A 131,891-nucleotide genomic window follows, 5' to 3' on the forward strand; every position below is an offset into this window, starting at 1 on the left:
TAAAAACATTTCCAAAACAAGTTTTCTAGTACCAAGGAGCACACGATGTTGATCCACATAGGATCCAAGTTTTAAACTGCTACCGGACTCCCCGTCCGCCATAGCACACGGCACAACTGCCGGACACTTTTCAAACAACTCACACCAGCCCAACCATTCCCGGAGAGAAACACTAGTTGTGTGACCACACCATAACTTGCCCAATACCGTGGGCACGGCTATTCGAATAGATTTTAACTCTGCAGAGGTGTGCAACTTTACCCACAGGTGGGGTACCACAGCACGATCACCTTAGTGTCGGTGCAGATCCCAACAAAGCCATTACCCACCTTAGCTAGACCTGACTAGCCACCACGGGATCCATCAAGGGGTCATTCGACTTATCTCCGAGGTTTAACTGGGGCATAAGTCACACAGAGCTTATCCCTTCTCCTTGATCACCCGTTGCTCTCAGCTCTCCTGATGGCTACCAGACTAACTAGTGGGATTTATGCTAAGCCGTTGCCCATACAACGGTCAAGTGGTTTGCACGACAGGAAGCTAGGTGAGATGACACATCAACTCGGTCCTTAGGGGTGACAAGATGGATATCTCCCTTCCTCCCTCAACCACACAGGTACGAGCACACCAACGGCAATTCACACAGAAATGCCATCCATCCCGTCTGACTCATCTTTCAAAACCATATTTTATCCCTTCCCACACGCGCACATTTCTTTATAAAACCAGGTGGTCAAGGTATGGTTATCACAAACAAGGGTGGCTATCCTACCATGTTTTCAGCAAGCAAAACCATGCAATTTTATAAAACAGGCCACTGGGTTGTGTTTATAAAAACTAGGACAGAAACATCATCAAAGGGCGGGGTTGAACTTGCCATCATCAAACCCATGCGGGAGGTCCTGATCGAAGCACTGTCCCTTGGGTTCGGGGTCGCAGAACTGGTCCTCGTTCGCTTGGTCACAGTCGGGACCTTCCTCGTTCACTCCGTGTCCTACGACGCAAACAAACAGGCATACAATCAAGCGAAAGAACTAAAAGCTTTTATCGTTGGGTTTGAATCGGAAATAATTTAGTTATGGAGATGGGGGTAATATTTTTGGGTGGTTTCTTAATGGCATGGTTAGAACTATACTAGAAAGGGTGTGGTAAAGTTTCAGGTCGATCGGAGGTCGTTTGGCGCATAAAATGACGAGTTAAAGAGGGTTCGAGGGTTAGACAGGGGTCCAGGGGTTCATTTGTAACTAATTATGAAACGGAAAGGACTTGGTTATAAATTCTAGAGACATTTGGGGCATAACAGAAAGATGCGAGGGTTTATTTGATATTAGGTTTATATGGTGGAGGGTGTATTTTGGATTATCAGAAAGGATAGGGTTTCTTTTGCAAAAGAATGTAAAGGGTGAAAGGCTCTTGAGGGAATAGGGGAAAGGTAGGGGGCTTTGGGCAAATTTGCCCTCCTTCTTCCTCCTCCCGTTGACAGGAAACAGGGGAGGGGAGGGGGTTCGGGCGCCGGCCGATTCCGGCGGGCCAGGGCGCGGCGGCGGCCGGGGATGGGGGCAAAAGGGAGAGGGAGGCAAGGGGGTTTGATTCCCGGCCTCACCTCGGGCCGGGGCGGCGTGTGGGAGCGGGGCGACGGGGGCCGGCGACGGCGGTCGCAGAAGCCCGGCGGGGCGGCTCTAGGGCAATGGAGGAGGGGGGCTGGGCGTGCGGTGATGGTCGTGGGGTGCCGGGGAGCGGGGCGGGGCCCTATTTATAGGCGGGATGAGGCGGTGGAGGGGCGGCCGCGACGGTGGCCGGTGCGGAGCGCCATTAATGGCGCTTCGGCCGCTTGCGCCCGTCGCGATGTGGCGTGGCGGCGAGGGCGCCGGGCGTTGCACGTGGAGGAGGGCCGGGCGCTTTGCGGCACAGGGCGGGGAAGCGACAGCGCGCGCGGCGGGGCGGGACGCGGCAGCGGCGGGCGGCGCGGCGTCGTGGGTCCGGGCGCGCGCGTGCGCGCACGGCGTGGCGTGGCGCGGGCCAGGGGCGTCGTGCGGCGACGGGCGGCACGGCGCGGCGCACGGCCACGCGTTGCGCGTGCGCGTGCGTCGCGGCACGGCCGGGGCAGAGCAGGCGCACGGCCCGGGCGGCGCTCGGGCACGCGGCAGGGGAAAGGAAAGAAAGAGAGAAGGGAGGAGGGGGAAAGAAGAAAGAAGGAAAGAAAAGGAAAAAGGGAAGAAAGGAAAAGAAAGAAAGAAAGAGAAAGAGAGATTGGGGACAAAGAAAAGAAAAGAAATGGGAGAGAGAAAAAGGGGAAAAGAAGAAGGAGGGAGAGGGAGGGGCGCGTCGGCGCCGATCGCGGCGGCGACCGCGGCCGGTCGGCTACGCGCGTGCGTCATTCGCGCGCTGCGCGAGGAGAAAAGAATCGCGCCGGCGCTGATCGCGGAAAGGCAGTCGCGCGTGGTCGTCGGCCGCCGAGCGGTGCGAGATGGGATAGCGGCGAGGAAAAAGAGGGTACGGTCATTGGAAAAGGGGTTGGGGCTAGGGTTCTGACGACGAACAGTTTTTAAACGAAGCACTCTAGCGCGTGATTTAATTTGGTGAATTTTTAGGGCGTCACATCAGGTCGCAGCGATGGCGAAGAGGAGCTCGGGCAGATGGCCGGGCAGCGTGGCAAGGCGGTGAGTGGCCAGCGCGGCTCGGGGGAGCGGTGGCACTGGGTTGAGGCGGCACGTGGATCGGCTCAGAGTAGCGCGGGGGCGGCGGTGCGTGGCTCAGGGCCGGCAAGACCGCCGGCGGTGCGTCGGGCAAAGAAATAGAGGAGGTCGGGGCTAGAGGAGGAAGTCGAGGACTGGTTCGTGATTTTCCAAAAGTGTAAGGACCTCACTGTAATGTCTTGGTAACTTTCAAATCATGGCTCAAATGAAAATGTGCCCAAAAGCAAAAATATAGGATTTGACAAAGTCTACAACTTTGCTTTAGAGTTCAGTGGCAAAAGAGCTAAGGATCAGCAATTAACATAAAACTTGGCAAAGTTTTAAACTTTAAATAAATCCTATTTAAAAATTACACTACACTTATATCCTATGTGTAGTTTCTTCTATATTCATGATTTAAAAGCAAGTTCTTGACTTTTCCAAATCAACCTTCATGTATTTGGATTTCACTCCCCATTTTCACCCATTTAACACTAAAGGACCTATATTTTTCAGAATTACACAAATGTTCTTTTCCCTTTTGCATTAACATGTGAACACGCATATACAAGATCAAAACATGCACATTTTATACTAAAATTTAATGTGTTATAATCCTAATACCTGAATGTCACACCGCCGTGCTAGAGGTTAAGCCTTAAAATATGCTGGGGGCTCACGCCACCCGTCTTGTCAGAGCGCACGTCGCCCACCGTGCACGCTGGGGGCCCGCGCCGCCTGTTCTGTTAAGGCGCGCCCGTCGCAAGTCACGCTAGGGAGCGGCGTAGGGACACCCCCTGGCGTCATCTACAGGGCCCATGGGGCCCACGTAAAGGGAAAGAGAGCAGTGAGATCCCGGTGACCCTCCTCTTTCTACTCTCTCTCTCTCTCTATAATGTATCTGTCAGTGTTTTGAACCGCCGACTAGTAAATTTCGTGATTGCACGTCTGGCCCAGATGATGAGCAAGAAAGACACGAGTTTATACTCGTTCGGGCAGAATATCCCTACGTCCAGTTTGAGCCACTTGTGCTCTTGCACAAGGTTTGTAGTAGGGGTTACAAATAAACGAGAGAGGGAGGGGGCTCCCAAGTCTCTTGTGGAGTGTGCATGTGTGAATGTGAGTCTGAACCTGTTTTTTCTACCCCCCAGCGAGGGGTCTCCCTTCCCCTTTATGAGTCAAAGGGAAGGGAGTGAATTCAGAGAGAGAGATCCTCGGGATCGTGCCGCCTCTCCTCCCCTTCGCATGGGCCCTATTGGCCTTGCAGATGATGACGGAGGCGCTCCCATGTCGTGTCCTGGTGCAATGTGCGGCGCCCGTCCTAATGGAACAGGCGGGGCGGGTCTACTGGGCCGTAGGACAGGTGACGTGTGCTCTGCTGAGATGAGCGCGTGAGCCTCTGGTGCATTTTACGGCTTGACTCCCGGCACGGAGGACGACCGGGGCTTGCTGTAGTTGCTTGTTTTTTCCAGAGGTCATGTCATTGCACGTCCTTACATATCTTTACATATCTTTACGCCAGAGGTTCATCCCGTGGCATGGCATGCCACTTCGTGAGGTCCCTAGGGGCCCCACACCTCTGGGGCGGACATGCCCGACCCCTCGCCCTTGGGATCGGGCGAGGCGGACACGCCCGACCCTTTACCGTTGGGATCGGGCATGGCGGACGCGCCCAATTCCTTACCCTTGGGGTTCGGCGAGGGAGCTGTTTCCTTCACCATCGGTGCCCCTTCCCTTGGTGGGCCGCTTGAGGTCATTTGATGGAGCTAATCCGTGATTAGCTTCCTAAGGAACATTTTTTGGGGGATCTGTGATATTTGCCCCCAACAGTATCCAACCCTACCCCTTTGCTTATAAAAGGGAAAAGGAAGACCCCCGTAGGAGAGGAGGAACTCACAGACACTCATGCACACTCGCACGACACTTTGCCACCAGAGACTTTGGGAGCCCGTTCCTTCTCTCGACCATTTGTAACCCCTACTGCAAACCAGTGCAAGAACACGAACAGTCCAAACTGGACGCAAGGACATTCCGCCTGAACCAGTATAAACCCTTGTGTCCTTTTTGCACACATCAAAGCCAGATGCGCAAACACAAATTCAGTAGTCAGCGGTTCGAAATACCGACAGTTGGTGCGCCAGGTAGGGGGCTTTTGCATGTCTCATCGATTCCACTAGGCTGCGGATGGCCAACCACGCTGGAGGATGGGCCCCTAATGTGCTCGTGCATTTTGGGAGCCTAGACTTCATCGCTGCCATGGAGAGGGGGCTGGAGCTAGTTCACGTTCCGGTCCAACCCCCTCGCACCACCAACCTTGACCCCGTCGTTGAGGCTTTCGAGGGGTCACGGCTGGGCACCCTAGAGGATTGCGCCTCTGAGGGTAGTGGGCCCCTCGATTTCGATTGCGAGAGGCTGGGGCAATAGCTCCACGCCTTCCTGGATCCTCAACCGACACAGGAGGGCTTGCGTCACGTTCTCTTGTCACTTGCCAACATGACGGCACAGCTCTCCGAAGGAGGACCACTCCGCTAGGAGATCCTGACCGGGAGCGTTTCGACAACATTCCCATTTGGCTCGCGCAACATGGCCCAGAAAGTGCAATGCCTCATAGCGTTGGGCTTTGATTCGCTCCCCACGGACAGTGAGTTCGTGGGGATGACAGATTACATCTCGGAGTCCTTCCATGACCTCCTCGCGGGGGAATTGGAGGCGACCTCTAACTCCAACTCCAACAGGGGAAGCCACCAACCCTCGCGCGAGTGCTTCATGGTAGATCCCCCCTGAAGGGCGCGTCGAAAGCGCCCATGATGGAAACACTCTTCCGAACGCTTTCGACGGTGAAGCCCGGGGAGAGAAACCAAGCCCCATCGTGCGTGCGGCTGGAGCAGCTGCGAGAGAGGCAAAAGGAGCTCGAGGAGGCGCGCCTCCAGCTGGAGTAGGAACATGCCGAGCTCGAGCACGAGATCAAACACCGCGGAGATGATGGGCACGCACACACCAACGCCCGCGATGTCAACCGGAGGATCCTCAAAGATGATGAAAGACCCGCACTCTTCGCCCGGGCGAGCCAGAATGTCGCCAGTGCAGCGGCTCTGCTCGAAGGACTCCCAAAACCTACAGTGCCCGAGGTGCATCGCACCAACCACAAGCTGTGTACGCTCCTTAAGTGCACGGCACGATAGCAAGCAGAGAGCTCGATGTCTCGGTGATGCGAGCGCAATGCCAGCCAGCACCCCCCTACGATGCGGGGTGTCAAGGATGTGTCCATCAATCAAGCCCTGCGCGGGGGGAGAACGTCCTGTGAATGCCCCCGTTCGGGGACGCCTCGGGTCGACCGCGTCGCCCACCTCACCCTTTATGTCCGTAGACGTAGGAGTGAGGATGAGAAAGCGGTTGCGAGCCAAGGGTATCTATTATCGGTCAAAACCCACCGGCGAGCAGCGACAGGCTATACGAGGAGCCGGGAGGCTCCCGGGACTACTGGTGGGCCCCGGTCCCTCGGTCAATGGCTCGAGATCCGGCACACGCCCTAGCTTCTAAGTTGCTAGGCGTGCCACCTAACCTTGTACCTGATCAGGAAGGTGTTATGTGTTAGTTTCCTGCACGCACAGACACGTGTAAACATTAGTCCGAGCCATGATCGGCTCATCGGATGATTCCTGATATCGGCTGTGAAGAGCCGATTGTGTTGGGTATTGGATCGGATCTATAAATAAAGCAAATATATCTGATGGTAATACAAATCTTGCTCTGTAATCATTAAGCTAATCCAACCTATGATGATTAAAGCTTTCACTATGTAATCGGAACATCCTACACGTAACTGAGCCTAACAAGTGCTGAAGGTAACAAAACAACAACCTAAACAGAAGGCTAAAAATCAACCAAAAGCCGATTCCCAAGATAGTCCCTTTCCAAGCTGTTATAAAGTACCTAGAACACTACCGGAACATTCAATCCGTTTGAAGGGCCTAATCATGCAGATATTAAACTAAACCCTCAATTAATGAAGGCTAACCATAACAAATTAGATCTACTAAACAAGTACAAAGCAGGGTACTGCCCTCATACCCGAGATCGAGTACATGGACAGCCAGACGTTTACAGGAAACAAGCAAAGCATAATTAACATATGAAAGAGCCGATGCTACCCTATAAACGCCAAGTTAACTGATGTTACTCGCCATCAACAATGCTTCAGAACGAGAAACACAAAAAGTAAATAAGTAAGGACGATGCTGTCCCGATCACGCAGGGCGTGATCGGGGCCGCACGGCGCTTAGCCGAGAAACCCTAGAATAGGGGTGGCGATGCGCCGAGAGTTGTTGGTGAATGATTCGATTCTCTTTATTATTTACCCAAGGTACATATTTATAGTCTGTAGACTTGCCTGTCCTAACCAATCCTAACCAAATACGATACGAATCTTAACTATCTATATATCTAAACTGTTTAAACATACATACTTATCTAGATACACGGCCAACCTTGGCCCAAAACATCTGCAAAGGGTCCAATTCGCAAGCCCATTATAACTATCCTTCAAACCTATCTTGCTCCACGGCCCACCTTTCCGGCCCGCCTAAATTATGGCGATAACACATGCCCCCCTGGTTTTGGCAATAATTATTTTGAAACCATTTTCCTTTTAATCGCCTTGTGTCTTCGACTTCCGAAATCCGTACAGGCAGGCCTCTTCAACTTCCAGGGGATGTGACTACTCTGCTTTAGGCTCCTTGGAAACCGTTATGATGCCGATTCACCTTCCACTTCGCCTTTATAAACTTACCCCCGGCAACTTTCTCCCAATCGTCTTCTTCTCTTCAGACATTAGCAACCACATCGAACCCAATTTTTCCTCCTCTTGCAATGGCTTCCTCCTCTTCCTCTGCTTCTTCCACCATTTCCTTTGAATCTGAATCCTCTCGAGAGCCTACCCCGGAATATGATCCGATAGCCGCCCACGAGATCCTTGCCCCCCTGCATTGGGATGTACTCCATCAAGGGCGCCTTTGGGTGAAAACCCTTTCCACTTGACGCCATGGTGGCGGGTCCTCTCGAAAGTGCCGATGAGATCGGCTTCGAATTGAGCCTTGATCTCATCATATCTCTGCTTATGTTCAGCAGGCAGCTCCTCGTAGGTGATCAGTTCATCCCTCGCCATCTCATCAACAGCAGTCGATGGAGTCAAAGAAGATGATGAAGTCGATGAAGATGACGAAGATGATGAAGATGGCGACGATGGTCCCACTGGACATGCCAAAATGTGTTGTCGTTCAAAACCCACCGGCGAGCAGCGACAGGCAACACGAGGAGCCGAGAAGCTCCCGGGACTGCTGGTGGGCCCCGGTCCCTCGGTCAACGGCCCAAGATCCGGTACACCCCCTGGCTTCTAAGTTGCTAGGCGTGCCACCTGATCTTGTACCTAATCAGGAAGGTGTTATGTGTTAGTTTCCTGTATGCATAGATACGTGTAAATATTAGTCCAAGCTGTGATCGGCTCATCGGATGATTCCTGATATCGCTGTGAAGAGCTGATTCTGTTGGGTATTGGATCGGATCTATAAATAAAGCAAATATATCCGATGGTAATACAAATCTTGCTCTGTAATCATTAAGCTAATCCAATCTATGATGATTAAAGCTTTCACTACGTAATCGGAACATCCTACACGTAACTGAGCCTAACAAATGCTGAAGGTAACAAGACAACAACCTAAACAGAAGCCTAAAAATCAACCAAAAGCTGATTCCCAAGACAATCCCTTTTCAAGCTATTATAAAGTACCCAGAACACTGCCGGAACATTCAATCCATTTGAAGGGCCTAATCATGCAGATATTAAACTAAACCCTCAATTAATGAAGGCTAACCATAACAAATTAGATCTACTAAACAAGTACAAAGCAGGGTACTGCCCTCATACCCGAGATCGAGTACATGGACAGCCAGACGTTTACAGGAAACAAGCAAAGCATAATTAACATATGAAAGAGCCGATGCTACCCTATAAACACCAAGTTAACTGGTGTTACTCGCCATCAACAACGCTTCAGAATGAGAAACACGAAAAATAAATAAGTAAGGACGATGGCCGCACGGCCCTTACCCGAGAAACCCTAGAACAGGGGTGGCGATGCGCCGAGAGTTGTTGGTGAATGATTCGATTCTCTTTATTGTTTACCCAAGATACATATTTATAGTCCGTAGACTTGCCTCTCCTAACCAATCCTAACCAAACACGACATGAATCTTAACTATCTATATCTAAACTGTTTAAACATACATACTTATCTAGATACGCGGCCAACCTTGGCCCAAAACATCTGCAAAGGGTCTGATTTGCAAGCCCATTATAACTATCCTTCAAACCTATCTTGCGCCACGGCCCACCTTTCTGGCCCGCCTAAATTATGGCAATAACAGTATCACCCTCGCCGCGGCAGACGCCATGACAACTCTGAGTACCGAAGCTTGAGCCCCGATCCGCTAGGTCCTAGGGTTTTTAGCTCGCGCATCCGCAGCACGGTGTTCCCGCCACGATACGATCCCCCGGCGAACATCTCGAAGTACGCTGGGGAGACAAACCCAGTCCGGTGGCTCGAGGATTACCGACTCGCCTGTCGGGCCACTGGGACGGATAGTGACTACTTCATCATCTGCAATGTGCCACTATTCCTGGCCAGCTCGGTGTGAACGTGGCTTGGACATCTCCCCTCCGACCGGATCCACAACTAGTCAGACCTGAAGGAGATATTCGTGGGAAAAATGCAGGGCACCTACGAACGCCCCGGAAACCCATGGAACCTCAAGAACTGCCAGTAGAAGTTGGGAGAGACTCTTCACGAGTACATTTAGCGCTTCTCCAGGGAGTGCAATGCATTGCCCAACATCACCGACGCTAACGTTATCGCGGTGTTCATGTCTAGGACCACCTGCGAGTCCCTGGTCCACAAGCTGGGATGAAAGAGCCCGCGGACTACTAAGGAACTCCACGACATCATGATGAGCCATGCCTCGGGCGAAGTGCGATGAGAGCGGTGGCGAGGGCGCCTCAAACTGCTTGGGGAAGAAGAACAAGAGGAACAACTGGGGTTCCCTAGGAGCCACCGCTAACCATAAGGGAGGTAAGGCGGCCGTCGGGGAAACCCCCAATCATTTTGAGAAGATGCTGGAGAAGCCGTGCCCGAACCACACCTTCCCCGTCAGGCACCTGTACAAGGACTATGCCCTGTTGAAGAAGTACCTGTCCGGGGGCTCCAAGAGGAGGGAGCAGAGGAAGAAGCCCGAGCTAGGGGAAGGCAACGCTGAGGGGAAGGATGACGGCTTCCCCGCCACTCACGGCTCCCTCATGATATTTGGCAGACCGGCTGCCTATGAGACCAGGCACCGCCCGAAGCTCACGTGCTGGAAGGTCTACATGGCCGAGCCGGCTACACCTGCGTTCCTCCGGTGGTTAGAGTCGGCCATCACTTTCGATCGGTCCGACCACCCGAGCAGCGTTCTGCAGCCAGGGAGGTGCCCACTCGTGGTCGACCTGATCGTCGGCATGAAGCGCCTCACCAAGGTACTGATGGACGGGGGCAGTGGCCTCAACATCATGTACACTGAGACCTTGGATTCCATAGGCATCGATCGGTCGCGCATTCGGCCATCTGGAGTGCCATTCCACGGCATCGTGCTGGGGAAGCAGGCGATATCACTTTGGACCTGTCCGTAACAATCGGGGATCCAAGCAACTACAGGACAGAGACCCTCACCTTCGAGGTGGTAGGATTTCATGGATCCTACCACGCCATCTTGGGGCGGCCGTGCTACACGAAGTTCATGGCCATCCCCAACTACATGTACCTCAAGCTCAAGATGCCGGGCCCGCCTGGGGTCATCACCATTGGCTCCTCTTTCCAACGTGCCAACTAGTGCGAGGTGGAGAGCTGTGAGCTCACCTCGACGGTCATCGCCTCTAAGAACCTCGCAGTCATCCGGGAGAAAACCATGGAGGATACGCTCGACTCCAAGCGAAACATCGGATCCTTTGAGCCTGCGGAGGCCATCAAAGTGATCCTCATCGACCCTGACAACTCGGGGGACAAGACGGTGCAGATCGGCATAACACTTTCCCCCAAATAGGAAAGTGCGCTCGTAGACTTCCTCCGCTTCAACAAAGACATCTTCGCGTGGAAGCCCTCAGATACGTCGGGCATACCGAGAGAAGTCACCCACCATACCTTGAAGGTCAGGCTAGGCTCCAAGCCGGTCAAGGAATGCTTGCACCGTTTCAATGAGGAAAAGCGCAGGGCCATCGGTGAGGAGATCGTAAGACTTTTGGCGTCCGGATTCATCAAAAAAGTGTATCACCCCGAGTGGTTAGCCAACCCTATTCTTGTACAAAAAAAGAGCGGGAAATAGAGGATGTGTTCGACTACATGAGCCTCAACAAAGCGTGCCCAAAGGATCTATTTTCTATCCCCGCATAGACCAGGTAGTCGACTCGACTTCAGGGTGCAAAACCCTCTGCTTCCTCGATGCATATTCCGGGTACCATCAAATCATGATGAAGGAGTCCGACCAGCTCACGACTTCTTTCATCACCCCCTTTGGATCGTACTATTACGTCACCATGCAGTTAAGTCTGAAGAACGCGGGGGCTACGTATCAGCGTTGCATGCTCAGGTGTTTTGGCGACCTCATCGGGCGAACCGTTGAGGCGTACGTAGATGACATTATGGTCAAGTCCCAGCGGGTCGACTAGCTGGTGGCCAACCTAGAGCACCTTCACCAGACTCCGAGCGAATAGGCTTAGACTCAACCTCAAGAAATGCGTTTTTGGGGTTCCTAGGGGACTGCAGCTCGGTTTCACTATTTTCGAGCGCAGCATCGAAGCCAACTCGGAGAAGATTGCAACCATCACCAAGATGGGCCCGATTCAGAACCTCAAGGGGGTTTAGTGGGTTACAGGGTGCCTCGCGGCACTCAGCCGCTTCATCTCGCGCCTTGGCGAATGAGGCCTTCCCCTTTACTGGCTTCTAAGGAAGACCGACCATTTTGCGTGGACCACCGAGGCCCTCTTGACGAAGGCCTCGATCTTGGTCCCGCCGACCGATGGAGAAACACTCGTACTCTACATTGCGGTGATGATGTAGGTGGTTAGCGCCGCCCTGGTCGTGGAGCGGGAGGAGGGGCGTGCCCTCAAGGTGCAACGCCCCGTATACTTCATAAGCGAAATCTTGGCCGATGCTAAGACTCGCTACCCCCAGATCCAAAAGCTCCTGTACACCGTCCTAATCACCAAAAGGAAGTTGCGCCACTACTTCGAGTCACACCCAGTGACGGTAGTCACGTCTTTCCCTCTTGGTGAGGTTGTTCGCAATCCGGACGCCACCGGGAGGATCATGAAATGGGCCTTCGAGTTGATGGGTCAGGGGATCTCATATGCCCCTCGAACGGCCATCAAGTCCCAAGTGCTCGCCAATTTCATCGTAGAGTGGACCGAGATTCAGATGCCCCCAGAAGCCACCGATGAGGAGTACTGAATGATGTACTTTGACGGATCGCTGGTGAAGGAAGGAGCTGGCTCGGGTTTCATCTTTGTCTCTCCCCTCGGCGTGCGCATGAGGTATGTGGTCCGTGTTCATTTTCCTGCTTCAAATAATGTGGCTGAGTATGAGGCACTCATCAATGCCCTGCGTATTGCCATCGAGCTGGGCATCTGACAACTTGAGGTCTGGGGCGACTCTCAACTTGTCGTTGATCAAGTCATGAAAGAGTCAAGTTGCCTTAGCCCTAAGATGGTTGCGTATTGCCAAGAGGTCTGCCGGCTGAAGGACAAGTTCGACGGTCTCGAACTCAACCACATCCTAAGACGGCTCAATGAAGCAGCCGACACGTTAGCAAAAATGGCGTTGAGCCGCCAGCCCGTCCCTTCCGGCATCTTTGCTAGCGATCAGTACAAGCCCTCGATCCCCTTTGAGGAGCCAGAAAAGGCCGAGGACGAGCCGCCTGCCTCGGATACGGGGGCCGCCAACCGCCGACCCTTTCCAACCACGAGGTCATGGAGCTCGACTTGGAACCAGTGATGGGGCCCGACCCTCCAGCAAACTGGAGGGCGCCTTATCTCCACTACCTCCTCCGCGAGGTGCTCCCGACAGACAAGATGAAGGCCCGACGGCTCGCACACCATACTAAGTCCTTCATCATCATCATCATCATCATCATCATCATCATCATCATCATCATCATCATCATCATCATCATCATCATCATCATCATCATCATCGAGGGGGAGCTCTATAAGCGGAGTTACACCAAGATCCTGCAGCATTGTATCCTGATTGAACAAGGGAAATAGTTGCTGAAGGATATCCATGGTGGGGTCTGTGGGCACCACGCCGCGCCCAGAACCTTGGTGGGAAACACGTTCCGACAAGGCTTCTACTGGCCGACCGCTATGGCGGACGCCGAGCGGATCGTGCGCACCTGCGAAGGGTGTCAATATTACGCTTTGCAAACCCACCTACCGGCGCAAGCACTCCTGACGATCCCTATCACGTGGCTGTTTGCAGTCTGTGGGCTCAATCTGGTCGGGCCCCTCAAGAAAGCACCCGGGGGCTACACGCATCTGCTTGTCACTGTTGACAAGTTCACGAAGTGGATTGAGGCTCGGCCGATCGCGACGATCGGATCTGAGCAGGCCGTGGAATTTTTCCTCGACATCATCCACCGCGTTAGAGTCCCGAACTCCATCATCACAGATAATGGTACGCAGTTTAGAGGGAAGAAATTCCTCAAATTCTATGACGATTACCACATCCGCGTCAACTAGGCTACCATGGCGCACCCCCGTATGAACGGGTAGGTCAAACATGTGAACGGCATGATCTTGCAGAGACTCAAGCCCAGGATCTTCAATCGATTGAAGAAGTTCATCAGGCAATGGGTTCTTGAGCTCCCTGCAGTTCTCTGGAGCCTCAGGACGACTCCTAGTCGAGCGACCGGCTTCACCCCTTTCTTCATGGTCTATGGTTCTGAGGCGGTTCTCTCGACCTACCTAGACTATAGAGCAGTTAGGGCGGTCTTCTGAGGCGGTTCCTCGTACGCCCTAACTACCGAGAGTTAGGGTGTACGATGAACAAGGGTCTGAGCCATCCCTTGAAGACAAGATGGACCAACTCGACGAAGCACTAAAAGTACATTTGGCCCCTTAAGTGGGTTTTAGTGTTGATGACATGCCTAATTAAGGAGCTAATGTATTTATCAAGCTATGGGCAGGTTAAAATTCAATGAAATGAATTATATGTGTGAAAAGATGCCAATTTATTTGATAGATGGTGATGGAGCTCAAAAGAAGATCTTTATTTATTTTCTATTTTGAATTTGAGTATAGGAAACACTGTACTATTAAGAGGGATGCGAATGGATAGATTTAAGATGTCAAAGTGCTTAATTGAGAAGCTAACTACCCAAGAGAGACAAAAAATCAGACACTTGTGCACTTAGTTTTCTCACTGACTCAGTGTGTGTTGGAAGTTGGTTAATAGTTCCGACAGGGGGTCCTCGGCCAGCTATTTTTAATGGGGTCGAAAGTTCCTACACTGTGTCGGAAGTTCCGACAATCACTTATTCTACACACTAAGGCTAGTTTTTGGGGCTCGAGTATTTATACCCCTCAGTCCCTTCTTCATTTGCTGCTGACCTAACTCGAGACAAACACCTCCAAGAGCATTCACTACTCCACCCCAATCCTTCCAAGAACTAATCCTTTACTTGATTTGATCTAGGGCTTGGGTGAGCTTGGGTGAGAGCTAGAGTGAGGTGTGAGGCTTGAGCTTTTGAGTGAGAAGGCGGCCATATTCATCTCAAGAGCACTTGAAGCATCTTCATCCACCGGTTCGCATTTGTTACTTTTGAAGCTTGCTTCTAAACGGTTTGATGTCGCCTGTTTGAACATCCTCTCATGTGTGTGCGTCCCGAGATGTTTGTATTACCCATCCTTTGTGGATTTCATAGTAAGTGACTCAATTCTCCTTTGTGGTTGATTGAGTGAGGTATAGGGTTAGTGGAAGACCCGGCTCTTGGTGAGCTCCTCAACGGAGACATAGCTTTCTTAGTGGGGGTGAACTTTGGGAACAAATCTCTTTTGTCTTGTGCTTATTGCATTTATTTAGTTCTTGTTGACCTAGAGTTTATTTTGTACCGATCTACGTACTCGAGTTGTTGCACTTGCAAAGATCACCTGCAAAAGTCTCCTAATATCATTGCACAACTTTTGATTCAGCCAAATTTTACAGTTTAAAGTTTAATTTTGAATTTCATATAAGAACTTTCCTTTTGTTGGAAGTTCCGATCCAGTGTCGGAAGTTCTGATAGATTTAATTGCTGTGAAGAATTTTTCAGGTTTTTCAGATACGCCTATTCAACCCCCTCCTTAGGCATCACCAAGATCCTTTCAACCACGCGATGTCGCCTTGCTCCGATCAGCCAAGTACCCGCTCTTTAGTGACGCCCGACCCCAGCCACGGCAGGGGTCGGGCCTCACTCGGGGGCTACTAAGGCTGTACCTACTTGAAACTCTTTTGCACCCAACCCTTTCCTACGATTGAGGTGAGATGATAAAAGCAACAAAAGAGCGCGCTTCGAGTAAAGTTGGTCAGACTGTAGGAAACCCACGCCCAGCGGCTACAGCGCCCTCGCTCACCAGCGTGATCAGAGTCCTCTCGTTCACATCTCATTCTATCGCCTCAATGCTAGGAGCAGTCGGGCATCCTTAACATTCCTCGCCAAAAGGCCTCCTTGGCCGAAATCAAAAGCTTAAAAGTTCGCTTATACGCATGTCTTTGGGAATCGAGGCCCAGTTCATCATCTAAGCTCGCCTAACTACTCCTTGGAAACAACTTCCTCCTCTATGCTTGCAGCCAAGACCTACGCGAGGGGGGCCAACTCTTCCTCAATCAGGTCCAGCTCAGCGTCATCATAGACAGGCGCGAAGCCTTGGCTCAACACCTGCAGATCGATGTTCTCATAATGAGAGCGTGTAATGGCAAATGACCGCTGCACGCCGAGGTGCAGCGCCTACCTCGCCATTTCATGGGACTGGTCCGTGACGCTGACAACCTAGGTCATGATCAATCTTGTCCTCGGCTCTGACGTCATCCCAAGGTCCTCCAAAACCAACCCAATGGCAAGCCGTAGGGTGTCATGGTCGTCGGATTCCTTGAGGAGGGTGCTCTTCGACTCGCCGAGCTCCCTCTCTAGGCATTGGCATGCCACACTTCCTGCCCAAGCTTCTCGTCGAGGGTTGTCCAGACACACATTAACAACATCAAAGAGCCTGCCGGAAAACTCAGAAAGGACGGTGAAAGCAGGCAAAATCTTACCATCCACCTAGTCATGAAGCTTGCTCTCCTCGGTATTCAGGCAGACAATCTCCACTTATCTAGAGGTAACCTCCGCGGTGAGGTCAGCCGCCATAGCCTCGGCTTGGAGCTTTAGGCCCGCCTCGATGGTGAACTCTTGTTGAAGGGAAGCCACCTGCTGCTGGACATCTACAAGGGAGGAGAATCAAACGTGCCGCGACTAGGAAATCCAACAAACTGAAGGAAGGAGGAGAAAGATCTTACTCGCAAGACTCCCTTGGGGTGATCACGCTTGCTCCTCCCTCTCCTCGGACAGACGCATGACAGTGTCGTGCTCTTGGCCGGTTGCTTCAAGATCGCCGCGGAGTCCCTCCACGGTACGAACGAACCGGTCTTGCTCCTCTTGCAGCCGCTCGAGCGCCATGGCATCGGTGACCGCCTTGGCTCGAGCATCAACCACTTCCCGACGGGCGGCGGCGAGCTGCTCAGCCAACTCTCCACGCTGTCGCGCCTCCTCGGCATGACGGTCCCGGCTATGATTCATAAGGGACTATCGAAAAGGGAACAAGTCAGGAATGCTCGAGATAGAGGCGAGAATCGGAGACGCCGACACGTCGTACCTGACACATCGGGGTAGCAACATCGCGCAGCATGCCCAGCATGGCGGACAAGTCATCAGAGACGCTCCTCCACTCCATATCCTCCATCTCGTCGCCAAAGGCGAGGATCGCCATGATGGGATCCGGCGAGCCTGCTTCACGGCGGGCGCCTCCATGCTCGGGCAAATTGCCACCCGCCTGAGCCAAGGATGGCGAGGACCTCCCATCACGGTCGGCGCTAGCCACTCCCACCAACGCAAAGGTGGTGGGCACCTCCTGCAGCCCCATCCGTGCCATGGCAGTCGAGGCTGCCTCACCATCGGCGGCTCTGCAGATAAGGCCTCCCCTTGGACGACCACCACGGCCTCGTGCGGTGGAGTTTCCTCCTGCATTGGCCCTTCATCTAGGGTCACCGCGTCCAACGTCAACAGCGGCTCCTCCCATGCCATTTCCTCGCCCGTCCGCCCCACCGCGGATGCGTCGGCCTACTGGGGCAGCAGCGCCGCTTGTGCCTCAGCATCTGGGAGCAAATTGGGCACACCTCTTTCTGATACCTCCTTGACGGGTGCCACCATTGGCAACATCTCCTCCGCAGGCGCGTCCCCCTGCTCTGGCTCCGTGACCGCCATCCGTGATGACGGTCCCGTTGGCACCGAGATCACCTCCGCGCCTCCCGGACTCTCCCTCGGAGTGACATCGGCCGTCCCCGAAGGCGCCCGCCGGAGCGTGAGGACCTTCCGCGGTGCCACCGCCAAGGGACCCGCTCGACCTCCAACACTACAGCAAAGGCCCAAGGGCAGTTAGCACGCCATTGGAAGAGAATCACCAAGCACAAAGGGACAAAGTGATCGTCGACTCATCGAGATGCCACCATGCGAGGGCGCTTTCGGGTCGGGCCCCCCGACCCCAGCTCCGCCTCTTCGGCACGCTGTCGTTCCCCACCTGCACGGGAGCCCCCAGCAGGGTGTCGCGATCCACATCCGCCACCTCTGTGCGCGCATCCTCCCCCTGCTGCGTCAAGGCAGGCGTACGGCTTGGGGGAAACCTGCGCTGACATCGACGGCTGTGAGGATGACCCCTCATCATCGCGTGCTAGCTCATCCCAGGGGATGTCATCCTCCTCCTCCTCCTCCTCCTCCTCCTCCTCCTCATCATCCTCCACCACTTCCTCATCCGATCCCTACCGGCGCTTCCCGCGCTGTAGCTTTGTACGCTCCCGCGCTTCCTTCTTTGCCTTCTCCGCATCCTTCTTCTTCTTGCGCGCCCCATCGGCAGCACTATTCACTGCTCGCACGGCCTCATCCTCCGGCAACAACGCACGGGAGTCGCGGAAGGGGCTGAACAGTCCCTACAAACACCGACCCATGAAGTTGAAAGTAAGAATTGAGAAAGGAGCAAGACATGAAGAGGAGGTCGGGAAGTACTCACCAGATCTATGAAGTTGGTGTCAGGCAGCATTGCCGGATGCCCCTCGACCGGGAACACCACGTCGGGCTCGTCCAGTGCCTCCCGGATGCACTACTGGATCTCCGAGTCAAGGAGCAAACCCTGGGCAAGCGTCGTTCCCTCAAGCCGCACGCCCAGCGTCATCCCGATCAGCGGAAGCACACGCGCCATCAGCGGTGCCACCCGCCTCAAGTGGTAAGCTCCAATGATGCCGGCGTCGCTGAGGCTGTGGCCTTCCAGGTACGCTATGGCACCCAAGAGCGGGGTGAGCCTCTTCTTCTCCTTGTCCACAGGCCCCATGACCACACCGGCAGAGCCGCCACAATCGTATGGCCGGTGAAGAGAGGAAGGGGGCGGCGTCGTGGTTCTTGATGTAGAACCACCGCGAGTGCCACCCTTTGTTGGACTTCGTGGTGGTGATGGCCATGTACTTGTGGGCCTGAGGTCCGTAGTGATGGATTCTGGCGCAGCCTATCGGGGCCGTCAACCCGTCCCTCTTCTTGACTAAGGAGACGGCAAGTACCTCCAGAGCTCGAAGTGAGGTTCAATCCCCAAGAACCCCTCGCACAGCATGATGAAGGTCGTGATTTGCTAGATCCCATTCAGGTTGAGGTGTTGGAGCTCAATCTGGTAGTGATGAAGGAGCCCCTAGAAGAAGGGATGAGGGGCACCCCAAACCCGTGCTCGTGGAAGTGCGCGAAGGAGACAACGTAACCATCACGCAGCGCCGACACCTCCTCACGGCCAGGTAAGAGCCACTCCCCTACAGCGGATCACGGGCAGAGAAGCCCGTGCTTGAGGAGACCCCCCAGACGTGCCTGGCCCATGTCATACCACGATGCCATTGCTGGGCGGCGAAAAGGGATTAGGAGCTCTCACGGGGCAGGGGCACGGATGGGGAACGGCTCGGGCTTCGGCAGCGGGGAAATGAAGAAGGCGGAAAGACGAGATTGGTGCAGCGACGGCGGAGGGGCCGGGAGCCCTAGCTATAGGCAGGGGGACGGAAGGTGAAACGCCGCCTCGACTCCCACGACCGTTGTAATAACCGCATTCGCCATGTCGCTTCGCCCCGTCCCAACGGGAGGAGTGCGCACGCCGCGCCCGGGCCCGACCCCTCGGGGAACTCGCCCGGCAGAAAGGGGGCCCGAAAGTCCCCACAGGCAAGAAGATGGTACGGGCTGAAAATGCCCCGACGGCCATTAAGATCCGAAGGTTCGAAGGTTGGCCTGCCGACAGGTTCACAACCGCCCTAGGGCACCACTAGAGTGAGCAACGGAGACGGATGGGCCCACTAGCGGCCAGCAACCGGGCGAGCGTGCCATGGGCATCCTGACCCGCATCCGAGACTTGACAGGAGCATGATCCGTGGTTTTTCTTTGAAGAAAGGCAACGAGCCATCCAAGCTCTCTCTTACTTGCATTATGATTGTTTAACTCCTATAGTCCACTGAGATATAACAAGCAACAACATTTTGATTGATATGGAGTTCAGGGCCTTCGTGTCAGACTTTGGCTTATCTAAAATACTGAGCCTTGATGCATCAAGCTGTACGAGCAGGCTTGCTGGGACTACTGGGTATCTTGCACCGAGTAAACAAATTTGGTTTAGTGTTTGACTTGTTATTCTTTCCATATTATGTTGTTTCTTTAAGGATGTGTTTGGTTGGAGAACCTGGTAGGACGGAACCGTTCCATTCCAGATTCTTGGAATGGAATGGTTCCATTTCTTGTTTGGTAGCCGGAACGGAACCGTTCTAGTTTTTTATTTGGTTCGAGAATTAAAAGTGGAACGGAATGGTTCCATTTCTTGTTTGGTTTGAGAATTCAGTCGGTAGGTACGTAGCAGGAACTCTGGGAGCTCTTCATATGTGTTACCCTGCATGAGGCGGCGCCCTGCTCCCCCCCCCCCCCGCGAGCGGCGCCAGCTCCCCCCCCCCCCCCGGCGGCGCCCTGCTCCCCCCCCGGCGGCGCCCAGCTCCCCCCCGCGGCGCGCAGCTCCCCTCCCCCCTGGCGGCGCCCTGCTCCCCCCCGGCGGCGCGCTGCTCCCCCCCCCCCCCGCGGGCGGCGCCCAGCTCCCCCCCCCCCCCGCGACACGCAGCTCCCCCCCGGCGGCGCCCTGCTCCCCCCCCCCCCCCCGGCGGCGCCCAGCTCCCCCCGGCGGCAGGACGGACGGCCGGCGGCCCTCGGGCGACGGGGACAAGGTGAAGAGGATTCGGGCGATGCTGGAACGAGCGCGTACCAATGTTTTTTCGGAACCAGACGGTTCCGAATATGGAGGGAATATTCCATATCGGAACCGATCGGTTCCGCCTCGTCCGCCAACCAAACAACTCAAAAAATGGGATGGAACGGTTCTGTCCCATCCGATTCCTCCAACCAAACACATCCTAACTCACACATGATTTATATAGAATGTCATCTTCTTCTTAATACAAAGAAGCGCAGCTCTCCTGCGATTTCGAGATAAAATTTATATAGAATGTGGTGTGGCAAAGTGGAAATTTCATAATCCTGAAATATGGGCTTGGCTTGACCTTTTGTTCTTTCAAAGTATATTAACTTCTATTACGTGATAATGTCATACCAATGATTACCTGTTGAAGCATATTTTATCGACAATGTTAGTAGTAAATGAGGAATACAATCGTTTGGGCATTTCCTTCAGCCTTGATTGAACTTTTTGATATTACAGAGCTTGCATACATGACGAGGGTGACCGATAAATGCGATGTCTGCAGCTTTGGCGTGGTAGTCCTCGAGCTATTCATGGGATCCCATCCTGGTGATTTTCTTTCCGCCCTCTTGTGCGCAACCAAGAAACACGCATTGCTGAAGGATCTGCTGAACAACCGGCTCCCACTCCCTGAAGGTGAGGTGGCAAGAGAAATCTTTGTGCTCTTCACGGTGGCCCTACAGTGCTTAGATCCCAACCCAGCAACCCGGCCAACAATGCAGAAGCTCTCTGCAGCACCGGCAGCAGTCGGAGTTTTTGATTACCTTCATACCGATATCATGGATACTGGAACCCATGTGCATTGACGCACTTAGGAAGGAGAAAGGGTATTATGTGGCTATGTTTGAGATTCAGCTTGGTTAGGTTTTCCCTCTCATCACTCTGATCCAAGGTGGTGAGTTGGATCTTGTAATTGGATGGTTCTCTTCTTGATACAGTGATGTGCAGTTCTCCTGCGTATTCGAGAAAAAGAAATAGTCAGCTTGGTTGTTTTCATGGCATTAATGTATACTGTTGTGAAGTGGCATAATGTTTAGAGGAGATAATTGATGGAAATAGCATTTTGTTTAAGTTGATTCATATGATCTGGGGCTTGTATATATGATTCATATATTGATGAGGTTCTTTGGTTGTTCTGAACACAAATTGGGCTCACTGCTCGCTAGCTAATCGCTCTGGTCTCGTCGGCCTACTATTGTTACAGGCCGTTCTAGCTTGTGGCCCAATCAGTTTATGGGCTTTTGGCTGTGTTCCGAACCCCCAACTTTGACTTTAAAAAAAGGATAAAAAATATTAAATTCGGAAAAGGGGAGCCGGTTGGGAATAATTCGAAAAATAGGTACCTCCCGCCCGTTGATCGGGCAGGAAACATGGGGCCGGGGACCTCCCGCCCATCCAACGGGCGGGAGGTCCCCCAAGGGCCTCTTGGCAAATAAGAAAGTTATCTTATTCGCGAAGAGGTCCCTGCGGGGGCATCCCGCCCGTCCAACAGGCGGGAGCTCGTGCCGAGGGGCATCCCGCCCGTTGGTCGGGCGGGAGGTCCCCCTGGCTATATAAGGCCCCACCTGCCCCAAAAATGTCATTTTATTCAGCAAAAACCAGAAAAAAAAGAAAGGAAGAAGAGGAAGAGAGAAGAGAAAGTGACCAAGCCCTGTTCACACGTCGATTTGGAGGTATATTCTCATTCTAGCCGTATAATTACTTGAAAATAAGTATAATCTAGGAAATATTTCTTAGAGTAGTTATGTTTTGAATAGTTTTTAATATTTTCAATTGTTTTTAGTATAATTTATATTCTGAATAGTTTAGATTCTGGAAAATAGAATCTGGGAATCGCTGAAACTTAGGGTCGTTGTGTATTAATATGTAGTATAACTAGTTTATTAATGATTGACAGATATATCTTCCGAGAAGAGTATTTTCAGTATATATTACAGAGAAGGAAATGTGATTTATGGGCCGAATGGGGTAGATTTAAGTGAATTCAACTGTGCGGTCAGAGAAATTACCAGACCGCATGAGAGGACATTTAAATCCCTATGCAACTGGTTAATGAGGGGATTATGGATTAATCAGGAGACACACACTGTGAGTGTTCAGTGCGTCATAAATCGTACCACTCACGCTTTGATCTGGGAGCTGATGCCACTTGCAAGCAACGAGGACTGGTTAACTTATCTGCAAAATGTAAGTCATTGGCAGTGGCCATTGGTACTTCTTGTCAGTGTGCACCAGAACCCTTTGATAAACATTGAAGCTGCTCCGGGGGATGAAAATATTGATGAAGAATTTGAGGAGGCAAACATTGAGGCAGGTGGCACCGCAGCACCTCAATGCGTGGCTGATGAGGGCGAGAATATACCCTTTATTGTTGAACAGCCGCAAGACGAAGAATGTGAATTGGATGAAGCAATGAATGCCGATTCGTCTGATGATGACGATGATGTACCTGAAGAATGGGTAAGCAGCGACTTTAGTCATCTTGTCGTAGATGACGGATCTAGCGTGCCTTCGGATTGCAGGGAGAATGAAATTGTCCAGGGTGCGAGGTACCATTCAATTGAAGAGGTTAAGGAAGCTGTTATGTGCTGGTCTCTCTCTCTTATGCGAGAGTTTAAAACAGTCGAGTGCAAATCTCGTAAGTACGATGTGGTATGTGTGAAGGAGGGGTGTCCGTGGCGGGTGCATGCTTATAAGGGTAAATGGAAAGATTATTGTGAATGCTCAATTGTCACTCAGCACACATGTCATTTGCCGGGGGTGCAGAAGACCCATCGCAAACTTACATCACAATACATCGCAAATGAGATGTACAGGATGATAGTAGAGAACATATCATATGAACCAAAGTCTATTATCAGGTATATTTAGGAAAAGTACAAGTATACCATCTCGTACAGAAAGGCGTGGAGTGCAAAACAGAAGGTGTTGGAGATGAGGTTTGGTACGTTCGAGGCTGCATATGATAATTTTCCTCGATTGCTGGCCGTCCTATGTCAAAGAAATCCTGAAAGCTATTATGACCTGAAAAGTCTAGACAGAGGAGAAGGTCCGCCCTACATATTGCAGCGGGTCTTTTTCAGCTTGGGTCCATGCATTAACGCATTCCAACACTGCCGGCCTCTACTGTGCATCGATGGGACCTTTCTCCTAGGAAAGTATAGATTGCAAATGCTGACAGCTATTGGAGTGGATGGAAATAATCAATTGGTTCCTGTTGCTTTTGCTTTTGTTGAGAGTGAGAACACAGATAGTTGGTACTGGTTTCTGGAACGGGTTAAGCTTGCAGTCGTTCGGGATAGGGAAGATGTCTGCCTGATTCATGATCGTCACCCTGGCATACTGAGGGCAATACTAGATTTGCAGGAGGGGTGTGTGGAGACCGGAGAGCCGCCCAAGTGGCGTGATGTTCGCAGTAGGTGGTGCATGAGACATATCAGTGCAAACTTTTTCAGGCAATTCAAGAACAAGCACCTTATGGATATGTTCAAGAGACTATGCAAGGAAACAAATCAGCAAAAATTTAACAAGCAGTGGCAGAAACTTGATGAACTGACCGGGAAGAAAAGAAGCGAGGACACATCAAAAAACAGAACTGCACAGGATGAAGCAGAGGCTTTGTGTCCTTTGCCAATAGATACTGCACGTACTCGCAGAAGGTCTGGGTCAGCGGTGAAAACCTTTTCTGAATGGATTGAGAATGAACCGAAGGAGAAGTGGGCGTTACTTTACGATACTGATGGTGCAAGGTACGGCATAATGACCACCAACTTCGCCGAGGTTTACAATTGGGTGCTGCGTGGTGTTCGTGGGCTTCCACTGGTTGCAATTGTAGAATTCATCATCCGCGGGTGTACCGATTACTTTAGGGATCGGTTCACTAAAAATCAGACATTCATGCAAGATCCAGACAGATATTTTGGGAAAATGCTGACAGAATATATGACTAAGAAGGCAGCTAGCGTCCGGCTACACCACGTACGGCAATGTGGTACACAGGAGCTCAAGTTTGAGGTATCTCCTAAAGACAGAGCGCGACGTGGCATGAGACGTCAAACTCCTGTAAAGGAGTGCATTCTCAAATTTGATGGAACTTGTTGTTGCTTATGCATGAGGCCAAAGTTGTTGCATGTACCGTGTTCTCATGTAATGGCTGCTTGTGCGGATATTCGACATCCTGTCAATATATATGTTTCCCATTACTTCAGAAAGGAGACAATTGCCAGCATCTGGCAGTATGAGATCTATGGGTTCCGTTTGGTTGGATCGTTCACTGAGACAGCGAATCCTGTTATATATATTCCAGACCCAAGATCAGCACGGGTTAAGAGAGGGCGCCGTCAGACACGGCGTATTCATATAGTAGGGTTTATGTCCGGGGCTTGCCTTTACTGGTGGGGCTGGAGTCAAGGATGTTAGTATTATTATATTTCGAACTTTGGTTCGGGGCTTCAGATAATCCCTTGGTGATGTTCACTTTGTCTTTAGAAGCATCCTCTGCAGACTCCTGGGAGATCTCGTAGGTACCGTCTACGGAAGTAGTCATATCTACATGCAATGCAACATTACATTCAAAGTGTGCACATAAAACTATTTTATTTCATGCTAAAATTGCAATTCAACACTCATTTAACATACCACTCACATAAAAGGGTATTTTTGTAATTATAGAAAAACCTAGGGTTGTTTTTGCAAAATGTAATTGGATAAGGGGTAACTTCAAAATAAGTGAAGGGTGGTTTTGTAAACACGTTTTTCTTACTTTATCCCTATAAAAAAATAATAAAATAATATAAAAATATGTATATATTCAAAAGTTTCATTTGAAATGTATGTGTTGAAAAGTGTAAAAAGGTGAATTGTAAAAGTAACTTTCAAAGTTACTAAAGGTTAAAGTGTAAAAAGGTACAAGTCTATCCAGTCATTATCCTGCAGTGCATGTAATCAGATTGGACACACGTATAAACGTTGTCCAAACAATGATGCTGGCCCCAGTTCTGCTGAAGCTAGCCCTACAGGTGATGCTACAGATGGAAGACCTCCGGTTGCATCAAGGAGTGGGAGACGTCGCCGATCGAGTGCTACTACGTCATCAGGCATCATTTAGTTGTAATTTTATTTGAACGTTATTTGCTCATGTGTAATATTTGCCGCGTTGAGTTTGTATTAGATCTGTATGTGTATTTGTAATATTTGCCGCATTGACTAAAGACATATCAGTATTTGTGTTTGTAATTATAACTGTGACTTGGCATTTGTATATTTAAATTTGTTTGTTATCATATTATTTTATTTTTAATGGCTTCATGTATCGTACTATTCTAATATTAGGATTCTACGTTGCAAAACGTTATCGTTTAACCATCTTCGTACGAGTTTTAGATACCGTAATCTTCTTCGTAAAATTGAATTAAAATTTTATATGCATACATAAGAGTATGGCGAATAAATCTTGTATTTGAAAAAGGTCTGAATTTTAAATAGTTCGTGAAACATAAATTCCAAGAAAATATAACAAAAATCATAAGCAGGGGCACCTCCCGCCCACTGGCCGGGCGGGAGGCCTGCCTCAGGGACCTCTTCGCGAATAAGAAATTTTTATCGCGAAGAGGTCCTCGGTAGGGGCCTCGAAATTTTTTTGGACCTCCCGCCCGCTGGGTGGGCGGGAGGTCCCCGGCCCCACGCCTCCCGTCCGATCAACGGGCGGGAGGTACCTATTTTCCGAATTTTTCCCATCCGGCTCCCTTTTTCGAATTTTATTTTTTTATTCCTTTTTAAAAAAAGCTCCACAACTTTTGAGGGGTTGATTCTTCCGATTTCAAATCCGGAAATCCCATCTCGGCCTTGGTTGGGAGTCAGCCACCACCGGAGCGGAGCCGGAGGGAATGGCGGCCACTCTTCTCCCGACCTTATCGCCGCCCGTTTCCCGCGCCGCCGCCGCTTTCCTCCTCCTCCGCCGAGCACCAGCAAAGCCTTTCTCCTGTCTTCGTCCTCCCCCAACTCTACGCCGCTTTCTCGCTTCCGCCTCCTCGTCCTCTCCAGCAACCCCTCCCCCTGCCCTCCGCCCCCTTTCCACCGTGGCGTCTTCCTCCACCGCTGCTCGCGCCGTTCCAGCCCGCCGCGACCTCCTAATGCTCGGTATCGAGACAAGCTGCGACGACACTGCGGCCGCTGTGGTACTAATGCTTGCTTCCTCTTCTCCTGTCGATTTTACCTGCGGCGGAGGCGTGGAGAACCCTTTATGTTTTTGTGCTGAGCTGCCTCGTTGCTGTTTGTCTGGCTGCTTGCAGGTTAGAGGCGACGGGGAGATCCTTAGCCAAGTGGTGTCTTCCCAAGTAAGCCATTTTCTAGCACAATTTTATTAATTTTATTTCTACATTCGGACCTCTTATTCCGGTTTAAATTTGAGCCTGTCTTCCTATGCAACATGACAATCAGTAGCATATATTAGAAGGGAAACGTTTGTGCATTGCTGACCAGGTCTGCTTTTCTGTGTCTTTTCGTTGGCCAACATTTGAAGGCGGATTTGCTTGCAAGGTATGGGGGTGTTGCTCCGAAGATGGCCGAGGAAGCTCATGCTCTTGTGATTGACCAGGTGTGGTTTCTTAGATCGACAGAGGTTCTACAGCCTATTGAGGCTCTGGTATTTATGTACTTAATTTGTGCCCAGGTTGTTCAAAAGGCCCTTGATGATGCAAAATTGTCAGGAAGTGATCTTTCTGCTGTTGCTGTTACCGTTGGACCAGGACTTAGTCTATGCCTTAGAGGTATGGATGTACCTCCTCTTCGATAATTGGGATGTTGACATATCTGTTCACTAGATACCGATTTACTACAGTTTTTAGGTGTGCACATGATCCAAATGAGCTGAATTTGATCAGACTAGAAACTCATCGTTCAATTATAGATCTGCATTGGTTCTGTCATTCTGGAGAACTTTTGACGTGCTTGGAACTTCCATGATATTAAGTGACGTGCAATGTGCCAGACTTCAGGATAAATACTAGCATGCCTGTTCATAAAGTCTAGTCTCTTGTTGCTGTCTCCATGATCCATTTGGTTTTTTCTTTGTTAATGCAATTGCATGTCTAAACTGCAGTTGGTGTTCACAAAGCGAGACAAGTAGCAAAATCATTTGGCTTGCCTATTGTTGGAGTTCATCATATGGAAGCACATGCATTAGTTTCCAGGTATTTAACTGATAGGGCCCTTTGCTGTTCAATTAACCTTGATCTTAAAATAGATCTGTTAGGCTTTGGCTTTCTTTTACTATATGCCGTGCGAGTTGTTTTGATAATTCGTCATCAAATGGAAGAAGGTTTTGTTTTCAAGAATAAAGGATAGTGAGTTTGTTTCAAGTCATTTGTTGTAATTGTTATAAATTCATGCTTTTGTTGACATTTTTATTTTGGTTTTACATCAAAATTTGCACATCTGTTTAGACTATAGACATCGCTACCTCTTGGCTTGGCATCCTTCTATAGTGCCAATTAAACTATGCTGTTATAGTAGCATAAGCTAAGAGCAAATGATTTTTTTTATATTAAAACTTCAAAGTTTGAACCAATTTTCAACCAATGTAAAAATATTTACTTTTGTGTAATATAGGAGCAGATTTGTACCTATAAACTATCTACTTCTCGATGCCACATCATTCACCTATTGGCTAATAGGTGTCTTGTAGTGAATGAAAGAAACAAAACTCAAAGCTAAATTACTTAGAGCATGATAAACATGTTTATGCCAATGATAACATTTTACAAACTTAAACAAAATATTGCATTATATTTCACCATAATTGTAACTGTATGCATGCACTGTACTCGCAGTTAATGTTGTTTGATCCTTGTCAGGCTAGTGAACAAGGACCTTGATTTCCCATTTTTGGCTCTTCTAATTTCAGGTACATGCTAATCACAGTACTATGTATCAACCTTATATGCTACTATTTTCTTAATTTTCCCTGGATCAATAGGTCTTGATAAGATTCTCAACAACTTTGCAATTGGGATTAGTTTCCTAGGATTTTCAGCCAGGACCCAGCTGAAAAAAATAAAACAAAAAAAATGGAACATACACTTGATAACTTAAACCAACCTGCCTATGAGAATTGTGGCAAGCTGTGGCTACCAATCATACAAGCCCATGCCACATTCAATATTCAACACACTAAAAGCATAATTGCATTTTTCCACCTGCTACAACATGGAATAATTACCATATTTTGCTAATCTTATGTGTGTTAGTACCACTAAGTGATTTTTAATTATCATATTTTGCTGCTCTTCTGTGCATTAACACAGAATAATTGGGTCTCTTGATTTTCAATGCCTTTTAATTTACCACATCTTAGCTACTTCCTTTTGCACCATATTCACTACTTGAAATGCTTCCTTCTTATTCCAATATATTAATTGATTTCTATCTTATGCCCCACACTGCTGTTCAAATTATTGAAATGAAATGTTTGTGACAGATGATTTTTGTCAATTACAGAATGAATCTTGTGCCTGTTGGCAAAGGGCATGTAAATCAATGCAGCATAAGTTCCTTAAGCATATATGCTAAGCTGGCAGAAAAGCTAGTGTAATAATCAGGACAGAAGAAATATCCTTGATTCCTTAATTCTCTCTTATGTCTTAAGCTATCTAACAAGCTAATCTGTTCAGGAGGACACAATCTTCTTGTTCTTGCTCATAGCCTTGGGCAATACGTTCAACTGGGGACTACTATAGATGATGCGATTGGTGAGGCATATGACAAAACAGCAAGATGGTTGGGCCTTGATATGCGAAAAGGTGGGGGTCCTGCTCTTGAAGAGCTTGCTCTAGATGGTGATCCAGATGCTGTTAAGTTCAGAGTAAGTCTGCTGATATAGATTTTTCTGAACTGAGATATAGCTAAATGTTGTTATCCATTTGTTAATATTCTTAGCTAAATGATGTGATTGGTTACAGTTTTTCTTGTATACTTTCAGGTTCCAATGCGACAACATAAAGATTGCAATTTTTCTTATGCTGGTCTGAAGACTCAAGTCCGACTGGCAATTGAATCTATGAATTTGTAAGCACATACTATCCCATCTCACTGGTCTTAGTCCCTGTGTCCTCTCCGTTTTCCATAATATGAACAGGCTTTCTGTTGGTTCCGGTAGAATCATCCACTTAATATTCTTTGAGAAAGTAGTATTTGGTACTTTCTTTATACCTCAAGTTCAAAGTTCTAAACTGACAGAATTTGAGCTGCTAAATGCACATTTGTAAATTCTCTTTTATGCTTAAGGGATAGTTGTTTCAAGTAGCATCAAAACCTGTGCAAGCAATCATGTACAAAGTTTGGTAACTTGGTTTTAAAATATGGGAAGTTCTTCATCTTTTTCAGAAAACATTTGTAGTTTACATGGTAACAGTTTTAATTCATTAACTGATCTGTCACTTTTAAACTGTGGTAGAAGCACAGATGATATTCCCATTTTGTCTGCATCAGAGGAAGACAGACAATCAAGGGCAAATATTGCTGCCTCTTTCCAGGTTCTACACAATGGACAATATATTCAATGTTTACCGAGGATTTCGATCTTTTCCTGATAATTTTGACCTATGCAGCGAGTTGCTGTGTTACATTTGGAAGAAAGATGCCAACGAGCAGTTGAATGGGCATTGAAGATTGAACCTTCCATCAAATACTTTGTAATCTAGATATCTTGATGATGGTTAAATCTGTTTAACTCATCCAGTATGTGGACTGATCCAATAATTAAAGGTTGTTTCAGGGGGTGTCGCATCAAACAAGTATGTTAGAAGTCGCCTGAATCAAGTTGCTGATAATAACAGCCTACAACTTGTATCTCCTCCTCCAAGCCTTTGTACTGACAATGGTACGAGTTAATTGAAAAGTCTTAGTAACTTAGTACGATAAAATTGTCTTGTATTTAAAAGCAGTTACCATACCAACTCATTGCAGTTCTTTGTTTTTCACTGTAGACCCTATAATGTACTATTCTATCTCTTTTTTGTGTCATATTGAAGTATGTGGCCTTAGCTGTCTTTACCACTTTATTCTTAATTCGTTTTCCTGAGCAATAACCAGTTATATTATGTTGCTGCATTTGCGTAGGCGTCATGATTGCTTGGACTGGGATTGAGCACTTTGTTGTGGGAAGATTTGAGGACCCACCTGCTGATGATGAGCCTGATGATATGCAGGTCTGCCACTTGGCTTGCATTTTATTCCTGCGAAGTTTCTGTGCTCATTGTTTAAGTGTGACTAGTATTTAGGAGTACTTCGTGTTCTTTCATTTATACTGGCTGGCTTAAGCAGGCCCTTTTGTTTTCTCTCTTATGTTTTTTTCTATGTTTATTTACTCACGGTTTGAAGCATAGGGCTGTTTAACATCCTTACACCATAACCACCAAAGTAAACAAGTTGTAGCCACGGTAAATTATTTCTTTTTTCTATCATGACACCGCTAGCCTCTCTGAATTTTTTGAACTTTGTATAGTTGGGCTGCAACCAAGCAGTAGCTTGGTAGAGTTCTAGTTGTGATGCCACCCACTTGAGTCCTTGAGGTCTTGTGAGTACCTCCCTAAAGGGTCAGTACTCACCTCTTAAGACAAGGGGACATCTCTCCCCATGATAGTATAATCGGGCCTTTTTGTCAACTTCAAGGAAAAAAAGACAAGTGTCAAACAAACAGCAATCCAGTTGTCATGCAAGTGGGATATAGTTCTTGAAGTTGTTTTGAAATTTTGACTCCAATTACAGTTCCACGCTGCCTTATTTATCCCCAATAACTGCATTTGGCTCTACTGTTCAAGCAAGATAATCTGATGTCATGTAGATCAGCACTGTCAAAACTATAACATCTAATTTCTTTAATTAAATGGCATCATGTCTTGTTGTTTTGACTTCAAAGCCTGTTTCTTATTCCTATTTTTCATGATCTACGTCCCTATTGTCTTAGCAGTGGAGAATCTGAAACTGATGCTGCAAAAATTTTCATGATCTACGTCCCTATTTTCTTTGCCTGATCAGCTCTTGTGTGGTACAGTATGAGCTGCGGCCAAGATGGCCTCTTGGTGAGGAATATTCAGAAGGAAGAAGTGTTGCACGATCATTGAAGACCGCTCGTGTCCATCCATCACTAACGTCAATGATACAGGGCTCTCTTCAAAAGTAGTTCAGTTGGAACCAACTATTGGTCTCTGCTTGTGCAGTTGAGTTCCCCGTATTCTTCCAGTTTTGGGGTTCGCAATCTTCATAGCTGACCGTTAGTTTGTATTCACTGTGAATTGCAGTAACAAGCTGCAAAAGGGCTGAACTGGTTGTTTAGTTGTACATATGACTATATGAGGCAATACGTACAATGATCCAGTTCACTCAGAAGAATATTAACATATTTATTGCATCATGTGTTCTACTATGAAGGCTTTGTAACAAAATCTTGAATTTTGTGTATATTTGTTTAGTCCTTTGGTCTGAACTCATCATCAGCATGTCTTTGCGATGCTATTTGTACATTGGCAACCGAAGTAGTGAAAAGTCGATGACGTGTATTTCTGGAAATCTATTTGAGAACTTTGTTGGTATTTTCCAGGTAAGCGTTTCTCTTGTTTGGAGAAGAAAACAAAGGTGCTGTAGTTCGTCAAGCTGAAGTGAAGTTATTATTGCCTATTCGCTACTGCAGTTGGATTTGCAGCATTGAAGACCGTGGCGTTGAGTTAATCAGGTTGCTTTTGCAGACCTGCAGCTGCTGGTTGTCGAAGTATCCTGCTGGCCCAAGTGACGCGTGGCTTGGTTTAGTGTGTAGTGTGTGTACTGATAGGAGTAGGTGCCAAAATGCATCTGCTCCAGTAGATTCTACTGGGGCCATGTCCTCAAATCCACTGCCACGTGGCGTCTCAGAACATTGGCAGCCTAATGCGTGGCGCTTCAGTGAGCAAGTATTTTAGGTAAACCCATTTTCCCCCCTTTGATTCGTCTCTATCCAGGTCTCAACCACTCATTAGTGGTAGAATTTCTTTTTGACCAGAAAAACTTTCCCTAGAATGTCGAAAGTGCTCTTTCTTTTATCGTTCCGAACATGCCTAATTCGCGCCCAAAGCTTTGCGATGCGCGCCACTGGAGTTATGCTTCGTGAGCAGCGTTGAAGTCAAGTACGACGACTGTTGGGGACGATAAGCTTGAAATGGATAAAACAAAAGGGCAACACCAAACCGAACATTTCGTTTTGCCAAGTGCCTACATGTTGTTAACTTGGGGTGACTACGTACCCCAAACTCTCCGTCTGGAGCTGGACATCGATTCCGTTCTCTTTTGCGTCCACATTTTTGTGAAAAGGCACTAGTACGATGGTGCTGCAAGAACAATTGGGTCGTGACGTGTGGACTGATATTTGTCGTGTGGCACTGCCGCTCCCGTTACGTGTCTCGTGCTGCCTGCCGGGGCAGAGATACCAACAGGTGTTGAAAGGGGATCTGCTTTTAATTTTTCAAAAAAGAAAAGAAAAGAAAAGGGAAGGAAAGGAAGGGATCGGAGGAAGAGAGCAAAGCATTCTGCGCGCCTGCTCAGCGCAGTGTTGGTCCCGAGTACCTTAGCTCCGTTCTTATCGCCACACTTTTCCACTGCCTTTTGGGGCAGAAAGCGCCTCAGGACCTGCGTGCATAGGACGCGGTGGATGATGAGCTTGCAAGGTGGATCAGTTTGCCTCTTTAATCCCTTTGCCTTGTGGGTATGCACGATTGCAATTTGCGAGCTTCCTTTTCTCTTTCACTGCCGGAGCTGGTTCCTGATCCGCTAAAACATCGGTTACTCTTGCCATGCTAGTGGTGTGTAGATGTGGCAGTCGGTATTCGGAATCCGATTTTTTTATTCACTGGCTTCGAAAGTGTTGCAATACATTTACATTAGCAAGTATTATAATAGGCTGAATGCTGAGAGGGAGGAGAGAAAGAAGGAGCGGACTGAACTTACAGCCGACTTCGATATAAATTAAAAGTTTTAAGAGAAATATATATTAGCGATGAAAAGCTAACTATTATACGAATAAGTTGTGAAATAGGCTGAAAAATCCTTACAACCGGTTATATTATTAATCTTATTCTAGTACCAGTACGAACGCGCAGCTTGCTAAAGCCATCCAGCTGTAGCTACAGGCTCGGGGCACGCACGACCACGCGTTGCCCAAGCAGAGCGCCACCATTTCTCACGTCGCATCCCGAGTAGTCGTAGGTGAGCTGCGTGCTGACGACCATCGCGTCCCGGCGGCCGCAGGATAGCCAAGTAGCAGTATCTGGCAAACCGTAAGAAAGGGCAGCTCTTCTCGCTCCAGCCACTTGCCCACCTGCCCGCGAGTCATCCGTCAATCGCACCAAGAAACGCGTCGTTGGAAGTAGAAAAGCCACGACGAACCGTCGACGCCGATGAACCGCACGGCCGCTGGATGCGTTTCCGGTGGGCAGCAAGAGCCGGCGGCCGTCGCGGTTTCTCGCACGCCGGCGGCCAACGAGAAACGACCCGCTCCCTCTGCTCGCGCGCGGCAAGGAGACCGCCAGACCGGGAAGGAAGGCAGCGGGGAATTCGCCCACGTTGACTCTTTCTCCGAAAGGTTAAAAAAAAAAAAGGCGGCGTGGATGGCACGCGCCGTCAACTGCCTGCCGCGCGGCGCGGGCGGTCAGGGCCACGTTGTTTTGCCTTGCCGTTCCCCGATTCCCGTTTCATTGCTTCTTCATTCAGTAATCAATCTAACAGATTTGATACGGTTGCCATGCTACCGATCCAAACAACAAAACTTTTTAGGCTAAAATGTTGGCCCAGCCCTGAGTTTAAGTATTGCTAAATTTAGCTTTGCTCATTGGTATCATCAACCAAATACACCCTCATCTTACAACCTTCAATGTCCTTCAATGAGTCAGAGGGCAGGATCTATAACAGAGATATCAAAAGCAGATGTACTTTGTAGAGCCATATGTAAAATCGCATTTTGACTTTTAAACATAAATGTAATTTTTGAAATATAATTCTGGCCAATACCTTTTCAAACATAGCAAAATATAAATATACTTTTATGAAACTATGACCTTATCATTTTCAATCATCTAAATTATATATAAAATACTTCACATATTTAATCGTATGCCCATACTTTATGAAACTATAACTTTATCTGTTTCAGTCATCTAAATTATTGGAAGGAGCAATATTTATGACAATATTATAAAATAGCCATCAACAAGATTATTTGGCTTGGGGCCCAAATAAGTTTAGCTCACTAGAAACCACGTCCCCATACTTTTTGAGATGTTTCTAGATAACAAATATCTAGAATTAAATGAATATTGATATCTCGAAATGTCACAAGCTTGCAGAGTCCTTTTTTATCTGCGCATCTACCTTTGGAGCCTACTTGCTACTAGAGCAGCTTGATCCTAAATGTGGATTATTGCACCACGGAACTATTCTATCGTTTTCTTATGTAAAAGCACACCACTTCTGTCTAATATCTATTTTATAAACATATCTCACGGTCTTCTAAGCATGACATAAATTTTCCTTGGGCAATTTTGCTCCTGGACACTCTATAATGTCGTTTTTTGCACAGGACATTACTCAATCTTGCCTTTACTGCTGGACACCTTTTAAGTATGCATCTTTGTCAATGAACACCGCAGTGATTATAATATTTATTTTGAGAAAAATGGAGGGAGAAAAGTTTCTAAATACCCAAATTACCCCCTTGGCCCCCTCCCCCCGGCGCTTTCCACCCCCCCCCGGTGCACGCTAAGCAGGGGCGCCGCCTCCCCCCCCCCCCCCCCCCCCCCCGCGCGCTCGGCGACGTGGCCGTGCAGCGCTGTGACGCCGCATACTTGAAAGAGTGTCTAGGAGCAAAATTACTTAGTCTTGTGAGCAGCCTACCATTGCAAGGGTATTTTGGTCAGATTACTTATTTTCTCTATCCTTCCAACCAGGAAATTGATATTATAATCACTACAGTATCCATTGGTAAAGGTGCACACTTAAAAGGTGTCCAGCAGCAAAGGCAAGATTGAGTAATGTCCTGTGGCAAAAAACGACATTGTAGAGTGTTCAGGAGCAAAATTGCCAATTTTCCTTGATATGAAACCCAAAGGCCCAACAGAAACAAACCATGCACGCTAGAAAATCAATAACCTGTGGGAGAGGATAATGTGAACTATGATTAGTTGATTTTAAGTTTGTTAATAAGTTATTAAAATATATTTGAAAAAAATGTAACTTAATACTCAACATTGCAATTCAATTCAAAATATCAGAAAGTCTAAATAAAATAGATAGATTGCCAGAAGTCTAAATAAAATAGATAGATTGTCGCATGATGCACCACGCTCAAATATAATGTTATTTGTTTTCATCTGTAATGAATTACTTGTGTATTGAGAAGATCACATGGATGAGTTTGTTATTCTATTTTCCTTAGGGGTCTTCTTTTTTTGAATAGAGGTCGCCCCATTTCCATTACAAGAACGGAAAAAATAAAGTCCAGACGTTGAGAGGGCATGAAAAGGGAAAGTAGCACTAGAGAGCTAACCTGATTCAAGCTAGTACTATAGACTAAGACCTCAGAGACCAACTAGGGATAATTCATCAACTTGGCAATGGCATCAATGTGTATCTCAAGCCACTCGTGGATGATCTTAAACTACTAGTCACCTGTGTTGAGGTTTCGGATCCGTACAAGCAAAAAACCTTCACTCTACGTGGTATGTTGTTTTTTAAGATGTTTCATAGATAAAATAATATATCTAGAATGAAATTGATATTGATATCTCAAAAAGTCACTAGCTTGCAAACTCCTTTTTTATGTGCCCATCTACCTTTGAAGCCTACTTAATACTAGGCTACAAGGGCAGCTTAAATGTGGACCGTTACACCAAGGAACTATTCCACTTGTTTTCTTTTGTAAAAGCACACCACTTCTATCTAATATCTAGTTAATAACCGATCTTGAAATTATGATCTCCCAAGCAGTACGCAAATTGACCTTTTATGAAACCCAAAGGCCCAAAATAAACAAACCATGCGCGTCAGGAAACCCATAAGCTATCATAGAGAATAATGTGAACAATAATTGGTTGACTTTAAGTTTGTTGATTAGTTATTAAAATATATTTGAAAAAAATTAACTCAAATACTCAACATTGCAATTCGGTTGAGATTACGAGAAATTTAAATTAAATAGACAGATTGCAGTGTGATGCCGCACGTTCAAAGATGTTAGTAGTTTTTATCTTTAATAAATTACTTGTGTATTGAGAAAATCGTATGCATGAGTGTAATTATATTTTCCTTAGGGGTCTTTCTTCTTGATGTTTTTTTAAAAAATTATGATATAGAGGTACATAATTTAGCATGGGTAGGCAATCATTTCAAATCAAAGCAATGTCTCATAAAGAAAAAAAATGTGTCATGTCTCCTGCTAATTTTTTGTGTTACGTTTGGAGTTTTATGGGTAGAAAAATTGTATGGAGGAAGTTTTTCAAATGAACGCGGCGATTGGACTAGTAGAAGTTCTTTGTTTAACATATGTTCCACCTGATACTGAGATATAAACATCAATCGACAACACCACTTTGTCTAATCATACCGACTCTAGGGACTTTATATGTAGTTGATAACTATTAAATAACCATTACACCTCCAAAATGGGTGTCGATTTTAACTATACATGGCAGGTTAATTAGCTGCGTAAATAGCCACATGTGGTACAACATTTGTAAGTGAAGCTTGGTCTTTTGCCAGAGTTAGATAACAACACACTATCTGTTACATGGAAGGGAAATTGATTTTTTTAAGTCTTCTAGAAATAAAAGATGATGATATATCAACATACTATTTGTTTTGTGGAATGAAAATATAGTTTTCTACAATTAAGAGATGATTCAGACCAACCTGCAAATCATTATGAGACACAAAGTTGTTGGTCAAATCATTATGAGACACAAAGTTTCTGTAGCTGGTACATAAGTAGCATCAAATTTAAATATTAGTTTGAATCCTCATCTTACTTTGATCATTGATGACGATAGTGAGGAATAAATTGAGTTTTGTTAATTACTTTACTCCTTTATCAATATTGAAAAAATAACAAAAATTATAAAATCTAAACTAAAATTAGTTATGAAAATATAAAAAAATTCAATTAAATGAATATTTATCATCTCATCATTGATCGCAGCATGTTAATCTACATATATGATGAATGTGCATTCCGTTGAACACCCTAAACTCTAGAAGCATTCATATTTTCACAAATTCATATTGGATGCATTCACAATTAAGTATTTTCAGTTCCCAACTCATTTTGATGCATCACAATCGATTGTATACAAGAAAAGCTAAAATTTATTACTGGTTCAAGCAATATATTTGCTCAAAGAAGAAACATTTAATAGCATGTCTATCACATTGACTGGGGGGCCACATATAATTGGACTTGTAGGAGAACTGAGAATTTGAAAGCATAAATTTTTATAAGCATAATTATATGAAGAAAAACTAATTATGTTGTACATTTGTCTGTACCACTCCTCCTAGCCATTTAGGAACAAAAACTTGGAGAAAACAACTTGGAAAACTCATCGTTGGCATGTTCTTATCAAACAAAAAGTTTTGGTAATCTGCCCGCGAATCCATCGGCGATCGATCGCATCAGCAGTGGCGGAGCACTCAATATGGCAAGATGTGGCCGCTGCCATAACTTGATTTTTGTGAGTACCTTCTCTTTTTCATCTTTGTTTTCTCCTGTGTTTTCTTCAACCAAAAAACTGAGGGAGAAATGGAATGTTGCTCTATCAGCACACTGCGCCACACCTTAATTTCAATCCGTCCTCCGCTACTGCGCATCAGGTTATACCAATCCAGCCGCCACCGCCGATGGACCACAGCACGGTGGCGCGCCGGCACGAAGCATTCTTTTCCGGTGGGCACTGGGCTGCAGGAGCCGGAGGCGTTACGACTCAAGCTCGCGGTGGCCAACGGGAAACGACCCGCCCCCCTATGCTCGGCACCTATCGGGCCGTCCCCGTCCACTCGCGACAACGGCAACCACGCGCGCGCACACACCGTCGTCTAACCGGCGAAGGGGCGGCGTCGCGTGCTGCGCGCTCGGGAACCCGCCGGAAGCCAGGGGAAACCGGAAGCGGGCACACGGCCGCCGCCGCCCGCCGCTTTGACTTCGCGGGTTAGGTGGCGTGGAGGGCACGCGCTTTCTTCAGCCTCTGCCCTGTCCCAAGCAAAGCGAGTCAAGCAGCCACCCCACCTCCTCGTCCTTGCGAGGGCCGGTTTGGGACTTCGGGTATTGATTGGGTCAGCGCGGAGCCGTGTTTCTGTTTTTGGGGACTCGTCGCTCGTGAGTCCGAGATACGTCGGACCATGTCCCAACGGCGGGAACTGCACGGCAAGCTGGATCGGAGACTGGAGGGGAACGGGGAGTGATAAGGACAGATCACCATGGATGTACATGTGGTTTGCCTAAGCGCACAATAAGCGGCGAATTCGCCGGAGATGGGAAAACGAGAAAAAAAAAGCATCGTGTATAATTAGGCATTTCTGCATGAAAAACAACGAGATCGGATTGTGGAGATGGGAAAACGAGAAAAAAGCATCGTGCATAAGTGGCAAATTCGAACTTTCCCCTGCTGTAAAACATGCAGAACGTGTGCTTCGACATACGTGTGATTGTAAAAGTCAACGAGAAACAGAATGGAATGCCATGTTAACGATCCACTCAGAATAGCCATATGGATTGATAGCCAGTTTCTTTCAACTTCCACTAATTTTCTTTTTAAAGAAAAGAAAAATAAATTTTGGATATGCCATATAGTGCCTATTTGTGTCTGCGGTTTGGACATTGTCCAAACTTGTTTTATTTTTCTTTTACTGCTAACACCAGGAAAGGAAAACATGAAGCTATTTTTAGAGAGAATTAGATCTGTACCATTAAAAGGTGTAAATTTTAGAAAAATACCATCGAAATTTGAACTATAGAAAAGTACCATCAAAAGAATGCTCCATTATAGTCTTTTAGCATATCTGTTATCTTCACGTTACTTGCCCTCGTTTCAGCAACATAGCAGCTCCACCCACTCAAAGGAAAAAAGAAAAAAAAAACATAACAGCTCCACATCCTCCGCGTTCTCCTCAGTCCTCAGCCACTGCTTGCCGCCTCAGCCACTGGCTCTGGCTCTCACCATCTGGCGCCACCAAGCCCGACGCTGCGCCATTGCCAGCGCCCGTCGGCTCCGATGCCGCAGCCACTCGAGAAGCCGCTCCCGGACGACTGCTGCGGGCAGCGGCTGCATGCGCTGCGCCTGGGGCATCTACTTCAACGAGCTCGACGCGTACGACAAGGCCCTCGCCTAGGGGCGAAGCTAGAGGAGAAAATATGGATGAAGTCTTTACTATCATGCACTGAGATGTTTGCCTTTAAAAAATAGTGACGAACTATAATTTTTACTGAGTTTTTAGAAATTCATCGGGGTCGCCGGACCCGGCGAGCAAACCTAGCTCCGCCCTGCCCTCGCCGCCCACGTGGCCACCTCATGACTCCTCTGCTGACACCAAGCCAGGGTGTGTCCTGCGTGCGTGCGTGAGTTTGGTCAGTGGTTCTTTTCTTTTTTTTAATCAACAGCTAACGGAGCAACCTTTCAATCTACAGTTACAAATCTCAATCTTTTAATTATATTTTTCTAAAATTTGCACGTTGCAATAGTACGGATCCAAGTTTCGCAACTTTTATGTTACAATGAACTCATGGTAATACCATATCGAATTATAAATTCGCGGAGCACAGGAACATAATGTGATTAGAGAAAAATATATCAAACTCTAGAAATTTTCGATACTTGCTCTATTTTTATTTACATTTACGTGCTGTATTAGATTTGTTTTAAATCAAATTTGACCAACTTTAATCAAATTTATAGAAAAACTAATAATATTTTTAATTTTAAATTTATTTCATTGAATCCACCATGAAATATATTTTAATAGTGCATATGCTGGGTAGTATTATTATTGCTATATTTTTCCATAGGATCAAAGTTAGCTAAATTTAATTTAAAATAGACTTAATATGATATGTAAATAAAAATGGAGGGAGTAAAAGATTAATAAAAATCACATGCATGTTCAGTGTATAAAAGTTTTATAAATAGATTTATATTCGAAGTGGTTTTAATATGATATTAGCTTTGTAGAAATCATAATATTTTAACCTTTTTTAAGTTAGTACTCTATTTGTAGAACAAGAGTCTATTGAAGCTTGTTTTTTCAACTATTTACATTGAAATATTTTTTAAAATTCATGAGAATTAACATTGCAATCTGATATATGTAAAATATATTTTTATGTGATTGATTGGGAGATAAAAAATAGACCTAAGTTTCCTTAATAGGTTGAGAAAAGGAAAAGAAAAAAAAAACGGACGCTCCCCGTCCTCGGTTCCCACACGCAAAAGGTGTGAAACGAGTGCCCGCGTCATCGCTTTTTCTGCCCAATCCAAAACGTGGTCGGCGACCACCCCATGCCTGATGGCTTCCAACATCGCGCACGCGTGCCGGTAGCCCAGCACTCCCGCCCGCGCACGACACCTAAGCCCCGCCACGGCACCTGCCGGTCACACACCCGCGTCACCCACCGGCAGCCGCCGTCCTCTTGCGTCCTCCGCCACGCGCGAATAAATGGCAAACACCTCTCTGCTTCTCCGCCATTTCTTTCCTGAATTCCCGTTCGGATCGGGTCAGTTCTCCGTGTTGTGTCCAAAGAAAAAAAAAAGTTCTTCCTCCGTGTCGCCCTTCTCGCGGATTGTGGAAAGGCTGCTTCTTTCGTAGATTTCCGCGTGCTTCTCGTCGAGATTAGGAGACCAGTGTTTCGGATCGAGCTGTTTGGGGGTGGAGAAATTTTGAGGCCAAGAAGAGGTCGGAATCGGATCGGGAGTTCTTCGGGGTCGGAGTGTGCGGAAAGGCGAGGGATTTGGGAGGAGTTCGTGTCCCAGACGCGGTGGGGAAGAATCTGTTGTTGAGCAAATTGGAGGCGGAGATGGGAGCCGGAGCTGAGGTCATGCATCAGGTCGTGCCGCTGCTGGAGGCACGGTTCCACCGGTGCGTCGTCAAGAGCGTCGAGGTCATCGAGGAGGTGGTCGCGGTGGCGCCCATGCCGGTGCAGGTGGCAGCGTCGCCGAAGGCGGTTGTGCAGGTTTGGTCTTTCTTGTCCTGTTTAATGTTTTGCTAAGAAATTATATAGCCTGAAATCATCGCATAAGAACTTTTCCCTATGTTGTGGTCAAATGTTTCTCGGATCATTAGGGGGGTAATATTTCTTGCAGTATTTACTCTGATTTCGAATGTTTTCTCTAGTATGGTAGGTAAATTGCAAGGATAGTTTGTCTAAATATTCAAAGGACAGGGGCTTCCTTTCAATTTCTTTGTGTTATTTGATTATGGTTCGTTGGAAGTGAACAGATTGATTTGGGGAGTTCATATTGATCAGTTGCGTATGTAAAATGTGTAGACTCCCCTAAATTCGTTGCTGGGGTCATCTGGATTTTCCAGTCGTAATCAATTGACTGTTTTCGCCTAGGATGAAAAGAATAGTTGTTTGGTCAATTCACTAGTAGTTGGCAGCTATTAATATGAAAAAAACAGAGCTTTAGGGCTGCTTTGTGGTAGTTAGACATTTTGGAGAAGAAATTTTAGGTTGTTACATTTTGTACAACTGGAAGACACCAGTGAAATTAACAGTTTTGTTCTTGATGCAGGAGTTGAAAAGATCTTCTAATGCTGGGGGTAGTGTATCTGTGGAACCCCTGCAGTTTGTCCCAAGCATTCGATCTGGTAGCTTCGCTGATATTGGACCTAGGCGGTACATGGAAGATGAACATATTCGAATTGATGATCTTTCTGCTCATCTTGGTCCACTGCTTATGTTCTCTGCACCTAGTGCCTTCTATGGGGTACGTGCTGTGAATGCTGTTCAGCTAATTATATTCTTCATGTAAATTTCTGTACCCAATTTAACTGTGTGTGATTTTGCCTTTTAGGTCTTTGACGGGCATGGTGGTTCAGATGCAGCTGCTTACATGAAGAAGCATGCAATGAAATTGTTCTTTGAGGATGCTGAATTCCCACAAGCATCACAAGAAGATGAAATGTTTGCTGAATCTGTTGAGGATTCAGTCCGCAAGGCTTTCTTGCGGGCTGACCTTGCTCTGGCTGATGATTCACTCATCAACCGTTCTTCTGGAACCACAGCACTGACAGCATTGGTCCTTGGAAGGTTAGTTGAGTGTGAAAAACTAAGCCTCGTTGCATCATGATGAGCGGTTCAATGAAGCAGTACTCATGCTCTTTTCTTCTTCCTATCTTGCAGGCAACTTTTGGTTGCAAATGCCGGGGATTGCCGTGCAGTCCTTTGTAGGAAAGGCATAGCAGTGGAGATGTCAAAGGATCACAGGCCAACATATGATGCAGAGCGTCAAAGGGTTATTGAATCTGGTGGATATATTGAAGATGGCTACCTCAATGGAGTTCTCTCTGTGACCCGGGCTCTTGGTGACTGGGACATGAAACTGCCCAGAGGCTCGGCGTCACCCCTGATCGCCGAGCCAGAGATCCGCTGGACCACCCTCACCGAGGACGACGAGTTCCTGATCATCGGGTGCGACGGGATATGGGACGTGATGACCAGTCAGCACGCGGTGAGCACGGTCCGCAAGGGGCTGCGGCGGCACGATGACCCCGAGCGGTGTGCTCGGGAGCTCGCCATGGAGGCGAAGAGGCTCGAGACCTTTGACAACCTCACGGTGATCGTAGTCTGCTTCAGGTCCGAGTTCGGCGGGGGTCCCACACCCCTAGAGCCGGCATCAAATAGTAGGCTAAGGTGCTGCAAGAGTCTGTCTCCGGAGGCACTCTCGAAGCTGAGGCGATGGCTGGACTCCGACCAATAGACCATTCTGCTGTAGATGTGTAGAGGCCGGCCTCTGTTCCATGCTGCAGCCGTGTAAATATCGGTGCTGATGTTCGTCCCTCTATTAAGGCTGTGCTTACATGGCCAACAATTTTGTTCCTGGCGGCGAGGCTTTTCCTCCTCCTGCTGCTGCTTTTGTTTTACACCATTTTGTTGGATGTACATACCATTGTTTTTTTCACTGTTGTCCGGCTCGCCAGGTGGTTTATTCTGGTAACTAGTTTGCAGCCCCGTTGCCTGCTGGGGTGGAGTTTTTAGCACCACGTTGTTTACAGTCGGCTGTTGATGTGATGCAAACCTGAATATCTGCAACCGGAGCTTCAGAGTTTTGCCCTCTTTGGAGAGCTGTTCGGAGCTTGTCCCTGCACCCTTGTCCTGATATCTAGTGCTGGATTCTGGTGCGGTCAAATGTGGTTTGCGAAAAAATATCTGCAAGCAGATGCAGTTGCTCGTTATTGAGCATGAGCAAGTTGCATTGGCTTAATGCGTTCGCATGTGGTGGCCAGCAGCGAAAAGAAAGAAATCAGGGGCGGCCGCGTTGTTTGACCAAAATAAAAGAGGGAGAACGAAAACAAGGTGGAAGTAGAGGTCAGATTGTCGAGAATCGGCGGCGACTGCAGTCCCAGGGCATTGACCGACTTAGTTAGGCCATCGAGTCAGGAACTCAGGATAGCAACGGAGTACGCTGCACAGCATCGGATCATATATGTTACATCTATAAAACAAGTCATGTACTTGATCGGAAATAGTATATAATTTTAGCTGATAATATAGTTTTACATTAACTACAAAACTATGTTACCATTTAAAAGACACCCTTACTGCTTAGACCATGTTTAGAACTGTAATCGCATTCCACCTTTTTTCTTTGTTGTGGCTGGAGCTTGCCGAGACTTGGAAGTTGGAACCGTGATCTCACGTGATTGTATGGAGAAATAAAAATGAAAAATATATTTCACAATGGATCCAATGATTTTCATTTGATATTATAATTATAATTATTCTTTCCTATAAACTCAATCAAACTTAGAATAGTTTGACATAGGACAAACTCATATTCTCTTTATATTTAAGAATGTAGGAAGTAAACCCAATGATTTTAATTTAGTGGAACTGAAGGTTCTTGGTCATGAGCTTCATTTCATATTTACAGTGATAATATGCATACTGATGATAGATTTGCAAAGTTGAATGATATTTTTAGGCTTGCTAGACAATGGTGGTTGAAGTAAGCATACCGCTTTTCCATGAAGTTAGTTGGATCTTTTCTATGGTAAAAGTTATGGAAGTAGTACTGCTAAAAGGTACTGGTAAAAAATGAATGGAAGATACCGTATACGCTTCCTAGAACAATGATTTCTAGCTACTATTCCCAGTATTAATGTAGTAGTTTTCATTTTCACTCATTTTTAAAAGCAAAAAATATAAAAAATTTCTGAGATGGAGGATGGTCACCGAGAAGAGAAACTCTATGAGATAAACAAAGTTTCTTTGGTTACAAATATGATTAGTAAATTTACCCTTCTGGTTCCACATGATATTAGGTTACATAAACGATAGGTTTTGTAAGCATAAACTGGCTGTGGGGATGATTTATCCTAGCTTGAATATCTGGGGTGTTAAAAGCAATCTTCAAGTCAACTTGAACTCTTGATGGAGGGGGGGGAATCATCTATCATTATGCTCTAGAGCTACAAGTAGGTAATTGCATTCAACTCGAACAATAAAACTCCTTTTACCCAAGCTTTTTCACATCCAATTTCATCTCTCATTATTATTAGTCCAACTGTCCTTCACAAGTGAGGCCAATTATAACTTAAAGATCTAGCTATGAACTAGAACTACAAGTAATTTGCAATATCGAGGTAATCAAGCACAAAACTTGGTAACAAAAGCATGAACCATTGGAAATCCATATTTGTTGAGTGCAGGATACAAGATCATCAACCAGAAATTAGAATAATTATGGAGCCTAGCTAGAGCATATATGATTTTAAGGGTCTAATTATAGTGCTAGTTATCGATGTAGAGTAAATAATATAGATAATTATACTACATATCTTGAGTTGCAAGCAATATTTCACCAAAATTAGCTCTCAACTCAAAGATTGGGTATGTTTGGGGTCATTATCATCGGTACATATTCTAGCATGGAATCCTTGTGAGCCAATGCCACAAAAGCAAAGGGCCTCCAAGCTGAAGTGCATAGCATAAAGAACATTGTAACAATCTTTTAGAAATATTCTAGATCACTTATGTGTGGGCTAATATGCAGTTGCATTCCCATTTTATTTCCTAGAGACAGTGTTCACCTAACGCTAAACAACTCGGGCTGAGTAGTGGTCATTTAATTAAATAGGATAATCAGCTGGTTAAACGGGCATGGCTGGCCATCATGTAGTGTTTAGACTATCTAAACAACCATTTTGGCTAATAACAGCTAGTGGAGAGTCATGCCATTTGAGATTCATCTTTCTAATTTGAGTGGTAATCACTTTCCTTGGTAAAAACTAGCTTATTACAGATATTTTAGCCATCAAGAAGATTGCTAGTGTAAATATGATTAATTTTGGTCCGGTGTGGGCTGGCTGTTGCCAATAGCCACCAAGGGATGGTACCTAGAGCCAGCTAGGACTCAACTATGTGGTGCGATGATCGCCATTGTTGCCTTCTCCCCTGCTGGTAGGCCATTCTCCTTTGGTATTCCCTCTTTCAAGACCATGATCAATCGCTTCCTCACTTTGAGCGGACATGGTACGAGTGATGAGAGTTGTGATAGTAGTAGTGGGGAGACAAACACTACAAAGGAGAGTTTAGAGTATTCTGAGTTAGAACAATTGATTGAGAGTGAGAAGAAGAGAACAGAGAGGTTAAAGGAGATGATTGAGGGCGATGTGGATGGGCGTGTGATGTATTGGTTGACTGCAAAAGCCTATCCGTTAGGGCTTGATGAGCTGCAGGAATTCCACAAGAAAATTGCAGCAATACAAGATGTTGTCAAGGAAAAGATCAAGCAGGTGCTGCAAGACGAAAGGCACCCAACAAGGCAATATCCACCAGCGTTCATGGATTTGGCATCAAAGTACATGGTTGATAGGCAGACTAGCACACCCATTTCTTCCAGGGCTCCTAATTCCAACCAGGGACTTGCTAATGGCCTGATGTCAATTACTCCTTTGCTAGCGGTATCCATGGCGCCATTGGTAGCTCGATGAACTCTCCCAGCGATCAACTTGATGGGTGATGGATGCTAGAAGAATATGTCATAAGATTAACAATGATCAATCATACTTGCAAGCATTGATCATAGTTAACATACCAAACATGTAATTTCCCTTATCTATGTTGGATGTATATGTAACCAAGACATATCTAGGACATCTTGCCAAGATACATCCAGGACAGATTTTACTGTTGGAATTGCTTTATGAAGCATGATTTGTCTCATATTCATATATGTTAGTATCATCCTTTCATGCAATGAGTCCTATGATATGATATTGCTCTGTTTAAACAATGATCTATCCCATCATATATATGGTGTATTCAGTGATAATACAATGCCTATAGTTGGCCGAGAAAATTAAACATATTTGAGCGACAAAATTTATTGTAGGATACTCTGATTTTCTTGTCCTAGCTAGAGTATACCATGGAGAGTGATGCTTGTTGTTGGACGCTCTTAAAAGTGGTTATTTGCTATATGCAATGTAAAACACCATTTGACCATTTCATTTCGTGCTTCTTGCATAGGTTAAAACATTATGAATGTCTTTGTACAATAGAAATACAAGGTCCGATCCCATAGTTGCAAAAAATCTCCTTTTTTTTGTGAAAAATTTGATGCAGGATGCTCTGACTTCCTGACAATCTTAGCTACAAGACATCATTGGATGCTAGACAATCCTAGAAAATGGTTATTTTGTTCCTATTGATGCCCAGGATCCACCTGTCAGCACCATCTTCATCCACATGTGGACCGGATGCAGCCGTGACTTATCCATCTGCCATCGGTGCTACTTGTGATTCCCTCACCATTGCCTACAGTGAGCCGCTCAGAGCTATCAGATCACACGCTACCACCTTGGTTGGTTCGAACGCAACGAGGTATGGACATCAATTGCAGCTGCGTGCGCGTCCGGTATGCCAAAGCGTGGGAACAATGGCATCGACAGTGAGGGCAGCACAGACATAGCAGGGCCGGGAACCCACCAGAGCTCTCCCACCATTGTAGTCGAACTCTCCACGTGTCCCCTTGTACGTGTGTCGTGCTTTTGAATGGTTGACACGTACTTTCTCCGCTCCGCACTACGAAGAGTGCAGTTCTAAGTTATTTTAGATCGGTTAGTAGTAAGGTGAAAAAACTCTCATATCCTATTTTTTATGCCACGGTTAGTTTTAACATGCAAATTAAATCTAATATACAGATAGTTAAGATCCAGTTTCTAGAATTGATCCTTGTAAGATTTTTTTCCAAATGCAGGATTGCATTTTTTTTATGGAACAGAGAGAGCAGTAGAAGTTAGATGTTTTGTCCTGATCGAATGGAACACCCTACAGGTTGTTTGTCAACATCACTGGAAGAGGTTTAGTTTATAGGGCTTCTGAGATCGAGATGCTTGTCTCACGCCGGTGCGCTCGCTGACCCGCGCACACTGTGTATGTGTGTGCTCGGTTGTGAAATGAGGCGTCATCGAGGTCATCGGTTTTGCATGTGGTTAGAGCAAAGCCCGCTAATGGGTTGAAACCTACTGTATTGCCTAAATTTAACCCATCCAACCCACCAATTGGTGATTTGGTGGGATGTTGTTTTTTTTTTGTTTTGTCCTCTTCAGTCAATTTTTTCTTTGATAGATGTTTGGTGTGGGCTTTATTTATTCTTGTTTCTGTTATGATTTCATTCAGCATGGCCTGTAAGTGCCTCTGATTAATGGAGCTTTGGACGGGTCGGAAGCCCAAAAGAAATTTCAAATAGGGCTCCTAGCCCATTTCCAATTCTAGAAGCCCAATGATGCTCTTCTCTGTGCAAAACATTGTTCCATCACAAACTAGTAGCCAAACCCAATAACCAAGTAGTTACAATAAGGATTTTTATGTGGCGCAGTCAATTTATCACTATTTGCAGTTTGTATTGAAATGATTTAATTCTGTATGTCGGTTGATTGTTTTCCCTCCGTCAGGTTTTTTGGCGGATTTTTAAATTTTTCCTATTTTTGCCGTCGAATACATTCTGGCCCATTAATAGTTGTCTCTGAACCTATCGAGCTAGTGCAGCTAACAAACTAAAAACGCAAAATGCTCAGGGTACTTTTCATGTCGGACACAAGTGTCAGTTGTCACTGTACCCGGCTAATTAAGAACAAATTCCAGTACTAAAACAGAGCTTGTTTTCCTCTAGAGAAGCATCAGTTTTAGTACCTTCTAGTCATGGGAGATGGCATTATGGAAGCTGCTCCATGATGTTATTTAGTCGAACTGTAGGATTAGAGCGGAGGCTGCTGGGCGCCTGGGCCCCAATGGCGGTATAGGGGTACATGAGTGGTCGAGCCTGAATCAGGAAGCCACCACTGCAACTAATAAGCATCGATCGAGCACAAAGAAATAAACAAAGTGAGTGAGATTAGTTAATCCTAAGGCCAATTTTAAAGTTACATAGCTTAACCATCTTCTGCAAAGATAGACAAGGAGTCCCGGCATGGACACGTGCCCAACGCGAGTTAAGGGAGATGGATTTGGGAAGCTAAACAGATTCCAAGGTATAAATGATATTTTCTCTTAGAACATGCATCTTATTTAGAATTGGTTTGGACCATATAGTATTTGTTGCAAGTAATACAAATAAAGTTCAGTATGGTATTTTGAATTATTTATTGCAACATTTCAATATACGAGTTCATCATTTTTTTAATATGTCATTTCAGTATTTGTAATATGCTATCTCATCCTTTTACAAATGTTGAATTAGTTTTTATAAAAGTATAAATAGTTTCTTCAAAATTTTAAATCAGTCTTGTGAAAATGTTGAATTTGATCTTACAAGGATTAGAGCAGAAAAGCAATCTGCAATATGTAAGCAAGATACGAAGCACCATGCTCAGGGCGGAGCCAGCCTCTGATGACAGGAGCGTAGCAGCAAGGATCAAAGGCCTGGTACTGCGCTTGCTGTTATCCGATTGGGCCCGTGCACTGTTGGGCTTCAATGGGCTGTACGATTCCTATTCCTATGGTACAGAAGGTGGTCATGAGCCACCCGATTGGGAATTGAAATATATTATTATTGTTTTTCAACAAAAATCAAGCAATTGACAAACTAGGATTTTGTTGCTAGTTAGTCAAGGACCCTATGAAAAGTGAAGCAAACAATAAGAAAAAGCGCCTAATGGATGAGCAACCACTTGATGGATAGTTGATTAGTGTCTAGTTTTATTGTATTGAAAAAGATATCTTAGTATGTTGAACTAGTCTATCAACCTATACTCCCGTCCGGACAAATGATTTTAAGAGATAAGTATTAGAAATTTATGAAATATTAGTTATTGGGACACATAGCTAATAACGAAAATTATTTACGTTAGTCTCTTTTTTAAATATTCCGACACAACACTCACAGATACCGACTTATCTTTATCAGGTTGTGGTAGACATTAGTTACCAATGAGTATGTATATTCTTTTCATTCATGTTCATAGTTTTTTTTCACTTTACATCACATCCCTATATGTATTTGATATGCATCCAACTGAACCCTTAGTTAGAGCTATGTGTTTAAAATGGAATTTTTTATTCTCATTGCTTCTTCCATACATGTATATTTGTTTTATACGCTGAAACATCATGCACGTATACCATAATTTAATATTTCCTATATTAATAATGGTAGATATAGGCAATTTTGAATCATAAATTGTGTGCTTTCATATAATAATGATATATGTAGATAATTTCGATGAAGATTAGGGGTTACTTTAGATTATTTTTCATAACAGCAGAGGTCTACAATTTACATACAGATTTAGGTTGTGATTGGTTGGGTGCATAAACCCCTAGCCAGGCTTGCGGAGTGCAAGTTAGGTATGTTTGGTTCTCTTTAGTCGGGCTCCAGAATGCAAAAGTAACCCTCTAGCCTGGCTTCCTGGAAATGCAAATAAGTTTCATTCCCCACTATACAGGCTGCACAAGGTAAAAAGGATATACTTGGCTATCTTAAGTCACCCAACCAACCAAACACTAGTGCAACCAACCAATCATAACCTTAGATGCTTACCGTGTAGATTGCTTATACTAGTGAGAGGTGGGTAACTTTTCATAAAACATAATAGATCTATTGACCATGCTACATTGATGGTCGGATGTTTCTGATTTCTTTTGAAAATCTCTTGGATTTATCTATTTTTACAGCGTGTCTCATGAGATCCAAAAGAAAGCTTCAATTATTAACATTAAGATGAATAGAAATTGATATATTCTAAAGAAATAATAATAGTCAGCAGCAAAACTCAAATTTTGGCACTTGAAAGGAGAAGAAAAGGTAAGCAAATGTCGAATTATATTTAACATATATGCCCTGTATTGTGGTGCGTGCCCAGAGCTCGTCTCATCTGACCTCAACGATCCATCAGCTGTTAAAACGTCGGATTCATGCACGAAAAGGAAACTAAAAGTAACCCCAAGCAAGACTGTCGGCGAGGCCATAGTACTCCACATTTAATTGGGACCAGCATCGACTAACGATCGATGCTGACACTGACTTCATATATAGTTTATTTTTCCAGAAACAAAATAACAGTTCAAAATTAAAGAAGACGCCGACGGATCGATCCACGGCAGGCAGGCCGCCATGGACCTTCCTTGTTGGCACAATCCCGTGTGTGCCAATCGGTCGATATGCATGATCGATCCCGTGTGCTTGCAGTTCAAGCGAGGGGACTTTTTCGTGCAGAGATGACACACGGGGAAAGAAAGTACCCATGCGAGTGACGGATCAATGGATCCATTGATTGAAGGAATGGGGCCGTGCACCAAACCTTACGTGCTTGCAAGCTATAGCTCGCCCATTGACCGGCCAGGGAACCGAGCAATCGTTTCTGCCGATTTAATTTTGATTAGTTTCAGTGGAAAAAAAGGAGATGTTTTTACATGATGAAAGTACGGTGCATGCATTGACCAGAGAAGGAGTAATGATCATTTCTGCAGATTTTTAATTCCAGTGAGGAAAATGCTCGCAGGTAATGCTGTTCACGAACAACCTAGTGCTCGTGCAGTTAGCTGTGGGATCAAGTCCACGCGCAACCGTTTTATTTTATTTTCTTTTGAGGTTCTGCTCCCTTGTTGTTCTAAATTCTAATCAACTTGAGTTACATATTTCATTTCTAGCTTCACTATGATAATGAGGATTCTGCACTTTGGTAAACTCATTGTGCTCTAATTAATATTTTGTCGATCGAGAGAGTTCTTTCCGTATCAACATCAACAACCGTGTGGAAATTATCGTATACATATACTAGTATATACCCTGAACAGAATGGCGATCATCAACTACTACACATGTATACCATCCTTCTTCATGTGCGACGCAGTTCATCAGACACACGTACATCGATCGTGCAAATCATACACAGAGAGGAGTACACCTTGGAGCGAGCTAGCTAGCTATACCCGGCCGGTTTCGTAAGCACCCAGGTCACCCATTTTTAAAACAACCAAACCGGGGGCGTCCTCTACTAGCTAGCTGTTGCGCGCCCATGCGTGTGGCCGACTTGTCCATGGAACCATACCCATGATCCCCGGCTCAAACAAAGCTTAGTTTTTTCCTATTAAAATGGGAGCAGATCAAACACAAGTGTGGCCTGCACATGCGTCCTCGCTCTTTCCCTAGAGGGACCGGCCGGAGCTTGGAGCATGTGCAGGGGTAGTAGAATAGGTAGGCTGTTGCTACAGCTCGAGTCGTTTCATGGATAAGAAGCTGAACAATAGAAAACAGACAACAATTTGTTTATTATGAACAAGTAGGGGAATAAAGCAGATACGCCACTTGGACCAGACAGCTAAACTAGGGGTGCATCAGCTTGTGGTAGTTGGGCTATATATGCCTATATCTTTAGATAAATCGCTCGTGAAGACTGGTGACCTGTCGGCGCCATTTGTGAATTGTTTATGGTTGTCGTCCTCGCTCGAGGGAACGTTTCTTTGGAAGCTTTGTGGAAGGGAAGAGGCGCCCGTGTCTGTCACGATCGAGGATCAAGCTAGGGGGGAGACTCCAAGACGTTTAAGTTTTTATACGCGCCGGGAGAACTTCTTATTATTGGGTTAATACTAGCTGAATTTTCAAAGATCACTGCTAGCTGGGAATCTGCTATACATGTTTTCTCTGAAATAATGGGGGACAGATGGAGACTATATATTTGTCAGATTTAGATTATTTACTTTAAACTTGTAATTGTTCAAATATAGAGGTATATGCTCTCTCTTTTTATTTTTAAGGGGACAGATGAACACAACTGGATTTTACTAGACCTTTCCTAGTCACACATGCATAAAGAATTGTCAAAACAAACACATCACAAAAGATGCGGCTCCAGGCTCCAGCCAGCTGGGTCCTTACATAAGAAAAAAAACAAGTTCAGAAGATGATTTTCAGTCTATGAGCGTACCTTTTCAAAGGAAGCTGGGTTTTAGATTAAACTTGTTCGGTCTAAGAGCAGACCGACCTTTTCAAACAAAGCGTTGCAGCAACTCATCCCACTCGTTAACAAGATTAAAATGAAAAGAATAGACTACTTCCTTTTGAGTGCAGGCTGCTCTCCTGCTCTTAAAGGTGGACAGCAATTTGTCGGCTACTCTAGTTACTGTAGGAAACTAGACAAATCCCCCGACATAGTGTACACTTGGCACTCTTGTGACAAAAAGGGAGCAGAATACTTGGAGAAATAATTAGGATAGTTACAGGGATTATGCAAGGACTGATGTTGAGAAGATTGAAGTTCACCGTCGTCCTCCTTTTGTAAGGTGGCTGATCACCAGGACTGTTGGCAAATAGCAATAAAAAAACAGATTTGCTCCTTGTATTGTGACTTAGATCTTGCTTATGTATAAGCAGAATCCAAGTTACCTTACAAAAGATCATATTAGTAGTCATTAGTATGACTGTGTAAAATTTCATTAACCATAAATAACTAATATATATATATATATATATGTAGTTACTAGATTCGTCATGGTACATATTTTCATAATGTAAAACTCTTTCTGTTTAAAAATAAAATATTACTATTGGTCAAAGTGCACTGCTGGACATCGTATCGATGTTCTAACTTCTAACATACTTCCATTCCGGGTCAGAAGGGGCATTTAATTTCTTGCAAAATCAGCTACCGCAACCGACTTGATCAAAAAGACAATTGATATCAGTATTTGTCCGGGGTGTTGTTGTATCGTAATTAATCCTGAAGAGCCAATTCGTTAAGATACATACGGTGGTGCTGCAGGCATTTACCCAATATATCCGACAAGTTCCTACAAGCAGAAAGGATCATCGGAGTTGGTGCAACCGTGCTCCCAACAAACTGCAGACCTCCCCGGATTGCCATCTCACAACGTTGCTCAAGTGCTGAGATGACGATGAGGCCGTGCTGGCACCGTGGATAGCCAAAGCACTTGGCCTCTTGCGAGGACCACGAGGTCATCGGCCGTGTCGTGTGTCCACGCATCACGGCCGGATCGATGATGGACCTACCAGCTAACAAACTGGGATGTGACTACCCGTGGTAGTAGCGTGCGTCCTGGCCTGCTGACCGACGATGATTATATTCACTTGGTAGCAACGCACCAACACACGGCCTAGCCTTCTTCGTTTCTCCCTGGAATTGATTATGAGCAAGTACACGTACTCTGCCCTAGGGTTGTTGAACGTTAGGTGCCTTCGGATGCGCGCACAAATGATGGGAGGGCCCGCCGTAATCGAAACCTCTACCAATTCATACGACCACACACAACTATACAACCGTTGCTGGTATGGCTAAGCTGTTTCACACGTCCCGTCCGTCACCCATGTGTGTGTGAGAGAGTCTCTATCCAAGTGATAAATGTAACAAATTAAGGGCTCAAAACCCTGAGCAGCACGACATCATTGTATGCACATGAATGCCTTTTATGCATGCATCACATCGATGTTAACCGTCTGATTGTGAAACACAATCTACTCATGTCGAGATATATGTATCACCACCACTAGTACATGCAGTGGCAAGATATAAACGTCATCTATACCCAAACAGCTAGCCTTTTAGTTTTAGAAATGGTTAGGGCCGGAGAGGATGCGCCTTGCTTTGGAGCTTCTCGAGTGCTGGAACAAACAACAACCCTAATTGGCTGTATCATCAGCATATAATTCCACGTTTAACCAGGTCAGCAGCAGCACCTTTTAAGTGCGGACTGTATCATGGAGCTAATGAGATCATGGACGCATTATGATTCAGCAAGGTCGCAAGGCGGCCACGTTCCCTTGCTCGTTGCGCTCTCATTATCGGTGGCACACACACCCAATCATTAACAGTTAAACTACAGGACAAAACCAGCTATATAAACTCCTGCAGGCCCAGCCCCAGAGGCCAGAGCAGAACATACAGAGCTAGCACCAGGATCAATCAGCTAGCTACGGGCCTATCTAGCTGGTGGTCAAGCTTATTGGGAAACATGAAGCTCTCTGCGGCTTTGCTCTGCGCCCTTGTGGCCGTCCAGGCGGCGGTGCTCCTCGCCGCCGCGCCGTCGGCGCAGGCCGGCGAGCTGCAGGTCGGGTACTACGGCAAGAAATGCAAGGGCCTGGAGAACGTCGTCAAGTGGCACGTCATCAGGGCGCTCAAGGCCAACCGCCGCACCGGCGCCGCGCTCATCCGCCTCCTCTTCCATGACTGCTTCGTCAGGGTAAGCACACATGCATAATACAGTTTCATGCATTGTCAATTCACCTAATAACATAACCTAGCTTAATTATGTGCGGTGAAATGTACTAGTACGTTACCCAGTAACTACTGGACGGTAATTAAACTGAACAAACATTAAAGTTAATGAGTTTTTACTTGTATGCAGGGGTGCGATGGCTCTGTCCTCCTGGACGCGTCCTACGACAACCCGCACCCGGAGAAGGAGGCGCCGGTGAACATCGGCCTCGCCGCCTTCGACCTCCTGGAGGAGATCAAGGCCGCCGTCGAGGACAGGTGCCCCGGCGTCGTCTCCTGCTCCGACCTCCTCATCTACGCCGCCCGCGACGCGGCCAGCATCCTCAGCAACGGCCACGTCCACTTCGACGTCCCCGCCGGCCGCCTCGACGGCTTCGTCTCCAAGGCCGAGGAGGCCCAGGCCGAGCTCCCGGACTCCGCCGATGACGTGCAGAAGCTCATCGCCAACTTCGCCAGGAAGAACTTCACCGTCGAGGAGCTCGTCATCCTCTCCGGCGCGCACTCTATCGGCCAGGGCCACTGCTCGTCCTTCGCCGGCCGCCTCTCCGAGCCCGCTGACCAGATCACCCAGGCCTACCGCGAGCTCCTCAAGTACAAGTGCCCCCAGGGCTCCAACCCGCCCGTGGACAACAACGTACGCGACGAGGACTACGACGTCGTGGCGAGGTACATGCCGGGGTTCACCAGCAGGGTGCGCAAGATCCCCGACTTCCTTGACAACTCGTACTACCACAACAACCTCGCCAAGATCGTCACCTTCCACTCCGACTGGACGCTGCTGACGCACAAGGAGGCGTTCGGCCACGTCAAGGAGTACGCCGAGAACGGCACGCTCTGGGACGAGGACTTCGCCGACTCGCTGGTCAAGCTCAGCAAGCTGCCCATGCCGGCGGGGAGCAAGGGCGAGATCAGGAAGAAGTGCAGCGTCATCAACCACCGCCTATACTAAGCAGGCCGCCGTGCTCTTGCAGCAATGGACCAGAGCAGGTAGAAGAAGAAGAGGCCGTGCGGGCCCAGCCAATTCAACACACACACGTTCATAGATCAAGTTGAGCCATAAGCTTGGTTTTTGTCGTTCCATCCATTCTTTTGATTCGCATTGGTTGTACCACACTTTGTTGTGCATTTTTCATCTCTGCCAATCTGTTACATAGTATACATGGCTCACGGAAATAAAACTACGTATGTTCCTGACATGTCTTACAAGTTAGTATGAATTATCTGAAACAAATGAAATGAGTACAAAATTGCCATCTTCATGCTGCGATGTGGGTGGTCAACCTTTCAAATAAGCCGGATACCATAGATCCAGGCTTCATTACCGGCACGTCACAACCGGTTCACACTGAACCGGTCGTGATAGCTGCATCACTCCAGTTCTCAACAGCGACACAACCAGAACATTGGCTGCGTCGTTAGAACCGGTTGTGATTTTCAACCATCACCGCCGGTTTGTGGTAAGAGCAAGCTGTGATGCCTCCTTTGAAATTAAACTGATGATCAAACATATAATTTCAACTACGATTAGCGCGAAAGAATGCAAATAGTAACAGTAAGCAGCAAATTCAGACTGTCCATTTTATCTTTTTAGATAAAGGAAAAATTGAAGTTTGTACTTAAGCAATAGCTATTGGTAGTATACATACATGTACTCAATCGAACTTATCAACTCAAGAGAAATTTAGGGTCCCGGATGGTTGAAGTGAGGTCTACATTTTTCTGAAGACAAGCTTAACTGGATGTGCTGCCTGCACGTGAGTGCAACATTAAAATACTTGTCAATATCCTAAAAATTAACATGATAGACTTACATAAACATACATGGATGTCACAATGAGCAGTTATCCTGTCCCTTCAGCAGTAACAAAAAGTTAAGTAAAGCCAGAAAAAGGTACGTTATACCTACAATCAGGGGTGGAGCCAGGTTATGAGTTGTGGGTGCGGACGCACCCACAAAAAATTCAAAAAATTAGCTATTACCCTTAAACTTTGATCTTATTTGCTTGAAAATCAAACATATTTTCTATTCCTATGAAGTACCGCACCCCTCAATTTTTCTCTAGCTCTGCCGCTGCCTACAATGTATTGGAACACGTGAGAAAATACCTACCCAACGTTGCGACAAGGCAACAAAGATGTGCAACCACATGCTATCGAGTTGATTTGGAAGCTTCTTGGATTTTTGGTAAACCTTGGAGTTTTGAGCATTGTTGGTCTTAAGGTACATATAAATGCCCCTGTATAATTAAAAGTTTGGAAGGCTGGTTTTCTTGAGTCTGCTGGAATAGTAGTATAGTCAAATTGATGTTTCAGAAAAAAGTAAGTAATAGAGTCAAATTGGACTAGTAAGAAAATCTACCACATATGCGACGGTTGGCTGTACACATGTTCAATTTTGTGTTCAATAAAACTAATCCATCAACCTGTGCTACCGCATGGGCTAATAATTTTTGACAAACATAAGTTTTAGAAATTTATTAAAATTATCTAAGCTAGTTAGTCATAAAATTTTCTGGCTCTCTCTTATTTGTGCATATCCTAACACAATACTCATATAATTATGTACTTTTCTTTATCCAGTGTAGCAAAGATTTTAGTTAACAATAATTGCTCTATACTCTAGTTCATCCGCATATTATTTTCACTTCGCATCACACCTTCATATATGTTTGATATGTGTTTAATTAATTGAACCTATAGTTTGAGTTATGTGTTTCACATGCAAATCAATATTGTCATCACTTCTACCATACATGTATGCATAGTCTTCATGGTAACACACATGATATAAATGTGTACCTTAAGTTAGTATTTTCCATATTAACAATGGAAGAAATAAGTAATTAAGAATCATATATTGTTGTATGTTTTGATAAATTTTTATAATGATAGATGAGGTAATTTCAATGCATATTTAGGGGTTACTTTAGGTTACATTCATCTAATCTACTAATTTTGAGAGATATCAGTATTAGAATTTCATGAAAAAAATCATGAGTAGTAGATAATAATCAAAATTGCTTACGTTACTCTCTCTCTGTCTCTCTCATTTGCTAAATATTATAACACAATACTCATATGAATACAGACTTATCATTATCCAGTTGTGATAGATTTTAGTTAACAATTACGCTATACACTTTTTTCATCCAAATTTGTAACTTTTTCACTTTGCGTCGTACCTTCATATGTGTTTGACATGTGTTTAACTAGACCTTTGGTTTGAGCTATATGTTTACTATGGAAGTCAATACTCTTGTCTCTTCTTCTGTACATGTGTACATAGTCTCTCGGGTGATACACACATCATGCATGCATAACTTAAATTAATGTGTTCGATATTAACAATGGCACAAATAGGTAACTTAAATTCATATAGTGGTGTATTTTGGGATATTTTCTTTTATAGTGATAGATGTAGGTAGTTTCAATGCAGATTAATGGGTTAATTTAGATTATTTTTAATGATGGAAGATTTAGGTTATTTATATGCAAATTTGTAGGATTATTCAAGATTATTTTTTTTATAATGGCATAGTTGAGTAATTTATATGAAGATTAGAGGATTACTTTATGTTATTTTTATAATCACACAGGTGAGGAATTTAGATATAAATTTAGGGTGCCACTTTAGGCTATTTTCAAAATAGCATAGGTGGCTAATTTTTTTAAAATAATATATCCAATGACTATAATGATTAGAGTATATCTGATTGATCGCTAGATATTTCTGATTTTTGTGAGAATTTTTAGGATTTATCTATTTTTCTAGTTCATCTGATGAAGATTAACATGAAGGCTGGAAAAAAAACCCTCCCTTAGTAATAATAGGATTAGCTAGTAATTTTAAGAGATATCTATTAGAAATTTATGGATAAATATGGACCGTATCGCTAATAAAAAATATTTCTTATATTTGCATCAGCATAGTGTACTTTGGTGGTGTTGACCATAGAATGATGGCTAATAAATATTCATCTAGTTTAACCTAGACCATATAGATCTATTATGGTGGCTTACGGGATGGTTGAGATCCAATTTGAGCAGACGAGTTCCACAAGGTGGTGGAGAAAAATTGAAGTGCTGATTTGGTGAAAGATATAAAGAAACCCTATCATTAGACTGTGATCCTAGCCTTACTGGTCCAAGGGAATCTCCTTCTTTTGTGCAGATTTTGCTCTAAGCCGGTTCAAGGATCTTCTAGTAGATATTCCATGACTTACATATCAGTCACCTAGATGGGATTGACATCTTCTGCGGTGTTGTCCGACTTCCTTAAAATTCTCAACCAATCAAATTTTGGATGATAAAAGAAGACCGAACTTTGATGCCTTCATATATTGTCACATCCGGTTTTAGAAATAAATCCAAATATGAATCACATATATGCTAGGATCAATTTACTCATACATGTTACAACTTCAATAGTGAATCTGGCCAATGTTGTTATATAATCGTTAAAATTTGTTAAGAAATGACTTGTTTGTTTGAAAGAAAGAAAATACATATATCAACTCTTCAGCGAAACGGGACTCCATCTCTCTAGGCAGCTGACCGGAGATAGACCGGCCTAGAATGGAGCATCTAGGTCAAAGTTGTCATCTTCAACAAGGTCCATCTTGTCCTTTGGGGCGTTAGTAGGGGGCAAAGGAGGGGTGAGTATAACAAATTGTACTTTGAATAAAGTGTGGTAAAAATATAGCATGAGGCCAAAATAGGAGGACTTTTGGGTTTAACACACACTTAAACAACATGTCCTATTTTTTACTCCAAGTTCTTAGTAACTATTTACTAGATGTGAAACCAGCAGCTCAACCAAAACCAAACCCTCGTAAATCTATGTGAGCAAACCACCATCAAACTAAAACCAACCATCTTGAGCACAATTAAACACAAAGAAGTACAAACCCCCCTCTTGACTGTGAGCACAACTAATATATCAGTTTTACACTTTGCAGATGTTGCACACTTTCATCATGAGTCGTGATTCCTATTTGTCAGGGTTTATAAGGTTCATATCACATTTTCGAGAGATGTGTGGCTAGGTTTCACTACAAGACCTTTCCAAATCTCCCATTTATGTCATATTGACTTTGGTTTATCACTATGAACAAAATTTAGTCAACTATGAGGTTATTGTTAGTTCCTTGCTAGGTGACACATATATACAATACAATTAGAAGTACCACCAAAATGACTATTAAAAATACGTCCGTAGTGAGCGTCAACAAGGTATCTAGAAGAAGTCTTCAACTACAGGTTGTTCTATATGCATATCTATATCCAGATCATCATCTGTGAATTGCATTGTATTGGACAAAATGTCAATATATAAGTCCTTTGCAAATCCTTGGAAATGGTCAGCTAGGTCCGGATGGGAAGTGTTTGTCATTGGAGTTATGGAACAGCCCTAGCTGTGTCAGCCTATAATACCACGTTTCACCAGGTCAGCAGCGACACCATACTATTTTAGGTACGGTAGGCCTAAAATGATAGAGTTCATAAGGTTTGGTTCATAATTCAGCAAAGTCGCAAGGCGACCACGATCCCTCCCTCGCTGTACTCTCATTATCGATGCAAACTTAATCGTTAGCACAACTGCTTGAACTACTGGACAATATCAGCTATATAAACTCCTGCAGGCCCAGCCCCAGAGCAGAACATCACATCGCAGAGCACCAGCGCCCCTGAGCTCAGCATCAATCGGCTAGCTAGCTAGCGGCCTATCTAGCTGGTCAAGCTCTTATTGGGAAACATGAAGCTCTCGGCGGCTTTGCTCTGCGCCCTTGTGGCCGTCCAGGCGGCGGTGCTCCTCGCCGCCGCGCCGTCGGCGCAGGCCGGCGAGCTGCAGGTCGGGTACTACGGCAAGAAATGCAAGGGCCTAGAGAACGTCGTCAAGTGGCACGTCATCAGGGCGCTCAAGGCCAACCGCCGAACGGGCGCCGCGCTCATCCGCCTCCTCTTCCATGACTGCTTCGTCAGGGTAAGCACACAAGCATTCATTATATGCTGATCTCACCTGCTAATACAGTTCCATGCATTGTCAATTCACCTAATAACCTATCTTAATCATGTGCGGTGAAATGTATTTAGCCAGTAATTAATTGAAATGAACAACAAGAAAGTTAATGAGTTTTTACTTTTATATGCAGGGGTGCGAATGTGCGATGGCTCTGTCCTCTTGGACGCTCCTACGACAACCCTCACCCGGAGAAAGTGGCGCCGGTGAACATCGGCCTCGCCGCCTTCGACCTCCTGGAGGAGATCAAGGCCGCCGTCGAGGACAGGTGCCCCGGCGTCGTCTCCTGCTCCGACCTCCTCATCTACGCCGCCCGCGACGCGGCCAGCATCCTCAGCAACGGCCACGTCCACTTCGACGTGCCCGCCGGCCGCCTCGACGGCTTCGTCTCCAAGGCCGAGGAGGCCCAAGCCGAGCTCCCGGACTCCGCCGATGATGTGCAGAAGCTCATCGCGAACTTCGCTAGGAAGAACTTCACCGTCGAGGAGCTCGTCATCCTCTCCGGCGCGCACTCCATCGGCCAGGGCCACTGCTCGTCCTTTGCCGGCCGCCTCTCCGAGCCCGCTGACCAGATCACCCCGGCCTACCGCGAGCTCCTCAAGTACAAGTGCCCCCAGGGCTCCAACCCGCCCGTGGACAACAACGTCCGCGACGAGGACAACGACGTCGTGGCGAGGTACATGCCGGGGTTCACCAGCCGGTTGCGCAAGATCCCCGACTTCCTTGACAACTCGTACTACCACAACAACCTCGCCAAGATCGTCACCTTCCACTCCGACTGGACGCTGCTGACGCACAAGGAGGCGTTCGGCCACGTCAAGGAGTACGCCGAGAACGGCAAGCTCTGGGACGAGGACTTCGCCGACTCGCTGGTCAAGCTCAGCTAGCTGCCCATGCCGGCGGGGAGCAAGGGCGAGATCAGGAAGAAGTGCAGCGTCATCAACCACCGCCTATACTAAGAAGGCCGCACAAAAGCACAGTGCGTTAGATGAAGTTGATCCATAAGCTTGTTGCGCTTTTTCTTCGTTCTCCAATCTCCATTCATTCGCATTGGTTGTATTATTCTTTTTCCTTTTTGTGTTTGTCATGTGTCAAATCGTTATATTCTTGTTTCACTGCACTAAACTATATAAAGTATTTCTCATGTGTCAACTCGTTTCTGTACTTTCTTATCCTATGTGAAGATTGATATTGGAGCCACTGACGAGGGGGACTTCTATGTTAAGTTCACACTTCGGAATAAAAACAATGGATTCAAATGTCGTTGTTTGCGGTTTATGGTCCTGCACAACATCAACATAAGCAAAATTTTCTAGCAGAGATGGCACATACTTGCAGTAAAGAACCACTACCTTACATTATTGGCGGGGATTTAAACATTATGCGGCGTCCTGAGGATAAAAATAAGGAAAATTTTGATCCTAAATGGCCAATTCTTTTTAATATGGTCATTCAACCTCTAGATCTCAGAGAGATAGAAATATCTGGTGGCCATTATACTTGGGCGAGCAGTGGAGATGACCCAACTTTTGAAAAGTTAGATAGGGTCTTAGTACAGAGTGGGAGGGTAATTTTCCTCTCACAACGGTACAAAGCTAAAGATAGAAGTAACTCAGACCAAACACAGCAAACCAAAGAACTTAAACACCTTAGGTGCTTTTGCCCAATAGTACAAATGCAAAAGCACCTCTCCCTCTGCTTTCAGTGGCTTTTGGGGTAAAAAATTATGCACCTGCCATTGGTTATGAAAAAACGGTTCGTTCTAATCTTTCCAACCCGTCTGACACCCGTCCCCATCCCACCCCGCCCGCCGCCGCCCCACCCCGCCCGTCGCCGCCCCGCCCCGGCCCTCCGTGGCGTCGCCACGCCCCGCCCCGCCTGCTTCGGCGCCATCCCGGCGCCACCCTGGCCCCACCTCGCCCCACCTGGCGCCGCCCTGCCCCGGCGCCGACCCGGCCATCGCCGCCCCGCCCCGGTCCCGCCCCGCCCCGCCTGCGTAATTGCATTAAGATCTGGGTAATTGCATTTGCTCAAGGCATGTAATGCTCTTGTGCTGCAGTTATATTCATATGATACTACTTCCATTCGAAATCATCAATGCTTTCACTTTTCAAAGTCTCATAGATGCACTTTCTGAAGATTTGATGGTTGAGAGTTGAGTAAGTTACAAGATTACATGATTTGGGATTATTTCAAAACATGTTTGGAACCCAAATTCGTGATTAAGAGTGTTTACTTGCATTTTACATATTCTACGATTGGGAAGTGAACCTGTAAAGTACAAGAATGCAGGCCTTCTCCTGTTTCCTAGTAATATTATGGTCGATCTTATCGGTTGTGCAATTATAATGTGTCAGTTAACTGTAGACCCTGAATCATGGTTCAGTATTACTGCTAATATCACCGAGATCTATATTTACATGCGAAAAGATACATTTATGTGGACCACATGGATGAAAAACTTAGAAAATTTAATATTTTTCTTTCGAAAAGATACATCTACATACGAAATATTACAAGTATTTTGATATATAGACAGTCTCACAAACCTTTAGGGATATTATAGGTATTTCACCCACAACATAGAGTTTCCCACATCTCACAGTTGCTCTAATCAAACGGTCTTCTGCTTTTCCCACAACAGCTTTTTCATAGCAGCTTTTCTATAGCCACAGCTCACAGCAGCTTTTCCAAAAATTACAGCCCAACCAAACACACCCTGAATACACGTGAGCCTACGGCCTGCCCAACAACAAAAACTATGATGGACAGCCACATGGATTGCGGATTCCACAGTTGGCTGCACACAAGTACAACTTTTAAAAAAGAAACTAAAGTTTGCAACTAGGATACTTGCCATGCAAGTGGTTCAATCAAAGTATCAAATGGATATATGCGGCTGACATGGCCTCGTCGCTTCTTTGAAGCTGTCCAATCCATAGGTGGGCTGAGACACTAAAGGTGGGCTGGTGCATTGGGTGGGGGAAAGGCAATGCTGGGCTGATTAGACCGAGATATGGATGTGTGCACGACATAAATTTTACTAGAATCTGCATGGAAACATCTCAAGACAGTTTAAGTTTTGTATTTTAGGGTTGTACGCCAAATCCTCTCCTGTTCTTTTGATTTATTAATCACCCTGAAAGAGTTATAGCTATAAGTTGGCCTAAAAATAAGTCTCTAGTAGTGGGATTGTATTTACGAGGATTTTAGTTATCTTTGCTAGTAATATAGGGGGCACATAAAATTGCACGGACTCTCAGTATTGCCTTCATCTCCCCTAGTTCTGGCCAAAGCTACATTCCTGGTGCCGTGACTTTCCCCACGGGTAAAGTAATTCTTCGAGATCCCTTGAAATCGTGCCTTCAGAGGTGGCGCCATCGTGAAGTCAACCCGGGTACTGCTTCAACCCTGTGATTTCCTTTTGACCTTCCATCCTCCTACCCCATGTTATTGTGGAATGCCAGGTGAAGACAACCTTCGATCTCGAATTCTAAATGTACTAGAACAAACCAATTATACTTCACGAAACATTTAATCTTGTTCATGAATCTAAAACATTTTATCTTGTTGATTGAAAGAAATTAAATTCTTAGAGCAATTTCCTAAAATAGAGAGCTTTTGCTAACACCAGGTGCCGCTAGAGAGAGGTGGAGAGAATAAGAGGGTGGGGATGATGGTGTTGAATGCTGTGTCAAGTTGTTCATTTTCATGTCAACTTATGGTCTTCCCTGCAAATAAGTCAGAAACAAAACAATGAGGGGGGCAAAACGGTATGCGAGGACCAATGTTCAAAGACAATTTATTTACATGGTTATCGTTGTGTACACAAATATTGTTCATCTAGAATAGGCAGTGCTTGCCCTTCAAAACTTACCCTGGTTTTGGACAGATCCATTGGCTGATGAGTTGTACAAGCTAATGATTGTGTGCTCTTTGTTGGATAAGAAATGGTTTGACCAAACTTAAGCCAGATGTGTACGCACATACGCCGACAATCCAATTCTGACAGAACATGCATGGCAATGTAACCCCTGTTTCACCTCTACATGCAAATTCAACCAACAATAGAGTATAACAAGTTTGATTCTTAGCATCAAGTCTAATTCTTATGGGTACACTCTCTCCACCTGCATGCATGCAACAACTCAGCCTATATTCGTCAAGGTACAACAACTCGCGTATTTGTCATGGTTTTTACATTCCAATATTTTATAACAAATTTAAGGCCTGTTTGGTGAAGCTCAGTCTGCTCTTGATTCTGTCTAAAAGTGATTCTCTAGCAGAAGTGATTTTTTTAGCTGAAAGTGATTCTCTGTGAATCTTTCAATTAAATTTCAAGGACAATGTAATTCTACACGGAAAGTGAACCAAGAAAAGCTAGTTTTTCCAACTCCTAGCTCCTTAGTTCATTTTAAGATAATTATTTCATTTACTCAGTCTAGAATTACTTTTGAGCATAATACCATTTGACAGAGCTCCTCTAGGAGCTCTGCCAAGATTCCCATTTTTAATCCATACAAGTAAAGAGGAACCCAAGAAATTGATCAGATGCAAGAAGGAAGAAAAACTCCATAACGACTTGTATATTTAATGCCTAGGAGTATATGATATTGTAGTTAATGCTCTATGATATACCGCTAGTATTTTGGGAAGAAAAAGTGACTGTAATATCAAATGCATCCATTAGGGACCTTTATGCGATGCACACAAACAAAAAAAATAGTTCAGCTCAGTGAACTAAGTCTCTTTTACATGATTTACATATGCCAGGACTTTTAGAGATTTACTTGCAGGATATGCAGTCAAAAGTGTTGTGTGAGTGTAGTTTGGCTGAATTTTATTATTGAAGTGAATGCATTTTGTCGTTAGAAGGATATAGGCGGCGGTACCGCCAGCCTGAATGATTATACCGTTGAACGCGAGTTAGATATGACCTGAACTAGGAAAACCTTAGCTAGTAATTATACTAACTCAAAACTAGCAAACAGAACAACGTAATAAAACCTTAGAAAAGAGAGTCCACGGCAAGAACAGCTAAGTGCTCGCCGCCGTGTTGAAGTGGAAGACATGATTGCCACGTTTGCTAGCTGCTTCTTTGTCACCGGAAATTCAGGAGGTCAATGATCGTCGCTCGTGCATGAACCTCCGATTGAACATGCTAATTATAGTCTAACTGACGTGAAGAAATGTGTTTACTAGCTAATCGTAGTTGGCCGTTGCTAATAATGACGTTCTCTCATTGCTAGGCACTATATATACTGGCCTAGTTTCCTTGGAGATCTCACACACAGCGCAGGCACTTGAGTCGATCTGGATAACTAGATCACCAGCAAAAGGCAAGCCTTGGCAGCTCCATTTCGGCGAGAAAATGAAGGTGTCCGCTCTTGTTCTGGTGCTCGCTGGTGGCCTTCCAGGCCGCCGCCGCCGCCGTGCAGGCGACGGCGCCGGGCACCCCGACGGTCGGTTACTACAACGACAAATGCAACGCAGCGTGGAGGGTATCGTCAGAGAAACCGTCAAGGCGGCCCTCAACGCCGACCTTACCAAGGGTGCTGCACTCGTCAGGCTGTTCTTCCATGACTGCTTCGTCAGGGTAAGCAAAGAAAACCATGCAAACACACATGACCAGTCTTTGTTTGGAATTTCTCTGCACTGCAACTAGTATATATGACATCCTTCTATGGAGTCTCAGTACAACAAAATGTCAACTGAGAATTTCCAAAGATCCAATATATTCCACCATCTTTTAAGTTCTAACTAGTACTTCAGTTTGTTCATTTCAGCTGCCTAAAATTTCTGATGTTTTCTCTCAGTCACCTAAACGCAAATATCCATCCTCTTGTACACGTGTAGGGCTGCGATGGTTCTGTCCTTCTGGATCCGACGTACGCAAATCCCTATCCAGAAAAGACGTCTGGCGCAAACATCGGTCTCCGGGGTTTCGACGTGATCGACGCCATCAAGGCCAACCTCGAGAGCGCCTGCCCTAGCACCGTCTCCTGCGCCGACATCCTCGCTTTCGCGGCCCGCGACGCGTCTGGTGGGTACCTCAGCAAAGGCGGCATCGACTACGCCGTCCCAGCCGGCCGCCTGGACGGCGTCGTCTCATCGGCCGCGGACGCCGAGAGCAACCTCCCGGGCTCCACATTCGACGTCGCCACGCTCATCAGCAACTTCGCCACCAAGGGCTTCACCCCCGAGGAGCTCGTCATCCTCTCCGGCGCGCACTCCATCGGCCGCGCGCACTGCTCCTCCTTCCGCGACCGCCTCTCCTCGCCGTCCGGCGAGATCAACCCCTACTTCCGCGACAACATCCTTGCCAAGGACTGCGACGCCGGGCCGGCCGACCCTACGGTGGAGAACAACATCCGCGACCAGAACGCGACGGCGCTGGGCCGGGGAACCTGACGAGCTACGTCGTGCCGGCCCGCGGCGGCGCGTCCCTGGACAACAGCTACTACGTCAACAGCCTCAACAGCGTGGTGCTGTTCCACTCCGACTGGGCGATCGTCGGCAGCAACGCGACGCGGCTCCACGTCCACGAGTACGCCGACAACGGGACGCTGTGGAACCTCGACTTCGCCGACGCGCTCGTCAAGCTGAGCAAGCTGGCCATGCCGCCGGGGAGCACCGGGGAGATCAGGAAGACGTGCCGTGCCACTAACTACTGATCACCACGGCACCACCTACGGGGCTATGCGACATCTGGGGCTGGCAAGAAAAAAATTGATACTTGAATTAATTGTTGATGGAACGACTTTACGTTCGTTTATCTTTTGCAAGAGGTAGTTCATCGTTGGGTAGTTTATCTGCATCTAATGTTGCATGATTTTTGTTTTGTTTATTCAGTTTTGCAGATAATTGGTGGTGTGTGTTTTGTATTTTGTACCTACATCTGTCAAATTTTTTTTAACAGAATATGATTTTATTTTCAAGCCTTGAGCCTCAATGGTTCCTCGCTTTATATTACCTCTAGTGTTAATATTAATTATTTGTTTTACATTAACAAGTGATTGAGCCAAACTCGGTTAACGTTGAACTCTGATTTGGGTTCCTCTCTTATTTTAGTTTGAATACCAAATCCATTATATACCTACTGCATAAAGAAAAGGTCACTTGGGGAATACAATCCTTTCGAATTTAGAATTTTGATTTCGGTGTGTGTGGGTTGGTTGCATTTTCATAAGTCAGTTTTGCAAGAGGTTGTTTAGAGTGTGACAGCTAAATGCAAAAGCGTTGGATTCCTGAAAGAAGCCTGCAAGACCCAAGCACAGGAAATCTCGGGACATCAGTTGCCTTTCGTTAGGGAAAGGAACATCAGTTGCTGGACTGCTGCTGAGGTGGCAAAAGGCGTCCAAATAGATCATGTTAGATAAATAGGCAAATTTCGGCATATTTTAATTCTAAATATTATTAACAATTCCATGATGTAGATTAGTTATCTTGTGACATCAGAACATGTGCTTGTGTTCACGTTAATTCCACTAACACAAATAAAAAAATAAACCAGAGATGGTTTAGAATATACCCCAAGGTGGGACCAGTGCTGGAGGCACTGGTTGCACTGTTTCTAGGACTGGACGTTATGTCGGTCCGAACTGTTTGATGTAGTCAAACTAAATTGATGCCGTGCATATGGCTGTCGGGACGTAGTAGGGGCGTTCTTGATGTTCACTTGGGGAATATAGCTATGGCCACCAGGAAGTAGAGGATAAAATAGTCGTTCGGGCCACCGGGAAGTAGTCGTTATGACCACTAGGAAGTAGTCATATGGCTTAAGAACGAAGTAGACGCACGGGCCACCAGGAAATAGTCGTATGGCTTGAGAATGATGTAGTCGTTCGGATCAAGTGAGCAGTCGCGTGAAGACGCTTCCAAAAAAACCTTATTGCCTGCTATCCCGTGCAGGACCTTCAGTATGTAGGGTTTCAAATGCCTACTCTCACCATAGTTGTGCGCGTAGCGCTAGCGATGGAGATGCTAACAGCAGAAAAACAAAGGGAGAAAGGGAGAGATCTTCTGGACAGGAATACCGTAGAATGTTCAGATCATCGAATGAGAGGATGCTAGCTCCTTACATAGGTGATCAAAATAGGAAGAGGAGATGAACCTGGACACAGTAATGACCAATCAAATTGCACGGTTAATCAGTCATCAGTTCTCTACTTTAATCACCAATTACAACCCATCTATTACTCTCTTCAATTACCCATATGGTATTAACCACCTCATAATTCCCCAGCATTAACTTGTGGGCCTTTTAATTCTTAATTTATCATTTAAATAAATGGGTCTAGCCAAAATATTTCTACAATCCCCAGCAATTTCAAGACACACGAGAAATGCTCTCAGTTCTACTGTAATCTTTGATATACATGTACTTCAATGGAGACTGTTAAGTTAAATATGCATCTAGAACTAAGGTTACACTTATTCACAACTAATCAATGGACTATGCCTTGAATTGTCAGTTTTGTGCAAATAAGTTTGGCCAGAGATCTTCACTGATACTAGACGAGGCGCCGGTGGCCGGGGAAGCGGGCGACGACGAGGCGCGGTGGCGAAGCTCCGGCGAGCAATCGTGCGCGCGGGAGGACAGAAAGCAGATGGGAAAAGGGTCGGTGAGGATCCTCACCCCAAGGCGGAGCTCCGGCGGCAGCTTGCGGCAGTAGCGGAGTGGCGAGGCGGCGGCTGCGACGGCGACCGAGACGTGGCGGCAATGGTGGTGGCGGCTAGGCCTTCGAGAGCGAGAGGCGGCGGCTGCGAGTTATGGAGAGCCTAGGGCACGGGCGGCGCTTTAAATAGGGTGGCCGCGGGTGCCTTAGCGTGTGGGCCTGGGCGTCGCGCGGCGGGGAGGCCGTGCTGCGGCCGGACTCAACACGAGTTCGAGCCCAGCTCGAGCTCGAGGTCGGGGAAGACCCCGACAGGCGGGCCCCGCCTGTCAGCGAGCGCGAGAAGAGAAGGGCGCGGGGGCTAGCTGGGCCGAGGGAGGAGCTGGCCGGCTGGGCCGGTTGGGCCGTGCGGGAGAAAGGGAGGGGGAGGAAGAAAGGCCGGCTGGGCTTGGGCCGCAAGGGAGAAAAGAGAGAGGAAAAGGAGAGAAAGAGAGTAGGCCGGGCCCAAAGAGAAAAAAAGGGAGAAATAAAATTGCATTCAAATGCATTTGAATTTGAATTTGAAATTTAAATCCAAATGGAAGGCAAACAATAAAACAATGCAATGCGACATGAAATGCACAAAACCTATATTTCCTTATATTTCTTTTATGGTTAAGTAAATTACTATTAATTCACAGTAAATGCTCTAAAATCAAAATATTGGAATAAAAACCTTATGGGTCCTAAAAGAAATCTAGCAAAATTTATTTAAGTTTCTAATTTAAAAATTAGTGTGTTACAGGTTGCGAGCGCGGTTTTCCGCGTTTCGCCTGCGCTGGACGCGCTTGGCGTTCTTCAACCGCCGGATTCTTCTGTGCTCCTCGTTCTCATCCTGGGGGCGTCCGCCGTACGTTTGTCGGCGGACACGTCCACGAGTAGATCATTGTCGTACTCAGGATCCAGCTCATCATCATCCGCATTGCGAAGGGAAGCCATGTAGACTTGACGATCCGGTGAGTTATCAGCTGTATAGTTGTACTCGAGTAGCTTTGTGCTATCCTCTCCCCCTTCGAAGATGGGAGAGAGGGGTTCCTGGAAGAGCATTTCCTTCGTGAAGGCCACAAGGTGGGAATCGTATTCGAGTAGTTCAGAGGGCTCTAAGCCCTTCTAGTACACAAAACGACCTCGCGGTGTAGATGTTATGGTCAAACCTAGGTGACTACCCGAAAAGAATTTAGGGTGGTCATCGGGTTGCCAGTGGTTTTCGAGAATGGGGGCCTCCCGACAAGCGGTGGCTCCCTCATCTTTGAGTCCTCCTCAGCTCTGGCTTGAAGGTGTAGTACTAATCTACGAGTACTCTTGGTTGGAGTCCGAATAGTTATCGAGAACGGGCCCCCCCCGACAGGCGGTGGCTCCCACGTCCTCGAGTTTAGCAAACGATCTAAGTCCTCCTCCAAGTTAGAGAGAGACTTGGACTGTGTAGCCCCCTCAGATCTGTTTGAGTCTGATCTGACTAGTCCTGGTGTAGCACGAGTTGAAGTCACATTAAAAACGGACATCCTTTTGATCTACCGGGCTAGATCGGGGAGCAGCAACTCATCGAGGTTGTCGATGAACTTATCAAGGTCACTGCGTTGAATTGGTGTAGAGGCCTCCGCCTTCCTGGAGTCGACTACATGGCTGTTGAAGCCACCCAAGCCGTTGGCGATGCAGATCCAGGAGCCGAAGATGAAAATTGGGCCCTCGTCGAGCATGCTGCTAGTGAAGCTGAGAGATGCCATCGAGTTCTCTGGTAGATGCTCGATGAACACCTCTACTTGGCACGCCAGCTGTCAGTGTTTTATCGTCACGCCCACCAAGGAATATCCTCGAGGTGGTGAGTTTGTAGGTAGGGTCTTACCGAGATTAGGAACTCGAATGTGTAAGGAACACAAAGTTTAGACATGTTCAGGCCGCCGAGAGCGTAATATCCTACGTACTTTGTGGTTTGTATTGCCTTAGGTGGTGATCGGGTGATCTCCTGTTCGGACGGGGTGCCTGTCTGCCCTTATATAGTCTGGGGAGACAGGGTTACATGGAAGTCCTAGTCGGATACGAGCCTAGAAGTCCCACCCGAATACTTTTTTGGGTAGTTTCCTACTATCTCCGACTAGTTTTACTACTGTATGAGTAGTTCTACTACGCTACGAGTAGTTACAACTAGTGTAGGGCTAAGATATAGACCATATGCGCAGTCCCGTGGACCTGGGTCTGACACAGCTCGTCCGTGCAATTGATCAGGCCATTTTTCAATAGCCTGAAATCGATCAGCTGCACCATCCAAGTTAAAAATTTGTTGGGCATTCATTGATTGGTAATTGGAGAAAGCTGTTAGAAAGCAATGGGTACCTGATTATCTTTATATAGCCATAACAGGTTATCGCACTTTAGGTCACGGTAGGCTCCATTTTAGATCTAGGGGTTTTCTGTAAGTTTGCCAAGACACAACAAAAATTACGAGAATTGCAGATTTTTGCAGGGTTAATGTGCAATAACTCAAGCTTCTCTGGCCATGGTAGCTGGCGGCACTGTCCAGCCAAACTGCTATCGATGCAGGGCCTGGGATGGCTCGAGGAGTGGCGGGGAGCACCGGAATCGGCCGGATTTATAAGGCCGGAAGAGGAGGCGGCGGTCTGCTCGAGGCAGAGGCGAGACCTCCTGGCAGCGCTGAGCGGCATCTGTCACGCAATCAGACTATCTCCAGCGACATCCTCTAAATCTCATCCCCTATCCTTTTCCTCCACATCAACTTCATCCTCTATACCAAACTTAACTCCAACAACATCCTCTATTTCCATCCTCTATACCCCACAATCTCAATTTTTACATTTCCTCCAACTGCCCTTTCCCCAACCGCCCCTCCTCCCGCGCCCCTCTGCCGCACTCCGCCCCGGCCCCGCCGCACTCCGCCCCGGCGCCCTCCGCCCCGCCGCACTCCGCCCCGGCCCCGCCGCACTCCGCCCCGGCGCCCTCCGCCCCGCCGCACGCCGCACGGCGCCCTCCGCCCCGGCCCTACGCCGGCGCCCTCAGCACGCCGCCCCGCCGCCCTCCGCCCCGGCCCCGGCCCTACGCCGGCGCCCCCTCCGCCTTCGCCCTCCGCCCCGCCGCACTCCGCCCCGGCCCCGGCCTCGGCGCCCTCCGCCCCGGAGCCCTCCGCCCCGCCGCACGGCGCCCCGGCGCCCTCCGCCTCCGCCCCGGCCCCGCCCTGGCGCCCTCCGCCCCGGCCCCGGCGCCCTCTGCCCCGCCGCACGGCGCCCCGGCGCCCTCCGCCTCCGCCCCGGCCCCGGCGCCCTCCGCCCCGCCGCACGGCGCCCCGGCGCCCTCCGCCTCCGCCCCGGCACCGCCCCGGCGCCCCGCCGCACGCCGCCCCACGCCGTCCCGCGCGCCGCCCCCGCGCCGTCCCGCGCCGCCCCTCCCGCGCCCTGCCGCCCCCCGCGCGGGAGACGCCTCGAGCGCCCAGCCAGCCGCCTCCCTCATCGTGCGCTGCTCCTCCCGCACTATGGACTTCGAGGACTGGTTACAGCAAACGGAGATGGAGCGAGAAGCACATCAGCGATATATGGAGATGGAGCTAGACGATCTGGAGGACTTCACCCTCATGACGATGTGCATGGGGGGTGCCCAAGTGCCTCGCGAAAGGGTGCCTCGCCAAATCGTGCCTCGTGATCACCATGATGGTTTCCGTCGGATATGGGCAGACTACTTCGCTCCCCAGCCGGTGTATGGGTCCCGGCTGTTTCGAGAACGGTCCGTCGCATGCATGTGTTACATAATGTTATCTGCGTTTTCATGGCGAGTGGACTAATTCTTGTTGTCTTTGACTCCGCAGCTTCCGTATGCGATGGCATGTGTTCCTTCGAATTGTCGACGCGGTGCAGAGGGTGGATCCTTATTTCATCCAGCGTCCGGACTGCACAAGCCTTATGGGAATATCTGCCTTGCAGAAGTGCATCGCCGCCATTCGCATCCTGGCTTACGGATTACCAGCCAATGCGGTCGACGAGTATGTGCGTATCGGTCCCTCGACAGCTCAAGAGGCCTTGAAGCATTTCTGTCGAGCAGTCATCGATGCATTTGGTGGATTCTATCTGCGATCGCCAACTGAAGAGGATGTCCGCCGCCTCGTCAAGGAAGGTGAACAACGGGGATTCCCGGGAATGCTTGGCAGCATAGACTGCATGCACTGGACGTGGCGTAATTGCCCATCATCGTGGAAGGGCATGTTCACCGGCCGTGGGAAGTCACCTTCTATGATTCTTGAGGCTGTGGCGTCCAGGAACCTATGGATTTGGCACGCTTACTTTGGAATGCCAGGTAGCTGCAACGACATCAACGTTCTTCACAGATCGAGTCTCTTTGACCGCTTCATGCAGGGGACCTCGACGCCGGTGAACTTCACAGTCAATGGGCATTCATACAACATGGGATATTACCTGGCAGATGGAATCTACCCAGACTGGCCCGCATTTGTGAAGACCGTCCGTCATCCGATGGAGATGAAGACTCGCCTCTTCGCCGCAAAACAGGAGGGTGCTCGGAAGGATATTGAGAGAGCATTTGGTGTGCTTCAGGCCCGGTGGGCAGTGATTCGAGGGCCGGCCTATCCATGGGACAGGGACGACGTGCGGGATATGATGACCGCATGCATAATTATGCACAACATGATCATCGAGGACGAGGGCGACAGGGCAACGAACACCATCTTTGAAAATCCCGGGCAGCATGTCGACCTATCAACGGGGAACTTGGGGGACCGACATGCTTTTGTTCAAGCACATCACCGGCTACAAGATCGTGATGTCCATTTTCGCCTGCAGTCGGACCTAATTGTGCATAATTGGAACCTACATGGGTCGAGGCTTACCAGTGCGACGGATGTGCCACATGTGTGACCCCATGCACGCCAAATCCCGATAGGTACTACTTTGTTCCAAATGTGAAATTATCATACATGCTATGCACTGATAATTGTCATAGTATTCCAGTTGTACACGATCACCCGGGAGGGGGGGGGGGGAGGGCAGATTTTCATTAAACTAAATAAGCATCCATCTTATTTTTGTTTCTTAGCAGCCGTGGACCATTTACCTTTTGCATTCTGATGCTCTAATCACTTTTTTTCTTTAAAAAAATTGTTGGCACCACCTTTAGATGGTGGTGGTAGTGGTGCTTGTTCAGCAAAGCTCAAGTCAATCCCTGTCTTGCAATATCTGTAAAGGTTGAACCAAAGAAAGGGCTAAAACTGAAGGCAACAATATATACCTAATGACCCTGTATTTAGTAACTAAGAATGATGGTCAATTATGTTGGGCTATACATTATACAGAACCAAAGGAGACCAATGGATAGAATGGAGCTCTTTGCTGGGCAAGTGTCTACATTCATGATGCTAATCTTAGTTGACTACTACTTACTAAGAGACTAAATCCCGATACACCAATCTGCAAAGAAAAGTCAGTTATCATTGTGCATAATGCCTCTTTATTCATTGTTTAACGTTGCAAATGATGAGCACCTGATTTTGTGAATGTTGACTGATCAATAATAAAATATATCATTAGTCTGCATGTTTGGATGTTTTTCATCAACACAAAGTGGTGAAATGCAATTTCTTATTCCTGCAAATTAAGTAATATAGCCATTTAGGTGTTAAACATATACTTTTCAGAAAGGAAGCTGCTTCCTCCTGGGTAGTTGCAAATGAACCTGCTGTCAATGGGAATCGATCAAAGGATTGCCTATAGAATACAAGACTGTTTCAAGCACTATTTTGAGTGTTTAGTGCCCTAGTGTCTACCTAATGTTCTTAGGCTATTAGAAAATATTTGTACACTGCTGCTTCCTTACTTCTTCGTTGGATGTTTATATGGTTATGCTACCTATTTGCGCATCCTTGTTTTTTCTAATAGTTTGCAGTTTCTCTGAATTTTGTTGTACCAGGGATATAAGCAGTGGTTGGCAGAAGTACACCTGAGAGACTAAATTCTCGCTTAACCTCTTGCGATTTTGAGACCTTGCTGCTCTTGTGTCGTTTTGTAAAAATTCTTGTGATGCTGAGAGGAACTCTGGAAGTTTGCCAGTGGGTTGTACGTTTCAGCTGCGCCCCTTTGTGCTTGGCCTGGCTGCTAAATGGTCGGTTCAGTCCGCTGTACTGTACTGTGATTTCGTTTCTGGTAATGAAATCTGGCTATCCACGTATTTGGAAAAATGGATGTGAGATACCGAGTTGGACTTTGTTGTGCATTACTTTTCCTAAGAACTGAGCAAGGCTGATAAAATGAGCAGCTCAAGATGGTGCACTGTAAAATGGCGCAAGAAGAAAAGGCATCACAGGCCTCAGCTCAGATCAGAATTCCATTTCGCCCTTACGGGTAGCAAGACCCTGACATACGCGAGATGAACGCAACACATATAATGGAAACTAGTAACTACTGCTTTGCTTAGCCAGCGACCCATTCGGTCGCTGCAATCGTTGTGACTAAGATTATCTAAGATTTGTTTTACATTTGCACTCGTCATTAATATTTCTCAAATGCATATAAACTCAAATCCTACAACTTGTATAACGACCATTAGGCCCTCCACAATGTGCACCGATTCCCTGCTGATTAATTGAAGGAAACCTAAATCTCTGCACTTGATTCCTTGTGCGCACGCATACAAAGACTTTTGGAAATAACCGTGTTTTCCAGATTGATAAGTGTTTTCCAGATTGTTTTCCAGTTCAATAGTACGATTCCTTGTGCTGCATGCTCGTACAAGCTGCAATCACAAAAGATTTCGAACCACACATATCTATGTAACAAGCACAATAGTTGTACACACAGTTTGGGCACGCAAGCGGCATCTCAAATTTCCAGCACACAGTTCATTTAAACAATAGTTCTCGCACTTCATACAACACTCAACACTTAAAGTTCTCAAACAGGTAACAGTAGTTCTAAGAACAACAATGCACGCAAAGTTCCGGAATCGTACACAAAGCTCTCAAATAATACAGACAACACAGAGTTCGGAAGTCCGATAGCAGTCACGGAGGAGGCAACGAGTACTTTGCAAGGATCTGCTCCTGCTGTCGCTTGTAGAACAGTCGTAGCGCTGGCGAGCACCTGTCGAGATCTATACTAAGAATACGTTCCTCTTCCGCGCGTTCTTCCTTGGCGGCCCGAGACCGCTGCATCTCCATCCGACTCTCCCTGTCACTCTTCTCCATCTCCAGCCGACTCGCCTCCATTGCCAGCCGACTCTCCTCAAGCGCCAGACGACGTTCCTCCAGCTCCCTTTCCGTAGAGATCTTCATCTCCTGCAGCTCCCTGTCCGTACTGATCTTCCTCTCCTGCAGCACAGCCATCGTGGCGTGGTGGGTGGCAATCTCAGCATGACTCTCCTTTATTAATGACAGCTTGTTGCCCCACATATCATTCATTTGTGAAATGTATTCCGACGAGGACGACGACGTGGCGGCCTTTTGGCTCGCTGATTTACTGGAATCCCTCCCAATCGGCCTCTTGCTCCCGCTGGAGGCCGGGGCATCGGACTCGGCTGGACCGCCCACTCCGTTGGCACTGCCAGCTGCTGCATCGGAGGAGTCGTCGTCAAGCACATGTACCTTGGAGTGAGCCCCAATGCACGCCTCCCACTTTGGCTCATCCTTCAATAACTTCCAGGAGTGCATCTGGGTGAAAGGCTTCTGCAATGCCGCAGCATACCGAGCCATTGCCTCCGTCGTCTGCAGATGCTCAGAATACAGAAAAATGAAGGGGTATCAATTGTATAAATTGGTTATCTGTATATAAGTGAAATGCAGGTCCATGTTGTCCATGAATGCAACCGTACAGAACTTGAGAAGCATGTCAAGTACCTTGTCCGCGTCCGACATGCCGCTGGGATTCAAACGCAGAACGGCACTGTAGAACTCCGAAAACTTGGTGCAGCACTCTTTGATGTAGTCCCAACGAGTCATGAGCGACTTCTGAGACCTCTCCGGGTAAACCCCTCGAGATGAGTTGTAGCCTTTCATGATCCGTAACCAAAACCCTTCTTTCCGCTGCCCGGTATTGACAACCGGGTCAGTACTTATGTTTAGCCACCACTTTGTCAGGTTTACGTCCTCTTCGGGATTGAAATTGGGAAGCTTGACCTTAGCACCACTTTTCCCAGCATCGGGCTCGACCACTTGGACCCTCGGAGCTTCACTGACATGCTGCATTGGGGGTCCTACTGGAGGCGGCACGGTTGGTGGAGGAGGGTAAAAATAAGGAGGTACTGGTGGCGGCATTCCATATGGATGGAAGGATCCCATCCAATGCTGCCGAGGCAGCATTGGCAGCAGCTTCAACCTCCTCTCTCTCGTCATTGCTGCTGCATCCTTGCATGGCGTAATTGGTCACGCGGTCCATGACCCTACAAATCAAAAACCACAAAAAGTTGTCAGACTTACACTACAAAAGAGATATATATGGAAAAATAATAATGATAGCTCTTTCGCTCAATCTATGTGTTGATGTAAAGCTGTTACTCTTGCGCCGGCTATATATGCTTGATGAGCATGCTTAGTCAGAATCATTGCTCATTACTAAAGGAAGTTTTAGAACCTGAAGTGACTTCATTTTGATTTACATACCTGTCACTTTGTCAAAGTTACTTTGAATGATTCATTAATACGGCGCTGATAAACACTTATGCTTGAGGTTTTCTTGCTATGAAACATATTTATTAGTAAATGATTAAAACATCTATGGGCACAGGATTGTATCAGGATATCTATGGCAAATCCAGATTAAGTGAGAACTGGGATGGATTTGTTAGTTTGTATCAGGATATTGATGCATATCAGTTACATCCTGGATATGGCATGTTTGCATTCATGCTTTGTAACTGTCAATAGTGTAGTGTATGAGAATCATGGTATGCTATGCAATTGTAGTTCCAGGTTTGACATATCACAAATGTTGCATCTCAAGGATTGCAGTTGTAGCATTGCTCCTTATCTTGTACAGAGTTATTGCAGTTTCAATCATAATATACTTCATTTGCATGACAACATATTTTTGTTTTTCCAGAATATAAAAGACTAGGTCCACTGAAATATTTATGTCAGCAAAAATAACTGTTATATTAACTAAGCAGAAGTTATGAGCTACATGTTGCATGCAAGGTTAAAATCAAATGTGCCCCACACCAGCATTCACTTTGTGCAGCATAGCTTCAGATATATGATCACAAAGATGATCTAAACTTAAAGCCACATAGACCAGAGCTAGCCTAGTGTCATAAGAGGAAATTCAGAATTCTAGATGGAACCATACAATCAACTCTTACAAAAGTCATGTCCTGTTAGGTACTCATGTTAGTGGAAATGTGGGATTGTACTTGTCATATGTGTCCTGCATTGCAGAATATGGTAATTTTTCTGCTTCCTATATTTGCAACAATTTCAATTACTAAAACATACTGGCCTATTACAAGAGGAGCATGTTGGCTTCAAGTCCTTCAACTGAGAGAATGACAACTGTTATCTAACATGCTAGATGAAATGGTCCAGCTTTAAGATGAACTGACCATACCTAGTAAATCTAAGTTCCCCATGTAAAGTTGAACGATTCGTAGTCCTTTTATTTTTAGGAGGTATAGGCCCCTTTGCTGGTAATGTGAGCCGTGATAACATAGTCCAAGACTAATTATAAGTTCACATATTCTCCGGAGGAAGAAAGTAGTGTTTGATCAATATATTTTGACAAGGAAATCCCTCTGTAAACACAACTTGACCTTTAGGGGAAAATCTCATCAGGTACACAGCAAGAAAAGTATAAACATGAACCGACTGCTCAATCCCGGCAATCACAAAACAATCTTTTTGCCATCAAATTTAACAAACACAAGTACAATCTTATTATCTGCCTGAAGTCAAACTTCTAATCACTTAAGAAAATCAAATCATTAATAGAAAATCCGGAGCACTTCATCCAAGTACGAGAGGTATACCTTCCCCTCCGGCGCCGCTTCGAGGAAGACGGGATATCCGCGGATCTGGAGATGAACCGCCGTCGAGGGCGTGCCGACCGCCGCCTGTTTCGTCTCCCTTCGCCGCTGCCCCCTCCCTTTGCAGATGACGGCCGGGAGTCACTCTCGCCTTCCCCTCGGCCGGGCCCGAAGGAGGAACTGTCGCAGTCCTCCAGATCCGCCGCGTGCCGGGGACCCTGCTCGGCTGCTTCCTCCTGCGGCCGTGCGGAATCACCTGGTGAAGATGCGGCCGTGGGCGACCGGGATGGATGACGCCGGCCGGGACTCCCTTCTCCCCGTGCGCACGCCCCAGCCGCCGCGCGGAGGCCCTCCAGCGCAACGCCGCGGTGGACCGAGACGCGTCCGCCGCTCCTGCGCCTCCTGCCGATCTGGCCCCGCCGCCCCTCTTCCAGATCTACTCGCCCGCGCCGACCCGCCGCACCCGGCAGGCCCTCCCCCACCGCCGACCCGACGGCGGCCGTGGCTTTCCCCTCCCCGGCTGTTTCCTCCCGCGCCCGCGCGGAAGAGGCAGCTGGAGATCCTCTCCTCTTCTGGTCCATGGTACACCTGATTGGGCGCCTGGCCTCCGTGTACTGTCCGTCCACGGCTCACCTCGCCTCCCCTTCAGCCCGCCGGCAGTGGTGTCGGCCAGTCTGTGCCGTGAATAAGCGCGGATTGGGCTGGGATGGCGAGTGCAGGACATCACTACCAGAAACGCGGCCTTTGCCGAGTGTCCAGGGCTTTGCCGAGTGCAAAATATCGGGCACTCGGCAAAGAGCCTCTTTGCCGAGTGCTGCACTCGGCAAAGAAAAACACACGGTGAACTCCTCCTTTGCCGAATGCCACACACTAGGTAAAGAAAAACACTCGGCAAAGAATTTTTTGCCTAGTGTCGAGCACTCGGCAAACGAGCGCCAGGACGTAACGGCAATTAATAGCGTTAGTCTTTGCCGAGTGCCTAGTCGAAGACACTCGGCAAAGAGGAGTTTTGCCGAGTGCCTAGGCAAGACACTCGGCAAAATATACATTTTTTTATTTTGTCCAAAATTTTTTCTATTGTTATCCTACATTCTCCTCAACAACATATGTAATTTAGGTTCATTTATCGAAGTGTTTGCTATATTTCATCAATTTATTTCATTTTATTCAATTTCTTGAATAATTCAAATTTGAACTGCGTGGTCATTCGAATAGTGGAAAAAATGAATAAAAAATTGTTATTCATATTAATGAGCATGCTTTGAGGCCTTATCAAAGAAAGGACCAGAAATTTCAAACCAACTATTCACGAAACATGACGACTAAATTGTGTTCAAGTCGTGTTTAAATTGTATAAAAGGCAAATTTGGTCGAAAAATTATGAAACTTGTCGAGATGTCATGTTATCATGTGAGGACACTGTGCTAAAATTTTTATAAGATTTCGTGAAAGTTTGACATCTACGATGCTTAACACCTAATCGGGCTTTACATAAAATCATACACCTCTTCGGAGAACTTTCAATTTGTAAGCATCGTATGTTGTAACTTTCACGAAACCTCGTCAGATTTTTATCACAGCTTCCCCATGTGATATCATTACATCTCGACAAGTTCATGATTTTCGGACCATATTTGCTTTTTATACGTTTTAAAAACAATTGGACAAAAAGTTCGTCGTCATGTTTCGTGGACAAGAAGTTTGAAATTTCTTGTTTTTTTCTCAATAAGGTCTCAACGCATGCTTCAATAACGTGAATATCATTTTTTCATTCATTGTTTTCCATTATTTGTGTGACTTGTAGTTCAAATTTTAATAATTATAAGAAATTCAATAAAATGAAATAAATTGACAAAATATAGCAAACACTTCGAGCAATGGGCACAAATTGCACATACTGTTGCATATAATGTAAGTATCACAACAAAAAAAGTTCGGTGCCAAAAAGTGAAAAAAAATGAAAATTGTTTGCCGAGTGCAAGGATAAGCACTCGGCAAATAGGTCCTTTGCCGAGTGTAGGGCTCAAGGCACTCGGCAAAGAACGGCCTTCGCCGAGTGCCATATTTAAAAAAAAATTGAATTTCTTTACCGAGTGCCCCAGATCTAGCACTCGGCAAAAAGGGGCCTTTGCCGAGTGCCAGATCTGGGGCACTCGGCAAAGAGGGTGAATATATCACTTTGAACCGGCGCACTCGACATTATCCACAGACTCGCTCACACGCCGCTCGCTCGCTCGACACGACGCGCCGCGCCCCCTACCGCCGCTCCTCGCCGCGACGCCCCGGACCCGCTGGCCGTCCCTCGTCGCCGCCCCTCCCTCCTCCCCGGAGCGCCCCGGACGCGCCGGACTCCTCCCCGGCCGGAGCGCCCCGGACGCGCCGCCCCGCCCCCGACCCCTCCGGCTGCGCCGCGCCGGCTGGGCCTCGTCCGTCCTCGCCGCAACCTCCTCCTCCCCGGAAGCCACGCCGCCCTGGACGCGCCGGACAGCGCTGCCCCGGACGTTCAGCTTCGGAGACTCGGTGGCCGAGACTGGCAACATCTGCGTCGTCAGCAGCAGCTCAACGGAGCTCGAAGTGCTCACCTGCACGCACCCGCCCTACGGCACCACCTACTTCAGCAGGCCGTCTTGCCGGTGGAGCGACGGCCGTGTCGTTGTTGACTTCATTGGTAGATTAACTTCCTTCTTCTCTCGTCGCACATCTATACACAAGCTGCGTATGTACATACTCTGGTTATACCGTTATAGCTAGTAAAGAGTGTCCACAACAGAGAAGCAGCCAGCTCGCTACCCATTTCACATTATCATCATCATCTAATGAATCATGTCATTATCATATACATGCATCAATTATTTTTCTAGAGGAGGTTACTCTGCACACAGTCATCTGTGTCAAACACCAGATGACAATAATTCAAATAGGACTAGGACTGTCAAAAGAGGAGAGCATCTCTCTACCTCGATACCCTGTAAACTTTTCATCTACACAAGCAATACGGTAGTATAAGATTTATATAGTAGCATCTTGAATGGTCTAACTAAAGCATACTCTTCCAAACTACTATGGATTCACATGTAACAGGATATAATCATACAAGCATAGAGACCATATGTCAGTGCCGGGTAGCGCTCTCGCTGGGAGTGAGAGACGTCACCGGCTAGGAGTATCGTTGAGAGAACTTGGCTCCCTAGTTAAGCTTCCTTGAAGCCGGGGGTACTCCAGCCTCTATCCTCTAAGTATACTTAGAGAGAGACCATATGTGAGCATTATAAAAGAAATATTTCCGTGTACTTTGCAAGTAATTTATACTAATATGCAATCCAAAACCAGATCATTTGTGACTGAAGTAATTGAAATTACATATTTAATGTAGGATTAAGATAGCTAGAAAGAGTGGGGTTAAATGAAGAGCTCCCCAAACTCTGACATTATTGGTTATTGAAAAGGGAAGAATACAATCAACTAAAAGATCGATTATTCTCTCATTTCTTTTTTAAAAAAAAATCAGAACTGGCCGGCAATCACAACCATTTAGTGTTGTGCTGATTTCCATCTGTTTATTAGGTCGTGGCAGTTAATAATTCTCTTCATGTTTTATTTTTACTGCACATGCCTACAGCACAATCACTTAGGTTGAGGAGGGACCCGCCGGCCGTCCCTCGTCGCCACCCCTCCCTCCTCCCCGGAGCGCCCCGGACGCACCGGACTCCTCCCTGGACGCGCCGCCCCGCCCCCGACCCCTCCGGCTGCGCCGCGCCGGCCGGGCCTCGTCCGTCCTCGCCGCAACCTCCTCCTCCCCGGAAGCCACGCTGCCCCGGACGCGCCGGACAGCGCCGCCCCGGACGCGCCCCCTTCTCCCCGCACGGCCCGGGACATGCCGTGGAGCCCCTCCTCGCCTCTGCGCCCGTGGACGCGCCGGCTGCGCCCGTCCCTTCCTCCCCGCACGGCCCGGAACGCGCCGCAGGGCCCCGCCCCGAGGCGGCCGCGCCCCTGTCCGTTCGTGCCCGTGGTGACCCGAGACGGCGGCACCCTGGACCTCCTCGCCGCTGTCACACCGACGACCTACCCGTGGTGACCTCTCTTCGATCCTGCCCGTGGTGACCGTGCCAGCCGCGCCCCGACCGCACCTCACACCACCGATTGGAAGGTATCGGGGACATTCACTCTCGGTTACACCATTCATATGCAAATTTCCATACTTCATTTTTATTAATGAAAAACTTGCATTGCAGTTCATCATCGTCTCCAGCAAACTTGCATTGCAGTTCACTTTCCTATAGATGTAGGGCCGTTACATCCTATAGACGTAGGGCAATTGATATTACTCTATCTCCGGTGTATATGTTAGAGGATGGAAGACCGTGCGTGGATGTACACTGGCCGCCCAAGTCAGGCTGGGATGACTAGTGAGTGGATCAACAAGACCGATGCTTTCTTGGAAATGGCGTTTGGCGAAGCTGCTAAAGGAGCGAGTATGATTCTCTGCCCATGCAGCAAGTGTGCAAACAGGAAAAGACAAAATAAGAAGAACATGGGGGAACATCTTTGCAAGAATGGATTTACGGCAGACTATACCCGGTGGATCTACCACGGTGAAGCCAATCGTATGAGAGAGGATGTGGTGAGACCACGTGTCGAGGATTATGATGCTGATGCCGGTGTAGCGGACATGTTGGATGACCATGGGGAGGCACGGTTCGCTGAGGGACAAACGGAGGAGGAGCCAGAGGCGACCGCAAAGGCGTTCTACGACATGCTTGCCGCGTCACGTAAACCCCTTCATGGACATACGACGGTTTCTCAGCTTGATGCCATTGGACGCATAATGGCGTTAAAGTCGCAGTAAAGCCTGAGTCGAGGCGCCTTTGATGGTTTGTTGACAGTTATTGGCAGCCTGCTTCCAAAGGGTCACATTCTGCCAAAGAGCATGTATGAGGCACGAAAACTCCTTCGTGCACTCAAGATGCCGTATGAGCAGATACATGCTTGTAAGAATGGGTGCGTCCTGTTTAGGAAAGAATACGAGGAAGCAAAGTACTGTCCAAAGTGTAAATTCTCAAAGTTCATGGAGGTAGACAGTGATGGTGATGGCCCAAAGAGGCAGCTTAACATTCCCGTGACAGTCCTACGATACCTTCCGTTCATACCGAGGATCCGGCAGCTATACATGACCGAGGAATACGCGAAACAAATGACTTGGCATAAAAATGGCAAACGATACAATCCTGACAAGATGGTACATGCATCTGATGGTGAAGCATGGAAACACTTTGATAGCATTCATTATGAGAAAGCCAGAGATGCTCGTAATGTACGTGTTGCGCTGGCAACAGATGGGTTCAATCCTTATGGAATGTCGGCTGCCACATACACATGCTGGCCTGTATTCGTTATCCCCCTCAATCTCCCCCCGGGTGTATGCTTTTAACGACAGAACATAATCTTGTTGTTGATTATTCCTGGACACCCGGGGAATAATATGGGTGTGTTCATGGAGCCTCTCATTGATGATTTGATCCGTGCTTGGGAGGACGGGATATGGACATACGATCGAGCTACAAAGCAAAACTTCATAATGCATGTTTGGTACCAATACTCTATGCATGACTTGCTGGCGTACGGGGTATTCTGCGCATGGTGTGTTCACGGGAAGTTCCCATGTCCTATATGCAAGGAAGGTCTTAGGTTCATTTGGTTGCAGAAGGGTGGCAAGTATGTTGCTTTCGACAAACATCGGCAATTCCTCCCTCTTGACCATCCATTCAGATGAGACATCAAGAACTTTACGAAAGGTGTCGCAGTGACAGGCCTTGCACCTCCAATGAAGACTAGTGCCGCAATTCGTCAGGAGATAGATGGTCTCGTGGTCAATCTAGCAGGTGGCTTTGTGGGATATAGCGAACAACATATGTGGACTCATAAGTCAGGCTTGACTTGGCTCCCCTACTATGATGACATTCTCCTTCCGCACAACATTGATGTCATGCACACCGAAAAGAATATCGCTGAGGCACTTTGGTCAATAATCATGGAGTTGATCTGGTAATATTATGTGATAGACCGAACCTAGACATGAAGCCTCCTGGTCGTGGAAAGACATGAAGAAGGCCTAAGGCCGATTTCATCTTGACTAAGCCTCAGAGGAGGGAAGTACTAGACTGGATTAAGAAGTTGATGTTCCCTGATGGGTATGCAGCTAATCTGAGTAGGGGGGTCAACTTTTCATCTATGCGAGTCTTAGGGATGAAGAGTCATGACTACCACATATGGATTGAGCGGCTTCTTCCGGCGATGGTTCGAGGCTATTTCCCTGAACATGTCTGGCTAGTGCTTGCAGAGTTGAGCTATTTCTTCCGCCAGCTTTGTGCCAAGGAGTTATCTCAGACCGTGGTTGCAGACTTAGAAAGAATGGCACCGGTGTTGCTCTGTAAGTTGGAGAAGATCTTTCCACCCGGCTTCTTCAATCCGATTGAGCATATGATTTTGCACCTCCCGTATGAGGCACGAATGGGGGGGGCGTGCAGGGTCGTTGGTGCTATCCAATCGAGAGATGTCTAAAGGTGCTTCGAAAGAAATGTGGAAATAAAAGCAAAATTGAGGCTTCCATTGCAGAGACATACATTCATGAAGAGGTGTCCAACTTCACAACAACATACTATGGTAAGAACAGAACATTGTGGCTTGATTCATTTTCTACATTAGGATGGCTTAATTTCATCTTCTAATATGTCATGCATGTACTTGCTGTCCTGTAGGTGACAACCTCCCTAACGTGCATAATCCTCCCCCTCGTTACAATGCTAGCGAAAATGAATCGAACCTCAGCCTTTTGCAAGGGCAACTCGGAAGTGCAAGTGGTTCGACCACTAAGACATTGAGCCCTCAAGAGTGGTGTCAGATCTTGCTATATGTGTTTGTAGGCATCTAGGCCTTTAAGGTATATTTCGGTGATTAATGACAACCATTATTGTGACTAATGAGTTTGTGCAGCTTTATAGATCATTATTGCTCATTTGGTTATATGTCAAAAGAGGCCCCCAAATTTTCATTATTCAAAAAGGCGATCTCGGCATTCAACTCTATAATGTGTCAAGACTAAGGATCTTTCTAGTCCTAAGTGTCATAAGGTTGAGAAGGACACTTAGGTTAGTATAGGTTTTATAGTTTTGTAGTGATCGCACTATTAAGAGGGGTTTAGGCTTAGTAACTTGAGCATGGACATGGTCATTTGAAAATGGATGCACACAATGGTCACTCAGGTTTCTAGAAGCTCAAATAAGTGGTTCTCAACTTATATCTCAAGAATATTTGGATTTCATTCAAGACTCAAGTCAGAAAAGGCAAAATCAGAAAAATCCTATTCACCGGTTTAACCGACGCTTCAAGTTTTATATACGTCGGTTAAACGAGGTCAGCAGGTCTGGACAAGTCAATACACCGGTTAAACCGACGTTATTTGAAATTGGACGTCGGTGCAGTTGTCCAGAGACTCGGTTTTCAGTTGATCAGTGGACAAAAAGACTCACCGGTTAAACCGACGCTATTTGAAATTGGACGTCGGTGCAGTTGTCCAGTAACTTGGTATTTCTGTTGATCAATGGATGTTTACACTCACCGGTTAAACCGATGCAACGACGGTTAATCTTCCCAAACAGTAACGGCTAGTTTTTCAAAAGGGGAGTTTACATTCACCGGTTAAACCGACGATGACTATTGGAGGGACGTCGGATTAACCGGCGCTACGCAGTTTTTCTGGCAGCTTTTTCTCCAACGGCTCTATTCGTGTGAGCTGCCTATATATACCCCTCCAATGGGTCATTCTACCTCTCTTGACACCAGGCAACATCCAAACACACATACTTTAGTCAAGAGCCACCTTGAGCTTCAACATTTCATACACTTGTTGATTCAACCATTCAAGAAGCAAGATTAAGGACTTGAGTAGAGAGAAGCTTGTGTGCATCCATTCTTGGTGATTGGTTCTTGCTCAAGTGAAGACCTTAGCTTGTTACTCTTGGTGATTGGCATCACCTAGGCGATCTTGGTGATCGAGGTGATTCTCGCGGAGCTTGCCAAGGATTGTGGAAGCCCGGAGAAGAGATTTGTACGTGGCTTGATCTCCACCACACCGGGATGGTGAACGGAGACTCTTAGTGAGCGCCCTCGTCTTGGTGACTTGGGAGGTGACAATACTCTTTGTGAGTGTCACAACGTGGACTAGGGGTGTGTGCCAACACATCGATACCACGGGAAAAAATCCGGTTGTCCCTTGTCCACTTTACTTTTTCAAGCATTATCTTTCATGCAATTCTTTCATGTGCTTGATTTAGGGATCACTAGTTAGCTCTACCGTGCTAGGCTTTATCTCTTTTCTATCTTGTCTAGCTTGTGTAGGTTGTTTAGTTATCCGGTTGGTGAATTGGTGCCTTTCTAGTTTTGCATAGGTTAAGGTTGTTTTATCTTGTTTTAGAAATTGAAAAAGGCCCAATTCACCCCCCTCTTGGTCCATCGATCCTTTCAATTGGTATCAGAGCCTCGTTGCTCATTTGGATCATTAGGCTTCACCGCCTAGAGCTATGGCCAAGATGGGTGGTTCGCCGCCTCACTTCGAGGGCAAGAACTTTGCCTATTGGAAAGTTCGCATGGCCGCATACCTTGATGCGATTGCCCCCGAAGTGTGGTTGGCAACTAAAGTCGGGTTCACCGGAGATCCCACCCCCGACCAATTAAAATGGAATGCTAGAGCTAGAAATGCAATTTTCGAAGCTATTAGTGAGGAGGTCTTTGCTAGAGTAAATGGCATGGATCTAGCAAGTGATATTTGGAAGGAGCTCATTGAAATACATGAAGGTTCCACCAAAGTTCGTGAACAAAAATATCACTTGTTTAGAGCTAAGTATGATTCCTTCAAAATGCTAGCTCATGAAATTGCAATGATATGTATTCTCGCTTGAATGTCATTGTCAAGGACATTAATGCACTTGAAATATCCAAAATTGACAGTGCATCCATCAATCGCAAGATCCTCATGCTACTCCCGAAGCCCAAGTATAACATTATCAATGCTATGCTTCAAAAGGAGGATCTCGCCGCAATGGAAGTCGGAGAACTTGTGGGCGAAATTCGCGCTCATGAAATGAGCATTCTTGGTATGACCGAAGAGCCAACATCAAGCAAGTCAATTGCTCTAAAGACCAAGACAAACAAATCCCGCAAGCTCAAGATGGTCAAACAAGACTCAAGCTCAAGCAATGAAGAAGATGATCATCTTGAGAGCTCATCCGATATTGAAGATGATGGAGAACTTGCTCTCATGATGAGAAAGTTCACACGCTTGAATGAGAAGATCAATAAGAAGGGCTTCAACTTTGACTCCAAGAAGGGAATGTTCCGGCCAATGGATGTCAAGAACAAGATTTGCTACAATTGTGGCGAAAAAGGACACATCTGTCCTAATTGCCCCAAGCCGGACAAAAGAAGCAAGGACAACAAGAGTAAGCATCGCCATGATTCAAGCGATGATGAAGAAGAGGAGAGGAAGAACAAAAATAAGAGATTTGGGAAGAAGAAGACCCATGATAAGAAGACCAAGCTCTTCCCAAAGAAGAAAGGGCACACCAAGAAAAGTTTCTTGGTGGAGAAACAAGAATGGGTGACCGATGTCTCATCAAGCGAAGACTCAAGTGATGAAGAAGACATTGTCACCATCGCCCTCACCAATGAAGAACCATCTCTACCTCCGCCTCCTATGTGCCTCATGGCAAAAGGTAACACCAAGGTATGTGAGGTAGATAGTGAAGATGATAGTGATGAAGAGCTTGATCCAAATGAATTTACTAACCTCATCAATGAGTATACATCCGTCATCAAGAGGGAAAAGGGCAAAGTTAAAGTTCTTGAGAGCACTCATGCCAAGTTAGAGCTTGCCCACTACGACTTACTTAGTAAGTACAATGACTTGCTCAAAAAGCACAATGAGTCACTTGTACTTGCTAAGCAAGTTGAAGAGAGCCACAAAAAGCTCAAACAAGAGCATAGGGAGTTGGCTCACAAGTATCAAGAACTTGAATTTGCTTATGAAGTAATTGACCCAAGTCTTGAGAAAGTTGTTAATGAAAAGGTCAATGCTTCTACTTCATGTGATGACCTACTCATTGATGCATATGCCACTAATGTTGTGCCCAAGCTTGCCTCTTCTAGGGAAAAGGAATTGATGGATCAAGTGGCAAGCCTCAAGAGTAGTGTGGAGAAACTCTCAAGGGGAGAATACATCCACAAGGAGATTCTCTTCAACAATGCCCGTGACTATGGTAAGAGAGGTCTTGGTTCATTTCCGGAGCCAAACATGGCTACAACTCCTTCTCCGGAGATCAAGACAAGCTTCATCAAGGAAGTTGGTTCATATTGCCAACATTGCCAAGTCACCGGGCACCACACTAGGGAGTGCACTTTACCATCACGTCCTCTTCCTAAATTACCCAAGAATTACTCATCAATGTTCCAAAATAATCATTTTCTCTTGAGTAAAGTGAAGGGCAAGGTGAAGGCCAAGTTCATTGGCAAAATTGCTAAGGAGTCGCGGAAGAAGCTCCCCAAGCAACTTTGGGTCCCAAAAGCTCTTGTCACACATGTGCAAGGCCCAAAGCTTGTTTGGGTTCCGAAAACTCAAAAATAAATTCTCATGTGTGTAGGTGAACTACAAAGCTGGTGGAAAACATTGGGTACTTGATAGCGGTTGCTCTCAACATATGACCGGTAATGATAGCATGTTCACCTCACTTGAAGACCCCGGCGATCATGAACATGTCACCTATGGTGATAACTCAAAGGGGAAAGTCTTAGGTTTGGGTAGAATTGCAATTTCAAAAGATTTATCCATTTCAAATGTTTTGTTTGTAGAAGCACTTAGTTTTAACCTCATTTCTATTGCACAACTGTGTGATCTGGGACTAACGTGTGCCTTTGACAAGAATGGTGTTGTAGTGACTCATGAAAAAGACAAGTCATTGATATTCACGGGGTTTAGGCATGGCAATATCTATTTGGTGGATTTCTCTTCAAAGCAAACAAGCACCATGACTTGCCTCTTCACCAAGTCGTCTCTTGGGTGGCTTTGGCATAGAAGAATTGCCCATATCGGCATGAGCAACCTCAAGAAAGCCCACAAGAGAGGGATGATCACCGGCATAAAGGACGTCACTTTTGACAAGAACAAGCTATGCAAAGCATGTCAAGCCGGGAAGCAAGTTGCAACTCATCATCCTATCAAGACGATGTTGTCTACCTCCAAGTCGCTCGAGCTACTACACATGGATCTTTTTGGTCCAACTTCATACAAGAGCATTGGTGGTAACCTCTATTGCCTAGTAATTGTTGATGATTTTTCCCGTTACACTTGGGTCATGTTTCTAGGTGATAAGGGTGAAACTCCGGAAATCTTCAAGACATTTGCAAGAAAAGCTCAAAGGGAATACAATTCCCCAATCGTGAAGATCCGGAGTGACAACGGCACCGAGTTCAAAAATATGAAGATTGAAGAATGGTGCGATGAAGAAGGAGTCAAACATGAGTTTTCCGCCACCTACACGCCCCAACAAAATGGAGTGGTGGAAAGAAAGAACAAGACTCTCATCACTCTTGCAAGAGCAATGTTGGATGATTATGGCACGTCCGAGAAGTTTTGGGCGGAAGCAATCAACACGGCGTGTCATGCATCCAACCGAGTGTATCCTCACCGACTCCTCAAGAAAACTCCATATGAGCTCATCACCGGAAGGAAACCAAATATTTCATACTTTCGAGTCTTTGGTTGCAAATGCTTCATCTATAAGAAGAAAAGGCTTGGTAAGTTTGAGAGTAGATGTGATGAAGGTTTCTTTCTTGGTTATGCATCAAACTCCAAAGCATATAGAGTATTCAATCAAACCTCCGCGTTAGTTGAAGAAACATGTGATGTGGAGTTTGATGAATCTAATGGCTCCCAAGAGGAGGTTGTTGGCTATGAAAATGTAGGGGATGAAGAGATTGAAGAAGCCTTGAAGAAGATGTCCATTGGGATATCAAGCCGGAAGAGGTGCATGAAGGCAATGATCAAGGGGGAGGACCTTCCTCATCTACACCAAGCACCTCCACGGCACCCCTAGTGAATGAAGATCAAGATAAAGTTGATCCACTACCCCAAGAAAATGTGTCAACGCCAACACCCCAAGTCCAAGAACAAGAAGAGCAAAATATTCCACCACAAGCACAAGTCACTCATGATCCACCCCAACAAGCATCCACGCAAATACCGCTAGTGAAGCATGGTCGCATCTCCAAGGATCATCCAATTGGTCAAATCATTGGTAGTCCTTCCAAGGAGTAAGAACTCGTTCTAAGCATGCTTCATTTTGCGAACATCACTCGTTTGTTTCTTGCATTGAACCCACTAGCATAGAGGAAGCGCTTGAGGACTCGGATTGGGTGATGGCCATGCAAGAAGAATTGAATAATTTCACCCGCAATGAAGTTTGGGTCCTCGAAGCTCCTCCGAAAGACAAGAACATCATCGGCACAAGTGGTCTTTCGAAACAAGCAAGATGAACATGGGGTGGTAGTACGCAACAAAGCAAGACTTGTGGCAAAAGGGTTTTCTCAAGTCGAAGGTTTGGATTTGGTGAAACTTTTGCTCCGGTCGCAAGACTAGAAGCTATCCGCATTCTTCTTGCTTACTCTTCACATCATAATATCAAGTTATATCAAATGGATGTGAAAAGTGCTTTCTTAAATGGCTTTATTAACGACTTGTTTATGTGAGCAACCTCCCGGGTTTGAAGATCCGAGGAATCCTAATCATGTTTATAGGTTGCACAAGGCACTCTATGGACTCAAACAAGCTCCAAGGGCTTGGTATGAGAGACTTCGTGACTTCCTAATCATGCAAGGTTTCAAGATCGGGAGGGTGGACACCACTTTGTTCACAAAAGACGTCAACGGGGATCTTTTCATTTGTCAAATTTATGTTGACGATATTATCTTTGGCTCAACTAATGATTTACTAAGCCATGAGTTTGCTACCATGATGTCTAGGGAATTCGAGATGTCCATGATTGGCGAATTGACCTTCTTCCTTGGTTTTCAAGTCAAACAAATGAAGGAAGGGACATTCATTTATCAAGAAAAATATACTAAAGATATCTTGAAGAAGTTCAAGATGGATGAATGTAAGCCAATCAAGACACCCATGGCAACCAATGGGCATCTCGACTTGGATGTGGACGGTAAACCGGTTGACCAATCCCTCTATCGCTCCATGATAGGGTCTTTGCTTTACCTTACCGCATCTAGGCCCGATATAATGTTTAGTGTGTGCTTGTGTGCCCGTTTTCAAGCTAACCCTAAGGAATCACATCTTTCTGCTGTGAATAGGATCCTTCGGTATCTCAAGCACACCCTAGCATAGGCTTGTGGTACCCCAAGGGCGCTAGTTTAGATCTCTTGGGATACTCGGATTCGGATTTTGCCGGAAGCCGTGTCGATCGCAAGAGTACCTCCGGGGGTTGCCACTTGCTTGGGCGTTCTCTAGTTTCTTGGTCGAGTAAGAAGCAAAATTCCGTGGCTTTGTCCACCGCGGAAGCGGAATATATAGCTGCCGGTGCATGTTGTGCCCAAATTCTATATATGAAGCAAACCCTTTTGGACTTTGGTGTGAAACTAGGAAGAATACCACTCTTTTGTGACAATGAAAGTGCCGTAAAAATTGCCAAGAATCCAGTTCAACACTCTCGCACAAAGCACATTGATATTCGCCATCACTTCTTGCGTGATCACGAAGCCAAGGGGGACATTTCCCTTCAAGGTGTGAGATCCGAGGAGCAATTGGCGGATATTTTCACAAAACCTTTAGACGAGAGTACCTTTGTTAGGCTAAGAAATGAGCTTAATGTATTAGATGCGGCAAACGTCATGTAAGTTGCCATGTCATATAGAAAAATGCATACATATAGGACACTTGTCTAACCATGGCAAGATAGTGATGAGCAAGGGTTTAGCTAGAGGTGGTGGTCCACTTGTTTTCCTCTAGGCTTGTAGAAAGGCTCATCATGATAAAGCTTTCCGTGGGATCAAACTTGACAAGTAGATCTTAAATTCTCGCTATGCATTTCTTGTCATATAGTTGTGCATCTCATGTTTACCTTTCTTTCGCATGTGTTTGTAATTTGCATTATCATTGCATGCGTAAAAGTCACAAAGGAGATCACTTGATGAAGATGAGACTTGTTTTACATGCAAGATCTTAATTCATGAGAAGTGAAGAAAGTAAAGTGTTGGGTGCGTTATTGCCTAGTGAGCAATGTCATTATGAGTTTGAAGCTTTCCTCCTTCAATATTCCTATGACATGCCTCATACATTTTAAATTCGCGCTTTGTCTCTCTTGCGACTTATCCTTGATTTTGAAAAGAAAAACTATTTAAGTTATTAAGCTATTCTATTTTGAGGGGTAAAGTCGCCTATGCAAGTCCATTAACTTGAGTTTAGTTGAATCTTATAAGTTCATTGGACGTAGCATAGAAAAGTGAGCTGAGAGAGGGTTTTTGGGTTCACCGGTTAAACCGACGTTCAATGGATCTATACCCATCGGTTTAACCGGCGTTACTAAGTGTCAGTCACAGCTCAGTCATTCCAGGCGTTCAACCGGCGTATACAAAGTCTGCAGCATCGGATCAACCGTTGAACAGAACACACTTTTGACCTGAAAATCAACTGATATTTGCTTCGTTCAACCGACGAGTTCACTTTTCATATCATCGGTTCAACCGGCGTATAGATACAGATTTGGCAAGGCTTCTGGTAAAATACACCGACGCAATCAACCGGTGTTCAAAACCTAAGCGTCGGATCAACCGGCGATAAGAAAAACTGCGAGGTCCACATGTCATATTTCTCTCTTGACCGGTCACGACCCTTCACGTGCTCTCTTTTCCCGCTCGACCTCTCGCCTTCGCCCTAGCTCCCGTCACGCCGCCGCCGTCCGCCGCCATCTACTGCCGTCGCCATCCACCGCCGCTCGCCGTCCGTGCGCCGCCGCTGCTCGCCGTCCGTGCGCCGCCGCGTTCCTGCGCCCGCGCCCGCGCCCGCTCGCGTCCTCGCATCGCCACACGCGCCGCTGTCCGCAGCTCGTGTGCGCCCTCGCCGCCGCACTTTCCGCGCCGACCGCCGCCCGCGCCGCCGTCGTCTGCCGCACGGCCCCAGCCGTGCCCGCGTCTTGCATCGCTCCGCGCGCCCAGCCGTGCGCAAGCACCGCCTGCATTGCGACCGCGCCGCCGCCAATCACCACCTGCGCGCCACCGCACCAGCGAGCCCTTGCGCCACCGCGTCGACGTCACTGCCGTGTCACCGCGTCTTGTTGCTATCTGTGATCGTGATGGGCCGTGACAAGAGGAAAGGGAAGGAGATCGTGGTTGAGGAGCCCGCGCGCAAGCGGACTCGCGCAGCGAGAGAGGCCGAAAGGGCCGAGATGGTGGCTAAGGCCGCCGAGGAGCAGGCGTCAGGCCGTGCTCGTCCTTTCGCGATCAGAGATCCAGCAGCCAGGGGCAGAGGGAGAGGCAGAGGGATGGGCAGAGTCAGAGGAGGCAGGGCCACCAGAGCCGCAGCAGCAGCAGCAGAGTCAGCGCAGTCAGCTTCAGCGGCAGAGTCCGAGTCAGAGTCAGCGACAGACCAGTCTGAGCAGTCTCAGGGGCAGGCTACACCTCAGTCACCAGCTCTACGACGTTCCGGCCGCACTCGGCAGACGTCCCCTGCAGAGCAGCCCTCACCTGCGACCGAGCGTCGCACTGGACCTAGGACGCGAGGAGGTCACCAGCCACAGGAGCCTCGCAGGTCCACCGCAGCAGCAGCAGCAGCTAGACGAGCCGAGGCCCTAGCGGCCGAGCGCGCAGTGTTCCGCATGGACACTGTCGTGCGTCTGGAGCCAGGTGTGCTGCTCCAGAACTTGACCAAGGCCAATGCGGCAAAGGTCAAGAGGCTCAGATGGAGTATACAGGAGGAGGAGTGGTTCCCGGTGACACGAGACAGCAGGGTCGATCGTAGATTCTGGACGCTCCTTCAGGCCAGTTTCTACGAGACCTATCAGAGACGGGGCCACAGGATTTTCCCTCACCGAGTACTGGACTGGGTTTCACTGAGGACAGCTGCAGGGGGAGCTGATGTCCGCGAGCACTTCGAGCACTTCAGAGGTCTGCCCAGGTTGCTCTCGATTGAGAGGAACAGATATATTGAGGACTGGGTCAGAGTTTTCTACGCCACAGCTTGGATTGCCCCAGAGCGCCGAGCAGTTCACTTCATGTTTGGGGGGCAGGTGTTTGGTTTGTCCAGAGCGACACTTGCAGGGATTCTTGGAGTTGACCTAGTTGATGTCTCTCTGCACGAGATGGTCTACGGTGATGCAGATCCACCACGCAGGGCTATGATTGGCGGGATTGCACCTTCTCACGAGGTGATCTCTCAGTGTTTCCGTCAGCCATTCCCTGCTTCCTACGCCAGAGTCCCTAGCCTGCTGACCCCAGAGGCTTACGCAGTTCACATGGCACTCCGGAGGACTTTGCTCCCGAGGAGTGGCTACCCAGAGGGGTTCACAGGTCTGCAGCAGCTACTGCTTCTTCACATCCTTACTCATGAGCCGTTCGACATTGTTGACTTCATTTTGGCTGAGATTGAGGATGTCATCACTGACGGGATGGGTGTCGTGCGTCAGTTTCCATATGCTCACTGGATCAGCTTCATTTGTTCTATGATTGTGCCAGCTGAGTCCCCCGTCAGTGCAGTTTACAGACAGGACGAGGTCCCATGGTTTCCAGTCTACCGTCCGACAGCACCCTCAGACAGGAGGAGAGGCAGACAGGCCGATCGGGCTGCTATGGCACAGTTGGCACCCGAGGTACAGGCCCGAGTGGCCCAGGAGGATGAGGCGTTACTTGCCGCCGAGGCACAGCTTCCAGGAGGAGAGGATGAGATTCACTGGTCCGATTTTGAGTCAGACTCCTCCGAGGACGAGGAGTACTTCCCTGCACCCGCTCCAGCGAGTCACGATCACGAGGCAGGGGGTCCGGAGAGCCAGCTCCAGTGACAGCTGCTGCTACTTCTGTCTCAGAGTCACAGGTGTCTCAGCCGTCTGAGCTCACCGCACTTTTACAGCAGCTGGTCACTCAGCAGAGGGAGGACCGCCGGGCACAGGAGGAGGCCAGGAGAGCCCATGAGGCCCAGCTTGCACAAATTCAGAGGGAGGCCGCTCGAGAGCGAGCTGCTACAGAGGAGCGTTTCGTCGGCCTTATTGACAGAGTCTCTCAGAGGACGGACGCTCAGTTTCAGCAGATGCAGCAGGGCATGATGGCGATGTTCGGGATGATTTCACAGTTATATTCTCACACCGGACTCGCCCCTCAGCAGCCAGCACAGTCAGGCCTTCAGGGCGCCGGAGCACCACCACTTGCAGTTACACCTGCTCCGGCCTCCACTTCTCCAGCTTCTTCTACGACCCCAGAGATTATGTTCTCATTGTCAGCACTTCTTGGGTCTGCGAGTCGTCCTCTCTTCTCTCCTCTGCCTGCGACCTCACTCTTCCAGGAGTCACCTTCAGCGGTGCAGTCAGTTGGCCTCCCCACCATACCACAGCCACTACCTTCAGGGGGAGGCGGAGAGGTGTCCTTAGCCCAGCAGTCGTCACAGCCGGCAGCATCAGCTCTTACCACTTCCGATGTTGACACATCTTCTGCTGAGCCGGCTACTACCTCCACGGACCCTCTCCCAGGCAGTGCTAGCACCAGGGCCTCGACGACAGCCTCGACGACCGCTACACCTCCGGTCAGCTCAGCACCAGCCGGCCCTTCAGACCAGCAGCTACCGGCAGTCACTGAGGATCCACCGTCTGACGACGACGACGACGACGATGACCCGGATCGCTTCCTCGCCGTCCCGCGGCACCCAGATCAGTAGCTAGCCTTTTTGTGCTTTGATGCCAAAGGGGGAGAGGGAGTCAGGGGGAGGGTAGCTTTAGAGAGAGCTCGATCAGGACTTTGTTGGGAGGGTAGCTTTAGAGAGAGCTCGATCAGGACTTTGTTGTCTCTTATTGTATCATATATTGTCTTATATTTGGTCTTAGTTCATGGATATGTACATTTGTCATTTGAGCATGCTGAGCTTTTGAGACATATCTATGGATTTCGTTTGAGCCTTTGAGCTCTTTGGTTCCTTTCTTTCGAGTTTGCCTGTATTTATTCTTGCCATATCTTTCTCGCTCTCTCGTTATTTATGTCTGTGTTGTCATCAATCACCAAAAAGGGGGAGATTGTAGGCATCTAGGCCTTTAAGATATGTTTCGGTGATTAATGACAACCATTATTGTGACTAATGAGTTTGTGCAGCTTTATAGATCATTATTGCTCATTTGGTTATATGTCAAAAGAGGCCCCCAAATTTTCATTATTCAAAAAGGCGATCTCGGCATTCAACTCTATAATGTGTCAAGACTAAGGATCTTTCTAGTCCTAAGTGTCATAAGGTTGAGAAGGACACTTAGGTTAGTATAGGTTTTATAGTTTTGTAGTGATCGCACTATTAAGAGGGGTTTAGGCTTAGTAACTTGAGCATGGACATGGTCATTTGAAAATGGATGCACACAATGGTCACTCAGGTTTCTAGAAGCTCAAATAAGTGGTTCTCAACTTATATCTCAAGAATATTTGGATTTCATTCAAGACTCAAGTCAGAAAAGGCAAAATCAGAAAAATCCTATTCACCGGTTTAACCGACGCTTCAAGTTTTATATACGTCGGTTAAACGAGGTCAGCAGGTCTGGACAAGTCAATACACTGGTTAAACCGACGTTATTTGAAATTGGACGTCGGTGCAGTTGTCCAGAGACTCGGTTTTCAGTTGATCAGTGGACAAAAAGACTCACCGGTTAAACCGACGCTATTTGAAATTGGACGTCGGTGCAGTTGTCCAGTAACTTGGTATTTCTGTTGATCAATGGATGTTTACACTCACCGGTTAAACCGATGCAACGACGGTTAATCTTCCCAAACAGTAACGGCTAGTTTTTCAAAAGGGGAGTTTACATTCACCGGTTAAACCGACGATGACTATTGGAGGGACGTCGGATTAACCGGCGCTACGCAGTTTTTCTGGCAGCTTTTTCTCCAACGGCTCTATTCGTGTGAGCTGCCTATATATACCCCTCCAATGGGTCATTCTACCTCTCTTGACACCAGGCAACATCCAAACACACATACTTTAGTCAAGAGCCACCTTGAGCTTCAACATTTCATACACTTGTTGATTCAACCATTCAAGAAGCAAGATTAAGGACTTGAGTAGAGAGAAGCTTGTGTGCATCCATTCTTGGTGATTGGTTCTTGCTCAAGTGAAGACCTTAGCTTGTTACTCTTGGTGATTGGCATCACCTAGGCGATCTTGGTGATCGAGGTGATTCTCGCGGAGCTTGCCAAGGATTGTGGAAGCCCGGAGAAGAGATTTGTACGTGGCTTGATCTCCACCACACCGGGATGGTGAACGGAGACTCTTAGTGAGCGCCCTCGTCTTGGTGACTTGGGAGGTGACAATACTCTTTGTGAGTGTCACAACGTGGACTAGGGGTGTGTGCCAACACATCGATACCACGGGAAAAAATCCGGTTGTCCCTTGTCCACTTTACTTTTTCAAGCATTATCTTTCATGCAATTCTTTCATGTGCTTGATTTAGGGATCACTAGTTAGCTCTACCGTGCTAGGCTTTATCTCTTTTCTATCTTGTCTAGCTTGTGTAGGTTGTTTAGTTATCCGGTTGGTGAATTGGTGCCTTTCTAGTTTTGCATAGGTTAAGGTTGTTTTATCTTGTTTTAGAAATTGAAAAAGGCCCAATTCACCCCCCCTCTTGGTCCATCGATCCTTTCAGTGTTGACCAACCTTGAGTGCCGTACATGAAGCGATTTCTTCTTGAGTTCTGGCGTCAATCAAGGGATCCTACCCAGCAGGAATGTGATACCCTTCTTAGACAGGGCGCGGGGAATGGATTGCCCACTTTCATTGCTTGGTTCAAACAGCAGGTACCGTCCAATCTAGCTCGTACTTAGTTTGTCATTATAGTTATTCTTACGTGCAAATAATATAATGATCTATCGTGCTTGAACTTGCAGGGTCATAGGATGAGTGCCGAGTTGAGACAGGTTGCCGATGGCTTTGACTATAGGGTCAGGTCATATTTTGGTTATGACGTTAATGGATATCATTTTTGGACGAGAAGCCATGAGGCAAGTCGACCCAATCGAAAGACCACAAATTCTGGAGTTTTTACTCTCGGCCTTGATAATGTCGAGTATTATGGAAGAATTGAAGAAATATAGGAACTCAGTTTTCATGGTTCCAAACCTCTCAATCCCGTCATATTCAAATGCCATTGGTTTGATCCAGAGGTAACGAGACGGACATATTCTAATCTTGAGCTAGTGGAGGTCCGACAGGATTCCGTCTTACCAGGAGATGATATCTATATTGTGGCCCAACAAGCCATACAAGTTTATTATCTCCCAAATGCGTGCCAAACCAAGGAGCATCTTAAGGGTTGGTATGTTGTGCACAAGGTATCACCGCATGGCAAAGTACATGTCCCAATCGATGTGGATTACAACTTAGACCCAAACACATATGACGGAGAGTTCTTTCAAGAAGAGGGGCTAGAAGGGCGATTTGAGATAGGCTTAACCAAAGCGATCGGAACGGAAGTTGAAATGGTTGTTGATGATGATGAGGAGGAGGAGGAGGAGGAGGAGGTGCAAAATGCGAAAGACTTACAAATGCTAGAAGCATTACATTTAGGCAATGTCAATGACGATAGTTATGCTTCGGATAATGCTGATTATGACATGGTTGATAGTGATGATGAGACTTATGATCCAGCTAATCCTGATGATGAAGATTACTTTTAATCAATGTAATACTATATTATTATGTAATTATATTTTATTTATTTTGCATCTCTTTCTAAGTATGTCATGTTTATCTGTACTTATTGGTTTACTCTTCTTAATTTCAGGTGATTGAACAAAGATGGTGGGCGGTGGCTACTTGAGGAATGTACGGTCCCTTTACTCCAGGGCGAGGAGTGCACCTGCACCGTCCGATGTAGCAGAGGGGTCGTCACGGAGGGGGAGGGGGAGGAGGGGGAGGGGGAGGGGGAGCTCACAGGGGCCCTCGCAGGACGACATGGAGGAGGAGGCACAGTTGCCTACGCAGGACGACGAGGTGCAGGAGAGGGACGAGAAGGTGCAGGAGAGGGACGAGGAGTCGCAGGAGGAGGACGAGGAGGCACAGCACACCGCCTCTAGTTCCGCGGGCTCTGGTTCCGCAGTCTCTGGTGCGTCGAGAGTCTACTTGCGAGGTCCCTCGAGTCTCCCTCACCGACCGATACCTCGTGACAGGCGCCCGCTAATTACTCCCGATAAGGACAGGTAACTTTAAATGTTTTCACCGCTTCTACATGTTATATGTTCAAATCTGGAATAGAAACTAATGATTTTTCTTAATCACTTGTGCAGGGGCTGGAAGATTGTGCACCTTGGAGCTTCTCACAAGCGCACCGTCAATGGCATCATCGGTGTTCTATGCAGGCAACACTTCCCTGGCATGGTTGGGTACGGCGGAGTGTAGGAGCTGGCCTATACGTTCGAGCACTACGCCGCGGCCCCCGATGCTGAAGATCGGAAGGGCAGGGTATTCAGCAACAAGGCGGAGCGAGTGAAGAAAGAGCTGTGGGTAAGTGCTCAATAAATCGCATATTAATTGCACAATTTTATACCATAAATAAATGAGATCCATTGTGTTTGTATATGTAGGATTTCTTCAGATGCGAGGCTGGTAAAGAGGGCGAGGCGGATGTGGTGATCACCAACTGCAGCAAGAAACTAGTCTTGGAGATGCACTACAAGGCGCGTATCCAAGCCGTCAGAAATTACCACGCCACCGTCCTTGGACAGAGGGTCACCAAAGAAGAAGCAAGAACAATTTATTTGACTCCGGAGCAGTACATATAGGTAAAGAACAGAACACCGTGGCTTGATTCTTTTCTACATTAGGATGGCTTAATTTCATCTTCTAATACGTCATGCATGTACTTGGTTTCTTGTAGGTGACTCCTAATTGGTGCATCTCATATCCCGATGGCTGGCGACGCATAGTGCAAAAGTGGTGCTCCGAGGAGTGGGAGGAGAATCACGTTGCTTGCCGGGAGCGACGTTTGATGATGCCAGGTGTAGCACACTATCAAGGCAGCCTCAACCTCAACGGATACGCTGAAGCATGGGCACGCGAATACATTTATTTCATCCAACACTCAATTATGCATGCTTTCTAATCATCTTGTTGCTTTTCTCACAGTCATCGTCACATGGTGGCCAGCCTTGCAACCTCTTCACGGCATTTGCTCTGTCCCACAAGGGAAAGGCGACCTCCGACGTCAGCTACAACCCGGAGGACGGGTCCGAGACATACAGCAATGCGAGCATCCACACCCGCCTCAGTGAGTACATATCAATGGCAAGGGAGGTCCATGGCCCAGAATATGATCCCACCACAGAGGATCTTGACACAAAGATCGTCATGAGGGTCGGAGGAGGTAAGAAGAAAGAATGGTACTGGATTGCCGATGACGCAATCGACTCGTCCTCTACTCCTACTCTTTCTCAGATTCGAGCAAAGAGCACGAGTGCGAGCCCAGCCATATGACCTTGGCAGGACACTTCTCGCCATCAGATACAGGCATTCCAGGTTATTCCTTCTTTATCCGTCATTCGTTGATTATTACATACCTTTTCTTTGCATTATTGTAACATTGGGGTGAAAACTGTGCAGGGCCAGCTAGAAGAAGAGACGAGGAAACGATAGGAGTTGGAGCAAAGGATGAGTGATGTACTTACTTACATGCAGAGTCTTAGCACTGCAACGGGTGTACCTCCGCCAGCTTCTCTGTTTGCGCAACCTCCACCACCTGATCCGTACTCTACTCCTGTGAGTGGGGATAAGTTGTATTTATGTATGATCGTTATTTATCTTATCTCACATGTAATCTCTTCTCCTCTGTGTAGAGACAATCGGTGGCATCAAATGATCCGCATGCTACGCCATCTCCAAATCAAGCAACTCCAAATCAGCCATCTCCAAATCTGCCATCTCCAAATCTGCCACCTTGGTGATGGTTCTCGAAATCGGTATGTTCTTGTCATTTTGGTTACAAATCTGCATTCCTAATATTATGCATGCTTGTTGGTCAAAAAGAGTATGAAATCTTTTATAGTCAATACCTTTTAATTTCGTAATATATTGGTACACTGTCTATGTAGGAAAGAGAGGGATTTGAGAACCTTCACTTGACATTGGAAAGATTTGTTGGTGATGGCAAAGAGACTAGTTGTTGTAAAACTTGTATTGCACTTTGTAGACTTGGCATTTGAGAACCTTTATCGTTGTTAACTCTTGTGTGGTGAACTTGTGCATGTGATTTTAGTTGTGTGATGATAAGATTTTGGTAAATTTGGTTATGTGATGATAAGACTTGGGGTGAATTTGGTTGTGTATGTAAAACTTCAAATAATATGTCTGTATGAATATGTGCCTGTGTAAAATGGAGGCTCCCCATCCGGTGACGGAGAAAAAACAAAATAAAGTCTTTAAAAAAACACTTTGCCGAGTGCAGAGGAAAGGCACTCGGCAAAGTGACCTAGACTTTGCCGAGCGCCACGTCCCAGGCACTCGGCAAAGAGCCTAGTCTTTACCGAGTGCCAACTCAAGGGCACTCGGTAAAGACATCGTCACGCCTACTTTCTTTTGCCGAGTGCCGTCCCGGACACTCGGCAAAGCCTTTGCCGAGTGCCTGACAAAAGGCACTCGGCAAAGACGTCTTTGCCGACAAAATCGCTGCCGAGTGCCCTTTGCCGAATATTACGCTCGGCAGAATCTTTGCCGAGTGTAATCGGGCCAGACACTCGGCAAAGGTCCTGAATCCAGAAGTGCATCCGAGGATCGCGAGTTGCCGTTGTTGCGGGCGGTGCGGCTGTTGCTGCGCCGCAACAATCGATCGAACGGCTGCACAAGCCGAGCGGCAGAATGGCGATTCCCAGGAGGAGAGGCGGGAGTAGGAGCGCGACGCGATTGTTACGGGCTGTTGTTCCTGCGCGATAACAATTCATCCGACGGCTCCAGGTTACGCCCGGCAGACTGACGAAGGGTGGAGGACCAGGGTGGTACCAAAAATTTATCTCCCAGTTGATTTTTTTAGAAGTAGAGATTTTCTGCCGTTCCGAGTTAGTGGGCGTGCCAAACACCTACCGGGATTGTTTATGTTGTAGCTTATCAATAAGCACAATACTACGTTTTTCGTCAGCTTTTTCAATAAGAAGATTCTGCACAATTGTAAGCTACGCCCAACCAGGGCCTGTGTGCTGAATCGAGTGAAAAAAAAGAGAGAATAGATTTTCCCTAAGAAAAGAAGGAAAAGGTAGAATTTAGGAGGTTCGGTGGCCAAAAGACATATCAACCAATTCCACAACAGTAGCAAGCGACTGCGGCAGACTATTTTTGTGCTTGGCGAGTAAACGGGTTGCTGGCCGCTTTATCCGTGCGTGTCCCTGCTGTCGGCATGATCAATCACATCGAGAATTCGAGATAGATCTGTCCTTGTGTGCTACCCATGCATGCATTGATAAGCTCGACGGGTACAATGCCTACCTGGACGGTATTGAAATCTGCTGCAAACCTGTCCAGTGGTGTGGTCCTTGAATCTTGGATCCCAGATGGAGTTAACAGCGGATATCCTGCTGCTGCATGATCCTCCCCCATCTTCTTGCGATCGAGTCCTGGCTGTCCATTGCCACCTGAACGTTGAGCAGGAGAATGGGAATCCCCAGGTGGCCTGCGATCGAGGTCAAACGACCCATGTGTCAGCGCCATGTCCGAAGCTTCGTCTCCGTGTGTCCAGAAGTGGCAGCTATATATGCGCAGTTCTCACATCTCAAGCTGCAGTTCCAGCACGATCCGCGCACCAGTCATCAGCCTCACCAACTCGCCGCTCCATCTGCACCACTTGCTAGGTCGACAGATCTTGCAGTCTTCTGCAGTGTTGAGCTCCCACTAGCAGCTTCGCCTCTCGATCCATTCCGACTAGCTACTTAGCATGGCGCGTTGCGGCGTCGACGTGACGCTGCTCTTGGTGGCACTCTATGCGCTGCTGCCGGCAATCACCGTTGCCAATATCCAGGAAGGCTTCTATAAGAGCAACACCAACTGCAGCGTCGACGTCGAGGCCACCGTGGCGAGCGTCGTCCAGCAATACGTCTCCGCCGACCGCGGCGTCGGCGCGGGGCTCATCCGACTCCACTTCCACGACTGCTTCGTCAAGGTCCGTACCCAAAGTTTGTGCAAGTAGCTTGACACGAAGCTGAATTGATATGAGCACAGCAACTCAATCTCTGACCGTGATGTGTGTAACGTGCCAGCAGGGCTGCGATGCTTCGGTGCTCATTGATCCGAGCCCCGTCAACCCGGACCCCGAGAAGGGGTCGCCGTCGAACGGCGGCCTCCGCGGGCTCGAGGTGATCCAGGACGCCAAGCGGCGGCTCGAGGGCGCGTGCCCGGGGACCGTGTCCTGCGCCGATATCCTCGCCTTCGCCGCGCGCGACGCGTCCAACGTCCTGAGCGCCGGGGCGATCAACTACGGCGTCCCCGCGGGCCGCCGAGACGGGCTCGCCTCCGCCGCGCCCGACGCCACCGGGAGCCTGCCCCCGCCATTCGCGCGGCTCGACCGCCTCACAGAGCTCTTCGCCGCCAAGGGATTCACGCAGGACGAGCTGGTCACGCTCTCCGGCGCGCACTCCGTCGGCCGCGCCCACTGCGGGTCCTTCGCGCAGCGGATACGCCCGAACGTGAGCGAGACCATGGACGCGGAGTACGGCGCCGGGCTGCAGCGGCAGTGCCCGACGGACGCCGGGGACGGCGTGGCGGTCGACCAGGACCAGGCCACGGCGGGCGACCTCGACAACCGGTACTACGGGAACGTGCTCGCCGGGAAGGTGCTCTTCGACTCGGACTGGGCGCTGATCAGCGGCAACACGACGCGGCGGATGGTGGAGGACAACGCCGCGGACCAGGCGCGGTGGGCGGCCAAGTTCATCGACGCCATGCGCAAGATGGGCGCCCTGGACGTGCTCACCGGCGACCAGGGGGAGATCAGGAGGTTCTGCAACGTCACCAACAGCGGCTGACTCGAGCCCGTCGGCACCGACAAAACAGTGTACCTAAAACGGAGACGTCATCAACAACGTAGATAAGGGTAGTTGCTACTGCATTTTTTGGAGTCTGTTGCTCTCCAGCCACACAAGAATACGTTTTTTCTTTGTTACGTACAGACGTACAGTCAAACTATATAAACATCGACCGTCTTAGTAAATTATTATTTGGAGAGTCTTCAAGTATCTTCGAGAGCCTTTCTAAATTTCACTCTCTAAATTATCATTTAGAGAGTCTTTTACATAAAAATTATTTTCTATATGTTTCTACTCTTCAACAACTTCTCTATATCTTGTATACATTCTAGAAACCTATTTTCGTTATCTGTCTTTGGCTAGCGAGAAATACGGTATGGACGGTGGCTACATTTGGATAACCAGTTAGAGAAGCTGTTGGAGGGTATTTTTCCATCAAAATCTCTATTCCTAACAATGAGAAAAGATACTGAGAGTCTCTTAGAGTTGCTCTTCTGCATAAAAATCGCTTTCTATATGTTTTCCCTCTCCAACAGCTTTTCTATATCTTGTGTACACTCTATAAAGCTATTTTCGTTATCTATTTTTGGCTAGCGAGAAATACGGAATGAAGGATGGCTACATTTGATAACCACTTAGAGAAGCTATTGGAGGGTATTTTTCCATCAAAATTTCTATTCCTACCAATGAGGAAATATATAGAGTCTCTTGGAGTTGCTCTTAGAGCATCTTCAAGAGCCTCACTAAAACAAATTAAATAGCTAAAATAGCAAAACTAGGGTAAAAACTAGATCCAAAAGCTTCTCCATTTTCCTCTTCTCGCTATCCCGCTAGCCACTCCCCTTCGCTAGGCAAATGTACTAAGCCACTTCCACTCACCATCTGCTCCCGCGTGCCCTCCGCCTGCGCTCGTCGCCCCGCTGGAGCCCCTGGATCCCGCCGCCCTGCCGAAGCCCTGCTCGTCGGATCCCGCTGGAGCCCCGCTCGTCGCCCCGCCGGAGCCCCGCTCATCGGTGGAGGAAGAGAGGGAGGAGAGCAAGCGAGACCTGGAAGAGAGAGAGAGGAGAGGTCTCACGTGTCAGGTATATACATAGACGATTTGGCTAGTCTGTTGGAGTGTATCGAAATATAAAAAAGAGAATTTTACCTAAATGGATAGCTAAATGGAAATATGGAGAGTGAGATTTGCCTAGAGATGCTCTTATATGTAACCATTATTGCAACTGTGACACTTGTAGAATTTCACTAAAAATCTTTCTATTCGCTCAAGAATGCTTTGGACTCCCAATATCATGGGCGACGGCAGGCGGCGCGTTGCCGCGCGGGGGTGGCCGACGGCGGCGGGCGGCGCGTTGCTGCCGGGGGCGGGCGACTGCCGGTGGCGCGGTGCTGCGCGGGGGAGACGCCGGGTGGCTGCCGGCGGAGGCCGCTTCTCGTCCAGAGCGAGATGAAGATGCCAACCATCTGCTTGCTCACGACGCACCCTGAACACGCCCTGTCCTTAGACCTTACCCATCGCTGCTCCTGGCGTCGCGTCCTCTCCGTCCTGTACGCTCCTCCTCCTGCTGTTCAGTGCGTGCAGGTGCGCAGTGCCGTGCAGGGGCAGCCGCGACGGCCGCGCGGCGTGTGGATGGACGACGGCGGGCGGCGTGGTGCGGCACAGGGAGGCTGGGCGAGCGGGCAAGGAAGCAAGGAAGAAGAAGAGTTACAGCCGTACGGTGTGAGAATGCCATCCATTCTATCCCTCTTGATCTCTCCAACCAAAGATGAAATTAGGATGGATCCGTTCCCTCAAACAAACGTAAAATGAGTTCAATATAAAAAAAATAGAGATGGACCCAACCCAACCCAACCCATTTGATCCCCAAACCAAATGCATGCTTGTTTACTCTGCTTCAGCTTGTTGTCGGCTCTGTTTTTTCGCTCTCTGGTCACATCTTCCTTCATTGCAGTGGCGGTGCACGTGAAATATGCCCAGGAAATTAGTGCCCAATGCTATGTTCTTGGCTGGTGATTCTCAAGTAGAAGTACACACCAGAGGTGGATCTTTCAGCAATGATGGAGAGCCATCCGAATCGTATGACAGGGGATGCAAGGATGCCGTTCAAGTGGTTCAAAAGAGGGCTTCCTCAAGAGCAACAGCTCTCCACCATTTATAATATGCACTCAACAATTTTAAATACTAGTTGCAGCAATATGTGAGGTCTAATGCAAAGCCCACATCATTCATGATGTAAGTTAAAGATGGCAACGGATAAACTATCCGCGGATACTCACTCCCGACATCCGTACCCGCAACTAATATTTCATACCCGAACCCATACCCGATATCCGCCGTGGATAGAAAACTTTGCCCGCATCCGTTACCCGCGGGTAACGGATACCCGCGGATACATCCGTTCGTCCACTGGCAAAGGCTTCTCGATCGGGGGCACCGACGGATCTGAGGGGCGGCCGACGGAGGTTGGAGAAGGGGCGGCGCGGGCGACGACTGGAGGTTGGAGAAGGGTCGGCAGCCGCGTCGGCCGCAGGGTTGCCGTGCACGCAACGCCGCGCCGCGCGCTCTCTCCTCCGCGGCGGGTTGGTCGCGTCGCTCGCTCGCTCGCTCCTCCGCGGCGCCGGTCGTGCGTCTCAGTAGCACTGCCGCTAGCGTGAGGGAAGAGTCGAGTGGGGATGGGAGCACGAGAAAGCTGATAAGATTGGGCAACACGGTGGCTGCTGGTGGTTTGGTTTTATTCGGTGGGGTTCACTGCTCGTGCATGGAAAAGAGATGCGTGCAATTGTTTATTGCTTCGACTGAGCAGGGCTGTAGTGTACAGACAAATTGATTTTTTATTGCGGCACATGCCCACTTGCATGCGGCAGGCCAGCAGTGGGTTTCAAACAAATCGGGCGCGCACGTCAAAAATTTGGAATCAGCGTGCTTACGTGCGTATACGCTGAAGTGAGTCTCGGGTTTCGGCTAACGGGTATGGATATGACTTTTTTATGCCCGTTTTTATTTTACCCGTGGATATGAAATCAAATCCATACCTATACCCACGGGTGAAGAATGGTATCCATATCCGTACCCATGGGGTCGGGTATCCGCGGGTACACGGATAACGGATATCCATTGCCATCTTTAATGTAAGTAGGTTATTCCTAGTGGTCGTATGGGCCCAAAGTTCTCATTCATCTAGATTATGTTATGAGGCAGCTCTTTTGTTTTCTTCATCACAAAATATGTTTTATTGTATATATGTTCCTATGGAATTTTATATGGTTTCAACACTAGAAATGGATGTGTGGTTTCAAACACGTCAGTTGAACATTTTTTACTGGTGAGTGACGGTCAATATAAAAGAGGGTTACAAAGAGAAGAAACGAAAAAAAATTGATGTTACAAGATTTATTATGAAATTATGTTCATAACATACGATTTGTTTCATAATGATAATTGTATGCATAATGCATAATTCATTCTATTTTTAAAACAAGGTCTCGTTTATTTGTATACGATCTAATTTTGGATCCCAGGAGTATGGCCTTTTCTAGGGAATGCGTTATCTATTTTGGTAAATTGTTACATCTATGTTTGGTGAATAAAGGTTATGAGAAATTGGTAACGGTGTCACTACATATCTTGTATCATTTTTTGCATTATTTAATTATTTGACTCCAAAAGCAAAAAAAAAACACACACACACACACACAATATGCATGCATATGCGTGGAAACATGGGGTGTCACCTCATATGCTGCATTAATGTATAATTATATGGAAGTAATGCCAATCATTGTTTCTCGGCCTCCAATTTAGTTCAGGCTGCCTCCCAACTGGTCAACAAGAATTGTAAGTCCGCCTTCAAGTTTCCATGGCACACCGTACAGCACACTATGAGATGCGTCAATGATGAGGCCAAAATAACTTAAGTTTCAACGGAAACCAGGTTGGTGCACTTGCCTTTTGACCCCCAATCCTCTGCGAATTACGTGGATGCATCTTTTGATTAAGTTGCACCGGCAGCCACCGTTGCACCCCAAGTCATGATGAGCATAGATGCCGCCAGCCGCCAGGTTGATCAGGAGGCGAAACTAAAGTTCAAGCTTCAAAAGAGAGATGGAATAGGCATCTATTTACCATCTGTTCAGTTCTCATTGTTTTTTCCCTTGCGACGGCAGCGCCTTTTGCGACATGTCCAGCAAAGAGCAAATCCTCCTATGAGCATCATAACTCTTTGGACGACTGATTGTTTATCACTTTAGCCGCCCCTACATATTTGTGTCTGTTTGATTTTTATTTGAGACTTGTTCGTCCTTAATTGTTGGTTTCACAGTCTAAAAGAACTGAACACGCATACGCACACACAAAATGGTCTTACAAACTAAAGATACACGTGTTATCTCCGACAATGATGATACTCTTGGAATAAAGTAACACTGTAAGTACTTCAATTAGCACTTGCACAAGTTTCGATCCAAGTACGAATCCGCCGGCACTACGCCAGGTCAACACCTACACACTCTGCTGCAATCAAGCAGCCGTGCTGTTTGCCATGTTATTTGACAACACGAACTGGCTCATATATTCGTATAATTGCACTCCAAATATTCCTCGAATCTCTTATTCGATCAACTTCTACGAATACATTACCATGAGGTACAATATTCCTCTGTGCCTATAAGTACAGGGAATTTTAATTTCTTGCCCACGCCAGTTTTTTGGGCAAAAATTCTTGCACACATTATTTTTCCCTGGACATTGCTGCTCCAGTTTCTTCCTAGTAGAAGGACCCGGGAGAAAGATGAGTACAAGGATGAAGCAGGCATGCCTGCAGCTGCTCATGGTGGCCTTCCAGGCCACGCTCATCACCATGTCATCATCTGCAGGTTTGCAGTATGATTTCTACAGCTCGTCGTGCCCAAATGCCGAGCAGACGGTGAGGAATGTTGTCAATGGCATGATCGACGCCGACCCGACCATGCCCGCGGCCTTTCTTCGCTTGCTCTTCCATGATTGCTTTGTCATGGTACGCAATGCTAGTATCCCTTCAACAATATCTTGTTAAGCCTTTCCTGAACAATGTTCAAATTATTGTCATTTCTTTGAAATACTGTTTGGGGCTACAATTTCTAGCATGGTCAAATTTTTTGGAGAATTTTGAACTGTGTTTGCACCACTAGTCGTAGTGGTATGTATATTTTGATGGTTGATCAATGCAAGAAGAATATGCGAAAAGCAAGCATGTTTTTTTTTGTTAATTTGGCTGTTGGTTCCATCAGGGCTGTGATGCCTCCATCCTCCTGGATCCCACCAAGGCCAACGGTCAGCCGGAGAAGACGGCCATCCCCCTGCGCGGCTACGAGGCTGTGAACAAGATCAAGGCGGCCGTGGAGGACGTCTGCCCGGGGAAGGTGTCGTGCGCCGACATCCTGGCCTTCGCCGCGCGCGACTCGGTCGCCAGGTCGGGCGGCTTCACCTTCCCCATCCCGTCCGGGCGGCGCGACGGCACCGTGTCCTCGGCGTTCTCCGTCTTCTCGGGCATCCCCTCGCCGTTCTTCAACGCCCAGCAGCTGATCGACAGCTTCGCCGCCAAGAACCTGAGCGTGGACGACCTGGTGGCGCTCTCCGGCGCGCACTCCATCGGCGTGTCGCACTGCTCGGCGTTCGCCAACCGGCTTCGCCCCACGGTGGACCCGTCGCTGGACCCGGCGTACGCGGCGCAGCTGAATGCGACGTGCCCGGCCGGCGGCGCCGACCGGGCGGTGAACAACAGCCCCGTGGCGCCCGACGCGCTGAGCAACCAGTACTACCGGAACGCGCTGGCCGGGCGGGTGCTGCTCACGTCGGACGCGGCGCTGCTGACCCGGGGCGACACGGCGGCGAGGGTGAACGCGAGCGCGGCCGACGCGACGGCGTGGATGGTGCGGTTCGCGGCGGCGATGGTGAGGATGGCCGGCGTCGAGGTGCTCACGGGGGCGCAGGGGGAGGTCAGGAGGCTCTGCAACGTCACCAACAGCTAAGATGTCTTCGCACGCGCGTGCATTTAGGCCGCATGGCAGGTCTCAAGTCCAACGACGCATGAACACTTACCTCCTGTAACACTATGGTTGGATTTCACACAATTTTAAAAATATTTATTTATGTTTCTTCTTTTTGCGAGGACAAAAGGAAAGAAAAATAGATAAATATTTTATTATTTTTCTTCCGTTTGCTTGCCAAAGAGAAGGGTATCACTGGGAGTGTTGTTTTCTTTGTAATGCTACATACCGATTTTCATTTGGGTACCACTTACCTGATGTAATTGCTGGACTTCACACAAAAATATTTCTTAGTTTGCTGGTTCATAGAAGTGGAGAGAGCGGTGGTGCCATATGCCACAGATAGCGTGCTTACTAGCCAATCAGACATGCGGATGGGTACGTGCGACGTCCGAGCTGTTTGCAATTTTTAGTTGGCACACAGTAGCAGGCTCCCTTGATTCAAAAGGAATCCACAGGAGAGAGCCCACATTTTTTCCAAGAAATTATACTACTCCATTCCCAAATACACAGTGTTTAGGATAAATAAATAAGTTTATTTTAAAAGAATTATTTTATTCTATACGTCATATATTTTAGGACGGATGTAGTATACGGGCCTATTTGCATGAGCTAAACTTTAGCACATATTAGCACTCAGACACATGCTAAAGTTTCTAAATCTTGACTAAAGTTTAGCCCACCTCATTAGCACTCTCGTTTGGATTTATTAGTGCTAAAGTTTAGCACTTTCATCCATTAGCATTTGGATCAAACAGAGCCTCTGTACAGTTTATGAGTATACAACTTGAACAAATTATTTTTCTCACGCACATCACTAGTGCTGTCCTGCCATGAAGCTCTCTGAGAGTGAGCCAAATTTTGTGTGTGTTTATGAGGTCCTATACTATATAGAAAACATTGCGAAGGGATTCAAATATCACATCTCTAGCTATAGCATTAACTGCATTTCTCCCACATCCGTCAGTGTTTCCGGTATTTTTTGGGGGTCTCATCCCCTCATTTCTGTCCAAAAAATAGCGCTAGCATACTCATTTTTGCTCCTTTTAACATCTGCGCCTACTGATGCCGCGCGAGCTGTTTTTTGGTCGGCAGAGCAGGCGCTGAGCTCGGACGGTGCTCCAGCATCTCGCATAGCAGCTGCATCGTTATCTGCGGAGCAGAAGGCATGCACGCGTGGCAGTGGCAGCCGGCGAATTTCAATTTTTTAGGGAGTTTTAGGCAACAAGTTAGGACCGTTGGAAAAGGAACGGTGGAAGAACAAGCAGACAGAATCCGGCAAGTCATACGCTGCAGAGCAAAACCTGGCACGATTGCCAACCCGGCAACGTCTATATTTGACACGCTACAGGTGTTTGTAGGGCTCGGCACATGCCTAGTTTATTGTATTTATTTACTCGTATACTACATGGCAATTAGTATTTGGTATATATGATAACGATGTATCGTACTTATAGTGTACATGGACTTCCCTCCATTTTAAATTATAGCCTTTTCTAGATGTATAGTTTTTTGCTGTGCCTCTTGCTCACCGTCGCGAGCCTGGGGCAACGGATACCCACCAAACATAACCAGCACTACACTCCCTTCCCAAGGCTTGCTGCTCTGTACGCCCAGGTCAACTCTTGTTCAGTTCTTTGCCCGATTCTATAATCAGTGTAGCCTGCTGCGCAGTCGGCCAGTTCATCTCTGCATCGATCGACGTATATAAATTGCGAGCCGCCGTCATCTTCTTTACCTCCATTTAGGGACACATCGATCGAGCACTGCCGCCGTCGCAGGACCGAGAGAGCCTGACGCAAATCCACCGCGCCGGAGATGACGAAGAGAGGCGGCGCCGGCGTTGCTCTGCTGGCCGCCGCTCTTCCCGTTCTGCTGTCGTGGATCGTCGTCTCCTCCGTCACGTCGCCGGAGGCGCGCCTGCAAGTCGGGTACTACAACCGGACTTGCCCGCGGGCGGAGGATCTCATCCGCAACATCGTCCTCGCCGCCATCCGCCGAGACCCCGGCAATGGCCCCGGCCTCGTGCGCCTCTTCTTCCACGACTGCTTCGTCAGGGTAAGCTGCTGTTAGCATCTACTCAAATCCATCGACAGAATCAACCCGATTACTCGAAGCACGAGAGCGGATGAAGCTTACGAACTTGGGTGGGTGTGCAGGGGTGCGATGCGTCCGTGCTGCTGGACACGGCGCCTGGCAGCAACGCCACCTCGGTGGAGAAGGCGTCGCAGGCCAACAGCCCCAGCCTCCGCGGGTTCGCCGTCATCAACCGCGCGAAGCGCGTGCTGGAGCGGCGGTGCCGGCGGACCGTCTCCTGCGCCGACATCCTCGCCTTCGCCGCGCGCGACGCGTGCCGCGTCATGGGCGGGATCGACTTCGTCATGCCGGCGGGGCGCCGCGACGGCCGCGCCTCCAACGTCTCCGAGGTGCTCGGCAACCTGCCGGGGCCCTTCGCCAACGCCTCGAGCCTCGTCGGCGCCTTCGCCGCCAAGAACCTCACCGCCGACGACATGGTCACGCTCTCCGGCGCGCACTCCTTCGGCCGCTCCCACTGCTCCGCCTTCTCCTTCCGGCTCTACCCGCAGATCGCGGGGGACCTGAACACCACCTACGGCAGGCACCTCCGGAGCCGGTGCCCCGCGGCGACCGGCCGCCGGGACCGGGTGGTGGACCTGGACCCCCGGACGGAGCTCCTGCTGGACAACCAGTACTACAGGAACGTGCAGACGCGGGAGGTGCTCTTCACGTCGGACGTCACGCTGCTCAGCCAGAACGACACGGCGGCGCTCGTCGACCTCTACGCGCGCAACCGGACGCTGTGGGAGTGGCGCTTCGCGGCCGCCATGGTGAAGATGGGCCACCTCGACGTGCTCACCGGCAGCCAAGGGGAGATCAGGAAATTTTGCAACAGAGTAAACTAGCTAGTTTCGGTAGTTTCTGTCGCTGCCCAACAAGCGGAGTTGGCGAAAAGTTAGATGTTGGCCTCATGACATTCAAGTCATTTTCCTTTTATTTTGGAGTTCAGAAACATCCATTACATATTTTGTGATGGATTGATTGATTTTGTAATAGTGTAAGACGACAAATATACTCTGTTACTATGAGGCTAATCACAATGGGGGTTTCATGGCGAGTTTCATGGCATTAATTACCATGACACGTCAGCATTTTTGATGATGTGGCACTGATTTAATGAGGAAAGAGAAGAAACCAGTTTCATCCCCAGGACACTCTACTGACTCGTTTCCAAAACGTTGGAAATGACGTGAAACGACCACTGTGACCGCTGTGGTTTCATGGGGGATACCACGTTAGCTTTTAATTACACTGGATCAACTAGCATTTAATTACACTGGTTAGCTTTGGAAATAGTGAAATGAAACTCTCCATTGAGGCATAGTGTTTCATTCATCTCCCAAGCTGACGTGGCATTCTTGGAAATAGGGATATGAAACCCCCCATTGTGATTAGCCTGAGGTTTAGTTTACTGAAATGTTTAGTTTCGAGATGATGTTGCACACAAAATGAGGTAAAGCAACAAATATATCAGCTAGCTAATTAACTTAGCATTCAAAAGCAAATACTACATTGCATCTGGATTCATTGTGATTTACTTAGTAGAGTTAACAGCTAGCTATTTTCTAAATATAATTAAATTGGTAAATATGTATGAATAAGAAATATCAAAGTAATATGAAAACTGGTGGTTGGTGTCGATATATCATCTTAAGCCAATCTAATAGCCAGCCCGTACCATTAATATAATACTTGATTCTTCTTCCTTCTCTCATTCTCTCATCAAGTTCATTGGTGTCCGTGTTGCAGCCGGCTAAGAGAAGTTGTAAACTTGCAACCCGTTTCTTTTCTATCTCCCATTTTCTCCCCTCAACTCAGTATAAACATCACATGACACTCCATTTAGCCCACATACATCACCTTATAATACTTGCTTACAGCCTGTTTCTTTTCTATCTCCCATTTTCTCCTCTCAACTCAGTACAACTCCATTTAGCCCACATATATCACCTTATAATATTTGCTCTTAGTCGTGACGGCTAATTATAGGCAAATTTGGCCACATGAGACTCTTTTATGATGTCTTTAGCTCGGAACACTCTTATACGACATGTGTTTGGCTGTGCTATCTCACTGGAATTGTAACCAAACAGGTCCTATGGGGCTAGGACTCGAGTCGAGCCCGTTTGGCGTTGGCTGGCTCAGCCTCTCGGGAACCAGATCGACAAGCACTGAACCACTGACAGCCACTGAGGCGCCGGCAGGAGCAACAGGAGTTGACTTTTTTTTCCGGAAAAACAGGAGTTGACATCGTTAGGAACGGCACGTGACCAGTCCGTGAGCAGGCACCAACGTTTCAACGGCCAATTGCGCAACGTTCTTGTTCGGCATCGCATCGTTTCCAAGTTGATGAACCTGTCCCACTGTTTTTCATTCACACCGTTCTGTGTCAGTTGTGTCGGGGTCTTTACTCTCTACTCCGTTCGTGGCTTCTCTCTGATCACCACGAATTGTTTTGTTTCTGAATTGGACACGTCCGGCCGATCTTACGCGTGGAGCGATCAAGTGCCACGGCAGCCTGCGCCCAACGTTCCCAAAACAATTCATGCAACAACGTGGTCCGACGCGATTACCTAGATTTCTCGTCTAGTTTACGCCCTTGATCCTCTCGGGAGGTGACCCTGACTGATCGATTGGTTGAATAATCGTGTTTGAGAGTTTGTTTTCGGAAGCCTGACAGAGGAACGAAGAGTTTATTTGCTTTGCTGTAAGAAGGTTCCAGTCAGCAGTAAGCAAAGTTGGCACAGTATCACTTTCTTTTAATTTTTGCTAGGCTCGCAACGGACAAAAAAATAGCAACTCCAACCAATCATATTATGCAAAAGAACCTAGCATGTTCATCTTAATCAATCTAAGTGACATTTTTATAATTCTCATAGTTACCTGGTTTATTAGGTAAGAAGGCAAGCATGAATACATGGGATCAACCATAGTAGTTCCAATCTGTTGGATTTTCCTACCCTACAAATAGGATATTGTACACATCATATATACATCGAAAATCTACAAAACATATACATTTAAGATAAATGTTATTGATATTCCACAAAACAGAGAAATTTAAGATAACTCTTACATATGTTAGATTTTAAACAAAACTGAACCTGAGTCGTCCAAGTTCCAAGGATTTTATATTCTGCAAAAGCTTCAATCAAGTCAATTACTGATTGTTCCTTCTCCATATTCAATTGAACTATGTAGTTGTGGTCAAACTTGACAACTAAAGGGGATCATCAGAAATTTCCCACAATGATCAATACTAAAAAAAAACAAGACAGGGTGATGACAAGTGGACGTTACATTTCGACTTACATAAGTTGTAATACCAAGATCTCTACCTGCATCTTAGCATGTTTATCCCTCAACTGAAAGCACGCTTCCCTTTGGTTTTAATAATCCAGTATTGAGGATTCGAAATATAACAATAATTAAACAGCAAAGTGTTGTCCAGCAGTAAAATTATGTATTGTGTACTCGTAGAGATGTGGTGCCTACATGCAAACATGGATTGGCAAACCATGTCAGCAAATCAACATAAGAAGTGAGGATATTTCAATAATGTGTCACTCCCTTCAACTGAATCAGAGTAAGAATGCCAATTATTGTATGGAAGCAGCTGATTACTACTCCAATAATCTCAAAACTCTTATATTATATATAGGTCGGTGCCCGTCCATTGCTATAGGTTCACATCATGATCAAATAAATAAAACCAATTTATTACGAAAAAGACAACAAAGTGAAGCTTTCAAGAAGTGAAATATGTAGCATTTAGCAAATACATTAACCGTCATCTTCCATTCCAATTGCCCACTCTTTCTGCAGTCTAACTATAGTAATCCTGATCAAGAAAATGATTATTGTGCCCAACTGGGCTGTATTTATATGTTGTTATGGATGTAATATCAGTTCAAAGCAGTCCAAAGAAGTCTGGTAACAAATACATGTAACATTTCACAATGATATTGGTTTTACAAAATAATAGTATATATAACTTCTTCATAAGACATATCACTTTGTTAGTTTACAGCATAGGTCATGGTATTTTTTTTCAAGAAGCATCCACGGTATACTGTAGCACAAGTTGCAAACAAATCAAGTAGCCGAACCAACAATATTCGTCGCCCAATAAACTGGGGCCCATCTGGCCGCCTGATAATTGTTGTGACACGGTGTTAGTTTATGCATCATCTATTTTTACAAAAAAATTTAGTTGTACATATCCAAAGACATGAGGAATGCATATCTACAACTTTAAAAAAGAACTTCAGAGTGCTGATGAAAGCAATACCTTGAACTGAGCCAACTCTTCTAATAACTCTTTGAAAAATTATAAACATACTTCCCACAAGTTTTAGAAATTATGAACAAAACCATATATTGTTCAAATATTTAATGCTGAAGCTTACAGAAAGTCATTGGTGATTCTGACCATCATTTGCTAATAAATCTTATAGACAGAGCCAGTTCATTGCATAGCATTGATGACGAAGCACCGGCACATCCTGATTGCATCCATAAGTATTTGGGCCTGTACACTTCATATTGTATATTCCCCTCATAGATTGTAGACTGATGTTTAAGCAACCATGCCCTTTCCAGTTGGACACAGGAGTATGCCCAATGGGCAACTCTGACCTAAACATTCAACTGGAAGGTGATTAAAAGAAATATAGTCACATGCAGCTTTGTTTAAGGATAGACATAATGGAATTTGGCAAAAAAAAAGAAAAGAAAATGATAGAGCAATCTTGAAATGCTGGGTAGTCTGAACATAGCTGGTGAATAATCGCATATAATAATCTATACAATAGGTCTTGATATAATGGATGCAAGCAAATCACACGCAACACAATTATTAAGTGCACATACATGCAGGAGGTATACACAGCACATCACTTTGTACTATGTAACAACTAAAATTGTGGTGATAAGATTTAAGCAGTCTGTAACTGTCCATGTCTACAGACTACAGAGACATGAACAAACACTCCAATCATGTGATCACAGTTAATTTGACCTGCATACACAATATGAAAAACTATCTGACTACCAATCTGCAACTTATCATAGAAGGGAAGTGCAGCTTCAACAATTTGAATTTTAAGTAGAATCTATACTCAACAATCAAATGTGGAAATAAGTAGATGCTAGGCTGTAGGTGACACCATATGTCCTACTCTGAAACCACAGAGGCACCAATGAAATATTATCAGGATCTATCTAATCAAACTTTTATGTATAATTAGCACAATGAAGTTCATATATCTCAACAGCAAGACAGGCTCTGGTATAAAAAATATAGGTCTGCATTGTTCTGCATTGTACATGAACCTTTTCAGAAGCAGTAAGGAGAAAGGGGTAGAAACTGAATCGCAAGTGTGGAGACACTTTACCAATCCATCATGACCGCTAAGGTGAGTCGATGTGGACTATTTAGACTAAACAAAGCTAGAATCTGACCAAAAAAACTCAGCATTGCTTTTGCTACTAACACTTGGACATTTGGATTTTTAACTGCCAAAGTTTACTAATTACTTATATGACCTTAGCTGTCAGTTAATATGTAATAATGGTAGCAGTGAAACTTATCCACTACGCATTTTAGGTATATTAGCACGGCATGCATTTTTAGCATAAATAAAGAAACATTAATAGATAAATATACCCACAAGCTCAATTCAATCCCTCTCAAGGCTCTAACTGCAGAACAACATTGCAACCTTTACTAAACCAAAGAATTTCAGAATATTCTAATCAACAAACCAGAAGGATATCAAACTCAACTCGTGTTAGTTTGACAAAACACTTGCATTTCCATCAATTTATCTTATCATGAACGTGGTCTCTATTTTCACTATGATCATAATAGACATCATTGTTGATGACGTCATCATCCAAACAAGACGGTGATAATCAGTCCCCTACCAGAAGTGTTTTTATCCTTAAAAGGGTCCAGCAAGCCAATATGATGTCCTCTCCCAAGTGATAAAAGGAATAGATCCAACCTGAATATATGCTTGTCCACGTATTAAGTCCATTCAGATTCTTTTCTGAAATTTGTGGCAACCTCTGCATTCAGACAGATATGCATAGCAAGAATCAGGCAGAGGCGCAGAGCGTAAAAATTACTGAACAGTATTTCACAAAGATCAAGTATTGACAATGCAGATCCATCGAAAATACCAATTTAGCAAGTATGAGTTTGATTAAGCACGTGAAACAAGCAACGACTATCTAGTAGAGGTAAACATACAGGGGCCTTCAGATTAAGTTGCACCTTGCTTGATTCATCCGTCATCAGTTTCCATTTCAACAGACTTATCACCTATGTTCTACAAATGGAGCAGAAATTTAGGGTCTAGCAGAAGTAAACTGTTGTATACTGACTGGGTGAAAAAAGCCAACTGCTCGCTATATGTTTGAACCCAAAAATTGCACACTCACAAAGGCAAAAAAAAATATGTCAATGCTCCAATGTGTTGACGCATAACGTATAGAGTGATGGACTTCACCTGACGTGAATGCTGGCAAAATAAGTAAAATTTACAATGCATCCACATGACACACCTGTTGGAATAGCATACTGAATTAAGTAAATCCTAATCAATTTAGCAGAAAGAAATACGATAGAAAATCTATATGCTCAATTCATGTAGATACAATAATAAGCCTCGATCTGATAAGTACATCTATGCATTTCTCTCGACGGGTGCGAAGGGTAAGGAAGCTAGCCGAGCCAACTAGGATTCGTCTAGGTAGTTGGAACGTAGGGTCTCTAACAGGTAAGTTGAGAGAACTAGTCGATGTAGCAATTAGGAGGCGTGTAAATATTCTATGCGTGCAGGAGACTAAATGGAAGGGCCAGAAGGCGAAGGAGGTGGAGGGTTCTGGCTTCAAGCTCTGGTACACGGGGACAACTTCGGGTAGGAATGGTGTAGGCATCCTGATCGATAAGAGCCTTAAGGATGGAGTTGTAGATGTTAGGAGGCAAGGCGACCGGATTATTCTAGTGCGGTTGGTCATTGGAGATTTGGTTCTGAATGTGATCAGTGTCTATGCCCCTCAGGTAGGTCTTAGTGAGAGCTCCAAGAGTCAGTTTTGGGAAGACCTTGACAGCATGGTTAGTACCGTGCCTATCAGTGAGAAGCTCTTCATAGGAGGAGACCTTAATGGCCATGTGTGAGCGACTAATATAGGATATGAGGGAGTACACGGGGGTTTCGGGTACGGTAGTAGGAACGAGGGGGGAGGATGTTTTGAATTTTGCGGTGGCCTACGACCTGCTGTTAGTAAATACCCTCTTTAGAAAGAGGGAGTCCCATCTAGTGACTTTCCATAGTGGACAATACTCGAACCAAATCGATTTTATCCTTGCTAGGAGAGAGGATATACGTGCATGCTTAGATTATAAGGTGATACCTGGGGAGTGTGTTGTCCCCCAACATAAGCTTGTGGTGGCGGATTCTCGTTTTCGGGTACGTGCCCATCGGGACAAACGTGCCAAAATTGCGAAAACGAAGTGGTGGAAGCTTAGAGGGGAAGAGACACAAACGTTTAAGGAGAGGATGCTAGGCGAGGGGCCTTGGGAAGAAGGAACAGATGTAGATGATATGTGGCTAAAGATGGCGACATGTGTTCGGAAGGTGGCCTCAGAAGTGTTTGGTGTGCGCAGGGGAGGCAAGCAGGAAGTGAAAGAGACTTGGTGATGGAATGACGAGGTGCAAAGGGCTATTAAGGAGAAGAAGGAGTGTTTCAAATGCCTTCACCTCGACAAGAGCGCAACTAACATCGAGGGCTATAGATTAGCGAAGAGGTCTGCAAAGCGAGCAGTAAGTGTAGCGAAAGGTCAGGCTTTTGATGACCTTTATCAACGGCTAGGTGCGAAGAAAGGAGAGAAGGACATTTATAGGATCGCTAGGACCCGTGAGAGGAAGACAAGGGACATAAACCAAATCAAATGCATCAAGGATGGGACAGATCGACTTCTGGTGAAGGATGAGGAGATCAATGACAGATGGCGAGAATACTTCGACAAGTTGTTTAATGGGAAAAATGAGGGTCCTACCTTCGAGTTGGATGACTCATCTGATGATACCAACAGACGCTTTATGAGGAGGATTCAAGAGGCAGAGATCGGGGAGGCTTTGAAGAGGATGAAGGGAGGTAAAGCGATGGGTCCTGATGGCATCCCCATTGAGGTGTGGAGATGCCTGGACGAGAGGGCGGTAGTATGGTTAACTAAGCTTTTTAACCTAATTTTCCAGTCAAACAAGATGCCGGAGGAATGGAGGAGAAGTATATTAGTACCAATCTTCAAGAACAAAGGAGAAGTTCAAAGTTGTACTAACTACAGGGGGATTAAGCTGATGAGCCATACGATGAAGCTTTGGGAGAGGGTTATCGAGCATCGCCTAAGAAGATTGACAAGGGTGACCCAAAACCAGTTTGGGTTCATGCCTGGGAGGTCGACCATGGAGGTGATTTTCTTAGTACGACAGTTGATGGGGAGATATAGAGAGGAGAAGAAGGACTTACACATGATCTTTATTGACGTAGAGAAGGCGTATGACAAAGTACCGAGAGACGTCATGTGGTGGGCCTTGGAAAAACATAAAGTCCCAACTAAGTATATTACCCTCATCAAGGATATGTACAAGGATGTGATGACTTGTGTTCGAACATGTGATGGCGATACCAGTGACTTTCCGATTAAAATAGGACTACATCAGGGGTCAGCATTGAGCCCTTATCTATTTGATTTGGTGATGGATGAGGTCACAAGGGACATACAGGGTGATATCCCTTGGTGTATGCTCTTTGCTGATGATGTGGTGCTAGTTGACGAGAGTAGGACAGGGGTTAATAAGAAGTTGGAGCTGTGGAGACACACGTTAGAGTCGAGGGGGTTCAGACTGAGTAGGATTAAGACCGAGTATATGATGTGCGACTTTAGCCCGAATAGGCATGAGGATAGGGACGTTAGCCTCGAAGGTCAAGTAGTGGCCAAGAAGGATACTTTTCGATATCTAGGATCAATGCTTCAGAAAGATGGAGACATTGATGAAGATGTTAGGCATAGAATTTCAGCCGGTTGGTTGAAGTGGCGGCAGGCTTCTGGCGTCCTCTGTGACAAGAAGGTGCCACAGAGGCTAAAAGGTAAGTTCTATAGGACGGCGATCCGCCCGGCGATGTTATATGGTGCTGAATGTTGGCCTACAAAAAGGCGACATGTCCAGCAACTAAGTGTAGCAGAGATGCGTATGCTGCGTTGGTTCTGCGGGCATACAAGAAGGGATAGAGTCCGGAACGAAGAGATTCGAGATAGGGTCGGGGTGGCACCTATCAAGGAGAAGTTGATTTAACATCGGTTGAGTTGGTTTGGACATGTACAACGGAGGCCTCCCGAGGCGTCGGTGCGTAGTGGAGTTTTAAAGCGGGGCGATAATGTAAGGAGAGGTAGAGGTAGACCTAAACTAACTTGGAACGAGACGGTCAAGAGAGACCTTAAGGAGTGGAATATCGCTAAGGAATTAGCTATGGATAGGAGCGCTTGGAGATTAGCAATTAACGTATCTGAACCGTGACCTTTGTTACTTTTTGTTTAACCCCTAACTCTTCCTTTGGCTTGTACCCTTTTTGTGTTTCTTATTCTTGTTTTCTGTGGGTTTCATCTCTAGCCTACCCCAACTTGCTTAGGACAAAAGGCTAAGTTGTTGTTGTTGTTGTTGTTGTAAAAGTTCTTACGTTATGGGTTGTAGCTTCCATTGGACGTCGTCTACAGATCGAAACACCTTGCTAGTGCCCAGGCACCGTGCGGCTCATCGTTGCGCTCACACCTCCTGCAGTACGTGCCCTAGCAACACGGATGGCGAGTGGGTGGCGGGGGAGGCGACGGGAGGAGGTGGTGGTGGAGGTGGATGTCTCGGCGCACTCCGGCGCTGATGGATTCTGCTGGCGGCGGGCGTGAAGATAGACTCCGCCGGCTCGATCCGCCCGCGGCTCGCACCCCGGCGTCGCGGCGGCGGAGGGGGTGCTGAGCACCGAGGGCTGCGGCTCGTACCTCGGCGTCGCGACGGAGGAGGGGGTGCCGAGCACGGGGGGCCTGGCAACGCGGCGGAGGAGGGAGGTGCCGAGCGCGCGGTGGGTATCGGGGCTGCGCGAGGGGGAGGGCGGCGGGGTGGGGAGGAGGGGAGCGCTGGGGCTGAGAGGCGTAGATTTTATCTAACCTCTTTTTAGTAGTAGAGAAATAGGCCGTATTATTAGGATGTGTCAAATCGTATGCATGTTTCTAATAAAAGTTTGTAAATTTTTGTAATCTCTTAGCCAGGCTAGGAGTTATGCATGGCAAATTCATGGCAACAAACATTAATAAGCATATCTACCATCAAAATGATAGGGACATACACATCCACCGGTAAACTGGACAAGAGGCAACTATACATCCTCATATCACGACACTACATACATGATTCTAGCACATAACACTACAAACATGCATCAAGGAGATTCGGACGGGGAGAAGAGGGGATTCGGACGGGAAAAAAAGGGAATTGAGGGAGCTTTTCACCTTTCCTTCGCGCGCGGAAACGCAGACCTCTAGCCTCCCACTCCTAGGGACGGCGGCGGGGTGACAAGAACGGCGGCCGGAGGCGCGGAGGAGAGCTGGGTTGGTAGAGACGAGAGGTGGCGGCGCGGGAGCGAAGAGAGGCAGCCGACCCCGAGCAAGCGAAATGGGAACAATAGTTGTAACCCTAACGCTCGCCCGGGGTTTTGTTCGTAGCCTCGGGGGGTCTCGGGTGGCCAGAGTTGGTCCAGACAAATGGCCAGCGGGGGCGTAATGCAGGCTGCATTGCTGGAGATGCAGCTCGAATGCGTTTCCGGTAGTGCAGGCCGTACCGGGCCGAATTGCATTATGGAAGCCTGGCTAAGGGGGCTAAACAGCCTACCAAACACACAGGCCTGCACTATGGAAGCCTGGCTAGGCCTTAGTGCAACCTACCAATCACATCCTTAGTTACCATGGCCATATGCTTTAATCCCAATTTATAAATTTTCCCATGTGCATCGCACCTCTGTATGATTGACATGAACCTTAGTTAGAGCTATGTATAGAACCTTAGTTAGAGTTATGTATATAACATGGAAATCAAGGTGTCCATCTCTTTATACATACATTTATACATGGTGACACACATCATTCTTGTATAAATTGAGTTACTTATTTTTCTATATTAACAATGGTAGAAGTGGATAATCAGAAGTATATATATCGGAACTTTGGGAAAATATATAGTACCAATTAATCATCTTTTTAACAAATAACTATTCTGATTTTCCATTTATAAAAATAAATAGTCACCTATATTTGAATAAAATATTGATTTAGTTGTACTTAGAACTCTGGACGCGGCGTTGCCGCACCATTTGAGTTGGGCCATTGTTTCTTGAAGCCGTAATTATTGTTAGGCTAGTGTTTTCTTGAAGACATAATTATTAGTAGTCACTGATGGACATTGGCAGCGTGATATCATTAACATATAAAAGCTAGTAAGGTTGATGATTGGGTGTTTTATATTTCATATATATAGTTCATAAACAACGTCTTAGTGTCATCGTACATGTTATGAGGAAAATATGTCAGCACGCATATTTGTACTTCATTTCCAACAGGCAACATTCCATTCAAATGTCACAAAAATACATTCCATATCCACATGTTCAGACTTAATAAAAGGGCACAGCCTGGTCAAGTCCACAAAGTTTCGAGTTCTACAGGTCTACAAAAGGGCATAACGATCAAAATTGCAAGTTCTACCACATTGAGATAGATGAGGAGTGTAAGCTTAAACTTGATTGGCCCGATCAGCATGGAGTCATGTATATGAGCTTTTTTTCGGGTCACTTTACTTGTCCAGCCTCTCTAGCAGCACCACTGGTTTTAGGACCTGTGTTTGATCATTCGGATGTGCTCTTCATTTTCAGCAAGCAAATGGGACTTTATGGAGTTTGAATTGCAATCAAATGGTTTATACTGTACTAACCTATGAGATAATGCAGTTTCTAGTGCAAGCAGTAGTGGAGTATTGAAAGATTCAGATGTCTTGGATATACAAATTAGTTCACTGCAACAAGCATATGAACGCAGATTAGCAGTAAATTGTAAATTGCCGGCAGGGACAGGACTCAAGCCCTATAGAGGTGAGGAAGGCATGAAGGAAAGAAATGCAGGTAATCGTTCCGATGATCACAGATAGTGTTAGACAGGAGTATTAGCCTTATAGAACTGTCCCAGATTTTGTGGATCTGTTGATAGGATAGGCAAGGATTCCTTGATTATTGGTGCTGATTCTATAAACCATCCCTAGGGTTTCCTTGCCTATATACTGTACCTCCTGTACTCTCTATCAATTAATCCAGTTTTGCCTCTCTAATTCTGCTTTCATGGTATCACGAGTTCATCTCGGTCCGTGACCTCCTCTGCTTCCGCCCTTCCTGCGCGCCTCTGGCCGCGCCCTGCGCGCCTCCCGGCCGCGCTTCTCCCTTCTCCCCAGTGCGCCTCCCTGGCAGCGCCGCCGATCCCGCGCCGGCCCCTCACCAGGCCGCGATGACCGGCTCCCCTCCTCCCTCTCCCTCTGCCTCTATGGTCGCCGCCGCCTTCCCGCCGCCCGATCCGGCCGCTGCGGCGGCCGACGCTGATGCCGCCGCGCGTCTGCGCGCGGCCAGGAAGACGGAGACGCGCCGCGCGGCCCTAGCGCGCGCCTCTGCCGCCCTCCAGGAGGCCCAGGCTGCCGCCCAGGAGCGTGAAGCCGCCGCGATCCGCGAGCGCGACGCCCTCGCTCGCGCCGAGCACGAGCGCGCGGCCGCCGGCGACCCCGACTCCGACGCCGACGACCCCGACGTGGCTGGCGACTCTTCTGATCAGGACGCGGAGGTTTCCAACCGCCGCGAGCTTCGTCAGGCGCTCCTCCTTCATGAAGCTGCTGCGCTTGCCAACCTTCATGCCCAGGCGGTGGCAGTTCAGAACATCCGCGCCCTCATCCCGGTTGTTCTCGACCTCACCGCCGGCAACTACAACCGGTGGCGCGACCAGTTTCTCCTCACCGTCGGCAAGTATTCTCTGCAGGATCATGTCTTGCAGAACGACTCGGCGCCCTCCTTCCCTGACTGGCAGCGCATGGACTGCGTTGTCAAGTCATGGATCTTCGGTACCATTACCGACGATCTGGCTGCCTCCATCTCCTCGCACAACTCCACCGCTCGCGTCGCCTGGCTTGCTGTTGAGTCCCAGTTCCTCAACAACAAGGAGACGCGCGCCCTACTCCTCGAGGCGAAGTTCCGCAACTTCGTCCAGGGCGATCTGTCGGTCGCTGCGTACTGCAAGGAGATGAAGCGCATGGCGGACATGCTTGAGGACTTGGGCGAGACCGTCTCCGACCGCACCCTCGTCCTCAACGTCATCCGCGGTCTGAACGAGCGCTTCAAGGCCGTCGGGATGCATCTTCGTCGGGGGCGTCCCTTCCCCACCTTCGTCGATGCGAAGGCTGATCTCCTCCTCGAGGAGATGACGATGGAGCACCACTCGACGCAGGCGACGGCTCTGGCAACCTCCACCGCCCCCACCTCAGCGACTGGCGGCCCCTCCCAGGGCTCCGGGGGTGCCGCCGCCTCCCAGGGCGGCCCCTCTGCTCCGCCACCCAAGAGCCGCCGCAGCCGCCGCGGCGGCAAGGGCTCTAGTCAGGCTTCCGGAGGCCAGGGCTCCCAGTCGGGCACCTCCAGCACTGCCCAGAACCGCACCACGCCGCCCTGGCCGTCCTTCTACAACCCGTGGACCGGCACCATCCAGATGTGGCCCGGTTCGCGGCCTCCACTGGCGTCTCTGCCTGCGCGCCCTCCCCAGCAGGCTCTCCTGGCGCAGCAGCACCCTCAGCAGCCGGCAGCGCCTCGCGCGCCCTTGGAGCATGCTGGCCAGTGTTCTCCACTGCCCCCCGGCTTCTTCCCCTCATCGGTTGGTCCCTCGTCCTGGGATCAGCAATCTCTGGCATCAACATTCAGCACCATGGCGCTGAATCAGCCCCAGCAGACCAACGAGTGGTATTTTGACTCAGGTGCTACCTCTCACATGTCCTCTTCTTCCAGTTCTCTTTCCCATATTTTTCCCATGCGGTATCCTACCCCTTGTTCAATTGTTGTCGGTAACGGCTCCTTGCTTCCTGTCACATCCACCGGTAATACTGCTCTTACTCCCCAGCTTCATCTTAATAACGTTTTGGTTTCCCCTCAACTTATTAAGAATCTTATTTCCGTCCGACAGTTTACCATCGATAACAATTGCTCAGTGGAATTTGACCCGTCTGGTTGTTCTGTGAAGGATCTTCTGTCCCGGAAACTGATCGCAAGGTGCAATAGCTCCGGGCCGCTGTATCCCCTCCGCCTGCCGGTCGCCCACTCACTCGCAGCCGCCACTGAATCTACCCTTTGGCATCGCCGCCTTGGCCACCCCGGACAAGAGGCGCTCTCCCAGCTTGCTTCGTCGGGTCTCCCTGCCTGCCGTCACGACACTAGCTCTTCGCTATGCCATGCCTGTCAGCTAGGGCGTCATCTGCGTCTTCCTTTTCCTGTGTCAACCTCAAGAGCTACACATAATTTTGATCTTATACATTGTGATTTGTGGACGTCTCCTATTCTCAGTGTTTCGGGTTTTAAATATTATTTGGTCATTCTTGATGATTGTTCCCATTACTTATGGACGTTTCCTCTGAAACTTAAATCTGACGCTTTCCCGACGATTGCTCATTTTTTTGCCTACGTGTCTACCCAGTTTGGCCGCACCGTGAAGGCAATCCAGTGCGACAATGGAAAAGAGTTTGACAACTCTAGCTCCCGCACGTTCTTCCTCAGTCACGGTGTCCACCTTCGCATGTCCTGCCCTTACACCTCCTCTCAGAACGGTAAGGCCGAGCGCATCATTCGTTCCACTAATAACGTTGTGCGCTCCCTTCTGTTCCAGGCCTCCCTACCCCCTCGCTTCTGGGTTGAAGCACTTCAGACAGCTACCCATCTCCTTAACATCTTACCCACCAAAACGCTCGCGTCTGGCACGCCGCATGCCGCCCTCCTTGGCACTGCGCCTACCTATGACCATCTCCGCGTTTTCGGGTGTAAGTGTTATCCTAACCTGTCTGCTACTGCTCCCCACAAGCTGTCCCCCCGGTCAGCCCTCTGCATCTTCTTAGGTTACTCTGCTCATCATAAAGGATACCGCTGTCTTGACCCTTCCACCAACAGAGTCATCATCTCCCGCCACGTCGTTTTCGACGAGTCCTCGTTCCCTTATGCTGAGCAGGGCCCCCCTTCCTCACCGGCTGACCTTGATTTTTTGGATACTACTGACTGTGTGCCAGCACCTATCGGTCCTGTGCATAAGTTTCTCTCTGCAGGCTCTGGCGTGACTCGCCCCGCACAGCCACGTGCGGCTGCGGCCGGCGCTCCTCCGGCTGGTTCAGCAGCGCTAGATGCGCTCCCAGCCGGCCCTCCCTCGCCCGGCGCGCCCATGGTCGGCTCGGCCTCTGCACCACCGTCCGCACAGCCACGTGCGGCCCCTGCTCCTGCCGCACGGCCATGCGCGGCTCGTGGACCTCCTCCGGGCTTTCCAGCCATGCCTGGACTAGCTTCGGAGGCCTCACCGACGCCCGGCGCAGCGCCGGGCCCTTCCTCGACGACACCGCCGCACCAAGCGGTCACGGCGCCCTCTGCGCGCCCTGACCACCTCTTCCAGCAGGTGTACACCCTGTATATACTGTACCTATATACTGTACCTCCTGTACTGTCTATCAATTAATCCAGTTTTGCCTCTCTAATTCTGCTTTCAGATAGAGGTGCCCAAGATGCAGGTAATCGATGGCTTGGTGAATCGCAGGAATGATGGACGATGCTCACGGATGATCAATGGGAGGGGTTGCAGGAGCGTTGGCCGGCCCATGATCAGGAGACGAACAGGTTAGGGGGAATTGTTTTTGCTAGGAGCGATGCGAGATGTATCGATGAGGTAGGTGAAGGGGTTAGCCAAATATATGGGCTTTGATGGAAGTTCGGGTCTTCTCGCGAGGATTCGCTGGACTTGCGTTTCTGAATTCCCTGATCTATCTAGAAGCAACGGTGGGGCAAGCTAATGAACTGATGGTTGAGATCCTACCAAGGCCATCGGAGGCTCTTATTCGCAGATGACGTGGACGAATCAGGTTAGAGACTGTATGGTGCTGATTTCGTTTGTTAGAGATTGTCAAAATATTGTACCATATGTGAATGATCGAATTATACTCATATTTTTTTTCAAAAAATTATAATAATACAACCTATAGAAAAGAAGGCATCCATTCATGCATGACGCTGGGCAGGGGACAGGGGTAAAGACACGGGGAGAAGGGCTTGGGGCCCATGTCATAGAATTTGCACTAAAAAAAATTTAATTCAACTATTTTTATGAAATTTTATCACGATACAACCCCTCCCCCACCCCCAACCCACCCCTAAGGAGAAAGGGAAAATTGAGTTTTTGGCTCTGCAAAGGCTCAGCTAGGTCATTCTCGCGTCCTTTCAGCGGCGAACGGACTAGAGCAATGGGTGAATAAAGAATACATAAAAAAGAAAATAAAAGGAAGAAAAAGAAACCACCATCCTTATGGAGCTAATTCAGGAGGGTTTCTCAAACTGTGCACGTGGGAATATAGGATCTGCTTGGTTGGATACAGGCTACTTTTTCAGCCTTCAACCAAACAAGTGCTAAAATTTATAGATTTACCTATATTTTGGTACGGCATATTTTGAAAGCAACTAATCAGACCTATAAAGTCATGAAATGCTAGTGCGTAGTAACACCCCCTCACTCCCTCAGTTTCTGAATATTTGTGACTGTCGACATCTTATTCAAAATATTATTATAAAGGGCGACCCCTGAGCATCTCCTGAGCCGCTCGCTGTCGTCGGCTCTCCGCCCCCTTTGCTGGCCTCTTGATCGGGGGCCCTAACGCCGGCGATGTGGTTTTGGGGTCGGGGAGGGTGGCCGAGGGCCGCTTCGGCGGCAGTGGGAGGGGCTCATCGGCGGGAGGGTCCTTCCCGTCGCTCCTCCTGTTCGAGCAGTTCTGACCCTCGTCTGCGCTCGCCCATTGCCGACGGCAGGTGCTGCTGGCCGACGCTCATCTCCATCCTACCAGCAGTCATCCTTCCTGCCGCGGCCCCGATACCTCTTCCCTCTGGATGCGGGGTGTTCGAGTGCTGTGCAACGAAAGTGTCAGGCTCGGTTCGCGGGGGTGCGTAGCACCTTGGCACTACCTCGGCAAAATTCTACTCCCTCCTACAAGCTCCTTTGCCTTTCTCGCTAGAGGCCGTGGTCGCGCGCTGTGCACAGGGCCACAGGGAGGTGTTTCTTTCCTCCGCACGACCTCTCTTGGTGTATTGTTCTTGGTAGCAACTTGATGTGGGTATTTGGGGCCAACCTCGGTTGTTGAGTTCACTTTGGCGAATCCAGTTGGATGGCAATGACTCGATTTAGGTGGGGCTTTGTCCTCCCCGTTGCCAACACTCATTGGTCTCGGATTGGTTTGCCTTGA

General features: G+C 47.3%; 9 protein-coding genes, 1 long non-coding RNA gene and 2 pseudogenes across 13 annotated transcripts; 11 read left to right on the plus strand and 1 right to left on the minus strand.

The window, feature by feature from the left end:
• Positions 1-26,125: 26,125 nt before the first annotated feature.
• Positions 26,126-31,793, plus strand: LOC112895196 (probable tRNA N6-adenosine threonylcarbamoyltransferase, mitochondrial). Of its 2 annotated transcripts, none has more exons than XR_003229168.1 (13): positions 26,126-26,480; positions 26,595-26,639; positions 26,825-26,899; positions 26,975-27,071; positions 27,404-27,494; positions 28,158-28,207; positions 28,974-29,164; positions 29,282-29,367; positions 29,756-29,834; positions 29,910-29,993; positions 30,077-30,181; positions 30,421-30,509; positions 31,355-31,771. XR_003229168.1 is itself a non-coding variant. In XM_025963116.1 (13 exons), exons 1-13 carry the CDS (start codon positions 26,190-26,192, stop codon positions 31,481-31,483), a joined length of 1,422 nt encoding a protein of 473 aa, XP_025818901.1. In that variant the 5' UTR covers positions 26,126-26,189; the 3' UTR covers positions 31,484-31,793. The 2 variants fall into 2 exon arrangements, 1 of the variants encoding a protein (XP_025818901.1); XM_025963116.1 differs by having other exon boundaries at positions 30,067-30,181; positions 31,355-31,793.
• Positions 31,794-41,033: 9,240 nt separating this feature from the next.
• LOC112894604 (probable protein phosphatase 2C 2) lies at positions 41,034-43,566 on the plus strand. The gene is made up of 4 exons (XM_025962369.1): positions 41,034-41,536; positions 42,099-42,293; positions 42,381-42,616; positions 42,710-43,566. Exons 1-4 carry the CDS (start codon positions 41,381-41,383, stop codon positions 43,284-43,286), a joined length of 1,164 nt encoding a protein of 387 aa, XP_025818154.1. The 5' UTR covers positions 41,034-41,380; the 3' UTR covers positions 43,287-43,566.
• Positions 43,567-45,957: 2,391 nt separating this feature from the next.
• Positions 45,958-46,521, plus strand: LOC112892709 (agamous-like MADS-box protein AGL29). Its single transcript, XM_025959837.1, has one exon. It carries the CDS (start codon positions 45,958-45,960, stop codon positions 46,519-46,521), a length of 564 nt encoding a protein of 187 aa, XP_025815622.1.
• Positions 46,522-54,916: 8,395 nt separating this feature from the next.
• LOC112891608 (peroxidase 2-like) lies at positions 54,917-56,470 on the plus strand. The gene is made up of 2 exons (XM_025958512.1): positions 54,917-55,225; positions 55,391-56,470. Exons 1-2 carry the CDS (start codon positions 54,998-55,000, stop codon positions 56,207-56,209), a joined length of 1,047 nt encoding a protein of 348 aa, XP_025814297.1. The 5' UTR covers positions 54,917-54,997; the 3' UTR covers positions 56,210-56,470.
• Positions 56,471-61,015: 4,545 nt separating this feature from the next.
• Positions 61,016-62,385, plus strand: LOC112895181 (annotated as a pseudogene).
• Positions 62,386-65,413: 3,028 nt separating this feature from the next.
• Positions 65,414-67,953, plus strand: LOC112892710 (annotated as a pseudogene).
• Positions 67,954-73,414: 5,461 nt separating this feature from the next.
• LOC112892711 (protein ALP1-like) lies at positions 73,415-74,807 on the plus strand. Its single transcript, XM_025959838.1, has 2 exons — positions 73,415-73,662; positions 73,745-74,807. The coding sequence occupies exons 1-2, from the start codon at positions 73,415-73,417 to the stop codon at positions 74,805-74,807; spliced, it is 1,311 nt and encodes a 436-aa protein (XP_025815623.1).
• A 5,379-nt stretch (positions 74,808-80,186) lies between these two features.
• LOC112892712 (vegetative cell wall protein gp1-like) lies at positions 80,187-83,971 on the plus strand. The gene is made up of 3 exons (XM_025959839.1): positions 80,187-80,568; positions 82,106-82,564; positions 83,538-83,971. The coding sequence occupies exons 1-3, from the start codon at positions 80,187-80,189 to the stop codon at positions 83,969-83,971; spliced, it is 1,275 nt and encodes a 424-aa protein (XP_025815624.1).
• Positions 83,972-104,979: 21,008 nt separating this feature from the next.
• Positions 104,980-106,358, plus strand: LOC112891745 (peroxidase 5-like). Its single transcript, XM_025958691.1, has 3 exons — positions 104,980-105,320; positions 105,421-105,771; positions 105,853-106,358. Exons 1-3 carry the CDS (start codon positions 105,096-105,098, stop codon positions 106,180-106,182), a joined length of 906 nt encoding a protein of 301 aa, XP_025814476.1. The 5' UTR covers positions 104,980-105,095; the 3' UTR covers positions 106,183-106,358.
• Positions 106,359-110,981: 4,623 nt separating this feature from the next.
• LOC112892713 (peroxidase 2-like) lies at positions 110,982-112,510 on the plus strand. The gene is made up of 2 exons (XM_025959840.1): positions 110,982-111,194; positions 111,448-112,510. Exons 1-2 carry the CDS (start codon positions 110,982-110,984, stop codon positions 112,186-112,188), a joined length of 954 nt encoding a protein of 317 aa, XP_025815625.1. The 3' UTR covers positions 112,189-112,510.
• A 1,255-nt stretch (positions 112,511-113,765) lies between these two features.
• Positions 113,766-115,339, plus strand: LOC112895104 (peroxidase 5-like). Its single transcript, XM_025962982.1, has 2 exons — positions 113,766-114,264; positions 114,366-115,339. Exons 1-2 carry the CDS (start codon positions 114,025-114,027, stop codon positions 115,125-115,127), a joined length of 1,002 nt encoding a protein of 333 aa, XP_025818767.1. The 5' UTR covers positions 113,766-114,024; the 3' UTR covers positions 115,128-115,339.
• A 1,861-nt stretch (positions 115,340-117,200) lies between these two features.
• LOC112895935 lies at positions 117,201-124,384 on the minus strand. 3 transcript variants are annotated; one of them, XR_003229303.1, is made up of 3 exons: positions 124,030-124,384; positions 117,595-120,354; positions 117,201-117,418 (listed from the first exon to the last, which is right to left on the minus strand). It is a non-coding gene; the product is annotated as an uncharacterized LOC112895935 (long non-coding RNA). The 3 variants fall into 3 exon arrangements; XR_003229305.1 differs by lacking the exon at positions 117,201-117,418 and having other exon boundaries at positions 118,210-118,434; positions 118,692-120,354; XR_003229304.1 differs by lacking the exon at positions 117,201-117,418 and having other exon boundaries at positions 118,210-118,434; positions 118,574-120,354.
• Positions 124,385-131,891: the final 7,507 nt, after the last annotated feature.

The sequence above is a fragment of the Panicum hallii genome, chromosome 5 (assembly GCF_002211085.1).
Source record: "Panicum hallii strain FIL2 chromosome 5, PHallii_v3.1, whole genome shotgun sequence".
Classification (NCBI taxonomy): domain Eukaryota; kingdom Viridiplantae; phylum Streptophyta; class Magnoliopsida; order Poales; family Poaceae; genus Panicum; species Panicum hallii.

Excerpts from the sequence above, each read along its gene's own strand:
- LOC112895104 (XM_025962982.1), top strand. The coding sequence starts at position 114,025 with ATGACGAAGAGAGGCGGCGCCGGCGTTGCTCTGCTGGCCGCCGCTCTT. Across the intron at positions 114,265-114,365 it reads TCCACGACTGCTTCGTCAGG|GGGTGCGATGCGTCCGTGCT; the intron begins GTAAGCTGCTGT and ends GTGGGTGTGCAG.
- LOC112892713 (XM_025959840.1), top strand. The coding sequence starts at position 110,982 with ATGAAGCAGGCATGCCTGCAGCTGCTCATGGTGGCCTTCCAGGCCACG. Across the intron at positions 111,195-111,447 it reads TCCATGATTGCTTTGTCATG|GGCTGTGATGCCTCCATCCT; the intron begins GTACGCAATGCT and ends TGGTTCCATCAG.
- LOC112892712 (XM_025959839.1), top strand. The coding sequence starts at position 80,187 with ATGACGCCGGCCGGGACTCCCTTCTCCCCGTGCGCACGCCCCAGCCGC. Across the intron at positions 80,569-82,105 it reads GCCGGCAGTGGTGTCGGCCA|ACTCGCTCACACGCCGCTCG; the intron begins GTCTGTGCCGTG and ends CATTATCCACAG. Across the intron at positions 82,565-83,537 it reads TGTCGTTGTTGACTTCATTG|GGACCCGCCGGCCGTCCCTC; the intron begins GTAGATTAACTT and ends TAGGTTGAGGAG.
- LOC112892709 (XM_025959837.1), top strand. The coding sequence starts at position 45,958 with ATGATCGCCATTGTTGCCTTCTCCCCTGCTGGTAGGCCATTCTCCTTT.
- LOC112894604 (XM_025962369.1), top strand. The coding sequence starts at position 41,381 with ATGGGAGCCGGAGCTGAGGTCATGCATCAGGTCGTGCCGCTGCTGGAG. Across the intron at positions 41,537-42,098 it reads CGCCGAAGGCGGTTGTGCAG|GAGTTGAAAAGATCTTCTAA; the intron begins GTTTGGTCTTTC and ends TTCTTGATGCAG. Across the intron at positions 42,617-42,709 it reads ACAGCATTGGTCCTTGGAAG|GCAACTTTTGGTTGCAAATG; the intron begins GTTAGTTGAGTG and ends CCTATCTTGCAG.
- LOC112891608 (XM_025958512.1), top strand. The coding sequence starts at position 54,998 with ATGAAGCTCTCTGCGGCTTTGCTCTGCGCCCTTGTGGCCGTCCAGGCG. Across the intron at positions 55,226-55,390 it reads TCCATGACTGCTTCGTCAGG|GGGTGCGATGGCTCTGTCCT; the intron begins GTAAGCACACAT and ends ACTTGTATGCAG.
- LOC112892711 (XM_025959838.1), top strand. The coding sequence starts at position 73,415 with ATGGACTTCGAGGACTGGTTACAGCAAACGGAGATGGAGCGAGAAGCA. Across the intron at positions 73,663-73,744 it reads TCCCGGCTGTTTCGAGAACG|CTTCCGTATGCGATGGCATG; the intron begins GTCCGTCGCATG and ends TTGACTCCGCAG.
- LOC112891745 (XM_025958691.1), top strand. The coding sequence starts at position 105,096 with ATGGCGCGTTGCGGCGTCGACGTGACGCTGCTCTTGGTGGCACTCTAT. Across the intron at positions 105,321-105,420 it reads TCCACGACTGCTTCGTCAAG|GGCTGCGATGCTTCGGTGCT; the intron begins GTCCGTACCCAA and ends ACGTGCCAGCAG. Across the intron at positions 105,772-105,852 it reads GATTCACGCAGGACGAGCTG|ACCATGGACGCGGAGTACGG; the intron begins GTCACGCTCTCC and ends AACGTGAGCGAG.
- LOC112895196 (XM_025963116.1), top strand. The coding sequence starts at position 26,190 with ATGGCGGCCACTCTTCTCCCGACCTTATCGCCGCCCGTTTCCCGCGCC. Across the intron at positions 26,481-26,594 it reads ACGACACTGCGGCCGCTGTG|GTTAGAGGCGACGGGGAGAT; the intron begins GTACTAATGCTT and ends GGCTGCTTGCAG. Across the intron at positions 30,182-30,420 it reads AAGCCTTTGTACTGACAATG|GCGTCATGATTGCTTGGACT; the intron begins GTACGAGTTAAT and ends GCATTTGCGTAG.